General features: G+C 45.5%; 1 protein-coding gene across 3 annotated transcripts; it reads left to right on the top strand.

Annotated features, from left to right (window-relative positions):
• Positions 1-54,958: 54,958 nt before the first annotated feature.
• AMN1 (antagonist of mitotic exit network 1 homolog) lies at positions 54,959-141,062 on the top strand. Of its 3 annotated transcripts, XM_030543499.1 has the most exons (8): positions 54,959-55,238; positions 57,903-58,004; positions 78,222-78,354; positions 92,653-92,797; positions 107,331-107,548; positions 129,239-129,295; positions 137,267-137,378; positions 140,769-141,062. In XM_030543499.1, the coding sequence occupies exons 1-8, from the start codon at positions 55,177-55,179 to the stop codon at positions 140,840-140,842; spliced, it is 903 nt and encodes a 300-aa protein (XP_030399359.1). In that variant the 5' UTR covers positions 54,959-55,176; the 3' UTR covers positions 140,843-141,062. The 3 variants fall into 3 exon arrangements, with proteins under 3 accessions (XP_030399359.1, XP_030399366.1, XP_030399374.1); XM_030543506.1 differs by lacking the exon at positions 57,903-58,004; XM_030543514.1 differs by lacking the exons at positions 54,959-55,238; positions 57,903-58,004 and adding an exon at positions 67,152-67,187.
• The last annotated feature ends 3,117 nt before the right edge of the window (positions 141,063-144,179 follow it).

Raw genomic sequence — 144,179 nt, 5'->3', positions numbered from 1 at the left:
TCTGCCATTGCTGTAGTTAAGTGTTCTGCTCATCAGAAACCCCAAGACGACGTTACTCAAGGAAATGCCCTGGCGGATGCTGCTGCCAGGCAGGCGGCCCTTTCCGGGTCTCCGGCTCCTACTAAAATAATCACTCTTTGTATGTCTCAACCTTCTTCTCCCGTTGATTCCCTACAAGATCTATCACTTACGCAGAAATCGGCACCGAAGAAAAAGAAAAACCACTGGAGACAGACCGGTTGCTTCAAGCAGCCGGATAACGCCTTGTGGTGTGCGCCAGACGGTCGCCTGGTAGCGCCCCGGCCTTACTCCCTCACCTTGCCCATCTAGCCCATGGGCTGGCTCACGTAGAAAAGAAAGGAATAATTGCATCTGTAGCTAAATATTGGTATGCTCCAAATTTTACGAGCATAGCCCAGCAGTATTGTCGCTCCTGTTCTATTTGTCTAGCATACAACAGTGGACAACCAGTTCGTACCACCCAGGCAGCGCATCCGCCGCCATGGGGACCTTTTGTAAATATCCAACTAGACTTTATAAGCTTGCCCAAATGTTGTTCGTATAAATATGTGTTAGTATGTACTCGGGTTGGGTGAAAGCGTATCCTTGTGCAAAGGCAGATTCAATAACCATTGCTAAAAAACTACTAAAGGATTTCATTCCCCACTTTGAACTTCCCACCTCCATAAATAGTAATAAAGGTACCCATTTTACTGGCCAGGTTACAAAACATATTTGTAAAGCCCTCCAAACTGAACAACATCTGCACTGTGCACACCATCCCCAAAGTACTGGGGCAGTGAAACGTAAAAATGGGGATCTAAAAAATAAACTGGCAAAATTGTGTGCAAAAACGGGCCTTAAATGGCCAGATGCATTACCCCTGGTATTAATGCAAATAAAAAACACCCCTGTGCGCAAACATGAATTGTCTCCCCACGAAATTCTCATGGCTAGGCCAATAAGAATGCCTGTGACCCCGCCTATAAACCCTAAGGCAATAAACTTGCAATTATGTAATAAAACAGTATTAAAATATTGCAAGGCACTAATTCGCCATGTTAGATCTGTTCACTCACAGGTTCAAAGCACCCTACCGGACCCAGCAAAGACCGCGTGCCATCCCCTGGAGCCTGGGTCTGCTACAAAGCTTTCCAGCAAAAGTCATCTCTGGAACCCAGGTAAAAAGGCCCGTACCAGGTTCTGCTGACCACACATACTGCAGTAAAGTGCTGGGGACTGCCTAATTGAATACACGCGTCCCACTGCAAAAAGTGACTCCACCACTAAATCCGACAACTGCTACTTTTGTTCTGTGAACTCAACCGTCATCTGCAACATGTACACCCGGAACCCAGCCCAAGTATCACCTCAGGGGCCGGCAGGTTGTATAAGGTTACAATAAGTAACCCTAAAGCTAAGATTAAAAAAATCACCATGATACCGAAATGGTTGCTGCCCTCCCTATGGCTAATCTCTGCCCTGATGTTCCTCATGTTCCTTTTAAATCTTTATGACTCTTTTGTACTCTCAGGAACTGTTTGCAAAAGTGATTCAGCACCCTCCTTACCAACACCAATACCAAAGACTGAATCCAGACCAAGTCCTTCCCTGCATGACATACAAACTATCACGGTCACAAAAAAGAAAAAAACCAGGAAGTCCCAAAATATCAAAAAAAAGAAGCAGCCAAAAAAACTAACTGTTAAAGACGTCAAAAACTGGCCGTGGTATAAAAGGCGTAGCATTGTATGGTGGCAAGGGGGAAATTGTAACAATATTGATTATCGCTGTGGTGTTAATTGGAGCATGATTCTTCCCATCCCAGCCCAGTGTCCACCACCCTATGTTCCCCCTGCTTGTACAACTATTCCCGAACTGCTTGATAATCCACACCCTTCCCCCATACCCCCTACTCCAACACGCCCTGTTCCTGCACTAACCCCACAGTCCCCGACGATGCACCCTCACCAAACTCCGGACCCCATCTCCTCATTACCAACTACCTCCACCATGGTACAGTGGCCCAGACCATCCCTCTCCAGTAACCTATTCTAGTATTGTGCCACTAAATAGTTTTTTTAAATGCAAGGTCACGTGTACAAACGTACAATTAAATAAAATACATTTGAAAGGGTCTTCCTCTCTTATACAGACATAACTACGGCTATCAATTATACCGGCCCTCCTTATAAGACCCTGAAGTTCATAGTCCAGTGGGCGACCACTGTTGATCTTACATTAGTCCCTGGCCTGTGCTATGCCCATGACACTCAAGGACCAAAGTGCTTTCTAGTTATCCAAGTTACAAAAACTGATATACTCACACACAAAAAATGCCCTGCCCCAATCACCTTTGCTTGCGTAAAAACTGTTCCCATTACCAAAAATATAACGTGCACTCTAATTCAATATACCCCCTCCCACTCAGTTAACATCTCCATGGTCAAACAGGGCATCATAGTACATGACCAACAGTTGTGGTATAAGTCTACAGAAAAACCTAAGCTCTCAGAATTTAAATGGACCGTGTTAAATGCCACTCTAGGCACCATTCGGTTTTCTCTCCCTCTGACCCATTTTCAAATTACAGCCACATATCCAAATTATTCCAAAGAAGCTGCCATTTGCCTAATGCAGCAGCAGTCGTGGATCCAAAAGGGTAAAAAAAGTAGAAAAAAAAAATCTAGCTAATACCCTGATACTTGGAGCTAATACTGCGGCCTCAGCCTGGACTATTTACAAAACACAGGTACATAAGGGCCAGCTAGAAAAATTAAAACAGGCTGCAGGTTTCATGTCTGGGGCTCAAATTACACAGCAAAAGGCCGCAATAGGCAAGTTACATATCATCTCTGCCCTAAGTGCGGTTACCCAGGATCTGCTAAAGCAAATGATCCAACACGCCGCTATGGCAGGAAAGGCATTGCAGTGGGACCAGGCATGTTCAGAGATACACGATTACCTAAATACCATCTTCACCTCTATTCAACAGGACCTAGAACTGCAAAACTGGCCCACTGCCCTTACTAACACATCAGGCATCCCACCCAATTTGTGGGCATGAAGGCACACGTGAAAATTCTCCGGATGAAAATGTTGGTGTTCACAATGTTCCTTCCAGGCTTATGGACCTGTGAATAAAGTATGGGCTCCTGCGTACCATATCCTCCCGGGCCCGTGGGGTGGCTGCTTGTGGGACTGGGTAATCCACCGGGATGTATGGAAGATTAAGCCTCCCAGCAGCCCTAACCGCTTTTTGGTCAGCGCCCCAGCCATCACTCCTGACCTTTAAATAGGCCTCGGTAACCTTTGAACCTATTGGCCTTTACAACCTCCCCAGCTTCAATGCATTCGAAAATTAAATCCCGGAAAGGTAGTCACTGTTCACCACCAAGTATGTTAAAAAGGTGTCGGACACCTACAAGATTTAGCCTCCCACACCCTCTTTATAGCAAACAACAGCTGTGTCTACGTTAATTCTTCTGTTTTACACGATGTGGCTTTTAACTTGCATACGGTTTCAGGTACCCATGCTATCTATTGGCCCACAAACAAAACTTACCGGTTTCTTTTACAGTTCAGAGTCCCTTTTAATTGGACATCGGTAGTACCTGATCATTTTCACACCCTATTGTCCCTCTTACCCGATGTAGGGGACCCCGGAAGATATTGTCACGGTGTAGGCCAGGGCTTGCGCTTTCTCAAGGAGAGGTTATTAGCAGACAGAAGTTGCTAGCAGCTGCTGCTTCTAACCGGATGAAACTGCTCTGTGTGGGAAACCTTAATGTTTTGGGGAACTGCAGATTATCTGCAGAAAGTCCCTGGCCTGAGGCCAGGGGAGGCGGCCATTACTGATGGAAAGTCCCTTATTGCATATGTAAAGGCTAGTTTGCATGCTATTAGCATGATGCTATAATTGCTGAGGGCTAGAGCTTGCGCATTGAACTTTGCACCTGACCGAGCTGTTCGGATGTCGGATTCCCCAAGCCAGTGGCAGCAACGCGTGGAGTTCCCGTTGCGGGTGTGTCACTTAAACTTCATTAAAGCCAATTCATTCACCTATGTGTGTGTGGGCCTCATCCTTGCAGAGCATCCAGGCACGTAACATTTGGCGCAGCGAGCAGGGTGCTCTGAGGGATGATGCCGTTTTGGCCAAAGGTAGGGGATGTAGGGAGGCCGTCGCTGTCCCTACAGCACATACCCGGGTGGCCCCAGACGGAGCGCTGGGGGCCGGTTGCGCGGATCATGGCAGGGTGGACTGCCCCTGCCAAGTGGCCAGAGTTTCGGCAGGCGGCCGGTGTCACGCCCACACAGCTGGCAGAGACGCTGCAGCAACTGCGGGTGGACCGGCGCCCCAGGGCAGAGCAGCGAGGTATAGGGGAGCGAGGGTGGCTCCTCCTAACCGCCCTCCGAGCCCAGGATGAGGAGGTGCTCCGCTTGCAGCGGGCCTTGGAGGAAAAAACGCAGGAGTGCGTAGCTCAGGCAGAGGCTCACGCCGTGGCACAGGCTGTCGTCATCTCCCAGGCGGAGCGTGCCCAGGAGTTGACGAGATGGTGTGAGGTGTTAGTGGCCGGGGTGGCCAACCGGCGGCGGATTAAGCAGGGGCGGCGGCCGGTGACCACGGCCCAGGTCCATGCTGTGATGACCGCTCCCTTCTGGGACCCTGAAGCCTGGGACGGGACGGTGAAGGGCTCACCCTCCTCCTCGGAAGAGGAGGAGGGTGAGTGGGAACCCCCCGTGGCTCACGCCCATCCTGTCCAGGAGCTGAAAGCTATAGGTAATAAGATGCAGCCGGAGGTCGTGCGAACCTACAAGACGAGTGAGTTGCAGGAGATCGTGAAGTCATTTCGCCAGGAGCCCGGGGAAGGTGTCCTGAGCTGGCTGGTGGGAGTCTGGGACAATGCTGGAAACACAGTGCTGCTCTTGTATTATGAATTGCGGCAACTGGGGGTCATGGCACAAGATGCACAGGTACGGGCAGAGATGTCCACCCTCGGTCCCCCTGCAGAGGGGCAACCGGAGTCCCCATCCCTATATAGGTGACTGGCTGAGGCCGGAGGGGCGGTCTATCCCTCAGTGGGTGAGTTGGAGGCGCTGGTGAGCCCCTGGAAGACGATCTCGGAGTGGATTCAGGCACTGCGGCAGCTAGGGATGGCTTGGGCTGTATCGACAGGGAGCACCAAGAGGCCCGACGACATGCTAGTGTCAAAGTCAACAAAGGCCGCCTTTATTCGTACAGCCCCAGAGGAGCGGAAGCCCTCGCTCCTTGCGGTAGTCATGGCTGCGGATGGGCGGGTTGGAGACTTAGCAGCCACCCTCATGCAATTGGGGACCGCCTTGGCCGGGGCTCGGCCCAGGGCCGTCCGAGCCGCTAAGGGCCAGCAGAGCAAAGGGCAGGCTGGGAAGGGGGTGGAGAAGGGAGAGAGATGAGTGCCACGAAGAGTCCTGTGGTCAGATCTTTTGCAGGCGGGAGTCCCCTGAGAAGACATCGACGGGCAGCCGACTTGTATAAACGCTGGATGCAGTTGCCCGCCGCCAAGCGAAACATGGGTCCTGAAGGAGAGAAGCGTGTGGAGCAGAGCAAGCCCACAGAGCTCTCAGCCCCACCTGCGGACTGGCAGCTGCTGCGCTCCTACTGAGGGCGTGGCGGGTCCTCCGCTCCGTGCGTGGCAGCAGCCATCTACGGGAGGGAGGCGGGGGACCAATGCCCCATGTACCCTTAGGGATCCACTGGCCGAGGGGAGGAGTGCAACACGTGTTGGCCCTCCTGGATACCGGTGCCGAAGTTACGATTTTGCATTCCGCACAGACCCAGGGCAAGGCCATGATGGTGAGGGGTCTGGGAGGTGCCGAGACCCCGGCATATGAGGTCGTGGTCACCTTGACCCTGAGGGAGGCCCCCCCGTTCCAAGCCACGGTCCTAGCAGCGGCCATCGGGGAATATATCCTGGGCATCGACGTCCTACGGGGTCGCTCGGTGGATACACAGTATGGCCTGTTTGCATTTGGTCACCCCCGGTATGTAAGTGCGGCGCGGGTGTGGGAGGTGCGGACGCTGATGATCTTGCGGGGCGCCCCACGTTGGGAGCCGGTAGTACTGCCCCTCCCAACAGCCATCGTCTCCAAAAAGCAGTATCGCCTGCCGGGGGGAGAAGAGGAAATAACCCAAATGATTGATGCATTGTTGGAAGCCCAGATAATCCAGCCCACCTTAAGCCCGTATAACAGCCCCATCTGGCCGGTGCGAAAGCCCGACGGGACGTGGCGCATGACAGTAGACTATCGGGAATTGAACAAGGTGACCCCCCCCCCGCTGACCGCTGTAGTGTCCGACATGGTTACTTTGGTAGAGCATGTTGCGGCCGCGGCCAGCCCTGGCATGCTGTATTGGATTTGGGCTAATGCCTTTTTTTCCATAGCCATCGCCCCGAGCTGCCAGGAGCAGTTTGCCTTCTCCTGGCAAGCGCGGCAGTACACCTTCTGTGTGCTGCCGCAGGGTTGGAAGCACTCCCCAACCATATGCCACCAGCTAGTCAGTGCTGATTTGGCCCAAGTTCAGTGGCCACCCCAGACCCGCCACAATCACTATATCGATGATGTCATGATCTTTTGGCCCCTCCTGCGAGGCAGTGGCTGACACCCAGCATGCTGCGGTGGAGGGCCTGGAGGCAAGGGGCTGGGCAGTGAACCCAAAAAAGATACAAGGCCCGGCCCAGACTGTGGTTTTCCTGGGCATCCTGTGGGCGGGCCCAGAGCGCCAGATTCCCCAGAAGGTACGACAAACAATACAGAGCTATCCCATGCCGCAGACCAAAAAGGAGCTGCAGGCGTTCCTTGGCTTACTGGGGTTTTGGCGCGCCTTCATTCCCCACTTGGCCTTTTTGATGCGGCCTCTACATGCACTAGTGCGCAAGGCCGCGCCCTGGCAATGGACAGGCAGCCATCAGACCGCCTTTGAGCTATGCAAAGACGCCCTGCTTACGCATGCCCGGCTTCACGCCCCACAGCTGGGGGTCCCCTTTGAGTTGGAGGTTACTACGGTCGCAGACGTAGCCTCCTGGGGACTCTGGCAGGCAGTCGGGAGCCAACAGAAAGAACCCATTGGCTTCTGGTCCCGGGCGCTGAAGGGGGCGGAGTCCGGCTACACGCCTTTGGAGAAACAAATCCTGGCGGTGGTATGGGCGTTGCAGGACACTGAGCGCATTACGGGCCCCACGCCCGTGGTGGTCCGCACGCCCATTCCCCTAGGGCGTTGGGTGAGGGAGGACCCTGCCCAGACTCAGACCGGGGTCGCTCAGAAGGCTACCCACTTTAAGTGGAAGCACTATTTGCAGCAGCGTATGTTGCTCGGCCGGCCCTCCATTTCCACCCCTCATGCTGTGTTATTGGGGGCGGTTACCTTTGAGCATGTGCCCTCTCTTACGGATGAGCTGCCACCGGTGGACGAGCCTGTGCCCACCTCCCCGGTGGGAGAGGCACCCCCCGTGGATCAATTGCCTGTAGAAGACCGAGAATATGCCTGGTTCATGGATGGATCAGCGGCATACACTGCTCATGGTACTCGGCAATGGAGGGCGGTAGCATTCGCCCCCTATGCAGATGTGGTGGCAATGGCCTGGGGCACTGCTGGCTCCAGCCAGTGGGCGGAGCTCCGGGCAGCTAGGCTTGCAATTGCAGAGTCCCCGCCCCGGGCATACCTTTACACAGACAGTTGGGTTGTGTATAAAGGCCTTCGAGCCTGGGTGACCGCTTGGGAGGCCAAGGGGTGGGAATTGGCGGGCCAACCCCTGTGGGGGGCTGGCCTGTGGCAGCAGCTTCTCGACTACCCCCGACAGGCCCCCCTGGCTGTGCGGCATGTCGACGCCCACACCAAAGCCCAAACCGATGAGGCTCGGTGGAATGCAGCCACGGACGACTTGGCCCGAGGGGAAGTCGTCCAACTGGCCGAGCGGTACCATGAGGAGGGGGGCCACCGGGGAGCTCGAGCTACACAGTATGCGGCTCTACGGCAAGGCACGGCTCTACCCCTATCGGCCTGCCGTACGGCTCGGGCAGGCTGCCCGATTTGTTCCCGGCTGGCGCCTATTGCCTTGCCAGAGCCGGCTGGTCGTATCCATCGTGCTATGGGCCCCTGTCAGGATTGGCAGGTGGACTACATTGGCCCCTTGCCGCCCGAGCGGCGCTGACAGTACGTTTTTACAGCAGTAGATATATATACTGGGGTACTGTTTGTGCATCCAAGTGCCACCGCAGCAGCAACGACCACGCTGACAGCCTTGCAGCAGCTGTGCTCTCGGTATGGGACCCCCTCGGACCGTGCAGAGCGACCAGGGGACCCATTTTACAGCCCAAGCAGTCAGGACCTGGGATGCTGATGTGGCAATAGACTGGCACTTTCACCTCCCCTATATACCAACAGTAAGTGGCCTTATAGAGCATCTTAATGGATTGCTGAAAGACCAGATCCGCCGTCTCACACCCACCCACACCCTGCGAGGCTGGGCGGGAGTGCTGGAACAGGCCATTTGGCTCTTAAATAACCGGCACATGGGGGGAGGCCAGACACCCTTACAATGCCTCACCACACCGCCCCACGTTCCGGTCCAGCTGTGGGTAGACCTGAAACACACCCCTGGGGTTCTCGATGCAGCGCAAGGGGTGGTGACCCTTTACGCCGCCTGTTCCACCACCTTGCACGTGCAACAAACGATAGCCCCTTGGGCCGCCCAGGCACAGCTAGGATGTGAGCCCCCCTGTCTGTTTTGTGTTTTGCCAGTACGCGAGGGCCTAAGGTTCTACCCCCCGTACTGGTTGAGCACAGAGCGCTCTATTGCGTTGCTTTCCTGTACTAACGAAGGCGCAGAGACGCTGCAATGGGAGCGAGGGGAGGCCCTCTGTAATCTTATCCCCTTACCCCCCACAGACCTTGTGAGCTGCGATTCCAGTGATTCAGAATGGCACGTCCTGGAAAGTGTATGGTGGATCCTGCCACAACAAGAGCCGCGAGCAGCTGTAGTCCTGGCAACGGGAAAGGGCTGGGCTGTCGTGCTACCGGAACAGGACGATGGCCCTCGCATGGCATCACTCTCACGACTTTCACAGTGCTCCTTGTGAGAAGCGTGGCGTTTCCAGCAGCAAGCCTCCCCGCCAACGCATGGGTGATATTGGAGCAGACAGCCATTAATGCAACATCTTTTTGTCTCCCCAAGGTGCATGCTGTGGGGGCAGTGATGGAAACTTGCTTTATGGTGTTAGTGCTACCCCGAACGCACTACGAACCAAGCAGTATACGAGTTTTCCAGGGCCCATGAAATAAAGAGTTGTATATGTTATGCACGGCAAAGGCCGTACGTGATGCTAGTATGTATCCTTTTCACCTGGCTAATGTTACTCCAGCAGACACCTGTGTGTATTTTCGGAATGCTACACGTGCTAAAGTAGATCTTACAAATGCGGAGTTAAGGTGTCAGAATAAGATTGAAATTTCCTTTGCTGCGGGGCATTACAAATTGCCTGCCGGGTGGTTTTTGTTGTGTGGGCGGGTTGCATATACGTATATTCCTGCCAATAGTGACGGGGGACCATGCACCATTGGCCAAGTAACCCCCCTGATGGTTCAACATCCCCAGGCAAATTATGCTCGCCGCCGACGGAGCACTATTCCTTTAGATTCTAGTTATAAAGCCGAAGTAACCCTCTACTCGGAGGGGAGGGCGGCAGCTTTATTGTTTTCTTTAGTGGGTATTCCAGGCATGGTAGCGCGTAATTATCATGCTGTTGCCCACCTTGCCTGCACTGTAGCTGTCTCTTAATTTGACTTCCACGGTTGTGGCTTTGCTTGCATAGGAATTAGGTGAAGTACGTCAGGGTATGTTGCAAAATCGCTTAGCTATTGATTATTTGTTATTGCGACATGGGCATTCATGCAAGGATTTTGCTGGTATGTGTTGCTTTAATATTACAGATGCTGGAGCTGATATAGCGATGGAGTTGCGGGAATAGCATCATTTAGCAGAAGGCATTGGCCAGCAAGACGGGGATTCTTGGCTGTGGGCCTGGCTCACATCCCTTCGTGGTTGGGCAGCACATCTTGTTCAGGGCTTGTGCATTGGTCTTATCGGAATCCTAAATCTATATGCAGGATGTGGTTTGTGCTGCTTGTGCTGTATGTGCAGCTGCCTGAGTGACAGTCGGTGCTGTGGTTTAACGCATGCCGACTCTACCTGGTCCCTGGCACCTCTGAGTGCCTCTGAGAGTTGGGATTACCGGCCCGCAGCCCCCCCTGTCCCTGCGGACACCACTCACCCCCTGGAGCGCCTACGGGCACTTGAGAAAGCGAGGGGAGGAATGTAGGGGACCCCGGAAGATATTGTCACGGTGTAGGCCAGGGCTTGCGCTTTCTCAAGGAGAGGTTATTAGCAGACAGAAGTTGCTAGCAGCTGCTGCTTCTAACCGGATGAAACTGCTCTGTGTGGGAAACCTTAATGTTTTGGGGAACTGCAGATTATCTGCAGAAAGTCCCTGGCCCGAGGCCAGGGGAGGTGGCCATTGCTGATGGAAAGTCCCTTATTGCATATGTAAAGACTAGTTTGCATGCTATTAGCATGATGCTATAATTGCTGAGGGCTAGAGCTTGCGCATTGAACTTCGCACCTGACCGAGCTGTTCGGACGTCGGACTCCCCAAGCCAGTGGCAGCAACGCGTGGAGTTCCCGTTGCGGGTATGTCACTTAACCTTCATTAAAGCCAATTCATTCACCTGTGTGTGTGGGCCTCGTCCTTGCAGAGCATCCAGGCACGTAACACCCGAAGTACAATCTATATCGCAATTACAAACACAAATCCATTACCTTAAAACCATATATCAAAATAACTTACAGGCACTGCAGACCGCCCATTTAGTCACCTCACTATGCGTAGAAAATGATGTTCTCTGTCAAGTCACCAAGGTTTTACACCCTTCCCAGCACCCTTGGTTTGTATGGGCCCTTTTAGAAGTCGGTACACTCATCACCCTATGCCTTTGTTGCTGGTGTTGCTGTAATAAACGTTGTTGTTGTAAAACACGTTCCAGGTGCCTAAGCTCTAGCCCCACATTATATACTCCACCACCAATACCTCTAAACTCATTAGCGGAAACCTCCCCTACCACTGACCATCACCTACTCTATGCCACATTAGATGTATCCATCAACGAAGCCACCTTCTAAAAGCATCCCAAATCTGGAAAACCAACCCCCGGAAAACCAATAAAAGTCCAAAACTTAATGAACATCCAAAGTAACAAGTTTGTTTAATGCCTTGTAAGTTAAAGACATCAAAAAGAAGGGAATGACAGGGAAATTTACTTCCCCCCTCTTATCACAGATCTAATCCGCTTATACCAAATCATAAAGTTATAGGCTAAAAGTACTAACACACAAAAAATAAGTTGCTAACATAACCACTGCGGAACTGCATTCCCAGAAGGCAGTTTCGTTATACACAAACCATGATCATGCTGCTAGCCTAAGAGAAAAATTCCCCTAAGAACCAGCTCACCACTGCCCTACAGTAACATATTAAAAGGCCTGAGTTAGCATAAATAATCCAAGTATCAGCATAGCAACAGCTGGCCAGAATCGGGAACTGAACACCGGACACTGAGTCCCAAGGGGCCTTACGAGGCAGGTCAGCTAGACCACAAGTAGGGTAACTGATGTCAGGGTCTTCTGACAGTCATGTAAACATCCTTAAGAAAGTAAAAGATAAGAGCTTGCAATTTTACATATGTTATACCTACCATATAAGGATAATGTTAATTGCTTTTCTGCAATGTATGTCATATGATTGCCAAATAAGGTTATGATTTATGTGTAAGCAAATATGCAAATTTGTGGTTTTACGCTTTATAAGCTGTGGCAAAAATCAGTTCGAGAGAGCGGCTTAACCCTTGCTAGGGGACACGCTGTCTCTCCGTGTGTGCACACATGTATTAATGATTTCTCAATAAAAGGAGCCTCAGGCTGTCTGATCAATTAACAAGGTGGCGGTCTTTTCCCCGACCTTGACTACAATCCTCAGTGCCCAGTCCTGGATCTGACCCCAGCCTCTGACTTGATGCTTGCCTCTGGCATTTGGTATCTGACCTGGGCCTGACCCTCAGCTTTAATTCCTGGTTTTGACTCTGGCTTGGCCCTTGGCTCTGGTAACTGGCAGTTGACTCTGGTGCCCAACCTTGGCTTTGTTCCAACCTGGATGCCTGCTCCATCCATGACACGTGACTCCTGCTCTGACCCTAGGTCAGACTGCCTATGTCCTGGTCCATAACAGTCATTGTGACAAATCATCTGTTAGAGTAATTCCTGGTAAGCTAAGACCATCTTTCAATAGATGGTCTTATTAAGTATTAACTGCCTGTAGTGAGGCAGCTTGGCTCCCAGCCGTCCCAGAGGAGGAAAAGCCCAGCCGGAGGCAAGACTGGACGGAGCTAAAGAGCTCTGAGCCCGCCATGCAAAGGGTCAGGCGCCGACCGAGAACTATAAAGGCAGGCCCTCAGCGCTCAGTTAAGCCCCAGCAACCAGAGCGAGCCAACGTCCCTCAGGGAGCTCGGGACTGGGAGACTCCTGCGACCCAGAGTAGCTGCCCAGAGCTCCCCCATCCCCGCCACCCAGAGGAGCTACCCTGGGCTGACTTTCCGGAGGTGTTGCCGGAGCTACCACCCAGCTCTGGCTGTGACGAATCCATGCACCTGGACCCTACGGAGGAAAACCCCAGGATCCAGGTAGGCCCTGAGGGGGAGTCTGGAAATAGCCCAGAGGCAGCTGACCCTAGTCTGGCTGCAGCACACCCAGAGCCAATGTCAGTGTGTTGCAGCCAGGATCCCCACTGACACAGCAACAGGCTGCCTGCCACTATTAGGGCCCCGGGCTGGGATGCAGGCCCCCCGCCACCCCACTCACGGGTGGCAGTCTCCCCCTCACCCGACGCTCAGGCCCGGGAGCCTGGGCTTACCTTACTGAACTGCTTGCTCAGTCCCTGCCTGAAGGCCTGAGCCCTGAACTGTCATTTGCTGTGGCATGTAGTGAGGCAGCCTGGCTCCCCGCCACCCCAGAGAGGGGCAAACCCCAACAGCGGATGTCTACACTGCCCCATAACAGTTACAAGTGGGTCCTTTCTGGCTACCTGGACACATTTCCCTAAGGGTCAAGGGGCACACAATCCATTATTTAATAACACACTGAAGTCCAGCTAAACTTCAGCTTATTGATAGGGTCAGCTAAAGTTCAGAGTAAAAACAGAGTGGACCACGGAGTATAGGCCTCCTCTGATTACAGACATTCATTAGTCCAAAACAAAGCAGTCTTTAACATATGCCACCCGCCCATATGGGGCAATTGATGGGGCCAGCGGTGAAAGGGTGACAGTCCCAGTAGCAAGAGAGGGAGGCACTTGCCAAGGGACAAGAGGTAGCTCCTCCCATGGGAGTCTCTGGTACACATTGATCTGCTGTGGGGGAAGGGTGCTGATTGGCCAGTATTCTCCAGCTCCAAGGATTTAGCCTAGTGCAGGGGCCATGTGGATCTGTTCCAGCAGGTGATTCTCCTCTTCAGGATACAAAGGAAGATGGCTGAGGATTTGGGGGCCCTCTCCAGAGGGAGAGGACCTGTCCCACCCAGGGGGCTTTTATTCCTGACCCCCGACTCTGTTTGCTATCAGGGCAGGTGTGCTGTGATAAATGAAGGGGAGGCCTCCCTTTGATGGACACCCAGCCAGCCAGCCATCACATCCCTCTAGATAGCTGTTCTCTACTTGCTTTACCTGTAGAGGGTTAAAAAGTCCCCCAAGTAAAGAAAAAAAGTGGGCACCAGACTGAAAGAGCCAATGGGAAGGCTAGAACTTTTTAGAATTGGGAAAGAAACTTTCCCTTGGTCTGTTCTTTCTGGGCTGAAGAGATGACAACAGGAATGAATACAGTACGAGAGGGAACCCAATGACACCATTCTTTCCAGCTTTCTCCAGACCTTGGGTTATCTCCAGCTGGATCTATTTGCCACAACAACAAACAAAATGTCTGACATTCTACTCCAGAGCAGGCCTGAGGAAACACTCATGGGGAGAAGACTGTATAAAGTTTGAACCACATATGAAAATTAGCTCATATCTAGAGCTACTTTTAACAACCCAAATGTGTAATGTGGCAAAGTACTTCTCCTCAGCAGGCTCAGTCCTTTTTAGCCTTGGAGACACAGGCATGGGCAAAGCAAATCCTTCCAGGTAGCACAGGGTCTGGCTAATTTTTCCCTCAGTCCCTTGTGTTTGTTTTCTCCCCTTCTGGGGATAAGACACAGCCATCCTTGTGGGAAGGGTTCAGAGCCTTGCTGCACCTAACTTGCTGGCAGCTTCCCTCACTATCCCCCCTGCTTCCACACCAGGGAGGGTTTAAAAAGGTCTCCAGCAGTTGGAGCCAGCTGAACCTAATTAGTTCCTAGTAACCCCTTTTCCAGCTGAACCTTATTTCCTCTGGTTCTCTCTCCTTAGTGGATTGGGGGAGGCCTTTTAACCCCCTGGGACTAATTACTACCCCTCCTTTTGTAGCCATTTGTCCTGGGTTTGCCTCAGTAAGTAAATTAGGAATTTTTAGGAAGATGCAGTTAGGTTTATTTTAAGGTTTGTGGACTCCTCTGTGCTAACCCCAGATGCTTTTGTTTCCTTCTAACCTTTAAGCTAACCTTCAAGAAAGCTATTTTGGGTGCTTAATTTTTGGAATTGCTCTTTTAAAATCTAGAAAAAGCCTAAGTTCCAAATATCTTTTCTCCCATTTTTAATAAAATTTACCTTTTTTTAAGAACAGGATTGGATTTTTGATGTTTTAAGAGGTTTGTGCATGTGTAGACATGCAGACTCACCCCTGTGGCACCTCCTGCTGGTCTGTTCCAGGAATTAGCTCTCCAGCCTCCAGAGCACCCTCTGCAGGCTGGTGATCTGCTGCCTCTTGGCTCCCCCCCCCCCCGTGCCCCTCCCAGGACCCATTGCCCCTTTATCTGGAGTGTTGCCCCCTCTCAGTAACTCCTCTCTCTTTAGGTCTCCCCTCCCCAGGAAACTCCCACCCACTATCCTCACCTCACCTCAGTATAAGGCTACTGCTAGTCATTGTCTAGCACCCATGCACTGGGGCAGACTGCAGTATCAGCCTACTCATCACTGGCAAGGGTGGGTTTGGACCTGCTGCCTTTGCCTACCCATGGGCTGCCCTCTTGTGCTAGGCCACAGCCTGGGCCTTTCCAGGCTGAAGCTCCCCAGCTCCTCTGCCTTTCCCCAGCCCTGCTCCACTCAGGTACCCTGCCTCTAGTTCCCTGCCACCAGGCCCATCTCCCTCTATAGTTAGAGAGAGGTTCCTGGCTCACAGCCTCTTTATACAGGCCAGCTGAGTCTGTTTGGGGCGTGGCCACAGCTGCAGCTGTTTCCCCATTCAGCCTGGATTGTTCTCCCAGCCCTCTCCCAGGGCTGGTTCCAACCCTGTCAGGGCCGGAGCGGGTCACCACCCCATAACAGCATATTGTTTAGTTAGCTGGTAGCAACAGCAAATTTCCTTTGTTTTCTTTCTCAGCTCTTCCTTGGGCGGGTGTGTGTGTGAAAAGGCTTGAGGGTATCCCACAGGGAGGAATTCCCAAGTGTTCCTTCCTGGGAACAAGGGGTTTTTTTGCATTTGGGTGGTGGCAGTGTTTACCAAGCCACGGTCAGAGAAAAGCTATAACCTTGGGAGTTTAATACAAGCCTGGAGTGGCAAGTATTAATTTTTTAAATCCTTGTGGGCCCCCTACCTTCTGTACTCAAAGTGCCAGAGTGGGGGTTCAGCCTTGACAAGTGCCCTTAGGGATGGATACCATGTGGGTTCCCTGGTGGTCCTCTCTGTTTGAGGGGCAGGGGGCCAGTGGCTGCATGGGGAAGCTGCCACAGCCGCCGGGTCCCAGAAGGGTGCAGCCCATATTGGACCTGCAGCCAATCCCCTCCTGCTCATGAGGGGTGGAGGGAGACCAGGGGCCACATGGTGCAGCTGGAAATGGCCCGGCCAGAGCAGAGTTTCCTGCTGCAGCACTCTCCCTGCTGGAGGCACCATTACAGTGGCAGGAAAGGCCTGGCTCCATATGCCCAGGCAGCCCTGCTACAGTCAGATCTAGGGAACCTTCTTCTATCCCCCTATCCACCAGGTGGGGGGGTCTGAGGGTCACACCTTGCATCTATGAGGGTGAGAGCAGTCCTGCCTGAGCTGGGGCTTTTGTCTTGGCCCATGCCCCTCCCACTACTCACCGGGAAGGGAGAGGAGGGGTCATGTGATGCAGCTACTGTGGCTGGGGGGGCCCTTGGGTATCTGGACATCCCTGATGGAGCCAGGTCTGCTGCTTCAGCCCCTGCCCTTGCACATGGGAGGAAGCGCAGTGAGTGTACTTCACCTGCCACGAGGGTGCACTGCTCCTTGTGTCCTACTACACCTCCCTGCAGGGGTGGCTCCAGGCACCAGTGCTCCAAGCACATGCCTGGGGCGGCAAGCCGCTGGGGGCACTCTGCCAGTCGCTGCTAGGGCGGCAGGCAGGGTGCCTTCGGTGGCGTGCCTGCGGAGGGTCCGTTGGTCCTGCGGCTTCAGCGGACCTCCCGCAGGCGTGCCTGCGGGAGGTCTGCTGAAGCCGCAGGACCAGCGGATCCTCCGTGCTTGAGGCAGCAAAATGTCTAGAGCCGCCCCTGCCTCCCCTACATCCAGCTTCTGGTGGGGTGATGGGAAGGGCTCTGGGGCTTGGACCAAGAGTATGACTACCTGCCTTTAGGTGTTTGCTCCAAGAGCCGCTCTGAAGGAGCCAGGCAGGATGTACAGTCCTTATCTCTCCTGCACCTCCAGGGCGAGACAACAGGACTTGGGACACCGGTAGTAGAGGTCCTCTTCCACAGTCACAGGAGTGACCCAGCCCTGCATAGGCGCTGACTCCGTGAGTGCTCCAGGGCTAGAGCATGCACAAAAAATAATAGTGGGTGCTCAGCACCCACTGGTGAGGAGTGGGACCTGCTGAGATGCTGCTTTTCACTGTGGCAGCTGCCTGAAAGAGCCTGGCTGGGGAGGTGGCTTCTGCTCCCTATCTATAGAGAGAAACCTATCTGATAGAACTGGAATGGGTCTTGAAAGGTCATTGAGTCCAGTCCCCTGCCTTCACTAGCAGGACCAAGTACTGTCCCTGACAGGTGGTGGTTTGTTTTTGGTTGGTTCGTTTTTTGTTTTTGCTTTCCCCAGATCTCTCAATGGCCCCTTCAAGGATTGAGCTCACAACCCTGGGTTTAGCACTGAGCTCTCTTCCCCCCCTGGGCTCAGGTACTGGGGACTGGGGGAGGAGAGAGAGTCAGAACTCCCCCTCCTCCCTGGCATAATTCCGAGTTGCTCAGCCAAGGAGGGATTGAGAGTGCTGGCCTCAGAGCTGGGTGAGGGCTCCTTGAAGCAACTTTGCTGGGGAATTGTGTGTTTTGGAGCACAGTTCTGTAGGGAAGGATGTGCTTGATGAGAACCAGTGGCCTGTGACAGGTGCAGGTGGAGAGTCACAGGCAAAGAGAGCAGCTGGGCAGGAGCTTTGACCTCAGCAGGGACAGTTCATTTTGAAGGTGGTCATGAGTCGGAAGAATGTGTCCTTCCTGGCTGGGCACAGAACCCCTCACACAGGAAGTACATGGTGTCAGGGAAATCTACCCCCCCCCTTCTTATAACAGATCTAATTCGCTTATATAAATCATATAAATCAAGCATAGGCCTAAAGTACTAACACAGAAGAAATAAGTTGCCAACATAATCACTGCGGAACTACCCTCCCAGAAGACAGTTTCGTTATACACAAACCATGATCATGCTGCTAGCATAAGGGAAAAATTCCCCTAAGAACCAGCTTACCACTGCCATACAGTAACACATTAAAAAGCCTGCGTTAGCATAATTCAAGTATCAGCATAGCAACAGCTGGCCAGAAATGGGAACTAAACACTGGACATTGAGTCCCAAGGGGCCTTACGAGGCAGGTCAGTTAAACCGCAAGTAGGGTAACTGTTAGACCGCAAGTAGGGTAACTGATGTCAGGGTCTCCTGACAATCACAAAAACATCCTTAAGGAAGTAAAAGATAAGAGCTTGCAATTTTACATATGTTATACCTACCATATAAGGATAATGTCAGTTGCTTTTCGGAAATGTATGTCATATGATTACCAAATAAGGTTATGATTTATGTGTAAGCACATATGCTAATTTGTGGTTTTACTCTTTATAAGCTGTGGCAAAAATCAGTTCGAGAGAGCGGCTTAACCCTTGCTAGGGGACACGCTGTCTCTCCGTGTGTGCACACATGTATTGATGAATTCTCAATAAAAGGAGCCTCAGGCTGTCTGATCAATTAACAAGGTGGTGGTCTTTTCCCCGACATTCTGGTGCCATGACTCGGATGCCACTAGGGGGCTTTCCTGGACCAGAAGACCCTCGGGCAGCCCGTCCCAACCCCGGGCCCACCAGGTAAGAGACCTTTTGAAATCTCTATGGGGTTTGGCGATGGACTGGGCCGTGGGCTCTGGTTTGGGGTAAGTCACAAGCTGGCTTCGAACTGTTGATCATCAGACAGACCTGACATCCTTTCTCAGGTTCCCGTCCTGATTCGTAAGTCCCGATGATACTCTAGAGTCTCCCGTCCCGTCCCGAAAGCCGGCTCCATGAGGAAAGACCCGTGGAAGCCAGTAACGGCCAATAAATAACGTCACTAACTTTACTAACTCCACTAGTGCATGGGCTGTTCTCGACAGTTATTGGAACTTGGAGCAACTCCTGGGTTTGCTCTTGTTCTTGGGAGGGGTAATTTTGTTTGTCCTTTTAATGTTGTGTTGGAAACCGAAGTTCTAAGTGCTGTGTGTTGGAAAAGGCCAGACGGCCAGAGTGATTGATAGCTGTGGGAAGACTCCCCGAGCCTCTCGCGAAGCGCAAGCTTGTGATCGGGAGTGCCTCGAAAGCAAGCCCCACAGTTGAGTGAAATGGACTGAGAAGCTTCCCCGGCTGATAGGCCTTGGTGAGTGGCTCTACAGCCGGGGTGCAAGGCGTGAGAGTGTGAACCCTGTCTCCGTCTCTCTCTCTCTCTCTTGTTGTGTGTTGTGGAGGGTGGAAGATGGGGGCAGGTCAATCCAAAGGGATTCCTAGCCCGCCAAAAGGTACTCCTGCTGCTTATATGTATGTACACCGTGGCCCGTCAACATGCAAATATTTGCAGAAATGGAATTGGTATACCAGAGACGACCCAAAATTGCAATTCCCCTTGGAGGGAAGTTTTGATCTTGACAGGATCGTGCACCTCCGTGGTGCCCTCCTAGTCAACAAAGTGGGTCAGGAACAATTTGATGCGTATTTTGAGTGGCATGATGAAATGGGAAAGCGCTGTCATGGAAATGACCACCACCGTGTTGAGTTGATCAGACAGCCTGAGGCTCTTTTTATTGATTAATTAGAGATACATGAGTACTCATGGAGAGACGACAAATCCCCTAGCAAGGGGTAAGTCGCTCTACCTTACAGCAGTGATACCTGTGCTTATAAAGCTTAAAACCGCAAATTATCATATGATCTTATACATCCGTCATTACCTTATTTGGCTAATACATGACATCTTTTGAAAACAATTGCTATTAATGTTTCTATATATCATAAAAGAGCTAAAAATTGCAAGCCTGTTCTTTTCTACTTCCTCATGGAAAGTTCTCGCAATTGCCAGGACCTTGACACCTCGGTTATCCTTTACTTGCGGTTATGCAGCTGTTACACGTTACTAAGCTTTTTGAGGAACTTGTGTCCAAAAATACATATTGTTTGTTCCTTTGGCCAAGTTATCATGAGTTATATTTTATGCTTACACGAGCTACTTAATGAACTATAATGACCTAACAGCTGTTAGTATATTCCGGCAGTGATGGACTGGTTATTTAAGGGATTTTATGTCAGTTTTAACCCCTTTTAGCAGCATTTTATTGTTTAGCAGCATTATTCATAGTTTGTGTATAAAATCAAAGAGTCAGCCTCAGGTGTGTTAGTAATATAATTATTTTCTTATTTTCTATATGTTAGTATGATTGAGGCCTATGGCCTTGATTTAATTATTAGCAGCTTAATCAAGACCTGGCTTCGGGGCCTGGGGTTTATTTTCTTTATCATTCCCTCCTTTGTTTGCTGCCTATTATTTTATACGGCAGCAAACACTTCATCAACGTCTGAAAGGGGGATATTCATCAGTTCCTGTGCTATGCGTTCAATAGTTTCCTGGTCCAGTGCTTCCTGGCTGAGATTATCTTCCTGGGGAGCGTTAGGGGAAGCAGCAGGAGCATTAGGAGCGGAATAGTCGGCCCTTTGGGAGGAAAGCCTTAAAGTGACACAGAGGTTGTCCTCAGTGTCAGTGGGGTCGAATACCGGTGCTGGCCTTACAGGGTTAAGGGATATTAACTGTGGTGGAGTATGGGAAAGGGAAGTTGAACAAGGGCATGTGCAATGTGACCAGCAACAACAGCAGCACCAGCAACAGAGACACACAAAAGCAAACGTGCCAATGCCAAAGAGGAGCCATACATACCAGGGGTGTTGGGGTGACTGAAAACTTTTTGTGAATTGGCAAAGAATGTCACCTTTAACACAGAGGGAAGATACCAAGTGAACAGTTTGGAGGGCATTCATAGCTTCCTGATAAACAGTTTCTAAATAATGAATTTGAGTTTGCAGTTGTGAAATAGATTGGATTTCTGGCAGGTGAGATAACAATGAGTGAAATTGGTCAGGAATAACAGACGTCCAGTCGAAAGGGACTTGAAACTGCAAATAAACCTGATAATCCTTTTCTGCGGGCCAGTAAATATCACGAGTACCTGAATTGGTGAGGAGATTAAAGGCCACATCATGTATGATTGATGAATTAACATGAACACAACTCCTATTGACGAACAAAAGGGTATGGGAGGCTAGGTCTCGCAGGTTGCCAAGACCCTCCCAACGTACCCGGTGATGGACAGTTACCACCTCTCCGGGGTGTAGTTTTCTAAAGCATTGTAGTTGCGGGGGTTGTAAGTGCCAATAGGTCCAGAGATTACCCAGACCTATCCAAAGGTCAGGGGTTATAGCCAGGGCACCGATTAGGAAGCGGTTAGGACCGCCAGGGGGCTTAATTTCCCAAACATCTCGATGGATTACCCAGTCCCACAAGCAACTACCCCAAGGGCCTGGGAGAATACGATAAGTGGGAGCCCAAAAATCCTTTCACAGATCCATAAGCCCGGAAGGAACACTGTGAGTGCCAACACTTCCATCCAGAAAACTTCCAGGTATGTCTCCATGGCCACAAATCGGGGGGTACACCAGATGTATTAGTAAGGGCAGTGGGCCAGCGCTGCTGTTCGAGGTCCTTACGTATGGAGAAAAGGATGGTATTGAGATAATCCTGTACTTCTGAACACGCCTGATCCCACTGCAATGCCTTTCCTGATACAGTAACCTCTTAAGCAGGTCCTGGGTAACAATGCTTAGTGCTGAGATAGTATGGAGTTCGCCAATTCCTGCCTTCTCCTCCGTAATTTGAGCCCCAGAGATAAACCCTGCGGCCTGGTCTAATTGCCCCAGATGACCCTCATGTTCCTGTGTTTTGTAAATAGTACAAGCTGAGGCTGCAGTATTAGCACCTTGCAGAAAAACATCGGCCATGCCTCTCCTTTTTCTGCTATTTTTAAGTCGAGCTTGTTGTTCCATTAGGCGTATGGCTGCGCCCTTAGAGCAGTTAGAGTAAGTGGCGGTGATTTGAAGGTGAGTGAGGGGAAGGGAGAAATGGATGGCTCCTAAAGTGGCATTTAGGATTGTCCATTTAAATCCTGATAAGTGAGGGTTTTCTGTAGGCTCATACCATAATTGTTGGTCCTGAACCTGAATGCCCTCCTTGGCCAGTGAAATGTCAATCGAATGGGAAGGGGTGTATTGAAGTAGAGTACAAGTGATATTTGCAGTGAGGGGGAGATCCTGGACACAAAGAAATCCTACAGTGGTTAGGCATATCTTCTCAACTGTAACATTAGTTCAGGTGGCATGAGTGAATATAAAACATTCTGGACCCTTTTCACTATATGGCCAACAAGTGCCTGGGACTAATACGAGATCTATATTATGGTCAGTGTCCCATGTGTCTATATAAATTTCAGCTTGGTCAGGTTCTCCTGTATAAGTAACATAAGAGGTTATATTACGGTAACTGAGGTACACCGTACCAAACGCATCCCATTTAACATACCGTTCGTATACATGGCTATGCAATGAGAAAATTAACTTGGATGCGCAATAAGAGAACAAATCACCAGAAAAGGAGGGTCTGGGCCATTGTATAACAGTTGAGGTTTTGGGTAAATATGGGTCAGATTGGGGCTCGGAACGGGCATGATTTTCTGAGATATTGAGGGATGGAATTACTACGGGAGGCTGAACTACAGGGGAGGCTGTGGGGGGAGCAAAGGAAGAATGGGATTCATCTAGTAGTTCTGGAATGGTCTGGCATGGCCAGGGGACCTGACCTGTGTGGCAAACACCTATACTGGGAATAAATCCCAATATCCAGTTCACCCCACATCGCCATGACTCCGGACCACAATTCCCTCCCTGCCACCACACTATGTACCGTCTCTTATACCACGGCCAATTTTTTACGTCTTCAATAGTAAGAGTCTTTTGTGGCTTAACTTCGGAGGCTTCTCGAGACCTTCTCGCCTTTGCCTTTTTTCCCGCAGCAAAAGTCTTTGCACCACACAAGGGAGACCGTGGAGTCGCCTTTTCCCTTTTTTCATCAGCAACAGTCTTTACACCACACAAGGGAAAGTGTGGAGTCGTCGCAACTTTTGGTTCTGGTGTTGACGGGAAGGACAGCGGAGTAACCTTTCGAACAGTTCCTGAGAGCAAGAAAGAGTCGTAAATGTTTAGAAGGAACATAAGAAACATTATGGCGGAGATGAACCAAATAGAGGGCATCGGCCATCTTCGCACTCGAGCAGTCTCTTTGATTTTGGTTTGTGGATCAGTCATGACGGATTATACAACCTGCCGACTTCGAAGGTGGTACTTGGGTTCTCGCTCAGGTTCACCTATTGACGCCGCCGACTGGGGCTGTGGAACGAACGGGGCGCTGGCGGGATCCAATGGAGGTGCTACCTTCTTGCAATGAGACGCGTGTACCCAATTTGGGAGTCCTTGGCACTTCACTGCAGTATGGGTAGTTAGCAAGACCTGGAACGGACCCTTCCACCTGGGCTCCAAGGCGGACTTTCGCTGGAACACCTTACAGCAAACCCAGTCACCAGGCTCCAAGGGATGGCATGCAGTCTCGGCTGGATCTGGTAGCGCCATCAGGAATCTCAAGTCAGAGGTCTTAAAGATACCCAAGATAAGTTAAAAACACAGCTTAAAGAGGCACAGGAGAAATTGGCTAATGTTCACAGTACATTGAGCCATCCTTTAGTTCCCCTCTGTCCTTCTAAAGTTTGCCCAACCACCCCGAACCTGAAACCAGGAAAGCCAGTCTCTGCCCCCTCCTCAGATGAATGTTCGTAGAGAGTCGACAGTGGCCCGTTCCTCCTCCATACAACCCAGATGAACAGGGCCCTTCAACAACATCGGGATCTGGATCTGGGTTCTCTGGAACTAGTTCCAAACATTATCCAAATTCTGGTTCTAGTAAATCAACACCCTTAACCTCCACCACAGCAGCCTCCTCCCCGGCAGATAGATCTATTCCCAAATTAGAGCTCACTACCGAACTGAAGACAGGATTTGATACATAGTGTCTAGGGCTGAGGAACTGTTGGCAGAGTGGCAGGCAACAGTGGGAGACAAAGAAGTTGATTGGGCTAGTGAATCCTCCTCACCCCAATCACCACTGCGTGACTTATCACGTAGCATCGCTGAGCTAAAAACTCTCATAACATCACCCAAGTATCAAGCCATCCTTGATGAGGCCAATAACACCGATACCGACCCTGTATCTTCCCGTATACGTAGGCATCTTAAAAGTTTATTAGAAGTAGCTGAGAAGTTTGAACCAGACAGAAGCGTAAGCACCTTTCCCCTCCGGCAATTGCCAGGGCCAACGGGGTTAGTAACTGTATACGCCCCTTGGTCACCAGGCGATTTATATAACCTAATAGAAAAATTTCCAAAGATCAGGGAGGATCCTGTTAAATTCCAGGAACAACTAGGCATGATAGTGCGATGCTATAACCCTTCATGGGCGGATATGGACCAACTTCTAACAGCGATAGTGCCCAGGGAAACTCTTATACGCCTCTATCAGGAGGCCCGCTGGCCTGAAGATCCCTGTCAGCATCCAGAGGAAGAATTAGCAGCAAGAAGGGATGCCCTGTCAGAGCGGTTCTTACCGTCTGCCCCAGGAAAACAGATTGGGGAAAAATAAATGCTTGCAAGCAAAATAAGGGAGAAAATCCGGCTGATTTTATGGAGCATATTAAGAAAGTGTTTGAAAGGTATTCGGGAATTGAGGACGCAGAGACTACTGCTAGACAAGCAGTAGTAGCTGCATTCGTGCAGGGACTCTTGCCCAAGGTTGGAGAACAGTTAAAGATCAGTGTAGTAGATTGGGAAGGAAAAAATTTGGAAGAAATCTTGGCTACAGCCCAGCATTTTTACCGACAGTTAGACAGAAAAAAGGACAAGACAGAATCTAAACTTATTGCTCTGCAGATACAGACTATGCAAGACTCTAGTGCAAAAGGACCTAGGCGAAAGCAACCGCCACCAGTGGCTGGGGTTCAGCCCCCAACTGGCACTAACCCTTCAACCGGTCCTAACCCAACAGCTTGTTTTCTATGCGGTCAGGAGGGGCATTGGAGAGCTAATTGCCCGCAATTGAGCAATGTTTATTGCAGATATTGCAAAAAAGAGGGACATCTCATTAAGGATTGCCCTACGCGCCCCCTGAGACCCAACCCGAGAATGGGGGGAGCCGCAGGACAACCTTATGTCGTTCCATTTTTTCCCACGCCACCCCCTCCACCCCTTAACTGTTAGGAATGCCAGGAGACTGATAACGTCGTCGTTGCCCCGCTCATTTCAGTGGACCAAACTGGTCCGACAGTTTCTTGTTTAATTAATGGTGTTCCCACTCCCTGCCTGATAGATACGGGAGCTTCTAGGTCTACTTTTAGACTACAGGAATTTCCCGCTGTGCCCCTTTATTCCGATGTCGTTACCGCTATAGGAGTAGGAAACACTCCTATCCCCCACTCTGTTTCTTCTCCTCTGTCGATCTCCACTGGCCCCCTCTCCACTGACCATGCTTTCCTTCTCAGTCCTTGCTCTCCCGTTAATCTCTTAGGGAAGGATTTGTTATGCAAACTAAATTGTACTATCTTTTGTTCCCCTGACGGGGTATTCCTGGAGGTGCCCGATCCGGCACACAACGAAGTGCTAGCCCTCTTACAAACAGATCATGCCCCGGACGGGGAGACAGACCCCAGCCCTTCCTCGTTGCAACAGGAACTGCTGGCTAAGGTTTCCCCCACACTGTGGGCTGAACATGCCAACCAAGTAGGGCGCATTAGCTCTGCTCAACCTGTTAAAATTCGGCTGAATCCAGAAAAACCCCTTCCCAAAATTCGTCAAAATATCCCCTCTCCCGACAAGCGGAAGAGGGAATTCTTCCGGTGATCTCTGCCTTACTCGACCAAGGAGTTATTATACCGACAGTGAGTGAATGTAATTCGCCGATATTACCTGTGTGAAAACCTGGAAAGAATACCTGGCGATTCGTACAGGATCTGCGCGCCATTAATGCTGCTGTCCTCCCGACTTTCCCGGTGGTCCCCAATCCCGCTACCATCCTCTCTTGCATACCCCCGACTGCACAGTATTTCTCTGTCATAGACTTATGTTCAGCTTTCTTCTCCATCTCAATTCATGTAGATAGCCAGTTTCTCTTCGCCTTCACTTATCAGGGCACCCAGTATACCTGGACCAGATTGCCCCAGGGATATACTGAATCACCCACTATTTTCTCTCAAATCCTAAAGAAGGATCTGGATGATATCCGGTTCCCTCAGGGGTCCGTTTTAATCCAATATGTCGATGATTTATTACTAGCATCTGATTCTTTAGAAGCCTCTAAGACCGATACGCTCGCTCTGCTTCAGGCCTTGGCTCAGAAAGGCCACAAAGTTTCTAAATCAAAACTGCAGCTCTGTCTCCCGACAGTTCACTATCTCGGTCATGATATTTCCGCTGGAAAGCGTGGCTTGTTCTCCTCACGAATCCAAGCTATTCAACAGATTCCAAAGCCAATCACTAAGAAGCAACTTAGAGGGTTCCTCGGGATGGCAGGCTATTGCAGGCAATGGATTCCTGGATATGCTTCCCTTGTACGGCCTTTGCAAGATCTAACCCTCAATAAGGTCACTGACCCCATTCCGTGGCCCGAGAAAGCAGAAAAGGCATTCCAATAAGTCAAAAGCGCCCTGGCTAAGGCTCCTGCCTTAGGCCTCCCAGATTATAAAAAACCTTTTACCCTGTTCTGCCACGAAAAGGAGGGTTCCGCCCAAGGTGTCCTTACACAATCACATGGGGAGAAAAATAGACCCATTGTGTATTTCAGCTCTTCCTTAGATCCAGTGGCTGCAGCATTACCCCCATGCCTTCGGTCGGTAACTGCTGCCGCCATGTTAGTTGAAGCTTCTGCTTCCCTTATCTTAGGCAGTCCTTTAACTGTGGCAGTTCCCCATGCTGTTACAGCCCTTCTTACTAAAAGTAAAACTCAGCACCTTTCTAACTCTCGGCTCACAAAGTACGAAATGCTTCTTTTAAATGCTGCAAATGTTACTTTGATTAGGTGTCCAGTACTTAATCCTGCTTCCCTTCTCCCTACGGCAACCGATGGGGAACCCCATGATTGCTTATCTGTAACCGCTGAATTGTCTGCTCCTAGATCTGATCTGCAAGATATTCCCCTACAAAACCCAGAGCTGATTTATTTTGTAGATGGGTCCTGTTTAAGGAATGCAGAAGGCCAGCTGGTAGCAGGCTATGCTGTGTGCGATCAACAAAGCGTTATAGAAGCTTTTTCCCTTCCCTCAGTGAGGTCAGCCCAAGTTGCTGAACTGTTCGCCCTTACTAGAGCTTGTTGCTTGGCAACCGGTGTGTCTGTCACCATTTATACTGATTCTAGATATGCCTTTGGAGTAGTGCATGATTACAGCCAGCTGTGGAAATATAGGGGTTTTCTCACCTCTACCGGAGCTCCCACCAGTCATGGCTCCTATGTCAATGCTCTCTTGTCTGCTCTGCAGTTGCCTTCTGCCATTGCTGTGGTCATGTGTCCTGCTCACCAGAAACCCCAAGACGACGTCACTCGAGGAAATGCCCTGGTGGACGCTGCCGCCAGGCAGGCGGCTTTTTCCGGGTCTCCGGCTCCTACTGAAATAGTTACTCTTTGTCTGTCCCAATCTTCTCTTCCGATCGATTCCCTGCAAGATCTATCGCTTGCACAGGAATCGGCGTTGGAGGAGGAAAAGAACTACTTGAGACAGTCCGGTTGCTCCAAGCATCCGGAAGACGCCTTGTGGCATGCACCAGACGGCCGCCTGGTAGCACCCCTGGCCTTACTCCCTCACCTTGCCCGTCTAGCCCATGGGCTGGCACACATAGGAAAGGAAGGAATGATTGCATCTGTAGCCAAATATTGGCACGCTCCGAATTTTACAAGCATAGCCCAGCAATATTGTCGTTCTTGTCCTATTTGTCTAGCATACAACAGTGGACAACCAGTTCGTACCACCCAGGCGGCGCATCCGCCACCATGGGGACCTTTTGTAAATATCCAAGTAGACTTTATAAGCTTGCCTAAATGTTGTTCATATGAATACTTGTTAGTATGTGTCTGTATGTACTCAGGGTGGGTAGAAGCATATCCTTGTGCTAAGGCAGATTCAATAACCGTTGCTAAAAAACTACTGAAAGATTTCTTCCCCCTGCTTTGGACTTCCTGCCTCCATAAATAGTGACAGAGGTACCCATTTTACTGGCCAGGTTACAAAACATATCTGTAAAGCCCTTCAGATTGAACAACATCTACACTGTGCACACCACCCCCAGAGTGCTGGGGCAGTGGAACGTAAGAATGGGGATCTGAAAAATAAACTGGCAAAATTATGTGCAGAAACGGGCCTCAAATGGCCAGATGCATTACCCCTGGTATTAATGCAAATGAGAAACACTTCTATGAGCAAACATGGATTGTCTCCCCACGAGATTCTCATGGCTAGGCCAATGAGAATGCCTGTGACCCCGCCTATAAACCCTAAGGCAATGGACTTGCAATTATGTGATGAAACAGTATTAGAATATTGCAAAGCACTAATTCGCCATGTTAGATCTGTTCACTCACAGGTTCAAAGTGCCCTACCGGACCCAGCAGAGGCCGCGTGCCATCCCCTGAAGACTGGGTTTGCTACAAAGCCTTCCAGCGTAAGTCGTCTCTGGAGCCCAGGTGGAAAGGCCCGTACCAGGTTCTGCTGACTACGCATACTGCAGTGAAGTGCCGGGGACTGCCTAATTGGATACACGCGTCCCACTGCAAAAAAGTGACTCCGCCTCTAGATCCGACCACTGCTCCCTTTGTTCCACGAACTCAACCGTCATCTGCAGCGTCTACGCCCAGACCCCAGCCTAAGTATCACCTCAGGGGCCGGCAGGTTGTATAGAGTCACAATGAGTGACCCGAGAGCCAAGATCAAAGAAACCACCATGATACGGAAATGGTTGCTGCCCTCCCTATGGCTAATCAGTGCCTTAATGTTCTTTTTGTTCCTTTTAAATCTTTATGACTTTTTTATACTCACAGGAACTCTTTGCAAAACTGATTCAGCACCTTCCTCACCAGCACCAATACCAGAGACTGAGCCCAGACCAAGTCCTTCCCTGCGTGTTGTACAAACTGCCATAGTCACAAAAAGGGAAAGAACCAGGAAGTCCCGAGAAATTGAAACAAAAAAGCCAAAGAAACTCACTGTTGAAGATGTCAAAAACTGGCCGTGGTATAAAAGGCGTAGTATTGTGTGGTGGCAAGGAGGGAGGTGTGGGGAAAGTGGGGTGTATCACTGTGGAATTGATTGGAGTTATATTCTTCCCCTTCCGGCCATTTGACCAGCACCTTATGTTCCCTCTGCATGTTCTACCATTCCCGAATTTCTTGATGTTTATATTACACACACCCCCATACCCTCTACGCCAACACCCTCTGTTCCTGCACCAACCCCACAATCCCACACAATTCACCCTCACCAAACTCCTGACCCCATCTCCTTATTACCAACTACCTCCACCATGATACAGTGGCCCAGACCATCCCCCTCAAGCGACCTATTCTCGTATTGTGCGACTAAATTGTTTTTCTGGATGCAAGGTCACATATACAAACGTACAATCGAATGGAATGCGTTCGGAAGGGTCTTCCTTACTTATACAGACATAACTACGGCTGTCAATTACACTGGCCTCCCTTATACAACCATGGAAATCGTAGCCCAGTGGGCAACCACTGTTGATCTTACATTAGTTCCTGGCCTGTGCCACGCCCCTGACGCCCAAGGACCAGAGTGCTTTCTAGTTACCCGAGTTACAAAAACCGATATTCTCACAGAAAAAGTATGCCCTGCCCCACTCTTCTTTGCTTGTATAGAAACTGTTCCCATAACCATTGAAAATATAACGTGCACTCTAATTCAATATACCCCCTCCCACTCAGTTAACATCTCAATGGCCAAACAGGGAATCATAGTATATGACCAACAGTTGTGGTATGAGTCTCCAGAAAAACCTAAACTCTCTGGATTTAAATGGACTGTGTTAAATGCCACTCTAGGCACCATTCGGTTTTCTCTCCCTCTGACCCATTTTCAAATTACAGCCACATATCCAAATTGTTCCAAAGGAGCTGCCATTCACCTAATGCAGCAGCAGTCGTGGATCCAAGAGGGTGGGAAAAGTAGAAAAAGAAGAGATCTAACTGATACCCTAATACTAGGAACTAATACTGCGGCCTCGGCCTGGACTATCTATAAAACCCAGCTACATGAGGGTCGACTAGGAAAATTGGGACAGGCGGCAGGTTTCATGTCTGGGGCCCAATTAACTCAGCAAAAGGCAGCAATAGGCGAATTACATATTATCTCTACCTTGAGTGCTGTTACCCAGGATCTGCTAAAGCAAATGATCCAACACGCCGCTATGGCGGGAAAGGCATTGCAGTGGGACCAGGCATGTTCAGAAATACAGGATTACCTAAACACCATTCTCACCTCCATTCAAAAGGACCTAGAACTGCAAAACTGGCCCACTGCCCTTACTAACACATCAGGTGTCCCACCCCATTTGTGGCCATGGAGGCACACGTGGAAATTCTCCGGATGGAAGTGTTGGTGCTCACAATGTTCCTTCCGGGCGTATGGACCTGTGAATGGAGTGTGGGCTCCTGCGTACCTTATCCTCCCAGGCCCGTGGGGTGGCTGCTTGTGGGATTGGGTAATCCACCGAGATGTACGGGAGATTAAGCCTCCCGGCGGCCCCAACCAGTTTTTGGTCAGTGCCCCAGCCATTACTCCTGACCTTTGGATAGGCCTTGGTAAACTTTGGACCTATTGGCCTTTACAACCTCCCCAGCTTCAATGCATTCGAAAATTAAATCCTGGAGAAGTAGTCACTGTTCACCACCGAGTATGTTGGGAAGGTGTTGGACACCTACAAGATTTGGCCTCCCACACCCTCTTTATAGCCAACAACAGCTGTGTCTATGTTAATTCTTCTGTGTTACACGATGTGGCGGTTAACTTGCATACCAACACAGGCACCCATGCTATCTATTGGCCTACAGACAAAACTTACCGGGTTCCCTTTCAGTTCAGGGTCCCTTTTGATTGGACATTGGTAGTACCTGATCGTTTTCATACCCTCTTGTCCCTCTTGCCCGAAGTACAATCTATATAGTAATTGCAAACACAAATCCATTACCTTGAAACCATATATCAAAATAATTTGCAGGCATTGCAGACCGCCCATTTAGTCACGTCACTATGCGTAGAAAGTGATGCTCTCTGTCAAGTTACCAAGGTATTACGCCCTTCACAACACCCTTGGTATGTATGGGCCCTTTTAGGAGTCGGTATACTCATTACCCTATGTCTTTGTTGCTGGTGTTGCTGTTGTTGTTGTTGTAATAGACATTGTTGTTGTAAAACACGTTCCAAATGCCTAAGTTCTAACCCTCCATCATATACCCCACCACCAATACCTCTAAACTCTATGGTGGACCTTGCCGCAACAAGAGCCGCGAGCAGCTGTAGTCCTGGCAAAGGGAGAGGGCTAAGCCGTCGTGCTACCGGAAGGGGACAATGGCCCTCGCATGGCAACGCTCTCACGACTTTCACAGCGCTCATTGTAAGAAGCATGGCGGTTCCAGCGGAAAGCCCCGCCACCAACGCTTTGGTGATATTGGTGCAGACAGCCATTAATACGAAATCCTTTTGTCTCCCCAAGGTGAATGCTGTGGGGACAGTGATGGAAACTTGCTTTATTGGTGTTAGTGCTACCCCGAATGCACTACGAACCAAGCAATATACGAGTTTCCCAGGGCCCATGACATATAAAGAGTTGTATATGTTATGCATGGCAAAGGCCGTACGTGATGCTAGTATGTATCTTTTTTGCCTGGCTAACGTTACTCCAGCAGACACCTGTGTGTATTTTCGGAATGCTACACGTGCTAAAGTAGATCTTACAAATGCGGAGTTAAGTTGTCAGAATAAGATTGAAATTTCCTTTGCTACAGTGCATTGCAAATTGCCTGCCGGGTGGTTTTTGTTGTGTGGGCGGGTTGCATATACGTATATTCCTGCCAATAGTGACGGAGGACCATGCACCATTGGCCGAGTAACCCCCCTGATGGTTCGACATCCCCAGGCAAATTATACTCGCCGCCGACGGAGCACTATTCCTATAGATTCTAGTTGTAAAGCCGAAGTAACCCTCTACTCGGAGGGGAGAGCGGCAGCTTTATTGTTTTCTTTAGTGGGTATTCCAGGCATGGTAGCACATAATTATCATGCTGTTGCCCACCTTGCCTGCACTGTAGCTAAGTTTCTTAATTTGACTTCCACGGTTGTGGCTTTGCTTGCACAAGAATTAGGTGAAGTACGTCAGGGTATGTTGCAAAATCGCTTAGCTATTGATTATTTGTTATTGCGACATGGGCATTCATGCAAAGATTTTGCTGGTATGTGTTGCTTTAATATTACAGATGCTGGAGCTGATATAGCGATGGAGTTGCGAGAATTGCGTCATTTAGCAGAAGGCATTGGCCAGCAAGACGGGGATTCTTGGCTGTGGTCCTGGCTCACATCCCTTTGTGGTTGGACCGCACATCTTGTTCAGGGCTTGTGCATTGGTCTTATCGGAATCCTAAGTCTGTATGCAGGATGTGGTTTATGCAGCTTGTGCTGTATGTGCAGCCATTTGAGTGGCAGTTGGTGCTGTGGTTTAACGCATGCCGACTCCACCTGGTCCCGTAGCCCCCCGTTAACGGAAACCTCCCCTACCGCTGACCATCACCTGCTCTATGCCACGTTGAACGTATCCTTCAACGAAGGCACTTATGAAAGTATCCCAAATCTGGAAAACCCACCCCCAGAATACCAATCAGAAGTCCAAGACTATGGACGTCCGTAGTAAGGAGGTTGTTTGATGCCTTGTAAGTTAAAGGCATCAAAAAGGACGGAAGTGGCCCGTACGGGGATCGAACCCGCGACCTTGGCGTTATCAGACCTTGGTGCTGATAACCCCAGAATGTCGGGGAAAAGACCACCACCTTGTTAATTGATCAGACAGCCTGAGGCTCCTTTTATTGAGAATTCATCAATACATGCGTGCACACACGGAGAGAAAGCGTGTCCCCTAGCAAGGGTTAAGCCGCTCTCCCGAACTGATTTTTGCCACAGCTTATAAAGAGTAAAACCACAAATTAGCATATGTGCTTACACATAAATCATAACCTTATTTGGTAATCATATGACATACATTTCCGAAAAGCAACTGACATTATCCTTATATGGTAGGTATAACATATGTAAAATTGCAAGCTCTTATCTTTTACTTCCTTAAGGATGTTTTCGTGATTGTCAGGAGACCCTGACATCAGTTACCCTACTTGCTGTCTAACAGTTACCCTACTTGCGGTTTAACTGACCTGCCTCGTAAGGCCCCTTGGGACTCAGTGTCCGGTGTTTAGTTCCCATTTCTGGCCAGCTGTTGCTATGCTGATACTTGAATTATGCTAACGCAGGCTTTTTAATGTGTTACTGTAGGGCAGTGGTAAGCTGGTTCTTAGGGGAATTTTTCCCTTATGCTAGCAGCATGATCATGGTTTGTGTATAACGAAACTGTCTTCTGGGAGGGTAGTTCCGCAGTGATTATGTTGGCAACTTATTTCTTCTGTGTTAGTACTTTAGGCCTATGCTTGATTTATATGATTTATATAAGCGAATTAGATCTGTTATAAAAAGGGAGGGGTAGATTTCCCTGACAATGGGAATGGATTTGGATTCTGAGTTGGCGGATAGCAAGGGTCTGAGACTTACTGAAGTGAATGAAGAAGATGAGGAGCAGGTGAGTGCCCCCAGGTCTGCGCCTCACTCCCAACACCTGACAGGAGTCCCCCAGGCATCCTCAGGATGCAGCTGTGGAGTTCACCAGCAGCCCTCATGCACTGAAAAGGGGGATTGCCAACCTTGGCACACTAGGACAAGGGTGGCTGCCTAGGTCCTTTCTCCTTCGGATGCCCCCACCCCAAGAGATATGGGCTGACCTGACAAAATCATTGGTATTGGTGCATAGGTTGGGCTGTCTGCCCGATAAGAGTGAGCCCCTCTCAGATGAGGGGGTAGCACAGGCACAGGTTTGGGGTGGGACTGATATCCCGCAAAGGAACACAGAGCAATTAGGGAGGGACTTCCCACCCCTCTCATTGCCAGGTGGCATCACTCCTAATATAACATGGGCAGGAGACACAACAGCTGATGTCCCTAGAACTTATGTGGAATCCAATTGCTCACTCAGAAATCATCTGTCTAAAGGGGCTAAAAAAAAAATTGCATTTGGAAAGGGGAATTTGTGGATTGATTTACCTTGCTGTTCAGGGAAGAGCAGACAGAGGAAGGGGGCAAAAAGTACAAAAACAAGGAGGACAAATACCACAGACGTACGGTGCATTAAATGGTTCAGAACTGGTCTGCAGCCTTTCACATTTATGTGAATATATCTCTCATATATATTTATGTGAAAAGCATATTTCCTTGTTTATGTATGCAGACAGATGGGTGGGTAGCGTGGGTAAGGTATGAGAGAGAATTTAGGCAGAGGGCAGCAGAGAAGCCTGATTTACTTTGGGGTAAAATAGTCCAGGAACTTTGGCTGGAATGTGTGACTCTTTATTGCCCCACTCAGCTGGCATTCACAGACAGCAGGTTGCCAGTGCCAAAACCTCAGCTTCAAAATGCAGATATAAAAGCCAACGTGTGCTCTGCATTTAACTACGGGAAATTTTTTTGTTCCCAATGCAAGTACAAACACCTCTGTAGAGGGTGCAGGGGCAGCATAGTACACTCTCCTGATATGGGGGGAAAGGCACGTCCAAGAGGGAAGTAGGAGAGGGGATCTGCAAGGTCCCACTGCTTCAAGAGATGCTACAGGGAAGCTCCTTCTCCAATTAAGATGCAGGTGTTATGGAACTTGTTATTTGACTATCATAAGAAAACAGATGCTGCTTATTTATGGAGTGGATTTACAGCCAATTTTCAAATCCTTTATGAAGGCAGGAGGTGCCAGTAGTGGGCAGAGAACTTGAAGTCCAAGCTCAAAGGCTTTGAGCATATAGTAAAAGCAAAGTTCACCTTGGAGGTGGCAGCAAGGAGAATGGCAGACCCCTTCCAATGTATTCCAATGCCAGATTTGTGTATATCTCCCCTGGGTGTGGTGCCAAAGAAGGAGAACAGGGAATAGAGTCTTATTAGCAGATGACCATATTGACCCCCAGCTGTGTTCAGTGAGATATTCATCATTTGATGCTGCGGGAGCCATCGTTAGTGAACGTGGCACTGGGGTACTGTTGACAAACTGGGACATCACGTCTGCATTCCAGTTGCTTCCACTGCATCTTAGGGACTTTAAACTGCTCGGGTTTCAGTTTGAGGGACGTTACTATTTTGACAAAGCCATGCCCATGAGGTGCTTAATGGTATGTGCAGCTTTTGAATGAGTCAGCTCCATGCTGGAGTGGGCAATCATACATGAGACTGGCCTACCTCACGTGGTACACTCAAACAACAACTTATTTGCAGGAAGGTTCCTGGTCAGGCATTCTGTGTCTGTCTGGTGCCTGCCTCCTCTGGAGGCAAAAATCCTACCACTTTATCAGAATGACAAGGGGAATGAATAAAATATTTTAGAAGTGTGGGAAAGATTCCTGGAAGAGTTTAATGGTGTTTCCATATGGCATTCAGACTGGTGACTGAAAACTGAGAGCAGGTACAGTCTGATGCCTCAGGAGGCATACGTTTTGGGGGTTACTTTAAAGGAGAGTAGTGTGCACGGAGGTAGCCAACTATCTTGATTTCAGGACAGCAGATTCCAGGAACTTGCCCCACAGGCCATCAAGCATCTCCGGGCTCAAGAGCAACCGTGGGACTAGAAGAGGACTGTGTTGCTCTGCAGGCCTACAAGGCTAGCCTTTTCAGAGTTCACGGAATTAGGAGGTGCAACATGTGGTGTCTTTCACCCACTGTGGTTTGGCTCCGTCCACTATTTCTGACCAGCTAGTGGGTCTTTCCTACTGGAGTAGGTTGGTGGGTTTCCCAGACCCATGTGGCTGTTTTATAGTACCGAAACTCTTAGAAGGGTGGGCCAGAAGAGGTGGATGCCAGAGGGATTACAGGTTACCCATTACACTGGAAACCTGTGACAAGATTAGTAGAGGCTCTACCCTAGGTCTTCCACTGTGGGAAGGAAGTCACATTATTTAAGGCAGCATCAGTGGTTATCTTCTTTGTGCTTTTCAAGTGAGTGACCTGGTGCCTATGGCAGCTGCAGACAGGTCCCAGTATGTGTTAAATGTAACAGACGTAAAACTATCTGCAGGAGTGGTGTGCCTGCACTTAAGGTACTTGAAAACATACCAGAAGGGAAAGGGGGCTTATGTGGTGTTGAACGAATGTGCAGATGGGCACTTGTGCCCTGTAAATGCTGTAAGGAATAAAAATTCAGGGCCTGCAGTTAGGACCATTTTTCATACATGGTGATGGCAGCTGCCTGACAAGTTACCAATTCAATGCAGTATTGAGAAAAACCACTTCTGCAATCTTGACGCCCCCAAATTTGGTACTCTTTCAGGATCAGGGAGGAGACGTCAGCAGCTGCAGAAGTTTTAGCTCACAGCAGGTGCAGGGAATAGGACACTGGAAACCCAGATGTTACAGGACTTATGTCTGCACCAAGGAATAGATGGCAGGGAACAGCAAAACGTATCTAACCTAATGTGTTTGTTTGTTTTCAGGAGCGTAAGAAATATCTGTGGATTTGCTTTGGGCCCACAAGAGGGTAGCCAGGATGGCAGATGGATCTCAGCTAGGCATCAGGGCCAAAGCAGTTGGCATGCAGTAGTTCGGCAGAAGAGGAGTATCTGCTCAGACCACTTCTGCACTCACTGACAAGCAAAGTGCACCTGCCTCATGTCCTTGTTATTCCCCTTGGGGAGATGATCTCAGGGGCTGTACACAAGGTAATTTAAGGGACAGGATCCAGACGGATGTTAGCTTAATTAGGTAATCCTTGATGGAGATGAGGCTACTACGGTCAGAAATGCTCGCAAGCCGAGTCTGGTGGGGAGCAGTAGACTCAACCCACGTTGACAAGGCTAGAAAGAAAGTAAATAGAGACATCACTAGGATATTCCTGGAAACAGGGGGTTCAATGTTACAGCATAAGCACATCTGTTACAGTCAGCCAGAAGTTTTCAGGGTTGGTGGCATACATTTGTCACATAGAGCTGCTGACATATGGCTACAGGCTGCGAGGGAATGGATTGGTGTGATGGGATGTACAAATCCCACACTGAACAACAAGGGTTTAAGGGCTCATTCTGAGCTCAGCCAGCCCTACCCCACCACACCTGCAGCAAATGCTCCGTCCTCTGGAGGAATTAAAAGGCAGTGAATTAGCTCAGTTGGGGGGCAGAGCTGGTGATGAGCAGCCCTGCAGCCCACAGCTCCAGTAGAGCGGAGCAAAACCTCAAGTCTCAGACACAGCTGCCCAAAGGGGCTCTACTTGAGGGAAGGGAGGACCCACTGCAGAGAGGGAAGTATCATGTGGCCCTGAACAGTGGCAACTCCCTCTTGTTTCTTTTCGATTTCCCCACCAGGTGAAGTCCTTGGACTGAGATGACCCCGGGCCAGGGCAGAAGGAGAAGGGGAGATGAGAGGAAGAGGCCCAGGGAGAACACCCTTAAGTAACCTTGGTTGCCAGATTACTGGTAGCTCAAAGGGCCCTGGATCAGAGCCCAGTGGAGTGGGATGGCCCGGACTCCCTTCCCCACAACCCCTTTCGGCAGTCTGGGGTTGTGGCCATAACCACTAGGCCACACTTTGCAACCAGACCCTGAGTGGGGACCATTACAATTGGACAAGAATAATGATACAAGGTAGCGCAGTTGAGTGGGGGGGAAGTGACCAAGCTAGTTGCTGGTGCCCCCTGTGGCCAGTTTCCAGTCTGATTAAGAGAATAAAATGAATGGTTCCCCGAGGTAAAAGACCTGGAATTTTGGCGATGGACCTTGAGCTAATGTGATAGGGTGAGACTTTGTCACCCTCACAGGCCGAGATCCCCACTCTGCTGCATCCTCTGTCCCCCTTTAGGGATGGGATGGTGCTAGGACTCAGAGACAGCTGAGTATGGATGGCTAGGCACTGGGTTATATGATAAGGAGCCCTGTAACCCTGGTGCCAGTAACTGTGTTGGGATACATATATATATATGAATTTGAGGTTTTAAGAGATCAAGAGCTGTTTGTGAAAAATAGTTTTGTTATGAGAAAGATGGACTAATACCAGATAAGGAAATAACATTGTGGGCATTGCCATGGCAATGTACATGTTGCAATGTATCTGCTGCAGTTGTAAATAAGAACTGGGGAAAGAGGAACATCTTGGGCCTGGGAGTGTTTCTAAACATCTTGGGTTTTGGCAATTTGCCCAGAACTGTCTCTTTGAAATTGCCCAGACAACTGAGGATGTGGTGGAGTGGATTATAAAATATGTTCAATACACTTGCAATTTGGAGTCGTTCGTGGATCCAGAGCCCTGTTTAGATTAAGATGTGGTAATGCTGGATCCCCGCATCTTGTAATTGCGCTGAACATTGACTAGCCATCGCAACTTCAGTTCTGATCTTCAGACTCTGGTGTAGTATGTTTGGGTTATGAATGGAGTGAGTGATTTATTTTGTAAGCAATAAAGAGTATTTGTGGATTATTACATGTAGCCAGATGTGCCCAACCTCCTTTCCTCTTTTCACTGCAGTCTGCACAGTTTCCTGTTATGTTGTTAAAAAGCCACAAGCTGAGGAAGCACTCTATGATGTTAGATACTTGCTTAAAGCTGCATTGCTCTATATGATCAATTGTATTCATGCTTATGAATACGTAATCAATTAATTTAAGGAACGACTGAGAGAGTGTGAGTGACAGCCAATGGCAAAACACAGAGGCAAATATCACCTTTTATGGATCTATGGTTTTATCTTGGTGAAGGTATAAATCTTGAGATGGGCGGCCAAATAAGGGGTATTAACAAGGAAATGTAACAGCACGCTAAACTCGGGACCGGACCGTAAGCAGTAGAACCCTCCCATGGATCCAAAGGGACTTCAGGGACTATCGTCACCTCGCAGCCGATCTCTTGGCACAGGGCCGTCCTTAGGCATAGGCAGAATAGGAAGCCTCCTAGGGCCTCACTCTGCCTGGGGGCACCACTCTGCAGGCAGCCCAGACAGTGTAGAAGCAGGGCTGCTGGGTCCTAGAGAGACCCGAATGCAGCACAGTCTGAGGAATGGGATTGGCTGCTGCGGTCTCTGGGAAGAGGGGGGTAGGGGTTGGGGAAGGAGCTCACCTGTGAGTGCGACTCTTTCCCCCCGGCTGAGGTGAGCTGAGGCGAGGCAGGCTCTGTGGCTCTGGAACCAGTATCCTTTGTTGTCCCCCATAACATCCATTCTTCTCCCCCACCATCCCACGGAGCACCCCCTCCTTTCTCCCTCCTCCCCAGGAGCACCCCTCTCTCTCTCCTCCCTCCCCTCCGTCAGGGCTGGGTTGGGTGAGGTGCTGGGGGATAGGTGGGGGGAGGGCTGGCTGGCTGCCTGCTGAGGAATGAAAGTGAAAGTAACTCACTTCCTGGGCAGGCAGCCAGGACTGGAATGTCACACAGGGCTTGGCTGAGGTTAGCCAGATGTGTGAAAAATCAGGATAGGGGATTGGGGTACAGTGATCAGACATCCCTATTTTATAGAGACAGTCCCAGTTTTGGAATCTTTTTCTTATATAGGCTCCTTTTACCCCCACCCCCATCCCTGTCCTGATTTTTCACATTTTCTGTCTGGTCATTCTAGGTGGGGGTAATTGGTGCCTATATAAGACAAAGCCCCAAATATCGGGACTGGCCCTATAAAATCAGGACATCTGGATCTGGCCACCCTAGCTGGGGAGCGCCTCTACCCCGGGCTGGCAGCTGCCAGCGATCCATCTCATCCGGGAGGAGCTGCACAGGGCAGGATGAGCTGCTGTGGCTCCATGGGTGCCCCATCCCTGAGATCAGATGCTGTGCTAACTTCACCATGGTCTGTAAGGCTGGTGGTGGTGCCCATTGGCGTGTGATTGGACCTGAGGGTTTGCTGCTGCTGTTGCCACTCTGCACCCCAAGAGGTGGATTTTGGGGTCCTGCAGTATTTGACCTATCTCCTCCTCTACTGCAGCTGTTGGACCAGCAGGCTGGGGGGGTGAGCCGAGCATGAAAGCAGTACTGTGTTGCCATTTAGATTGTCATTTAACAACTTTGTTTGCCAAAAATTCTTGCTAACAATCCTGAATCCAATTTCAATATTTTTTTTTTAAAAAAAATCAATATCTTAGCCAAAAACAGAAAATTAAGTTGTTGACAATTATTAGTGACAGGTTTGGTTTGAGGCAGGGAGTGGGCCAGTTTTCATCAGAGAAACAAAATACGTTGACTGACTTTCCTATAGCCTGTTACTCCTGATAAGAGCCCTCCAACAACTGTAATATGCTCATCTCCTTACTAGTGTATAAAGCAGGTGTCGGCAACCTACGGCACACGTGTCAAAGGTGGCAGGTGAGCTGATTTTTGATGGTATGCAGCAGCAGGCTGAGCGGCTCAGCCCATCACTGCTCTGGGGTTCTGGCTGCTGCCCTATTGCCAGCTGGGATATCAGCCATCGGCCCCACTCAGCACCTGCTGCTGGCCTGGGGACCCCCAAGGAACCCCAGGCTGGCAGTGGACTGAGCAGGCCAGCTGAACCTGCTCAGCCTGGGGTTCCATTCACTCAGCCGGTAGCGGGCTGAGTGGGCTGGTGGCGGGCTGAGCAGGGCCGGTGGGGGGTTGAGTGGCTCAGTCTGCTGCCAGTCTGGGGTGCCAGCAGCACTCAGCCTACTGCTACTCCGGGGTTCCGGCTGCCGGCCCCTTGCCAGTCAGGAGCTCAGCCACCAGACCCACTCTGCCTCCTGCCAGCCTGGGTGAGCAGAATCCCAGGCTGGTAGCGGGCTGGGTGGGGGGTTGGCGGCCGGGATCCTCGCTGGCAGGAGTTGGTGGTCAGAACCCCAGACCAGCAGCGGGCTGAGCAGGGCCTGGGATCCTTGTCTAGGGTTTCAGCCACCAGCCCGCTGCCGGTTTGGGGTTTCATTTACTCAGCTGGCAGTGGCCTGAGCAGGACCGGTGGCCAAGACCTCAGATAATAACAATAGTTTATTTATATAATATAGACTCATAGACTCATAGACTCTAGGACTGGAAGGGACCTCGAGAGGTCATCGAGTCCAGTCCCCTGCCCTCATGGCAGGACCAAATACTGTCTAGACCATCCCTGATAGACATTTATCTAACCTACTCTTAAATATCTCCAGCGATGGAGATTCCACAACTTCCCTAGGCAATCTATTCCAGTGTTTAACTACCCTGACAGTTAGGAACTTTTTCCTAATGTCCAACCTAAATCTCCCTTGCTGCAGTTTAAGCCCATTGTTTCTTGTTCTATCATTAGAGGCCAAGGTGAACAAGTTTTCTCCCTCCTCCTGATGACACCCTTTTAGATACCTGAAAACTGCTATCAGGTCCCCTCTCAGTCTTCTCTTTTCCAAACTAAACAAACCCAATTCCTTCAGCCTTCCTTCATAGGTCATGTTCTCAAGACCTTTAATCATTCTTGTTGCTCTTCTCTGGACCCTCTCCAATTTCTCCACATCTTTCTTGAAATGCGGTGCCCAGAACTGGACACAATACTCCAGTTGAGGCCTAACCAGCGCAGAGTAAAGCGGAAGAATGACTTCTCGTGTCTTGTTTACAACACACCTGTTTATGCATCCCAGAATCACGTTTGCTTTTTTTGCAACAGTATCACACTGTTGACTCATATTAAGCTTGTGGTCCACTATGACCCCTAGATCTCTTTCTGCCATACTTCTTCCTAGACAGTCTCTTCCCATTCTGTATGTGTGAAACTGATTGTTCCTTCCTGAACTGATTGTTCCTTCCTTATAGACATAGAGAGAAACCTTCTACAAACATTAAATGTATTACTGGCATGAGAAACCTTAAATTATAGTGAAATTGGCACACCACTTCTGAAAGGTTGCCGACCCCTGGTATAGATTGACCATATGTTGTACTAAGATTCTCCTGCTTTTTTTTTCCCCCTGTGAGTCAGTATAACTTTTGCCAGCCCAGAAGTTGGGCAGCCAATGTTTTACGTTTTCACAATGTTTTCTCCAACTTTCATAAAGTAAATACATAGTTAATATGAGTTTAAAAGGCCAGGGACACTTCTTTGTGAAAAATCTGTACAGCAGATCATGCCCATAGACAATCCAGAAAAGAAATTTGAGGTTGAATTTTTTAATGTTGTGATGGATAAGGCAGTATATGCTGTTGATGAAAGGTTTAATACCTTGCAAGTACACCATGAACAGTTTGGATTTTTGCATGATATAACTAAATTCAACAAAATAGGAAAACAAGAGCAACTAATAACAAAGTGCAAGAACCTAGAGAGCCTCCTGAAGCACGGTGATAGTTTTGATTTAAATGGACTTGAACTGTACGAAGAATTGAGTACACTGTCATCAATGTTGCCACATGCAAAATCGGTGATGGACATTGTACAGTTTATTCATACCCACAAACTTGTTGACATATATCCTAATGTGTACATTGCCACTCGTATTCTACTGACAATTCCTGTAACAGTAGCATCAGGAGAACTGAGTTTCTCAAAACTAAAGCTCATTAAAAACTATCTCCGATCTACAATGAGTCAGGAACCCTTAACTGGTCTTGCTATTCTTGCAATCGAACAAGACACGACTTTGTCTTTGTCATATGATGACATTATTACTGATTTTGCAGCCAAAAAAGCCAGAAAGATTGGTTTTAATTAAAAACAAATCTTTGTTTCAATACCTCTTCTTATAAATTTCCAATAAAATTTTGATAAATTACAAAATATATATTATTTGCATCATTCTGTCATATCAGAATTTTTTCTATAGTGCTGCTTCTTTAGTGCTAGTCCATCAGCATTACAGTGTGCTTAATTAAGTTAAACTGGTTTTAATAACGTGAATGTGGCAAGTTTCCAATACTGTAAGCTTATGTTTGTGTTGCTAAAAGCAGATCAGGCACAGGGCACCAGTTTAATAATCTCGCCTAGGGTACCATAAATCCTGAGGCTGGCCCTGTCTGGGCAGCTGTCACCTGGCCAGCCTCAGCCACCTGTGAAACTGAAACGAACATCCACGCCTGCAACCTGCCAGCGCGCGCGCGTGTGTGTGTGTGTGAGAGAGAGAGAGAGAGAGGCTATGTCTTCACTACCTGCCGTATCGACAGGTAGCAATCGATTGCTCGGGGATCGATATATCGCGTCTCATCTAGACACGATATATCGATCCACGAATGCACTTATATCGATTTTGGAACTCCACCAACCTGAACGGAGTTGCGGAGTCGACATGGGGAGCCGCGGACATCGATCCCGCGCAGTGAGGACGGTGAGTAATTTGATCTTAGATACTTCGACTTCAGCTACGTTATTCATGTAGCTGAAGTTGCGTATCTGAGATCGATTTTCCCCCATACTGTAGACCAGCCCAGAGAGACACAGTATAAGTGTGTAAGTAAGGGAAGCAATAAATCCACTCTCAGTGCTGCTCCAGTTTGACTTTCGTCTGTAGTTATTTCTTGGCTGGTTCCAAGAACAGGTAACAATACCAACACTTTGTCCAGTATCTGCCTGCTCCCCTGTCTCGTAGGGAGACTCTTGCTGCATTACTAACACTAGATTATACATTTAGGAGCCCTGTAAGCCTTGCACTGGAGCCAATTAAATGCCTGGTATAGGAGAGTCTGGGTGATGGGCAGGTAGTGCCCTTCCTTGTGTTAGAAGTTTAATAAAAGTTGCAGCCTGCCACTTAATTCTGTGCATGTGTTTGTCCTCAGTTTGCCTGTGTCCATTATCAGTAAAGCTCAGCCAGCACTTCTGGCTAACACAGAAAAGATTCTTGGATGTGAGGCCAACAAATCATGGAAGTTTTTATACAGAAAAGAATTAATATTAATATTAATTAAGATTAATATTTACTACACCATCTTCATCCAGATGTAGTCAGAATGATATTTCACAACCCTGATTTAGGCCTTCTAGAACAGGGGTGGGCAAACTTTTTGGTCTGAGGGCCGCATCTGGGTGGGGAAATTGCATGCAGGGCCATGAATGTATGGCTAGGGCAGAGGGTTGGAGTGCGGGAGGGAGTGCAGGATTGGGAGGGGGTGTGGTGTGCAGGAAGGGGCTCAGGGCAAGGAGTTGAGGCACAGGAGGGAGTGTAGGAGGGGTGTGGGGTGTACAAGGGGGCTCAGGGCAGGGGGTTGGGGTGCAGGAGGGGGTTCAGAGTGTGGGAGGGGGCTCAGTGCAGGGGATTGGGGTGCAGGCTCTAGCCTAATGCCGCTTACCTTGAGCAGCTCCAGAGTGGCAGCAGTACACAGCAGGGCTAAGACAGGCTTCCTGCCTGTCCTGGCCCTACACCACGCCACGTCCCTGCAGGGCAGAGGGCTCTGCATGCTGCCCTCCTCTGTGGGTACCTCCACTCGAAACTCCCATTGGCTGCGGTTCCCCATTCCTGAACAGTGGGAGCTGTGAAGGATGTGCCTGGAGGTGAGGGCAGCACACAGACCCTTCTGCCTCCTACCGCTGCAGGATTGTGGTGTCAGCTGCTTCTACCAGCGGCACGGGTCCCACAGCACCACGGGGTTGGCAATCTCGTGGGCCAGATCCAAAGCCCTGACAGGCCAAATCCAGTCTATGGGCCCTAGTTTGCCCACCCCTGTTCTAGCAAATCTTCAGTAGCAGCTTCCTTCAGGAGTAGCCTATGTTTATCTTCAACACCCAAAAAACAGCCAAGGGTCAATCAGTGATTATGCCACAAAAATAACTGAAAAGCCAAACTTTGAAATTGGTAAGGAAGTTGTAGCATTCTTTCATAGTAACAATCATAACTGTAACACAATATCAGCAATTTAAATAAATTATTGAAGGATTTTTTTTTGTCCTAGCTATGCTCCTGCAGACATAGCCCCAGAGTTTTTGAACATTTGAGTATTTGGCTGGTCCCCTCGGAGTAGAGAGAGAGAAGAATGGTTTGAAAGGGCATCTAGACCCTGCCTCACCTCTGGTTGCTGTGCCTTCAGTGTAGCACAAAATGAATAAATTAAAGAAATGGTTGAGGCATTTCACCTGGGATATACCTGTACAGGCTAACAAACCCAGAGGTCTGCTACTAGAAGTTGTGAGTGAAGAAACAGAATTAAAATTAAAAGAATCAACACTGGCCAAAATGCAAACCAGTTAGCTGAGGATCAGTAAAGGCTTCCATAATGCCGACAAAATTTGGTAACAGTTGGGCTCCTGGTGTGCTGAGACTACAGCCTATCAGGCTGACTAATATTATCTCAGTGTTTCCTTGTACTCCCGCATCTGTCTATATCTACCTGTTGTCTCTTGTTTTATATTTAAATTGTAAACTCCTTGGGGCAGGGCCTATCTTTTTCTTCTGTGTTTGTACAGCACCTTGCACAATGGAATCCTGGTCCATGACTGAGGCTCCTAGGGACTATGATAATATAAGTAATAAATGTAATCCCATCTAAGGCTCTTAACTCTACATCGAAATAGAAAAACAGTCTTATGTCAAAATTGCTCAAGATGCCAGCTCAAAATGCAGAAAAAAGTATGACCAGGAGGTCTTTGCCATTTATGTAGTCAATTAGAATAAAATGAAAAAGTTGAGGGAACTTCAGAAGCAGTCATCCTGAATTTAGGACCTATGAGTGTTCAGCAGACAATCTGAACCTTCCTAAGCTAGAACAAAACAGTCACAAAGCATATAATAGAAGTTTAAAAAAAAATCAGCAATAACTATCAACCTCATGGATGGTTAATTGTAAATGGAGGCTTGATGGGCCAGGAACTCTGAAAGAGATGGTCCGTACACTGGCATCTAACTACCATAAACATGTTGAAATTTGGAGTTAACATGTATTTTACACAGGGACTTTTCAGAGTGGCACAGAACTTGTAAAAGTAATTGAAAAAAGGGGTCAAAGAGACTTGACAAGTCAGGTTGATGTGATTACTATTTCAGCTCAAATGGAAACAATGAAGAATTGTAACTACACAAGAATAAAACTGATAAGAGAAGCTATGGAACCTTTACCTTAATTAGCTAACACAAGTGATATCAGATCTGGGGAGAATGAAACATGACTGATGGAATGGAATCCTGCATTTCTTTCTTCTTTCTTGCATTTAAAATTGGAAATCTAAATTTTTGTCCCAAATCTATGTTTGCAAATACGTTGTGTATAAGTTTGTTCCATCAAGATGGTGGAAACTTGTGGCAACAAAGTCAGAACAGAATAGTTGAATTTAGAATTCTGTCAATATTTAGAAGAATTTTCGAGCCAGCTCAAAATCAATGGACTAAGATGTTTATCATGTTCCTATCAGGTGTTGCCTGATTTTTAGAGGTTAACATTAGATAGGCTCACCAGTTGATCTGACTAAAAGATAATAAGGTTCTTATCCCAGAATCAGGCTACACAGAATAAAATATAGCGAGTTCAATATCTTGTAAGGACCCTTGGGGTGCATGGCAAGAACTCTTAAAATGAGGACAAAACATAGCTTTAGTTTTTAGAGACTTTTATTAAAGTAAGTGAAAAAGCCACAGAACCAAAAGGGAATAGTACAGTTTGGGGGGTACTGGTGATATCATCCCTTACAAAAGCTACTTAGATTAGCATACTCATACACTTCCTTGCAGACCTGGTGGTACAAAATAAATGACCAGCCTCATCCCTGGCATGCCAAATGAGTAGAGCCCTGCACGGATACAAAATTTGTATCCACATCCAATCCATGAGCAGCAAAAAGAGTCTGCAGATATCTGCGGATTTGCAGAGCTCTACAAATGAGTCAGATGGTCCAAATTCCTCAATCCTTGAGATTGATGGTAATAATAGAGCTGAAGGGTCAAATGCTGAACAGCTAAGTTAACAATAGACAGCTAAGAGACTCAAAAGCTAAAGAAGAAGAAAAAGCTCCCTACACATGGTGGTTTTCCCTCTTATAGGGCCTGAGCACTATCCTGAGTATTGATACTAATGCTCAACCTTCCATACCCAAATCTAGCTTCCTCGCCCACATAATACTGGGCACTTATTCTATAGGCAATCACATCTATGCATAATAATGCCAATTAGCTTGCTCTCAAACCTGCCACTTCTTGCCCTTAGTGGTTTAAGCTTGTTACTCTCATTATCCTGCAATGTTCCTTGTGGTCACTACTAAGTTCCTGTTCTTAGGTAAACATGTTTAGTTCCCCAAAATCTAAATGGATGACCGTTAGGCCATTTATCTATGCCAAAGGTCACAAGCCTACTTAACCATACTTATGCTAACTTGCTTAAGCTAATCATACAGGATACAGGCCTGTAGGTTCCTTGTGTTACAGCCTAACATCATAAAGTAATCACAAACAAAATACAAACAAAATAAACCAGACAAGCAAACCAATAAATAAAGGCAGAATATAATAAAGCAAACCAGCAGACTAGCCCTATAGGCTATATGGATTAGTGAAAACTTGTAAACCAATAGGTACTCAAAAAACAAATAAATGGGGAGAAATATATTGGTGTCTGGGTGTAAATACAAAAGAATGATACATCTAACTAGCTTAGTTGACTGATAGACCCAATGACACTGGCTTGAAGCATACCAGTGAGAGAAAGTAAGGAACTCATGGTGCTGCAACTTTTCTGTTCATAGAAGATTTTGGTTTCCTGTCAATCTTGCTCTTTTTATTAGTACAACATTCACCACCACGGCCAGCACAACCCATTAGGTGACCTAGGCGGTTGCCTAGGGCACTAACATTTGGGGGGCGACGACCGCATCTTCGGCCACCCCGGTCGTCAGCAGTATTTTGGAGGCAGGACCTTCTGCCACCTCTGTCAGGGAGGGGTGGGACCTTCTGTCACCTAGGGCGGCAAAAAAGCTGGCAGCACTCCTGTTCAGCACTACACGAGATGGTATAATCTTGTACAGTGGTGAATGTTGTACTAGTAAAAAGCAATTAGTAAGTACAGCTCAGATAGGCAAACTCTTGGTAGCTATGAAGTCATAGATATCATTCTGCTCAAGATGGTATAATCTTATGTGGAATAACAACAGGAGTACTTGTGGCACCTTAGAGACTAACAAATTTATTTGATGAAGTGGGCTGTAGTCCACGAAAGCTTATGCAAGTACTCCTGTTCTTTTTACGGATAGAGACTAACACAGCTGCTACTCTGCAACTTGTGTGGAATGATATCTATGACTTCATAGCTACCAAGAGTTTGCCTACCTGAGCTGTTCTTACTAATTGCTTTTTTTGAGTTTGGCAGTATGTGACGTCGAGGGGTTCTCAAACTGGGGGTCGTGAGCCCTCAGGGGGTCATGAGATTATTATGTGGGGGTCATGAGCTGTCCGCCTCCACTTCCAAACCCCACTTCGCCTCCAGCATTTATAATAATTTTAAATATTAAAAAAGTGTTTTTCATTTATAAAGGGGGTTGCACTCGGAGGCTTTCTGTATGAAAGGGGTCATCAGTACAAAAGTTTGAGAACCACTGATATGGTGGTACCTTCTTACTGAATCATTTGTTTATACAAAGGAGAAACAGTGAACAGAATTCATAACTGTTTGCTAATGCATGCATGGCTGGATTGTTAGGGTTGTATACTCCTCCAGTTACCAGTGATATCCTGGGGCCCTCTCCTTCAGAAAACCCGAGAAGGAACAATGCCTGGTGGCTTATTTAAACAGAGTATATCTCTCTTTTAAAATAAAGTCCTAGCTGACTGAATCACAGGATTATTCACAATAGGTTTGCAAAGGCTGAATTCTCTTGTGTTTGGCTCTAAAGCAAAGATGGTTTATCTTCAAAAGAAAATACATCTCTGTCAATCTAGTCTCATGTAGCTCAGTGACATCCTGACTCTTTAAGTACCAGACTGGACTCTGGGGTCTTTGAAGTAAGGCTACTTACTTTAAACACAAGTCCAAGCCATTTGGTTTACGAGTTTTTAGGTGTAGATTCTCCTTCTACCACAAAGACTCTTCCATATTAAACCATTAGCCATTATGGATCTTGTTGTCTTGGAGCCTGATCCCAATCTCCCATTGAAGTTGTGCTGAAGAAAAGACTGCAGGATCAAAACCTCCGTATTTAAAAGTGAACTACAAAGGTTTATTGAGCGTTTAAAAACTTATTTCAGTAATAAATAACTGACCTTAAAGTAGACAGACCTGAGTCTGCATGAGCAGTGGCACACTGAAATTTGGCACTGTTGGTAGCTATGCCAACGATAACACAAATCCTGAATGCAAGCCCAGTGTATACTCCAACTATTAATCATGTGGTCATCTAACATTTGGTGCTATCACTGGAGAATGACGCTTACACACAGGGTTCAAAAAAAAAGAAGACTTTTACTCTCAGTCTGGCAGACATAAAGGAAAATACAGGAGTCAGCTAGAATGTAGGGTAGGTCAGTGAAAAGAGTTACATTTAAAAGCACTAAATAGCAGTAGGACATTATACTACTAAGAGTTCTAATATAATTATTAATTATCGCAATAACCCTTCATGTTCCAGAGGAGATCCAACTTCCATGGACCCTCTCACTCCTCCAAGAAATAAAAAAACACCCCTTGGTCATGAGAGTTCTTCCCAAATCTGCATTCTTTAGATATTTAGGGCTTATCTATGATACACAGATGTTTTTCCATTGTAGTCGCTGCTGGGACATTGGTAAGCCAAGTGACATTTCTGGCCAAGGCCTAGATATCAGCTGAGATAAACTCACAGCTGGAAGCCAGGCCAATTCACTGGTGTATAGAAGATCTAATTTATTGAATAAGAATGTATTTGGTGTTTAAACTTCATGAAAACTAATTGGATGCTGCATGTATTGTTCTCATTCAACTATACTTATACTGTAAGAGCAAATATTTGCATTGTGTAAATCCCTGTACTAAATAACACATCAAGCAAGAAAAAACTCTATGTAATTCAGCTGATAGTCTCTTGCAAGAAGATGTTAAATCCCGGTCAATTAAGCTATTGTGCAAGATGAAGGATCAAAGACTTTGTTAAGTGCATTCCTCCCCTCTCCCCCACCTCCCCCTCTCTCCAGGAGGAAGAGACCCCTGTGGGAACTGTTGCTGTCAGCTTGGTTTCTGTGAGAAGAAACTATAAATAAAGACACACAGAAAAATTCTTCATCTCTGAACTGTTTGGATTCTAACTGGGCAGAATAACTGAGTGAGAAGACAGAGATCACTAGAGTTACTCTGGGTAACCCTAAAAGACTTTTTGGAAACTGGCAAATTACTACATCTGCTACCTTTTGAAATTATGGACTGTGACTCATCTGTACATATATTTTTAACCATTTTAACCAATATTAATCAATAACTCTCATTCCTTTTTCTTAGCTAATAAACCTTTAGTTAGTTTACTATAGAATTGGCTATCAGCAATGTCTTTGGTGTGAGATCTGAGATACAAATTGACTTGGGCGCATGACTGGTCTCTTGGGCCTGGAAGCAACCGGAATATTTTGTGATTATTTATGTGACCATTTATCACATTGTCCAGCTTGCCCAGGTGGCAAGATAGACTGGAGTGTCTAAGGGGACTGTCTTTCACACTATATTAAGACTGTTACAGTGATCCAGGAGTTCACATTTCTTATTGTCTTGGTGAAATCTAATTATAGAACATACCTCCAGTTTGGGATGTCTGCCCTGCTTTTGACAGTTTGCCCTAAGGTAAGCACTCAAGGTGTTGAGCAACTCCGGACAGCATGACAACTACCCTCATGACTTGTTGGGCATCCTTAAATTTCTTTGCTGTGGAGTGATAATTCTACTAAGCCATGTCTACACTGCTGTAGCACGGTAGCACAGACGCTTCTACAACAATAGAAGGGGTTTTTCAGTCACTGTAGTAATCCAGTGCCCCAAGCAGTCGTAGCGAGGTCAATGGAAGCATTCTTCTGTCAACCAAGTTGCGTCTACATCTGTGGTTAGGTCAGCATAGACACTGCATTCAGGGGGGTGGATTTCCCAACCCTCACTCCACCACCCTTGAAGTTTTTTCCTTCCCAGTGTTGACAACAAGATGGCAAGACAATTTGTGAATGGCTCCTTTCAAGCAAAACCACCTCATAAAACTCTCTCCTTCCTCTCAAACTCCCTTCACAATCTATTGAGTATTTAATCCCCTATGCATAAATTCTCTCTTCTCCTAAATCAATTCTTCCCATCCACCCTGAAATTGAACTCTCCACCCAAAATATATCAACTTCCCTATTCCTCAGTCCAAAATCAGTTACTCCTTCTGGTACCTCCTAGGGCTCAGCTCCCCTTTATGACAGCTTTGGCCTGCCTCCTTCTGTTAGCTGGGCATATCCATGCAGGCTCTCTCAGCTTCTGCTCTTAACTCCCACCTCTAAGGCAGGGTGAAGGAAGTGAGGAGATGGCAGTTCACAGAAAGATCACTCCATCTGCTCTGTGTGCTTCCATCTGCCAGGCAAAGGCACAGAAAATGAATCTGGCAAATAGCCAGAAAGTTGAGCTGGTGAAGGCTCTAAATTTTTGGCCACAAGCTGGAAACTAGACAAACCTGCATTAAATTGTGGGAATGCTAAAGGTTTTTTGTTTTTTGGTTTTGTTTTTTTGGCACCAGTGTAGCTCCACCAGCAGTAGCAATAATGGAAGCTGTGGGTTTAGGCAACACACAGTTAAAACACTTGTATCTTTCTACACTACAGCTTCTACCTTTGTTGCTACCCATGAAGCTGGACTAGGGCTGAAAAGAACATTTGCAAAAGTTCCTAATGTAGATAAGGTCTCAGTAAGTTCAGCTGGAATGTATGCTCATCTGAGGGTAGAATTTGGACTGATAGGGAGGGAGTTCCAAGTGTTGGGGCCCAGGGCCAATGTGGAAGAAGGTACAGAGAGAAGAATGGAAGGAGAACAGGAGTACTTGTGGCATCTTAGAGACTAACACATTTATTTGAGCATAAGCTTTCATGGGCTACAGCCCACTTCATCGGATGCATAGACTGGAACAAACAGCAAGAAGATATTTATACATACAGAGAACATGAAAAGGTGGAAGTAGCCATACCAACTGTAATAGGCCAATCAACTGAGATGAATGTGTTAGTCTCTAAGGTGCCACAAGTACTCCTGTTCTTTTTGTGGATACAGACTAACATGACTGCTACTCTGAAACAGAGAAGAATGGGAGACTTTAGCTTTTGGGGGATTTCTCAGGCCCTGAAGACTACTTTTAAAATATTAGTACTTTCAGTGGTGCAACACAACTATAGACAGATAAAAAAAATCAAGTGGATTTAAATAGAAGAGGAATACAGTTGGGTCCTATCCAGGTGAGACACTTAGGCTTAGGCCCCACCATGATCCAAATTTACCCAAAATAGGGGATTATATTGTTTTTCTGATTTATATTTCCCTTGCCTAAAGCCTGCTTTTCCCCCTATAACTGGTTTCTCTGTGACATTTGAAAAAAACCAAATATGTATTTTCTCAAATGCCACAGGAAAAAAAGCACATTTTTTTCTAACAAGAAAATCTGAGCCTCATTCTCTCCACTACAGGCAGATCTTTCACAAATGAGGCTTGCAACAGAATGAACTTAATTAAAACTGATTCCAGTTCCCCAGTTACTGTGGGCTGGTCTAGACATAGTTTTGGCACTGATTCAACTAAATTAATATAGCAACCAGTGTAATTAAATTAATGAAATCCCCTGATGTGGATGTAGTTATCTTGTTTTCTGATTTATTTGTTTATATTAGTTTATACTGCATTAATACATTTAGTTAAATTGGTGCAAAAACAGTCTATAGACCACAGTCTTAACCCTCAGTGGAGTCAGACTTCAAGGCCAGGGAGAACATTGTTGCCAAATCTCATGAGTTTCACAATATTCACTCTTTTTCTTGAAGCATCAACTCTTCCAGCTGAGAATCTTAGCTTTCTTTCTTTCCTTTTTTTTTTTTTTTTAAAAAGCAAGTTTCTAATCCTCACGATTGTGGAGAAAAGTCTGAAAAGGTGACTTGCATGAACCTTAGAAACTAAGGCAACAAAAGGAACCCAAAACTATTTATTAATTATTATGGAATCCCTGTTGCATGGAGGTTTTAGGGACAGGTTAGACAGACACCTGGCAGGTATGGTCCAGGTTTATGAGCCTACATTTACACAGGGGACTAGATTTGATGATCGCTCAAAGGTCTCTTTCAGAGCCATATTTCTATGACTACAGACCAGTTAGTTTAACTTCTGTGCCAGGGAAGATAATGGAGCAGGTAATCAAAGAAATCATCTGCAAACACTTGGAAGGTGGTAAGGTGATAGGGAATAGCCAGCATGGATTTGTAAAGAACAAATCGTGTCAAACTAATCTGATAGCGTTCTTTGATAGGATAACAAACCTTGTGGATAAGGGAGAAGTGGTGGATGTGATATACCTAGACTTTAGTAAGGCATTTGATACAGTCTCGCATGATATTCTTATAGATAAACTAGGAAAGTACAATTTAGATGGGGCTACTATAAGGTGGGTGCATAACTGGCTGGATAACCGTACTCAGAGAGTAGTTGTTAATGGCTCCCAATCCTGCTGGAAAGGTATAACAAGTGGGGTTCCGCAGGGGTCTGTTTTGGGACCAGTTCTGTTCAATATCTTCATCAACGATTTAGATGTTGGCATAGAAAGTACACTTATTAAGTTTGCGGACGATACCAAACTGGGAGGGATTGCAATTGCTTTGGAGGACAGGGTCAAAATTCAAAATGATCTGGACAAATTGGAGAAATGGTCTGAGGTAAACAGGATGAAGTTCAATAAAGATAAATGCAAAGTGCTCCACCTAGGAAGGAACAATCAGTTTCACACATACAGAATGGGAAGAGACTGTCTAGGAAGGAGTATGGCAGAAAGAGATCTAGGGGTCATAGTAGACCACAAGCTTAATATGAGTCAACAGTGTGATACTGTTGCAAAAAAAGCAAACATGAATCTGGGATGCATTAACAGGTGTGTTGTAAACAAGACACGAGAAATCATTCTTCCGCTTTACTCTGTGCTGGTCAGACCTCAACTGGAGTATTGTGTCCAGTTCTGGGCACCGCATTTCAAGAAGGATGTGGAGAAATTGGAGAGGGTCCAGAGAAGAGCAACAAGAATGATTAAAGGTCTTGAGAACATGACCTATGAAGGAAGGCTGAAGGAACTGGGTTTGTTTAGTTTGGAAAAGAGAAGACTGAGAGGGGACATGATAGCAGTTTTCAGGTATCTAAAAGGGTGTCATCAGGAGGAGGGAGAAAACTTGTTCACCTTAGCCTCCAATGATAGAACAGGAAGCAATGGGCTTAAACTGCAGCAAGGGAGATTTAGGTTGGACATTAGGAAAAAGTTCCTGTCAGGGTAGTTAAACACTGGAATAGATTGCCCAGGGAAGTTGTGGAATCTCCATCTCTGGAGATATTTAAGAGTAGGTTAGATAAATGTCTATTAGGGATGGTCTAGACAGTATTTGGTCCTGCCATGAGGGCAGGGGACTGGACTCGATGACCTCTCGAGGTCCCTTCCAGTCCTAGAGTCTATGAGTCACTCTATGAGACTCTATTTCTACAAATCTCATTATTACTAAACCAGTTTCATGATTTTGGGGGGCTTGACTTATTGTTTTTGACCCCTGGGGGTTGACAATACTGGACTGAGCACCAGCTGCGGGTCTGAATCTGGTTTTCCACGAGGCTCTGGGAAAACCTCTGCTCTCAGGAGTCCTCCTGCCATTCAGGGAAGGAGCAGCTCCCTGACAAAGACTACATTTCCCATCATCCCTCATCAACCGTAAGGGGATCGCTATAAACTCGTCGCCTGCTTGAAAAACGTAGCGCCGCGATTTCACGGCGAGGCAGTGACCACACGGAAAGCCCCGCGCGTTGGGGGCCTCAGTAGCCCGACAGCCGTTGGACGCGTGAGGAGCGGGAGTGAAAAGCGGCCCGGTTCGGCACTCTACATCCTACGGAAATGGCGGATGAACCCTAAAGAGCAGCTGGGTTGCAGGGCCGGGAGCGAGCGGCCTGGGCCATGAATGCTCCAGGCGGGGGCTGGGACGGGGCCTGCGGGGGCGTCCGGCTCCTCCTGGACCTGTGAGTGGCTCGGACCGCGCCCCCTCCCCCCGCCTGTTGTACCTCCTACCCTCTCACTACCCCTGGATCCGTGTGTCATATCCCCCTTATTGTCCCCCCCCTCCCGCGTTATACTCTCTCCCCTTATTGCCCCCCACGTGTTATAACCACCCCCAGCTCTTACTACCCCTCCCCCCTGCCTGTTGTACCTCCCACCCCCTCACTGCCCTGGGACCCGTTTGTTGTACCCCCCTGCACGTTATACCCTCCTCCCCTTATTGCCCCCTGTGTGTTATATCTTCCTCCCCTTAATCCCCTGTGCACTTCATATCCCCTGCCCCTTATTGCCCCCATGCTATAACCCCCCAGCCTCTTCATGTCCCCTGCACTTTAGACTCCCCAGACCCCTAATGCTCTCCTGCTTGTTATAACTACCTCCAGCTCTTACTGCCGCAGAACTCCTGCATGTTATACCTTTCCTAGCCCCTTATTGCACTCTCCCATGTTATATTCCTCAGCCTTTATTGTCTCCCAGTGACTTAGCATTGTCCACACCCAGGCTTAAGTCAATTTAACTGTGTTGCTTGGGGGGTGGATTTTCATACCCCAGAGTGATAGTTATATCAACCTAGTTTCCCCATGTAAACCAACCTTTAGTTACATACCATACTACAAGCATAACTGGATGAGGTGATAGCAATAAATCAGTTTATGTATTTTTTCTTAATACATCTGTTTGCGAGAGCCAATTGCACAGCTTGTCATACAATTCCCTTTCTTACATGGTAAAACTACCACTGGTAGGTCTGCATTATATCTAACAGTGGCTTCATAGAATGTCAGGGTTGGAAGAGACTTTGGCGGTCATCTAGTCCAGCCCCCTGCTCAAACCAGGACCAATCCCCAGACAGACTTTTGCCCCAGATCCCTAAATGATCCCCTCAAGGATTGAGCTCACAACCCTGGGTTTAGCAAGCGAATGCACAAACCACTGAGCTATCCTCCCCACCCCACAATAATTTTCCACTTCGCCTTTGGCCTAGCCATCAAGCCTTGTGGGACTCTGATTCAGTTTGGTCAACTTGCTGAGTGAACAACATAGCATAACATCTTGCGCTTGCTCAATATGTTAGCATCATTACCAGTTCAGCATACTGAGCACTGGTCTACTCTAGAATTTGCCAGTACAGTAATGTTTCTTAGGAGTGTGATATATATATATTTGTCCTGGTAAAAGCCTAATGTAGATACAGTTATACCATCAAAAAAGTGTTTTTGCTGGTATATTATATTTTGTTTGGGGAATTGATATAAGCAATACTAGCAAAAGCACAGTCTTGCGGGTATAAGCTATGTCCATGCTATGAGGACTTGCTGGTACAGCTCTTCCAACAAGGCCTGTCTAGTATAGGCAAAGGCTTAGGCCTGGTCTACGCTACACAGTTTTGTTGGCAAAAGGCAGATTTTGTTGTCAAAACAGCAGAGGTGTACACACTACAATGCTCCTCCTGCCGACAAAACACTCCTGCTTTGCCGACAAAAGAAAACCACCTCAACAAGAGGCATAGAGCTTTTTGCAACAAAGTCAGATCGACAAAGCATCAATGTAGATGCTGCATTCATTACGCTGCAGTAACTGACCTCCAGGAGATACCTCACAATACCCACTGTGATCCCTCTGCTCACTGCTTTGAACTCTGCTGCCCTGCATCCAGCTACATGGGCATGCTCTCCTCCCATTTCAAAGCCCTAGGAAGTTCTGAATCGTGGAAAGCTCACACAGGACCAGGGCGGCAGTCAGGGCAGGCTGCTGTTACAGGGGTTGCAGGGGGAAGACTGCTGTGCAGTGCACAGCTGGGTAGGGAGGCAGGGGCTAATGTCAGGGTTTCACCCTCCCACTGCCCATGTACTGATCTCTGCTGAGCTGGGATGGGGGACAGGAGAACACTAGCTATCTGTGCACCAGCTTCTGCCTCAGGATTGGTTATTTCTGGTTGCAGTCTGAACTTAGAGACAGCATGCCGACACAGTAACTCTCCCCCAACGTACACAGTCTTTCTCTTTCACATACACGCTCCCCCTCTACAGTCTCTCAGATTCCCCCAGCACACACACTCTCACACAGACTCTCTCTCTCTCTACCTCTCTCTCACACATACATACACACACTCACTTCAGTGGACTTCTTGTGTTACTGTTCAGTTATATTACCCAGTGCTACTTTAAAAAGTGATTTAAAATGTGTTACTTTTTGGGTGCACACAGCAATCAGTGCAAGGTTCATAGCATGGTGCAAACAAATAATAACAGGCTCAGCACACTACAACCACACACATTACTGTGGCTAAGTGTTAATATGCTCCGTTAAAGCATCCCCCAGCCACATAGTGTCCCCCTAGCTGGGTTCCTCTTATAGCTTTGTTTTCATAATTGTAGGAAACCGCGGAAGACTGTGTTACGGCCTAGCTAGGGCATTTCCGCTTTCTCGGCAGCCAGTCACTGTAGGACACGGCAGGCCAGTTATAACCCGCTCCTAACTGGTTAGAGCCAGTTTGTAGGGCCCTCAGCCAAAGGGTGAACACTGCCTGTGGAAAGTCCCTGGCTTTTGGCCAAGGGGCAGACACAACCTGTGGAAAGTCCCTATTTGCTTATGTATGAGTTGTTTTTTGTGTTCTGTATATATAGCTGCATGGTCCCAGTCCCGCCTTTGGACTCCATACCAGGCCGAGCTTTGGTGCGCTGGGTTCCCCGCCTCCGTGACAGCAATGCCAGGAGTCCCTGTTGCGGGTGTGTCACTTTACCTTCATTAAAGCCAATAACTCACAGTGTGTGTGGGCCTCGTTCTTGCAGAGCACCCTGGGTAGGCCCAAAGCCTCCCAAGAACCTTACAGTAATGCACAGCAGAATACTGAACAGCAGTGCAGGATCCATGCTTTCTGACAGAGATGGTTGGGTTGCAGGTTACCAGGGCAGTTGAAAAGTGGCTGGCAATCTAGTAGGATGCCCATGGAATGATGGGATTGAGAAACCTTCATCATGTGATGCTGTACCTGCCCCCATGAGGCACTGCAAACCCTTCCCAAAGACCCCTGCAGCCAGTTGCACAGTAGGATAGTTACCCACAGTGCACTGCTCTCTGTGTCAATGCAAGAGCTGCTCTTGTGGGTGAGCTCCACTGACACAAGGAGCATAGTGTAGACATTCTACAGCGGTGGCTGTTTATCAAAGTAACTTGCATCGACAAAATTCTGTAGTGTAGACAAGGCCTAAGTGTGGATGCTCAGGCTACGTCTGCACTTAAAATGCTAGTGGCCTGGCTTCAGAATAGACACTACAGTGACAGGAAGGGTTCTCTCATTGCTGTAGTAAATCCATCTCCCTGAGAGGCAGTAGCTACCTTCAGTTGATGTACCACTGTGTACATTAGGACTTAGATCAACTTAACTTCATCGCTCAAGGGTATCGATTTTTTTTTCTCCAGGCTGTTCCTGGAGCTCCACTGTTCCCTGCACAGGCATAGATTGTTGATTGAGGAGACCTTGATGTTTATAATAAAGAAAGACCACTGCTTGGTTTGGTGGCGAAGGCTTGGTTAGGTTTATTGTCAACAAAGCATCATCTCAGCATCCCATATAGCAGGGTTATGAGTACGCTAACACATGCATGCTAGTGATAAGGTATCAGCTCAATCAACATAGCATTATCCCTTAGGAGGAGTAGCTTTGTATTAGCCTATTATTCTCCAGTTACGCATTGATACAAACAAGTTACATATTACATTCCTTGTACGCGATAATTTGAACAAAATCTCATCCATTATTCCAGTAGTTCTCAAGCTTATTTGATCGTGGCCCCCTTCTTTGTGCCTTTAGTAGTTTACGTCTCTCCGTTCCAAAGCGCATCCGGCCAACAGCCGTTGCTCTCTGGCCATCCAGCTCTGAATGAGTGCAGTAATCTTTCCTGCTTTCCCCCACCCCCGCAAGCTTCCCGTGTTCCCCCGGAATACATTCCATGCCACCCATTTTGAAAACCTCTGCATTATCCTGTCATTCCATTCTTATCTTACAAGGGGTCTGTGTGTTTCTGTACCATCCTCTTAGGAATGTATTTGTGCTTACTTGATCAATTACCATTCTCTTAGGAATGTAGTCATGTGGTTAGCTGGTACCTAGTGCTGTTATTCTAAAAAGGCCTACTTCGGTTATATTTTTAATCATGCCTAGGGCCCCAGCAAGGTGTATAGGGGTTGAAGTAATTTTCTAGTGTAGATCAGCTTTGCCCACAGGTATGTGTCTATCTGCGTATGCTTGCACAATCTTTGAGTCAACTCTCCTGGCACACTATAGACTCCCTTTACCAGACTCATTACATTAGTTAATGGGTTTTGTTTAAAGTGTTTTGAAGATGAAAAATGCTATAGAAACGTTGGGTATTACTACTGGCCACATCTAGTGAAAAAAAATCTTTGCCATTGGCAACTCTGGCAACTGTCATCGTGCTCCCTCCCAGTCTAGGGAAAGAGGGCTCCTTGTCCTATAGTGTGAATGATTCAGAAATGTGGAAGATTAAACATTTAAAGATTATAATGAAAGGTGTTTCATGATTGAGGGCTTGGCTACACTCACACTTTACAGCGCTGCAACTGGGCTGTGAAAAAACAACCCCCTGAGCACTGCAAGATACAGCGCTGTAAAGCGTCAGTGTAATCAGGGCAGCAGCGCTGGGAGCGCGGCTCCCAGCGCTGCACGCTACACCCGTAAGGGATGTGGTTTACATGCAGCGCTGGGAGAGCTCTCTCCCAGCGCTGCCGCTCTGACTACACTCACACTTCAAAGCGCTGCTGCGGCAGCACTCCCACAGCGCTGCCATGGCAGCACTCCCACAGCGCTGCCGTGGCAGCGCTTTGAAATTCTAAATGTAGCCATACCCTCAGAGTTTGACAGAAAAAAGTTCTTGCACCTCTGCTTCCTTTTCATGTTGTTGTTTATATCTTTTTACACTGTAATCTAAAGGACTCAATATAAAAGATCAAAATGTTTTCATATATGAAAACAATTTAAAAAAACATGTCCACGTTGCTCACTTTTTGTTTTTGGTAAGATTTCAGATGTAGAGTGGGCCCTGCTCTCACCACAGCCCACACCTTGTTGTCTCCAAGAACCATACACATTGTAATTGCATTCCTCCCTTCTTCAAATAATCCAGTCTCCTTCGAAGAAGCTTTTCCCCATCCTATTATTGTAGCTGATGTTTTACAAAACATGCAAGAAGAGCATTGCAGTGCATCATGTCTTTGTGTATAACAAGTCTACAGGCCAAATTCTTTTTCTCAGCTATACAAATATTTCAGGGGAATTAGGCTAGATTTATATTGTCGTACGTGGGAGCAGAATTCGGCCTTATTTGTTTACATCTTACACTAAATATCTGCAAAGACTTTGTTCATCAGTTCTCATGTTAAGTAGCATCAGTGCCCAGCAAGTCCTACTGACCTTTGTCTAAAATTTCATATGTTGCACACCCTTTATGGTGCAGTACAAATTAAATATGGATAGAAATTGTAATATAATTGATGCTGCTTCAGATGTGTTTATTTGAATATGCAGTGTCTAGACGGACTACTTAATGCGTGTGTATTTGATTGTGTATTCTCAAATTTCTGCCACTTGATTATGCAACTGTCACATCAGAACAGAGCCAGTGAGATTTGCTTGTATGCACAGGGTTTATAATGAAGCCCAGGTTTTTTGTTGTTGTTGTTCAGTTTGTTAAGAAAATTAAGTGCAGGAAACTACATTAATTTAGCTTTGCAAAATCAATTTGCCCTTGTGCAAGAAAATATTTTTAATGAGGAGGTAAAATATCTTTTATTATTTATTATTTTATTTATTATAACTTTTGCTTAGTTTAGGGAGCATGAGGAGATTTTAATGTTGGGGCTGGGAATTTTCATGAAAGCTGAGTTAATACGGTCTCATTAAGCCTTCGATCCTGTAAACACTTAAGACTCAATTCAGCAGTTACTCCTGAGGGTAATCTGCGCCAAATAATTACAAATTCTGCGCACAATATTTTACAATTCTGCAAAATTTTATTTGTCAAATAAATGTGGAGGCTCCAGCATGGCATTGAGGAGCACAGGCCACTAGCTGCACAGAGATGGGAAATCACTGCGTAGCTCCCCCCCTGGGACACAGACTCAGCGGTGAGGCTGCACACAACCCTTACACACAAGGACCAGTCCTGCCCCGGAAAGACCCCAGGGCCCTGTCCCATCCCGTCCTCCCCAACCCAGTCGGGGCTAGCAGCTGAGCCCAGTGCAGGGTAGGAGCCACCAGCTGGGTCTTTCCCAGCACCGCCCCCTACCCCACAGTGATTTACCTCTCTGGATACCTGAAACGTAATGTTGAGGAGGGTCGTATGACCGCTCTTATGGCTTCCCTTTGCTTCCCTGTCAGAAAGTCATTTTTCTGCAGGGAAGCAAAGAAATCTTCAGGGGACATAAATTCTGCATATGTGCAGTGGCGCAGAATTCCACCAGAAGTATACAGTGAGCTCTATCTGTACATCTACACTACAAATAAAAACCTGCAACTGGTCCATGTCAGCTGACTCAGGCTCATTGGGCTTGGGCTAAGGGACTGTTTAATTTCAATGTAAACATTCAGGCTTCGGCTGGAGCCTGGTTCGAGCTGGAGCTGAGGATCTAGGACCCTGCAAGGTAGGAGGGTTCTAGAGCTTAGACAGCAGCCTGAGCTGCAACGACTACACCACAGCTAAACAGCCCCTAAGCCCATGACCCACTAGCCCAAGTCAGCTGGCACAGGCCAGCCATGGGTTCTTAATTGCAGTGTAGACATACCCTCCATCGACAGACTCCTAGAGCCAGGGATCTTCACAGGTGCTGGGGTCTGTCCGTGTGGAGCTTGTTGTCGGTTTAAAACCTTAAAAAGGTGATTGTTTACTCAGCGACGGCTCCAGGCACCAGCGCTCCAAGCGTGTGCTTGGGGCTGCAAGCTGTGGGGGGAAGCCTGCTGGTCTTGGCGAGGGCGGCAGTCAGGCAGCCTTCAGTGGCTTGCCTGCGGGAGGTCCGCTGGTCCCACGGATTCGGCGGCAGTTCAGCAGCTGGTACGCCGAAGTCGCAAGACCGGTGAACCTCCCACAGGCAAGCTGCCAAATCCATGGGACTGGGGAACCTAGAGCTGCCACTATGTTTACTCATGCATTAATGAGTCTGAGGTAAGGTGTCTGAGTTAATTCAAGTGAATTTCATAGTCTGAGAGCCATGAAGACTGAAGTCTTCTATTAATCCATAGAACAGGAATAGGTAATAGCAGAGCATTTTCCTCTCCATGGTCCTGTCTATGTTCCTCACTCCTGATCAGGGTAATATTGTCTCTCACTGTTGATGTCCCGTTGAATCCTTAGCTTCTTTGCTGTGACTGCCAATAAGCCTGTCAGTTAAGTTCCACATATGGTAGTGGTATTTGTGTTGTGGAAAAATTTACCCCGCATTGTGTTTGGATCAGAACAGCCTGATCCTTTATTACAAGCATGCAGGAAGAGACAACCAGCCTGGCTGCTCTACCCCCAAAAGGAACATAGAAGCTTATATAGCTCAAAGGCAACATTAAATCAAGTCCACTTCCTTATTAATATTTTTCCCTTATTAGGAGTACAGACAAAACAAGCTTTCCTGTTTATTAACAGGTTGTTCTTTTGCAATTAATGGCTTTCCTAACATTTGCTGTTGCAACTACATGTTTCTTAAGATTGGCTGGTGCAATTACTTTACTTGGCAATTTTCCTCACTCTCTCCTTCTGTCCTTTGACATATACAGTTTTCTTGACCAGAGTTTAGGCCTGTCATAAACAGATAGCTAAGGGTTAATGTCTCTTTCACCTGAAGCACCTGACCAGAGGACCAATCAGGAAACAGGATTTTTTCAACTCTGGGTGGAGGGAAGTTTGTGTGTGAGTCCTTTGTTCTTGGTTCTTCTGCCTGTATGCTCTCTCGGATGAGAAGTGACTTCTAATCTTCTGTTTCCCAGTTGTAAGTACCAAAGATCAGATAGGGATTTATATGTTCTTTTGTATTTACATGTCTATAGTTGCTGGAGTGCTTTGAATTGTATTCTTATTGAATAAGGCTGTTTATTGAATATTCTTTTAAGCAATTGACCCTGTATTTGTCATCTTAATACAGAGAGATCATTTGTATATATTTTTCTTTCTTTTTTATATAAAGCTTTCTTTTAAGACCTGTTGGAGTTTTTCTTTAGTGAGGAACTCCAGGGAATTGAGTCTGCAGCTCACCAGGGAATTGGTGGGAGGAAGAAGTCAGGGGGAGATGTGTGTGTGTTAGATTTACTAGCCTGACTTTGCATTCCCTCTGGGTGAAGAGGGAAGTGCTTTTGTTTCCAGGACTGGAATTAGAGAGGGTGGACTCCCTCTGTTTAGATTCACGGAGCTTGTGTCTGTGTATCTCTCCAGGAACACCTGGAGGGGGGGAAGGGAAAAGGTTTATTTCCCTTTGTTGTGAGACTCAAGGGATTTGGGTCTTGGGGGTCCCCAGGGAAGGTTTTTGTGGGGACCAGAGTGCCCCAAAACACTCTAATTTTTTGGGTGGTGGCAGCAGTACCAGGTCCAAGCTGGTAACTAAGCTTGGAGGTTTTCATGCTAACCCCCATATTTTGGATGCTAAGGTCCAAATCTGGGACTAAGTTATGACAAGGCCTACTCTTATTTTTCTTTTACATTTGTAATGTGGACAATTGTTCAATGATAACCAGACTATAATCATCAAAAAACTATTAGAAGGTGACTTTTGATCACTGCTACTAGCAACGTGGGCTTGATAGCAATTGATGACCTAAGGGTGACCGGGACCGGTGCAACCATTTAGGCGACCTAGGCAGTTGCCTAGGGTGCTGGGATTTGGGGGGTGCCATTTTCTTCGGCAGCGACCGCGGCGGCCGGATCTTCAGCCGCCCTGGTCACTGCTGGCATTTAGGCGGAGGGAGCTGGGGCAGGGGAGTATGGAGAGGGCTGCTTGCAGCAAGTAAGCGGGGGGGGGCGGCATGCAGGGGAACTCCTCACCCCAGATCACCCCTGCCCCACCTCCTCTTCACTTCTGCTGCCTCCCACGCTTGCGGCGCCAATCAACTTAGGCGCTGCAAACCTGGGAGGTGAGAGAAGTGAAGCAGCCATGGTGTGCTTGGGTTGCTCGTGCATGGAGCAGGGGTGAGCTGGGGCGGGGGGGTGCCTCAGGGCGGAGGGTGAAGGGTGGGGAGCTGCCGTGGGGGGGCGCCTCAGGGCTGAGGGAGGGAGCTGCCGTGGGGGGAGGGCTCAGGGTGGGGGCACGGGGGAGCGCAAGGTGGAAGTTTCACCTAGGATGCGAAACATGCTTGTACCGGCCCTGAGGGTGACCACTTTTGGCATTATCAGACTGCTTGGAAAGAGGCAACAGAGTCTGCAGAGGAATGAATATAGGGATAAAAATCAAGTACCTCTGAGTTCTTTCTAACACTGGTTCTGATTCCAAATGATAACAGGATTTCCTCACTGTTGATGTTAGTAAATATGTTGCCTTGTCCTTTCATGTCCTTGGGCATTTGTCCTGCGTAACAACAATGGGTATAGAATTGCACTGAACATGTATACTTATCTTGCCAGGGCACTGATTACTTGTTTGAGACTGAAGATTGACTTGACAACAAAGTTTTTGGATAACGTTCACTGAATTTTGAAAATTATATATTTAAACGTATCATTCTGTTTCCAAGGAAACTTAATGTTTATTGTGCCTAGATATCACATTTTGTATTACGGGAGCTGGCCATTTCCAGGGAGTCAGGGACTAGCCTACCTGTGACAGGCTTTGCTAAGGAGAATGAGCCAACCCAGATCCATCTGACAGTAGTTAATTACCTAGGTGGCTGTGCTGCAGTTAATTAGCTATAGAACACCAGGGCCTCATAGAGACTTATGAGGGCTCAGGCAGGGAGCTCCACAATACTTAGAGAGGAAGCTCCTGAGGAAAGAGACTTGTCAGGAGAGCTGGTTAGAGAGTTCAGCAGAAAAGGGAATCTAGGAGAGGTGTTGCTGGAGCAGGGAGCAGATTCCAAAATACGCCGGTCCAGAGAATAGCTGCAATAGTTTGACCCCTGCAGAGACGCTGAGACAAGTGAAGAACCCCTTCCCTGGTGATGGCAGTAGGCCTGACTCCACAAGGGGTGTCCCAATAAAGAGGTGAAGAGCCTGGGCAGAAGAGACAGGTGGACTTAGATGGGGAATACAGACTAATATTAACTTGCTCCTTTCAGCTAAGACGCTGGGTCTGAAGACTTGCTTGCATGTGTGTTGGGCCTTGGATTAAAAAAATTACATCCCTGAAGGGGCACTGTTCGCTACAAAGGAGCCTTATTTAATTGTGTTTTAGAAGCCTGGCAGGAATGGTGCAAGAAGGGATGAGGGAGCAGAATGGTTGAAAAAATGTAATGAGTGATTTTATAGTTTATCAGGTCATTGCAGGAAAATTAGGGGAAAGGTTAATGTTTTCCTTCAGAAAGTTGGACTGGGGCGCGTGCAGACACACACACACACAATCTCTCTCTCTCTCTCTTCCCTCCCTCCCCCCATCAGCTTTGGTTGTTGCCATGTTTATTACTGACCCGTCCAAGTTTGTTTGGAAACAAAACAGAAACGAGGGGCAAATACCTATATGTCACACTTAGGCAATGTGTATCCAAAAAGCCCCAACTCTTATCTTACTGACCATAACCACTCTTAGAGGAAGCATTAGACAGCAACTCAGTGGAAGTAACAGTAAGAAATTAGCAAAGAGGAGAAGATACTTGAATTTTTGCAACCTCTCCATACAGAATAATAGTATTTTCACTGTTTATGAAAGTTTATGAAAACATGGCAATTACTGTATGTATTATTGTATCTGAGCTCCCCTCACTCCAAAAAGGCAGAGCAAATTGGCTATCAAAGAGATAGGGGGGAGAGAGAAATGAGAGGTAATAATGAAGTCATGGTAACAATATTCTCTATGAAACGCCAAACTATGCTTTTGTCTTTATGGTCTTCCTCTTAGCTGAAGTGGAACACAACTATCCCTGTAAAACACTTCAGTTACAAAAAAAACAAAGAAACTAGTATTTAGAAGGATAGAGCCCAAGAGAAGATCAGGAATTTGTAGAATGTACAGGATAGAATAAGGTGTTGATGTGCTGCCAAATTTTTAACAAGGGTGAAGGAATATAGATAGTGCAAGATGGAGCCTGATATAAAAATAAGGAGGAAGGTAGTTGTTAGATAAAATTGGTTATAATTAGCTTTGCTCTTCTTAGGCAAATTAAAGTTGTTTTTATAAGATTAAAGAGAGCGAGGTTTGTAGGCTTGTAACCAGAGAGAGAAGTGGAAGGAACACTGATTCATACATAGGTAGAGAATATGAAAGGAGGATTTGAACAATGAGCTTTCATTTAAAAGGCCCATTTGACTGCCAAGACCGTGAGACACCTCCTAAATGATGTGCTAGGTCCTCCTCCGAACTTTGCCGTTAGTAACTAACAGTAAAAATCTTATAGGCTTATCTTATAATCTTGTATAGTAAAAATCTTAAATGAATCAAACTGTACCATAGAAGCTATATAGATAGAAATTCCATGGTTGAATAATGAGTATAGCAGAAGGAATATACTACCAACTATCTGACCAGGATGGTGATTGTGAAATGCTCACAGAGATTAGAGAGGTTACAAAAATAGAAAAATCAATAACAGTGGGGGATTTTAACCATACCCATATTGACTGGCTGCATGTCACCTCAGGACAGGATGCAGAGACAAATTTCTAGACACCATAAATGACTGCTTCTTGGAACAGCTAGTCCTGGACTCCACCAGGGGAGAGGCAATTCCTGATTTACCCCTACATGGAACACAGGATCTGGTCCAAGAGGTGAATATATCTGAACCGGCTTGATAATAGCAATCATAATGTAATTAAATTTAACATCCTTGTTGGGGAGGAAATACCCAAGAAGTCCACCACAGTTGCGTTTAACTTCAAAAAGGGGAACTACACAAAAAGACTATGAGTCATGCAAGGATCCAAGATGGTAGTTTATTTGCTCAAATACTGGAGAATAAAAAATTAATTTGTAGGGCTGTGGTGTGATTAAAAAAAATTAATTGTGGGAATAAAAATAATTAATCGCTCTGTTAAACAACAATAGATTACCATTTCTTTTTAAATATTTCTGGATGTTTACTACATTTTCAAATATATTAATTTCAATTACAACACAGAATACAAAGTGTACAGTGCTCACTTTATATTTATTTTTTATTACAAATATTTGCATTGTAAAAAACAAAAAAAAATTTTTCAATTCAACTCATACAAGCACTGTAGTGCAATCTCTTTATCATGAAAGTTGAATGTACAGATGTAGAATGATGTACAAAAGAACCTGCATTCAAAAATAAAACAATGTAAAACTTTAGAGCCTACAAGTCCACTCAGTCCTACTTCTTGGTCAGCCAATCACTCAGACAAACAAGGTTAGTTACAATTCGCAGGAGATAATGCTGCCTGCTTCTTGATTACAATGTCACCTGAAAGTGAGAACAAGTGTTCAAATGGTACTGTTGTAGCTGGCGTCACAAGATACTTACATGCCAGATGCATTAAAGATCCATATGTCCCTTCATGCTTCAGCCACCATTCCAGAGGACATGCGTCCATGCTGATGATGGGTTCTGCTCAATAACAATCCAAAGCAGTGCGGACTGATGCATGTTCATTTTCATCATTTGAGATAGATGCCATCAGTAGAAGGTTGATTTTCTTTTTTGATGGTTCAGGTTCTGTAGTTTCTGCATGGAAATGTAGCTCTTTTAAGACTTCTGAAAGCATGCTGCATATCTGTCAGATTTTGAAAGGCACGTCAGATTCTTAAACCTTGGGTTGAGTGCTGTAGCTATTTTTAGAAATCTCACATTGGTACTTTTTTTGCGTTTGTCAAATCTGCTGTGAAAGTGTTCTTAAAACGAACGTGTTGGGTCATCATCCAAGACTGCTATAGCATCAAATATATGCAGAGTGCGAGTAAAACAGCGCAGGAGACATACAGTTCTCCCCGCCAAGGTGTACCGTCACAAATTTAATTGACACATTATTTTTTTAACGAGCATCATCAGCATGGAAGCATGTCCTCTGGAATGGTGGCTGAAGCATGAGGGGACATACAAATGCTTAGCCTATCTGGCATGTAAATACCTTGCAACGCTGGCTACAAAAGTATTGCGAATTCCTGTTCTCACTTTCAGGTGACATTGTAAATAACAGTATGTCTACACTACAAAATTAGGTCAAATTTATATAAGTCGATTTTTTAGGAAGCGATTTTATACAGTTGATTGTGTGTGTCCTCACTAAGTGCATTAAGTCACATTAAGTCGGCAGAGTGTGTCCACAGTACCGAGGCTAGCGTCGACTTTCAGGGCATTGCACTGTGGGTAGCTATCCCACAGTTCCCGCACTCTCCACCACCCATTGGAATTCTGGGTTGAGCTCCTGCTGCTTGATGGAACAAAAACATTGTCATGGGTGGTTTGGGGTACATGTCGTTAGTCACCCCTCCCTCTGTGAGAGCAACAGCAGACGATCATTTCGCACCTTTTTTGTGTGCAGACACCATGCCACGGCAAGCATGCAACCTACTCAGCTGAGCCACCGTTGTTGTGTCCTGGGTGCTGCTGGCAGCAGATGGTACAATAGGGTTGCAAACCATCATCACACTTCCGCTGCCACTCTGCTCTCCTGCTCTGGCAGCAGACGATGCAGTAGGGCTGCAAACCATCGTCACGCTTCCACTGCCACTCTGCTCACCTGCAGGTGCTGTACCGCTGCAAGCATGGAGCCCGCTCAGATCATTGCGGCAGTTATGAGCACTGTGAACACCTCGTGCATTATTCTGCAGTATATGCAGCACTAGAACCTGCAAAAGCGGGCAAGGAGGTGATGGCAGCACGTTGACGACAATGATGAGGACATGGACACAGATTTCTCTCGAAGCACGGCCCCTGGAAATTTGGACATTATGGTGGTAATGGGGCAGTTTTGTGCCTTGGAACGCCGATTCTGGGCCCAGGAAACAAGCACAGACTGGTGGGACCGCATAGTGTTGCAGGTCTGGGATGATTCCCAGTGGCTGCGAAACTTTTCAATGCGTAAGGGCACTTTCATGGAACTTTGTGACTTGCTTTCCCCTGCCCTGAAGCGCAAGAATACCAAGATGAGAGCAGCCCTCATAGTTGAGAAGTGAGTGGTGATAGCCCTCTTGAAGCTTGCAACATCAGACAGCTACTGGTCAATCGGGAATCAATTTGGAGTATGCAAATCTACTGTGGGGACTGCTGTGATCCCAGTAGCCACCGCGATCACTGAGATGCTGCCATCAAGGGTAATGACTCTGGGAAATGTGCAGGTCACAGTGGATGGCTTTGCTGCAACTGTCTTTTCCCTAACTGTCGTGGAGCGATAGACGGAACCCATATCCGTATCTTGGGACCGGAGCACCAAGCCAGTGAGTACATAAACTGAAAGGGGTAGTTTTCCATGGTGCTGCAAGCACTGGTGGATCACAAGGGACGTTTCACCAACATCAATGTGGGATGGCCGGGAAAGGTACATGACGCTCGCATCTTCAGGAACTCTGGTCTGCGTGAATGACTGCAGCAAGGGACTTACTTTCCAGACCAGAAAATAACCACTGGGGATGTTGAAATGCCTATAATTATCCTTGGGGACCCAGCCTACCCCTTGTTGTGGAAAAATTCACCCACGCATCATTTTTGATCAGAGACTCAGCCTGAGGCCTGTTTATTGATTACACACCAACACACTCATGCACTCACATACAAACACACTCCGTCTTGCTGTTGTTACCAATGAGTTGCTCCCCTTAACTTCACTGGCCAAGTGAGTTAGATCGGGGAGGGGTGGAGCTGGGCTTCTGCCGATCTGGCTCGATGCTCTGATGGTGAAAAGACGAAACCCAGGGTTTTCTGCGAGACACCTCACTTCAATAGCAGCTTCCCCCTTATGCAAATCTCCCAGATTCAAAATCTGGGACTGGGTCTCTTGGTACTTTTTGCTGCTTTTCTCTGCGCTGGGGGTTGTCCCCATGCTGCAAAGAGGGTGTTCCCAAAGGAAGGTGCTTGCTTCTAACCCCCAAGGCCATCAGTATGTCTGCTCTTCTCTAGTCAGCCCACTTGACAAGTTTGATTGCCCTTGGTCTGGCTCCTGTCCCCTCTCCAAGGGTTGCAGCTGTCTGGATCTGCCTGCCTTCCATGCCTTCCTCATTCACACCTCATTCATTCAACAGGGCAATTGATTACAAAGTGAGGGAAAGATCTTATTCTACTTCTAGCAAGAAGACATTTTTCTTTTACCTTTATTATACTACCTTAGGGGCCTGCTATAACATATTACCAGGGTTCAATACAAAGTCATATAAAAGTTATACAAAAATGCATAATGCAGAGATTTATCTACAACTGCATTGATTGACTGCTGTGTGCAGTAATATAGTGACCCCTGGGTCTTTGAATGAGGCTTTATACTTTGCGGGAGGGCAAGGAAGTGAGCGGCGAGTCAGGGGCGAGCAGGTGGGCAAGCAGTGGGTGAGCAAAGACGCGAGCAGTGAGTCAGCAGAAGGGGTGGGCATGGGAGTTTCTGGCAGGGGAGGGAGAAGGTGAAAGGAGGCGAGTTGTAAGTGGGGGACTGACTAGGAGGGATGCAGCAAGCCAGCAGGGGGCTAGGCAGTGAAGAGGGGTGTAATGGTGGGGCCGAGCGGGGAGAGGGTGGGTCCTATTTTACTGCTGTGATCTGGTTACCCTATGCGTGCTGTTTCTTTCCCCCTCTACAGGCTTCCACACACCGTCAGTGCCTTGCTAGTGTGCCATGTGCCGTGAGATATCTCTTCTCTTTGTGTGTGACTCTGAGTATTTCCCTAGTGTGTGAATTTATTCAACAAAATCTTGGGCTTCATAATGTATACCATGAGTGAAAAGAAAAAGTAAACTAGAATCAGAACACAGAGTTTTCAATACTGAATGGACGAATAAATACGTACTGTTTTCAAAGACAAAATACTGTGCCTTGTGTGTCGTGAAACGTTAGCCGTTCCAAAAGAATACAACCTTCGGTGGCACTTTGAAACCAAACATCCCAATCTCACCAAATTGAACCCAAATAAAAAAATAAAGCAGCCAGTTTAGCGAAAAACCTTAGTGAAGCACAGCAAATTTTCAAGAAAGTGAGCACTGAGAATGATATGGTTACTAAAGTAAGCTTTCAAATTTCTAAGGAAATTGCTGCTGCTGGGAAATGCTTCACAGAAGGTGAGCTTTTAAAAAAGTGTATGTTGATTGCTGTATCTGAGTTATGTCCAGAAAAGAGGGGAATATTTGAGAATGTCAGTCTATAATGCATGACCGTACGGAGAAGAATAGCTGACATTTCTACCAATCTAAGTGATCAGTTAAAGCAGAGAGTCAGTGAATTCTGCTTTTGCTCCCTAGCTATGGATGAAAGCACCTATTTAAAAGACACCGCCCAACTTCTTATTTTTATTAGAAGGAATTGATAAAAACTTTGAAATTACTGAAGAACTTGCTGGCATGTGCTCCATGACAGGTCGCACAACCGGAAAAGAAATCTCCAGTGAAGTGATAAAGTGCATGAATGATAAGTCGAGATTAGATTTCACAAACTTGGTGGCCATTTGTACTGATGGTGCTCCAGCTATGTGCGGAAAAAATGTTGGAGCAGTTACTCTTCTTGGAGAATTTATCAGGAGATAAATAACCAAACATCACCGCATTATACATCAGCAGGTTTTGTGTAGCAAAGTCTTAAAATTTGAGCATGTAATGTAAGTGGTAGTTTCCATTGTAAACTACATCTGTACTAGAGGACTAAAACATAGCACGTTTCCAGTCTTTCTTGAAGGGGTAGACGCCGAGTGCAGTGACTTAATCTACCATACGGAAGTGAGGTGATTGAGTCGAGGAAGAGTGCTCCAGCGTTTCATTGCTTTGAAAGAGGAGGTAGCAAAATTCCTAGAACATGGGCCCATAAAATTCCCAGAGCCTGAAAATGAGTCCAGGAATCAAGATCTCTTTTTTTCTTTTGTGATATTACAGTACACCTGAATGATCTCAACATTCAACTTCAGGGGAAAAATCAACTTATATTTCAAACGTGTGCAGCAGTGAAAGCTTTCAAAATGAAATTGTAAGTTTTCAGAAGTCAGCTGTCAAAAGGTGAAATGTGTCACTTTCCCACTTGTGCCCAGTGTATCCCTCAGCACAAACACCCCAAGTTAGGAGAAATATACCCAAAGCACATTAATCTTTTGATTGACAGAAGACTTACTTTGTCTAAAGAAGAAGACATCCAGTTGAAGTTGATTGAAGATCATTTTTCTCTGGATCCAGAGGAAGTGCCACTAGATTTGCAGTTGGAAGTTATTGAACTTCAATGTTCGGCAGCTTACCAAAATAAGCACAGAGAAAGCAGCCTGCGGGACTTCTACAAAAGTCTGGATGATCAAAAATACAAGAATCTTATCAAAGTTGCACTGAAAATGTTCAGCATTTTTGGAAGCACTTACATATGTGAACAGACATTTTCCATCATGAACATGAATAAAAACAAGCAATGTTCTTCTCTGACTGACGACCATTTGGAAGACATTATGAAAATATCCACTTCAAATATGACCTCCGAATACGACAAGCTTGTTGCCGAAAAGAGATGTACTATCCGGGAGAACGATTTCTCCGCTTGCCTGTTGTGCGCTATCTTCAACCTCCTCCTCCTCATGCGATTCTGGGACTCCATGGTCACCTCTGGTGATGAGCTCTGCATCGTCACTTGTGCTGATCAGCTTGCCATGCTGGCCAAACAGGAAATAAAATTCAAAAGTTCACGGGGCTTTTCCTGTCTACCTGGCCAGTGCATCTGAGTTGAGAGTGCTGTCCAGAGCGGTTACAATGGAGCACTCTGGGATAGCTCCCGGAAGCCAATACCGTCAAACTGTGTCCACACTACCCCCAAATTTGACCTGATGATGTTGATTTCAGTGCTAATCCCCTCGTCGGGGAGGAGTACTGAAATCAATTTTAAGTCCCCTTTAAATTGACAAAAATGGCTTCGTCGTGTGGACAGGTGCAGGGTTAAATTGCTCTAACACTGCTAAATTCGACCTAAACTTGTAGTTTAGACCAGGGCTTAGAAGCAGTCAGCAGTATCTCCTGTCAATGTAAACAAACTTGTTTGTCTTTGCAATTGGCAGAATAAGTAAGACTGAATGAACTTGTAGGTGCTAAAGGTTTACACTGTTTTGTTTTTGAATGCAGTTATGCAACAAAAAAATCTACATTTTAAAGTTGCACTTTCACAATAAAGAGATTGCACTTCATTACTTGTTTGAGGTGAATTGAAAAATACTATTTGTTTATCATTTTTATCATACATATTTGTAATAAAAATAAATATAAAGTGAGCACTGAGCACTTTGTATTCTGTGTTGTAGTTGAAATCAATATTGAAAATGTAGAAAAACATCGAAAAATATTTAATAAATTTTAATTGGTATTCTATTGTTGTGTGATTAATTTTTCGAGTTAATCGCGTGAGTTAACTGTGATTAATTGACAGCCCTATTGATTTGTAATACTTTGTCAGTGGATGTCAAATATTTTGATTTCATTAGTTACTGCTGTATTATGTTGTAATGGGTGGTGTTGCGTGTCTGAGTTAATGACTCAAGACTGTTGAAATAACAGGCTCAATTGGAATTTTTTAATCTAAAATTATCAATCAGAGATTAATACACCACTATACAGAAAAAATAGTCACTGCTGTCAGACTAAGAGCTGGATGTGTGTCTCTTGCTTCTGGAAGGGACTCTGTTTTCATTCCCCCAACTAAGTTTCCATACCAGTATCGTTATATAGGGGTTCCAACAGAGGAAACCTCATTGCCAAGAATATCCTCCCAGAAACATATGTTGTGATGTTCTTTCTATACATACTCAGTTTACCTGATTTGTGTGAAGGCATGATTATTTACAGCTGAGAGGACTAACAATTCTTCGAGATAATCTCTCTCAGTGGGTCCTAGTTACCCCACTGTCATTCTTCCTTGTTGATTCCCCAACAGAAAACATCTGCCGTAACAATCATCCCTTATTAGTTTCCCAAGGCTATATATGCACATAGTGTCTGGGCCTTAGAATTCAGACATACTCTTTGTTGAAGATAAAGATTCTAAAGAATAGTTAATATATAAGTGAATCAAATATACAGAAAGAAAGAACTATTAAAGCGTTAATATTTACTAACAGGTACTAACACTGGAGAACCAGGAACCCCTAATAATAGATCACCGCTCTTCTCCTTCCTTCCGCATCCTCCCCCATATTCTTCTGCTTCCACCTGTGGCCTGAGACGAGTTTGTTCTTCAGATTCTTATCTATGAAATGGGAGTATTGACTTTGACTTCATGGTGTGCTGTCATTACTGAGTTGATCTGGTTGAAAATCTTTGTTGAAACAGTTTTGTCGCTGATTGGCCAGCAGCTAAACATTTTCTGGGAGCATATTGATTTTGCCAGAATTGTAGACAGTAAATTAAGGGTTTTGATAGGGTTGAAACATTTAATTTTATCATTTCAACTTTTGGTAATTATAATAATCAAAATGGTAAAGTTGAAACAATGCTTTGATAAGATCAAAACAAATATTTCAAAATATTTCATGAACAACTCTGAGATTTTGACTTTTTGGCTCAATTTGGCAATAAATGAAATTTCAAAATCTCAGAATTTCATGCAGGAAGGAAATTCCATTTTATTTGTTTATTTATTTATTTTTGGCTAGTTAGATTCATCCTTGGTTTACAGTGACACACTGGACCTGAGAGGAGGAGTTGTGGTGATGCAAGTTGCTTACAAGTTCTACTCCTCTAGTGGGGTCTGCAGTCACCTGTTACATTCCAAGCAATGGGTGCTGCTAGCTCTGGAGGAGGGTATGGCCAAGATGTCCCAGAGACGTGCTAAATCTACACATGCCTAGACAGCCTCTGCTGAAGGGATTCCTAAAGGGCCTTGACTGCAATTTAAAATAACCTCTGGGGAAGTTGATGTGCAAATGCTGCCTGAACCGAACCAGGTGTGAAGCACTCCCTGAGATGTAGGCCATGTGCTTGAAAGTCTCCCCCTCCATCTGCAAACTGTTTCATGTACAGCTGAACTGGAACAGCATCACTGAAATATTTCCTCTGGACATCATTCTAAAGGTATCTGGATAAGTGTCATCTTTTTGTTGTTTTAAGAGAATTTTCCAGAAGATCCATCTCATTTGGCAACTCTTATCTTGCTGCATGTTTGAACTAAACTTGTCTTATTTAAAAGAGGGAGAAGTGATCCTGCCAAAATATAGGAGCATTCTGGAATTTAAAGCCTTCCTGGTTTAAGACACTATTGAATTTTGTGCACTTGTAGCAGAATTAAATACTCAAGTGTACATTTACTAATAAAGACGTTACACATTTTTGGATTTGATTGTTCTCTGGTCCTTCTGTTCCAAGTAAGTATTTACTGGTGTGAATGTATGGGATTAATTTGCACAAGCACCATTATTCCTCATCCAGCACTCTTTCATAGATGTTTCAAAAAGCAAAATATGTCTACTCTGTTTAAGACATGGTTCTGGAGCAAAGTAAATTCATAAGTATTTGAGAAACCAGTAAATCTCTCAAAACAGAAAGCTATTGTGAGACATGGATGGTGGGAAAGATAGGGAGCAGTGAATTTACAACATAGAGAAAAGTGTCTCAAACAGGATGTGTTGATATTGTTTCTAGTACAAATATGCACTACAATGTGCTGCCTTCAGATTAAGAACAACCAGCTGCAAGGACAAACTGTTTCTTCAGGCATGAACAATAATTCTGAGAAGTATGCATCATGAATAATGCCCCCTTCGCACTTCTATCTAATGGGAAAGGACTATATCAAGAGCAACATCTGTTATATTTTCAGGCCACTAAGTGGGCATTGCAGAGTAGAAGTTTTTTTAAAAAAAAGCTGTAATATGATTCCTTTTAATGTCTTAAATTAGTGCTGTCAAGAGATTAAAAAAATTAATTACAATTGTGCGAATAAAAAAAATAATCCCGATTAATCGTGATTAATCACACTGTTGAACAATAATAGAATACAATTTATTTAAATATTTTGGATGTTTTCTACATTTTCAAATATATTGATTTCAATTATAACACAGAATACAAAGTGTACAATGCGCACTTTATATTTATTTTTGATGAAAAAAATTTGCACTGTGAAAAACAAAAGAAATAGTATTTTTCAATTCAACTAATAGAAGTACTGTAGTGCAATCTCTTTATCATGAAATTTAAACTTACAAGTATAGAATTATGTGCAAAAAATATCTGCATTTAAAAATAAAACAATGCAAAACTTTAGAGCTTACAATTTTAGAGCCACTCAATCCTATTTCTTGTTCAGCCAATCGCTCAGACAAAAGAAAATTTGTTTACATTTGCAGGAGATAATGCTGCCCACTTCTTGTGCACAATGTCACTTGAAAGTGAGAACAAGTATTCTCATGGCACTGTTGTAGCCAGCGTTGCAAGATATTTACGTGCCGGATGTGCTAAAGAGTCATATGTCTCTTCATGCTTCAGTCACCATCCAGAGGACATGCATCCATGTTGATGACCAGTTCTGCTTGCTAACAATCCAAAGCAGTGCAGACTGACACATGTTCATTTTCATCATCTGAGTCAGATGCCATCAGCAGAAGACTGATTTTCTCTTTTGGTGGTTCAGGTTCTGTTGTTTCCGCATCAAAGTGTTGCTCTTTTAAGACTTCTGAAAGCATGCCGCATACCTCATGCCTGTCAGATTTTGAAAGGCACATCAGATTCTTAAGCCTTGGGTCGAGTGCTGTAGCTTTCTTTTGAAATCACACATTGGTACCTTCTTTGCATTTTGTCAAATCTACAATGATAGAGTTCTTACAATGAACTTGTGCTGAATCATGATCCGAGACTGCTATAACATGAAATGTGTGGCAGAATGCAAGTAAAACAGCAGGAGACATACAATTTTCCCCCAAGAGTTCAGTCACAAATGTAATTAACATATTATTTTTTTAATGAGCATCATCAGCATGGAAGCATGTCCTCTGGAATGGTGGTTGAAGCATGAAGGGGCATATGAATGTTTACCATACCTGGCATGTAAATACCTTGCAATACTGGCTACAACAGTGCCATGCAAACTCCTGTTCTCACTTTCAGGTGACATTGTAAGTAAAATGTGGGCAGCCTTATCGCCCGTAAATGTAAACAAACGTGTTTGTCTTAGCGATTGGCTGAACGAGAAGTAGTACTGAGTAGACTTGTAGGCTATAAAATTTTGCATGGTTTTGTTTTTGAGTGCAGTTATGTAACAAAAACATTCTATATTTGTAAGTTGCACTTTCATGACAAAGAGATTGCACTACAGTACTTATGTGAGGTGAATTGAAAAATACTTTCTTTTATCATGTTTACAGTGCAAATATTTATACTAAAAATAATTGTATAAAGTGAGCACTGTACACTTTGTATTCTGTGTTGTAATTGAAATCAATATATTTGAAAATGTAGAAAAGCATCCAAAAATGTTTAATAAATTTAAATTGGTATTCTATTGTTTAACAATGTGATTAAAACTGCGATTAATCAGGATTAATATTTTTAATCGTGATTCTTTTTTTAGTTAATTGCTTGAGTTACCTGCAAGTAATCGACAGTCCTATTTTAAATTAATAATTGTATTTAATTCAGTGTAGTACTAGTACATTGTGCCTCTGTATGACTGAATTTTAACGTACATTTATTTCAGGTGTCTTCAGTGCTTGACAAAGAACATTTCCAGATATGTTGCAGATATTAAGCCTTTGCCTCCCAACATAAAAGATAAGCTGATAAAATTAATGAGTATGCAAGGGCGGATAAATGATTCAAACATCAGTGAGGTAAGAACCCATTCAAAATTCACTTCTGCCTGTCACTCCACATTCATGCCCGTTTATTACACAGGAAAATACAAAATAATGAGCTCAACTAAAATTATGTATGCAGTTCAATAAGTGAGCCGAAAACCTCGTACTATGTAAACTTCCCTTCCTTCCTTCTTCCTAATACCATCTCTTGCTATTTCATGTCATGCCATACCTAGCCTTGATTGACGGGATTGTGTCTTTTATCTATCTGTAAAGCTCCATAAATGCCTACAACCTTGGATAAAAATGAAGATGATGAATATGGACACAAGTCAATGAAAAAGTTTTCTAGTTGACTTATATGTCATCCTGTTTTGGATCAGTTTAATCTGGGGGAATCCTGTTGTTCAGTGTACACACTTGAATATAAGATCCTGTGCAATTTATGAAGCAGTTCAGAAGCAGTAGCACTTTGCCCTTCATGTTGCTATCAGTTTCTAATTAAGTTGTCTAACCTACATAAATAAGTGTGTAACATGCACATTAATCGCAGTTGCAAACTCAATGGCCTAATAGCCAAGCAGCATTTTTTTTAAAACATTTTTGCAGAATATCCCTAGCAGGAATAGTGGATTGTGTCTGTTTCCTGAGGCCGCTGCACAGAATGCTTCCTTTACAATACAGCAGGATCAGCAGATTGACTCTAAGTGCTGGACCACACTGCTGTTTCTTCTGGTAGCAATGGGAAAGCACTATGACAGGAGCAATTGCCAAAATGGGCTTCTACCAGCTGATATTTAAATAATGTAAGGTTCTCAAGAAAATCTGAGATTCTTCTAATCTTAGGTGGGCTTTAGGTCTATGATTTAGGATAAAATTCCATTAAATCCTGATTTTCTTTGAAATATGATGGTGAGGTGAGGGCTATGAGCTCTGTGATTCAAAATTCTCTCATCCCGATTGCTCATTAATGTTTGTCAGGGTTCCAGGATGAATTTTTTTACTGACTTGGCCTCAGTTGTAAAGTGAGATGTTTTATCATTTATATCCTTTTATATCAACTCAGTCTCGAAAGAAGGTGTAAAAATTGTGGAAAACTGAAGGTTGACCTTGGTGAAATAGGAGGAATGAACAACTCCCGAGTTTGTTCCTTTGATCTGTGACTCATGACAGGCAAATACTATCAGTATCTGAAAGTCAGAATAATGAGACTTTGAGGCGAGGGGCAGCATACCAGAATTGTTGTGAAAAACTGAACAAAAACTTCACACCTAACATGCTACATTTCTTGAACTATAATAAAAAAAAGTGAGACAAAATTAGAAGTGAGTCAATCTTATACATGCAGTTTCTTTTAATGAGCCTGTTGAATTGCTTTGAGCCATGCAAGGGTCATTTTTGCAGTGAACAAACATTTCTAGGCATGATAAGGGCTTTGCATAATTTTTTCATATGTGATCTGTGCATACATATGAGAAAAAGCAGTTTACAAAAACTCAAGCTCCCTCTTTTTTTTACCCCCGTATTCTCTAACAGAGTGTCTCCTCCTTTACCACTTTCTGTTCTCAGCCTTAAGCTGCTTTCAATAGCTTATCACTACCTTCTCTTGGGCCTGGTCTACACTACACGTTTATACCGAATTTAGCAGCGTTAAACTGATTTAATCCTGCACCCTTCCACACAATGAAGCCCTTTATATCGATATAAAGGGTTCTTAAAACCAATTTCTGTACTCCTCCCCGATGAGGGGACTAGCGCTGAAATCGGTATTGCTGTGTCGGATTAGGGTTAGCGTGACCGCAATTCGATGGTATTGGCCTCCGAGCAGTATCTCACAGTGCACCATTGTGACTGGTCTGGAAAGCCATCTGAACTCGGATGCACTGGCCAGATAGACAGGAAAAGCCCCGCGAACTTTTGAATTTCATTTCCTGTTTGGCCAGCGTGGAGAGCTCACCAGCACAGGTGACCATGCAGAGCTCATCAGCACAGGTAACAATGCAGTCTCCTGAGAATCAAAAAAGAGCTCCAGCATGGACTGCATGGAGGGACTGGATCTGATCGCTATATGGGGAGAGGATTCCGTGCTAACAGAACTCCATTCCAAAAGATGAAATGAAAAAACATTTGAAAAAATTTCCAAGGCCATGATGCAGAGAGGCCATACCAGGGACTCAGGACAGTGCCGTGTGAAAGTTAAGGAGCTCAGACAAGCCTACCAGAAAACCAAAGAAGCAAACGGAAGGTCCAGGGCAGGGCCGAAAACATGCCACTTCTACGCGGAGCTGCATGCAATTCTCAGGGGGTCCGCCACCACTACCCCACCCCTGTCCATGGATTCCGAGGTGGGGATGGTAATCTCAGCCATGCCTGAGAATTCTGCTGACGGGGAAGATGAGGAGGAGGAAGATGAGGACGAGCTTACAGAGAGCACACAGCACTCTGTTCTCCCCACAGCCAGGAACTTTTTTTCACCCTGACAGAATTGCCCACCCAAGCCACTATCCCACACAATGAAGCCATGGAAGGGACCTGTGGTGAGTGTACCTTTTGTAAATATAAACCATGGTTTAAAAGCAAGCGTTTTTTAATGATTAATTTGCCCTGAGGACTTGGGATGCATTCGCGGCCAGTACAGTTATAGGAAAAGTCTGTTAACATGTCTGGGGATGGAGCGGAAATCCTCCAGGGACCTCTCCATGAAGTTCTCCTGGAGGTACTCCAAAAGCCTTTGCAGAAGTTTCTGGGCGGGGCAGCCTTATTCCGTCCTCCATGGTAGGACACTTGACCACGCCATGCATGTAGCAAGTAATCTGGTATCATTGCATGACAAAGCCTAGCTGCGTATGGTCCCGGTGTTTGCTGGCGTTCAAGCAACATCCTTTCTTTATCTTGCTATGTTATCCTCAGGAGAGTGATATTGTTCATAGTAACCTGGTTGTAATTCAAGAATTTAATTAAGGGGAAGAAGATGATTGGGCTGTTTGCCTGTGGCTTAAAAGAAATCCTTCCCTGCATTTAGCTAAGCAGGGGGAGGAGGGAATGGGTGACTGGCGCTGAGCTTTTTTGCGTTTGGCTCGCTGGGATCTTCCCTGCTATTAGCCACGCAGTAGGGGGGAGGGTGGCTAGCAGTGATTTTCCATGATACCAGCCGCGTGGTGGGGGGAGGGGTAAAGCGATCATCCCAGAGAATTGGATGGGGGGAGGTTCTGGTGCTGCACATTAAGAGGAAAGAAGCAGCACTGAACGGGTTTGCTTACTATTTGGGAAAGGAGGGTGCTGGATATATGAAGGCTGCAGAAGCCGAAAAACAATGGCTTACCATGGCCGCATGCAAGCCGAATTCTGATGCCTGGACCTGCGTCTGTGAGATCTCTAATACCAGAGCTGCAGGCACTCAAAATTAAGATGCAGAATGCGACCTTGTAGTGAGATCACATGTGCTATGTAATGTGAATAGTGTTGTTCACCGTGAAAGAGTATAAGCATTGTTCTGTAAAATGTATCTTCTTAAATACTTCTCTCCCTTTTTTCCCTCCCTCCTGCAGCTCCAAATTTTTCAAGTCTCCCTCCTCTGTCCCGACGGCTCTCTCAGATAAGGCGGCAGAAAAAAAAGACACGAGACAAAATGTTCTCAGAAATCATGGAAGTGACCCGCAATGAAAGAGCTCATCTGAATGAGTGGAAGGACGTGATATCAAAGTACCGGAAAGATGCCAGTGAATGTGAGGAGACGAGAGACACTCGAGATGAGAGGTGGCGGCAGGAAGATCAGAGGAGGCAGGATGCAACTCTGGGGCTCCTGCGTGATCAAACGGACATGCTCCGGCGTCTGGTGGAGCTTTAGGAACAGCAGCAAGATCACAGAGTGCCGCTGCAGCCACTGTATAAACGCCCTCCCCCCTCACCATGTTCCTTAGCCTCCTCAGCCACCAGATGACTAAGAACGTGTGGGTGGAGGCTCCGTGCAACCGCCCACTCCACCCCCGTGGACAGCCCAACCAAAAAGCTGTCCTTATTTTGACATTTTTTTAGTGGCCTTTTCCTTCCCTCCTATCCTCCTCCCAAACCTCACCCAAGCTACCTTGTCAGTTCTCTCCCTCTTTTTATAATGAATTAAAAAAGAATACATGATTTTTAAACAAGAGTGACTTTATTTCCCTAGAAAGCAAGCGGTAATTGAAGGAGGAAGGTGGGTGGCTTACAGGGAGTGAGTCAATCAAGTAGGGAGCGGTTTATCAAAGAGAAACAAACACAACAGTCACACCGTACCCTGGACCGTGATGAAACTGGTTTTCAATGCTTCTCTGATGTGCACCGCTTCCTGGTGTGCTCTTCTAATCGCCCTGGTGTCTGGCTGCGCGTCATTAGCGGCCAGGTGATTTGCCTCAGCCTCCCACGCCCCCATAAAGGTCTCCCCCTTACTCTCACAGAGAGTGTGGAGCACACAGCAAGCAGCAATAACAATGGGGACATTGGTTTGGCTGAGGTCTGAGCGAGTCAGTAAAGTGTGCCAGCGTGCCTTTAAACGGCCAAATGCACATTCTACCACCATTCTGCACTTGCTCAGCCTGTAGTTGAACAACTCCTGACTGCTGTCCAGGCTGCCTGTATATGGCTTCATGAGCCATGGCATCAAGGGGTAGGCTGAGTCCCCCAGGATAACTACAGGCATTTCAACATCCCCAACTGTTATTTTCTGGTCTGGGAAGTAATTCCCTTGCTGCAGCCATTTAAACAGAGTAGTGTTCCTAAAGACGCGAGCGTCATGAACTCTTCCCGGCCATCCCACGTGGATGTTGGGTGAAACGCCCCTTGTGATCCAACAATGCTTTCAGCACCATGGAAAAGTACCCCTTGTGGTTTCTGTACTGGATGCCCTGGTGCTCCGGTACCAAGATAGGGATATGGGTTCCATCTATCACGCCACCAGTTAGGGAATCCTATTGCAGCAAAGCCATCCACTATGACCTGCACATTTCCCAGAGTCACAACCTTTCGTAGTAGCAGCTTAATGATTGCTTTGGCTACTTGCATCACAGCAGCCCCCACAGTAGATTGGCCCACTCCAAATTGATTCCCGACTGACCGGTAGCTGTCTGGCATTGCAAGCTTTCAGAGGGCTATCGCTACTCGCTTCTCAGCTGTGAGGGCTGCTCTCATCTTTGTATTCTGGTGTTTCAGGGCAGGGGAAAGCAAGTCACAAAGTTCCACGAAAGTGCCCTTACGCATGTGAAAGTTTCGCAGCCACTGGGAATCATCCCACACCTGCAACGCTATGCGATCCCACCAATCTGTGCTTGTTTCCCAGGCCCAAAATCGGCGTTCAATGGCTGGAACCTGCCCTATTACCAGCAGGATCTCCAAAGCGCAGGGGCTCGCCATTTGAGAGAATTCTCTGTCCATCTCCTCATCACTCTCATCGCTGTAGCCTCCTCCTCCTCGACTGGTTTTGCAGGTCCTGGTTCAGCACTGACTTCACGAGAATGCGCGAGGTGTTTACAACGTCCATGATTGCTTTCTTGAGCTGAGCAGGGTCCATGCTTGCCGTGCTATGGCATCTGCACAGTTCACCCAGGGAAAAAGGCGCGAAACGGTTGTCTGCTACTTTTACGGAGGGAGGGGTGAGGCTGTACCTAGAACCACCTGCGACAATGTTTTTTGCCAGATCAGGCACTGGGATCTGAACCCAGAATTCCAATGAGCTGGGGAGACTGCAGGAACTATGGGATAGCTATGAGATAGCTACCTACAGTGCAACACTCCGGAAATCAACACTAGTCTTGGTACATGGACGCACACTGCTGAATTAATGTGCTTAGTGTGGCCGCATGCACTCGACTTTATACAATCTGTTTTAAAAAACTAGTTTCTGTAAAATAGGCATAATCTCGTAGTGTAGACATCTCTTCGCCTCTTAAAAGGAATAAGTACTTGTAGCAACATATCGGACTAAAAAAGAAGTACGGGTGCTTACATTAGCAAAATTTGATGGATATACTAAAAATATGTAAGATTAAATTACATATCTGATTGTATAATTAGAAATTTATTGGAAACTGTGCTGAAAATGTCTGTCTGTAAAATAAAAATATGGAAATATTGAAAATGAAGCTCTACCCAGCTCCTCTATAACAATGCTAAGCCCTCATCCAAATTTAGAAGCAGACAAAGAGCGCAAGCTACCTGTCACCGGATTGGTTCTCTCAGACTGTGGTAACTAATTATCTAAAAAATCCAATCAAGCTGACTGATCCTCAGGTCTCTCTGATTACCAAGTTCAAACTTTATTAAATGTGGCAACAAATTGGTAACAATTTTCATTTACTTTTTCAGCTCTTCATACATAAACAGTATAAACAATCTTTAACATAACTCACATTAAAGTCTTGTATCATTAAGATTTCTCAATCATACTGTCAGGGAAAAGTGAGCCCCCCCTCCCCCAAGGCCTTAGGCCTTTTAGCAAAGCTATGAAATTTTAGAGCTTCAGCTAGGCTTGCTTTTCTGTACAAAGGGCATGCGGTGGCAGAAAGATGTGGTTGGGGCCCCAAAAAGAGGAACTGAAACTGGGAAAAGGGGGAACAAGGTGGTAGAACAGAGAGCCCCAGGACAATGCCAAATTGCGACAGCTGTCCTTGCGTAGCCAGACCACAATAAAAGGTGTTAGAACAGTCAAACAACAAACTTGACTAGAATTGATAATAACAGGAAAAACCATAAATGGAAAGGTAATTGGTCAGCCTGCTTGTGATTAGCATTGTATCCCAAATAAAGCAATTAAAATGTGTAACAAGCATGCTACATTTTGCGGTTTTAACCTTTATAAGCTTGGTAAGATTTGTAGAAAGCAGAGCAGCTTGCCTCTTGCATGGGGCCATGCTGACTCTCCCTGCATATATGCTTGTGTGAAATAAAGGAGCCTCAGGCTGTCTGATCTAAAATCAACCGTATTGTCAATTTTCCACAACAATTCCTAAAGTATCTCTCCTCTTTCCTTCCCCTGCCACCCCCCTCCTCTTTGGTTGCATTATTTATTTTGCTACTTGAAACAAAAATTATAGCTTTGCACTACAACTGCAGTTTTTCTGAGAAACCTGCACTGCAGGTGCAGACATGTAGAGACATATTTTTGGAAAAGTGATAAATGCAGTCAGCGACATTTAAATTTACATAAGAAATAATGAAAACCAAAAAGTCATCGTGGGTTATTTTTGTGAAAATTTCTGCATGTAAAGCATGTTTAAATTTAACCAAATAAAATCAATATATTCAAAATCATGACTTCTCCTTGATCATTAGCTTTCCTTCAAAAATAACCATGATGGGATCTGGGGCCAGAATGTACTAAACAAACAAAAAGGGTGACGTGGAGTTTTCAGCAAAGCTGCTAGTGCTGGAACAAAACAGTAAATCCTATAAATCGTCACGACTTTTAAGAGAAAAACTGTAAAACTCAAGAAGATCTGAAAGAAGACAAATATTCATATAGTAAAGTGCTACCCACACTAATAAAGAACATTTCCCTAGTCACTAACTTTTAATTTTCTGGGTTTTTTTATTTTAGTTTTTGCTTTCCACTCAGCTTTACTTAGTAATATTTACTGAATATCAGTGTGCTCAGCACTATACAATGCATGAGGCAGGAACCAAGTCTCCCTTCGGGCAATTTATGGTCTAAGCTAGATAGAAATAGTTCAGCTACATAATAAATTAGATGAAGATTCGTTCTTCAGGCAATGCAGATTTTTAATTTTATAAGGCAACACTAAAAGGCTTCACAGAAGTTTACTGGAAAGGTGGGACTGAAAGAAGAGATTGGAATACATGGAATAGGAGACTGTTCCAAGCACAGGCGGCAACATGGACGGATTAAATCAAGAGCAGAAGGATGACACAATGAGGGTAGTTTTAGCCAATCCTGAGGAAGAGCAGAGAGAAAAGAGAAAATTCACAGAAGTGAAACTGAAGGGCTTTAAATGCCAGGACACGAAGTCTAAACTTGATGTAGAAGATGAGAAACCAGCAAAGGATTTGAACAGAAGGAAGGATATAATGACATGCTTGGAGCAGAGGTGTGAGAAGATGCTGAGCAGCAACATTTTGGATGGACTATAGGGGAGCAAAGGCACAGGCAGAAAGGGGGATATAGGAGTGAAGAAAAAAGATGATCAAGTTCTGGGCAAAAAAATGTAGAAGCAGAAACAAAGAACGGAGAACAGCTCCTAGAAATGTTGTAAATTAAGAAAAGGATTTTGTGACATCCTGGATGTGGGGGAAAGGAGAAAACGAGAGGAGTCAAATATAAGCCATAGTTGTGAGTCTGGGTAATGGGGAAAATACTGGAATTAACAGAGTGAGAAAGATCTGAGAAGAAAAATAGAGGATGGAGAGAGAGGGGTTGTGGGAATTTGAACTGGCATTTGGATATCCGAGAAGAGAGAGACCATCAGAGATGCAACACGCAACAGATAGGGAATGGCAGATTCAGAAGCTGTCAGCATCGAAGTTTAATGTGCACTTTACATGACAAGGAGGATAGGACCAAAGACAGAACCCTGGGGACATTAACAGAGCAGGAGAGGGACACAGGAACTACTGAAGGAAGAGAACCAAAGTACTGAAAGTATAAGGAGAAAAGACATTCCAAGGGTATGTCTACACTACGGGATTATTCCGATTTTACAGAAACCATTTTTTAAAAACAGATTGTATAAAGTCAAGTGCACGCGGCCACACTAAGCACATTAATTCAGCGGTGTGTGTCCATGTACCGAGACTAGTGTCGATTTCCAGAGCGTTGCACTGTGGGTAGCTATCCCATAGTTCCCACAGTCTCCCCCTCCCATTGGAATTCTGGGTTGAGATCCCAGTGCTTGATGGGGCAAAAAACATTGTCGCAGGTGGTTCTGGGTACAGCCTCAACCCTCCCTCCATGCAAGTAGCAGACAACCATTTTGTGCCTTTTTCCCTGGTGAACTGTGCAGATGCCATAGCACGGCAAGCATGGACCCTGCTCAGCTCAAGACAGCAATCATGGACATTGTAAACACCTCGCACATTCTCGTGCAGTCAATGCTGAACCAGAACCTGCAAAACCAGTCGAGGAGGAGGCGGCTACGGCGACGAGAGTGATGAGGACATGGACACAGAATTCTCTCAAACGGCGAGCCCCTGCGCTTTGGAGATCCTGCTGGTAATGGGGCAGGCTCTAGCCATCGAATGCCGATTTTGGGCCCGAGAAACAAGCACAGATTGGTGGGATCACGTAGCGTTGCAGGTGTGGGACGATTCCCAGTGGCTGCAAAACTTTCGCATGCGTACTTTCATGGAACTTTGTGACTTGCTTTCCCCTGCCCTGAAACGCCAGAATACAAAGATGAGAGCAGCCCTCACAGTTTAGAAGCGAGTGGCGATAGCCCTCTGGAAGCTTGCAATGCCAGACAGCTACCGGTCAGTCGGGAATCAATTTGGAGTGGGCAAATCTACTGTGGGGGCTGCTGTGATGCAAGTAGCCAAAGCAATCATTAAGCTGCTGCTCCGAAAGGTAGTGACTCCGGGAAATGTGCAGGTCATAGTGGGTGGCTTTGCTGAAATGGGATTCCCTAACTGTGGTGGGGTGATAGATGGAACCCATATCCCTATTTTGGCACCGGAGCACCAGGACACCCAGTAGAGAAACTGCAAGGAATACTTTTCCATGGTGCTGCAAGCACTGGTGGATCACAAGGGACGTTTCACCCAGCATCCACGTGGAATGGCCGGGAAGTGTTCATGATGCTCGCGTCTTCAGGAACACTGCTCTGTTTAAATGGCTGCAGCAAGGGAATTACTTCCCAGAAAAGAAAATAACAGTTGGGGATGTTGAAATGCCTGTAGTTATCCTGGGGGACCCAGCCTACCCCTTGATGCCATGGCTCATGAAGCCATACACAGGCAGCCTGGACAGTTGTTAGAAGTTGTTCAACTACAGACTGAGCAAGTGCAGAATGGTAGTAGAATGTTTATTTGCCATTTAAAGGCGCGCTGGCACACATTACTGACTTGCTCTGACCTCAGCCAAACCAGTGTCCCCATTGTTATTGCTGCTTGCTGTGTGCTCCACACTCTCTGTGAGAGTAAGGGGGAGACCTTTATGGGGGGGTGGGAAGCTGAGGCAAATCACCTGGCCGCTGATTAAGCGCAGCCAGACACCAGGGCGATTAGAAGAGCACACCAGGAAGCGGTGCGCATCAGAGAAGCTTTGAAAACGAGTTTCATCACGGGCCAGGTTATGGTGTGACTGCTGTGTTTGTCTCCCCTTGATGACCCCCCCCGATGACTCATTCCCTGTAAGCAACCCACCCTTCCCCTTCGATTACAGCTTGCTTAAGGAAATAAAGTCACTCTCGTTTAAAAATCGTGTATTCTTTATTAATTCATTATAAGAAGAGGGAGAGAACTGACAAGGTAGCTCGGGTGCAGTTTGGGAGGAGGATAGGAGGGAAGGAAAAGGCCACTAAAATAATGTCAAAATAAGGACAGCCTTTTGGTTGGGCTGTCCACGAGGGTGGAGTGGGTGGTTGCACGGAGCCTCCCCCCACACGTTCTTACACATCTGGGTGAAGAGGATATGGAACATGGTGAGGGGAGAGGGTGGTTACACAGGTGCTGCCTCAGCACGCTGTGACCCTGCTGTTGTTCCTGAAGCTCCACCAGACGCTGGAGCATGTCAGTTTGATCACGCAGCAGCCCCAGCATTGCATCATGCCTCCTCTGATCTTCCTGCTGCCACCGCTCATCTCGAGCATCTCTCCTGTCCTCATGTTCACTGGCATCTTTCCTGTACTTTGATTCCACGTCCTTCCACTCATTCAGATGAGCTCTTTCATTGCGGGTCACTTCCATGATTTCCGAGAACATTTCTTCTCGTGCTTTTTGTTTCCACCACCTTATCTGAGATAGCCTTTGTGATGGAGTAGGGAGGCTTGAAAAATTTGGAGCTGCAGGAAGGAGGGAAAAAAGGGAGAGAAGTATTTAAAAAGATAAATTTTACAGAACAATGCTTATACTCTTTCATGGTGAACAACACTATTCACCTTACGTAGCACATGTGATTTCACTACAAGGGTTGCATTTTCCATCTTAATATTGAGTGCCTGCAGCTCTGGTGTTAGAGATCTCACAGACGCAGGTTCGGGCATCAGAACTCAGCTTGCATGCGGCCATGGTAAGCCATTGTCTTTCGGCTTCTGCAGCCTTCATATACACAGTGCCCTCCTTTCCCAAATACCAAGCAAAGCCCATTCAGTGCTGCTTCTTTCCTGTTAACATGCAGCAGCAGAAACCCCCCCACCCCATCCAATTCTCTGGGATGATCGCTTTACCCCTCCCCCCACCACATGGCTGATATCATGAAAGATCACTGCTAAACACCCCCGTTCCCCCCTCCCCACCTCGTGGCTGGTAGCAGGGAAGATCCCTGCTAGCCAAACGTGAAAAAGCTCAGCCCCAATCACCCCCCCACACTTCCTTCTGCTTGGCTACCTGCAAGGAAGGATTTCTTTTAAGCAATAGGCAAACAGCCCAGTAGGAATGGTCATTTCTGTCCCCTTAATTATATTCCTGAATTTCAACCAGGTTACCATGAACGATATCACTCTCCTGAGGATAACACAGTGAGATAAAGAACGGATGTTGCTTGAATGCCAGCAAACACCAGGACCATACGCAGCTAGGCTTTGTCATGCAGTGATACCAGATTACTTGCTACATGCATAGCGTGGTCAAGTGTTCTACCATGGGGGACAGAATACGGCTGCCCTGCCCAGAAACCTTCCGCAAAGGCTTTTGGAGTACCTCCAGGAGAGCTTCATGGAGATGTCCTTGGAGGATTTCCGCTCCATCCCCAGACATGTTAACAGACTTTTCCGATAACTGTACTGGCCCTGAATGCATCCCAAGTCCTCAGGGCAAATTAATCATTAAAAAACGCTTGCTTTTAAACCATGGTTTATATTTACAAAGGTACACTCACCAGAGGTCCCTTCCATGGTTTCATTGTGTGGGATAGTGGCTTGGGAGGGCAATTCCATCAGAGTGAGAAAAAGCTCCTGGCTGTTGGGGAGAACGGAATGCTGTGTGCTCTCTGCAAGCTCGTCCTCCTCTTCCTCCTCCTCATCTTCCCCGTCCGCAGAATTCTCAGGCATGGCTGAGATTACCATCCCCACCTCGGAATCCATGGACAGGGGTGGGGTAGTGGTGGCGGACCCCCCTGAGAATTGCATGCAGCTCAGCATAGAAGCGTCATGTTTTCAGCCCTGCCCTTCTGTTTGCTTCTTTGGTTTTCTGGTAGGCTTGTCTGAGCTCCTTAACTTTCACACGGCACTGTACTGTGTCCCTGGTGTGGCCTCTCTGCATCATGGCCTTGGAAATTTTTTCAAATGTTTTTTCATTTCATCTTTTGGAACGGAGTTCTGTTAACACGGAATCCTCTCCCCATATAGCGATCAGACCCAGTCCCTCTGTGCGGTCCAAGTTGGAGCTCTTTTTAGATTCTCAGGAGACTGCATTGTTACCTGTGCTGATGAGCTCTGCATGGTCACCTGTGCTGGTGAGCTCTCCACGCTGGCCAAACAGGAAACGAAATTCAAAAGTTCGCGGGGCTTTTCCTGTCTACCTGGCCAGTGCATCCGAGTTCAGATGGCTTTCCAGAGCTGTCACAATGGTGCACTGTGGAATACTGCCCAGAGGCCAATACTGTCGAATTGCGGCCACACTAACCCTAATTCGACATGGCAATACCGATTTCAGCGCTACTCCCCTCGTCGGGGAGGAGTACAGAAATCGGTTCTAAGAACCCTTTATATCGATATAAAGGGCTTCGTTGTGTGGACGGGTGCAGGGTTAAATCGGTTTAACTCTGCTAAATTCGGTATAAACGTGTAGTGTAGACCTGGCTTAACATTGTCTTGTTTTAGCTTGACTCCCAAGGCATCGTGTGGAGATGAGGCTCAGAGGCAAAGTATAGGCCTTATAAAGTCTGGTTCAGAAGTCAACAAAACTACAGTACTGGTGTGATTATAGGTGTTGAAATCTAATACTCAGTTTAGCATGGATCTAAAGTGTATCCTGTCCTTGTCTGGGGATCAGAATTTGCTTATATCAGAGTTATCATACATGGCTATGCCTTATCAGTACAGATTGAAGAAAGAATAAATTGATGGAAAAGGTAGGTAATACCTTCTTTTTGTCTTTTCCCAGTTTGAGTATTGGTCTGGAGGACATCTCAGCTTAGGTGCTGATTGTGTATGTGTGTGGTGAGGACATTCTAATTGGAAGACCAGTGATATATCTAGTTCGATAGTACAGGTTGAACCTCTCTTGGCTGGCATCTATGGTCCGGCAACATCCGTGGTCCGGCATGATTTTATTTTATGTTTTTTATGCTTTATCCACTTATTTCCTTGTGCCAATACAGTACAATTGTGTAACAACACTAGCACTTTGTTATGAAGAGAACCAGTAAGCCTTGGCTAGGCAGCGTGCAAGCGTTGTTCCTTTTATTTGCCTTGGCGAGATAAAAATGAAACGAGACCAGCTCACTACAATATTGACATCCCGTGGGTCAGCAAATTCTCTGGTTCGGCACCAGTCAGATCCCAAGTGTGCTGGACTAGAGAGGTTCAACCTGTAGTGATGTTCGGGGGGTGTGAAATTTAAAAAGGTGGTATATGTAGTGCCCCTTCCCCCCATGAAGTATCAGACATTCCATTGCCTTGGATCTTATTTTTATAGGACCTCTGCTTGGGGCCCCACAAGAAAGCCAACCTACAGCCTTGTGAGATTAAGGAGGCTTAGTTAATAAGGAATGAATGCCTTTTGGTCCCAAAAATGTGAGCAGTTGTGTGTGTTTCTGAATGCATGTGAGTCTGCGTGCAAGAGAGTAAGACAGTAAGATCAAGTGGGGTAAAGTATTTTGAGATTTTATTGGCATCTGTTAGACAAAGGGACTTATGTGTTTGGGAGCCAAGGAGTGGAAATGTTGTAGCTGGTTGTTTCCAGAAGTGCCTGTAATGGGCCTTTGTGTGTGATTAGATTAATTTCTTATTGGAAAGATAAGAATTGATCATACATAGAAACTGGACTGCTTTCTAACCCCAAGAGGTAGTTCATCACCTCAGAGTACATTCTGTAGAGAGGATTTCATTCTCCGGGCTGCTAACCTGGCACCTTTCAAAAGAACATTTTTGAAAATCATATGTAATTTCTAATGCAATAATCACAGATCCAATGTGCATATTTGTGGTACACTATGTATAATTTGATGGGAATACTGTGCTTGCATTACAGGTGCTGCACCCAGCAGTGGAGATGCTAGATCTTAGAGATTGTGATATTTCAGATACTGCCCTGCTGCAACTTTGTAATTGCAAGCAACTGAAAAAAATTAACTTAAATTCTTGTAAAGAAAACAGACTAGCCATCACTTCAGAAGGTATGTTTCTTGTATGGATACAATTTGAATCTGCCTTCTGTTTTCTTTCTTTTGGTGGGAGAGTTGGAGTAAATTGTGAAAGCAATAGAGTAAATATATTAAATACACATGTTGGTGAAGTCATTTTAATCAATTACACACAGACACTGCATTCCCCAGGAATTTGTTTAAGTTCATGTTGCTTGGGTAATATAAATTCTTAGTAGAATTAGTCAAAAAAAAATTAGCAGACTATTTCTGTCAGAAAATGCAGTTTTGTCGAAATCCAAATGTTTTGCAGGAAAGTGTCAATTTTAACAAACTTTTCCATAGAAAAGCATTGAACTGTTTTGACTCATTTTATATGGATAACATCAAAATGTTTAATTTTGACTTTTTTGTTTTATTTAAACTTTTATTTTATCATATTTATATTGGTTTGACATTATCAAAACAATTCATTTTTTCCTAAAAAAAAAAACCAAACAAACTTTGTTTTTTGCTGTAAATTTCAACCATTTATTATAATTTGAAATGAAAACATATTTTGAAATATCAGAATTTCCTGCAGAATTGAATTTCTGTTTTCTGATGGGCTCTAATATTTAAAAAAATGTATAAAGTGGTAAGGTGAAATTCTGGTTCCACTGAAGTCAATGGCAAACCCCTGTTGTCTTCAGTGGAGTCAGGATTTCACCTGTATATTGTGTTAATCAAAACAGAATTTGAAGATAGATAAGAAATTATAGAAGAAGAACAAAGATAGTTATGTGATATGCTGACTGATGTTTTAAAGGCATTAATTTAACTTACCTGGTTAAAATTTATCAAGAAATTGAACATCAAATTGCAATATACCAAAGTCATCACAAATCATAGAATGTATACAGTCATGGCTAACTTTTTCCTTTGATACAGCAGATAATTTCTTTTGCCTATAGTCTCCCTCTGGTTCATATGACAGAAAATCCAGAAATCACAGCTGTCTGTTTTTCGGTTTATTTAGAAAATATGGTTGCCCCAAGTTGCTGCCAGATATGGTTACTAGCAGTTTCTCTGCTGCTTGTTTTCCTGGATTTCAGCTACAGAAGAATCTGGCATCCCCCACATAGTTTTGTTTTGATAAGGGACTTTTATCAGAGGATGTGTTCCTGACCAGGTTGTTCTTCCCCTTTAAGATCCTTTGCTGTCTGAAAGCCCAGTATAAACTGTATAACATTTTAACATTTTGTTTAAGTTTAAAATGTAGTATTACTTAAAATTTACAAACTAATAATCGTAGAATTGTAGCCCTGCAGTTGCTTTTGCATAATGGGTCCCTCTGCCTGTGTGGGCCTCAGCATCTATTGTGGCTAAGCCCTACCAAATAGCATCACAATTTTGCACTTTGGTTGACGTATTGCAGAGTGACCCTGTAACAATTGATGAGTAAGTGATGTTTTCTTGAGTTTGTATATATTCAGTAATTAAAGAGACCTCATATAACTCAACTAGATTGAGTTTATTAACAATTGTTAGTCATCACAGAACAGAAAGGTATATCTTACCAAAATCTGGAAGACCAAGCCTTGTAGCCAGTGACAGTCTGATTTTTTGATACTGTCTGGTTCTGTTTTGCCTACAGCTTTGCATACTTGATAATGTGCTCTTCAGCCTAGCAGAGAAAGGTATGACCTGATTCAATGACTGGAAGCGAAAGCTAGAAATAAGGTGTACATTTTTAACAGTGAGGATACTTAACCATTGCAACAATTTCCCAAGGGTCATGGTGGATTCTCCATCACTGGCAGTTTTTCAATCCAATACTGGATGCTTTCTAAAAGATCTGTTCTGGGGATTATTTTGAGGAAGGACTATGGCTAGTGTTACGCAGGAGGTCAGACTACATGCTCACAATGGTCCCTTCTGGCTTTGGAATCTATGAATGTTATTTCTACTTTAGCTGTTTATATTCTTACTATTCCCACTTTTCAGCATATACTTTTCATTATATTTAGTAAATATACTGTTTACTTATGTCCTTTTGGTGGTCACATTACATTTTGCTAACTCAAATATTGGTTAGTTGTGATTTGTACAATTTTTATAAAATTTATTACTAAAAATATTCTGTCCTGCGCATAACAATTCTTATAAAAATATTGCAAAGACATATGCAACACATTGTGGGAGGGCCTGTGGAGATGAATTCCCCCCCACTCCCCGATTTCTGTCAGAGTGGGAGTCGGGGCTGAGTGCAGCTGAGTGGGATGTGTCTGGGAAAGGCACCGACACCATGCGCTCCCGTTGAGCCCCTGTAGATGGCACCTGGATAACGGAAGCAAGATCAGGCTAGCAGCAGGCTCAACGGTGGAGCTGCCTGAGGTGCAGGTGAGGCTGCAGTGGGGGCTCAGGGCAATGGTGTGTGGGGGCAGTGGGGCCAGATGGGTCTGGGAAGCCCAGAGGAGGCAGTGGAGGCCTGGGGCAGTGGGAGGTGGAGTAGAGAGCCCAGGGGAGGAGGCAGCAGGGCCAGCGATGATGGCCGGAGGGGCATCTGGGGGTGGCAGCAGGGGTCAAGGGCAGTGGTGAGGCAGGAATACAAGTGCAGTTCCCCTGAAACTTTACAATGATATTTTATTTCATTCTTTCTGAAGTACTTAAATGTTCTTAAGTCCAAGCACTCAAGCCATTGCTTGAATGTAGGCGCTGACTCCGTGAGTGCTCCGGGGCTGGAGCACCCATGGGAAAAATTAGTGGGTGCTCTGCACCCATCGGCAGCCAAGCCACATACTGCCCTTCCTACAACTCCACCGTCTCCTTCCTTGGACCGCTTCCCCACAGCCCCAGCACCTCCTCTGCCCTGAAGAAGTGGGTTTTTTACCCATGAAAGCTTATGCCCAAATAAATCTGTTAGTCTTTTTAAGGTGCCACCAGACTCCTCGTTGTTTTTGTGAATACAGACTAACATAGCTACCCCTCTAACACTTGGTCCTCTGCCCTTATATCTGGACCTCAGTTTGGCAGCTGTCAGCCTGGAGCTTTCTCATACTCTGCTGAACCTGCCCAACACTGCTCTGTCCATGGTGCTCCAGCCATCTACAGCCAATCTGCTTCCCTGAACTCCAGGGAGTGACTGTCTCTGCTTTGCTCTGCAGCCCCTTCTTATATGAGCCAGCCTGGCCCTGACTGGCTCTTCCAATAAACCTTCCCCTAATTGGTTGTGATGTGGAAAAATCGATCCACGTATTGTGTTTTCAGTCAGATCAGCCTGAGGCCTTTTTATTGATTACAAGCACGCAGGGGGGAACCGTTATGGAAAATGGCCTCCCCGAAGCTGGTTACAGACAGCCTTATAAAACTTAATCCTAATTCGTAAGTTACATACATCATTTTCTTAATAACTGGTTACAAAACATTGCAAGGCTAAAGCTGATTGGAGCAAGAGTAAATTTCTTCTATATTAGGCTTTTCCTGTTATTGATTATTTATTCTATGCGGTTACATGTCGACAGTAAAGGATATGACAAAAGTGTTTTTCAGTTGGGGACTCTTAGATACTTTCCACTGTCTCATTCAGGGCGGGGCAATTTTTGAGTCAGGAGTTCAGGCAGGGGCTGAGCAGTAACAGTATATAATAGTAAGCCCAGGCCCTAGCTCAGGGCGGGGCAATGATGAGTCAGGTGCGCCGTCCCTCAGGCAGAGGCTGAGCAGTAACAGCATATAATAGCAATAGGCCCAGGCCCTCGGTTCCAAAGGACTGGGGAGAAGGGGAGACTGCCACCCGCGTCCACTCCACTGAGTCCCAGACCGGGTCCTTAGCAGCGGCAGAAGACCCGCTGTTGCATCAGTGGGGATCCTGGCCACAACACACTGACATGGGTTCTGGCAGTGCTGCAGCCAGACTAGGGTTGACTGTACCCGGGCCACTTCCAGACTCCTCCTCTTGTGGAACCTGGGTCAGGGTGGTGTCCTCAGGGGGGTCCAGCATCACAGTTCCTCGCAGTAGCTGGAAAGGGGTATACTTGACAACTCCTTCTGGTAGCTGGCGCGGGGCAGGCTCGGCCACTCCTCTGGGTAGCTGGTGTGGGGAAGGCTCAGCCACTGTTTGGGTTTACTGCAGGCCGCTGGGGTTTACTAATCGTGAGTTAGGCCGGAGGCGTCTGGCCTCGCCGGTGGCTGCTCTCTTAGTGAGCCCTGAGGTCGGGTCTTTATACTTCCGAGGCAATGTCTGACCCTCTGGGAGGTGGGCTCAGAGTTTCCTGGCTCTGCCCACTCTGGTGTCCGGAGGGACTTGTCTTTCTCCGGGGTGGTGGGGAACCATACTGCCTCATTGCACTGACCCCTCAGTCCTCATTCTCAAAGGATATCTGCAAAAAATGAGCCTGGGAGCTTAAATTCATAACTTTGCTAGTCACTAAAAATCATGGACTGAATAAAGACACTGGATTTATGGCTTATTTCAGCAATCTGTAACCTACTAACACCCCTGCTCCGCTGCCTTCCCCATCCTTGTCCCTTCCATCCCCCCTATGACTCGAGGGATATAAATGGGCCACTTCACCTTGAATAATCCCTTGAAATACGTGTTAACTATTGATGCTAAACAATTTGTTCCACCTTGTATTTTAGCTCTGACTTTTGAGTATGTTTCCCAGACCTGAAAAAGAGATCTGTAAGCACAAAAGCTTGTCTGTCTCACCAACAGAATTTGGTTCAATAAAAGATATTATCTATCTAACCCATTATTTCCCCTCCTCTTCAGTCAGCTTGTCAAATGTAGAATCTACATCTCTCCCAGCCATATGCTTATGTGGGGGATGCTAGCCCACTCCTCCTTTGACTAGTTTCTGCATAAATTCCATTCAAAGTCAAAGGCCCTGTTGGTAGAAAATCCATTGTTCCAGTTAGGAAGAGTCATTTGGTATTGATGGGTGATAATGGCTTGCTCATTCTTAGCCCTCTCCTCCCATCCCTTAGCATGATCACACAGCATTCACTATAGACTGACCCTCTCAACACCACCTACATATTTTAACCCAATATGGAGGTGACAATGCAAAGTGGAGATTACAGTCACTTGATGACATTCTCAAAATAACAAGTCTCAGACAACTCCCCTCCCCCAGCTGTGTCACTAAACTAATTGGTTTATGTTACATTCAGTGAGATCATCAAGGAGATCTTTTGCTCAGCCAGAGACTTTCTGTGATCATGCTAGCTAAATGAAGTGAATAGGGAGAGGAATTGGGGAAGATAGATGCTTTCTTTCTTGATTTTTACACTTAAGTTGCCATAGAATCATAGAACCATAGAGTTAGAAGGGGCCGCAAGAGTCATCTAGTCCAGCTCCCTGACAAGATGGAGGATTAGTGGTGTTTAAACCATCCAAGACAGATGGCTATCCAGCCTCTTTTTGAAAACCTCCAGTGAAGGAGATTCCACAACATTCTTGGCAGTTTGTTTCATTGTCTTACTTTTCTTACACTTACGAAGTTTTTCCTGACATTTAATATAAATATGAGGTAATCTGAATCCATTGCCTCTTGTCCTGCCCTCTGTGACAAGAGAGAACATTTTTTCTCTATCTTCCTTATGGCAGCCTTTCAAGTATTTGAAGACCACTATCATGTCCCCTCTTAATCTCCTGTTTTCCAAACATACCCAGTTCCTTCAGCCTTTGTACATATGGCTTGCATTCCATCCCTTTGATCATCCTTGTCATTCGCCTCCGGATCCTTTCCAGTTTCTCTACATCCTTTCTATACAGTGGTGACCAAAATTGGACACACTACTCCAGCACTGAGCAGAGCAGTACTGATACCTCCTGTGACTTGCATTATATACCTCTGTTAATGCAACCCAAAATAGCATTTGCTTTTTCTGCAAAAGCATTGCATTGTTGATTCATGTTGAGGTTGTGATCCACCACAACTTCCAGATCCTTTTCAGCAGTGCCGCTGCCAAGCCAGTTATCCCCCATTCTGTGTCTGTGCATTTGGTTTTTCTTCCCTAACTGTAGCACCTTACATTTTTGTCTTTGTAGAATTTCATTTTGTTGTCAGTAGCCCAGTTTTCCAATTTAGCAAGATCCCTTTGAATTTTAGTTTTATCCGTCAAAGTGTTTGTAGCTTCGAGTCATATGCAGATCTGATCGGGATGCTCTCTATTTCAACATCCAGGTCGTTTATAAAGATGGTAAATAACACCGGATCCAGAACAGATCCCTGTGGAACTCCACTTGAGACCTTCCATTCTAATGTCATTCCATTAATAGCTACTCTTTGTTTGCAATTGTTTAACCAATTTTGTATCCACTTAATGGTAGTGTAGTTCTACCAAGCCTGCATTTCTCCAGCTTACTTCTGAGCATGTCATATGGGACTATGTCAAAAGCCTTGCTAAAGTTCAGGTATATTATGTCCATCTTATTCCCCCTAACCACCAAGCCAGTTACCTTGCCAAAGAAGGAAATCAAGCTGGTTTGGCATGATTTGTTCTTAGTAAATCCATGCTGGCTGTTAGTGATCACCCCTTCATCCTCCAAATATTTGCAAATTGAATATTTTCTACAGTCCTCTAGCAGTTTCCCAGGTACTGAGGTCAGGTGGACTGGTCTTTAGTTCCCTGGCACCTTCTGTTTCCCCTTTTTAACAGAGGGCATTAAGGTTAGCCCTTCTCTATTCTTCTGAAACCTCATCAGTCATCCATGAGTTTTCAGATATTATTGCCAGTGATTCTGAGATATCTTCAGCTAATTCCTCCAGCCCTTGGGGTGAATAGTATCCGCCCCTGCTGATTGAATTCATTCAGATTAGTCCAGAAGATCTCTGATGTGTTCTTTACTTATCCTGATTTGCATCCCTTCTCCTTCATTAGTCGTCTGGTCACGTTATTTTTTGTGTGAAGACTGAAGCAAAGTAGGCATTGAGCAGCTTCGCCATCTTATCATCTTCCCTTACCAGCTCACCTTCTCCATTGAGCAGCAGATACACGCCATCTCTGATATTTCTTTATCGCCTGGCATATTTGTAGAACCCCTTCTAGTTGTGTCTAACATTTCTTCTTCAAGTGCTTGCTCATATCCATTACATATTAGGTGTGTGTGCTCACCACATGCACCAGTGCTGGAAGTTTTTCCTTTAGCGGTGTCTGTAGGGGACTGGCTCTGGCACCCTCCGGATTATATGAAAATGAGGAATATGGGGGTTACAGTATGCTGCCCCAAGGTATAGAATGTCACAACGCATTCCTTCTGATTCCACTCATCAGCAAGGTCCTGGAAAAGATCAAGAGAGACAAAGCGCAGGTTGTCGAGATCTCCCCGGCTTGGCCTCGCCAGCATAAGTTCAGCACGCTTATGAGCCTGACAGCTGGCTCTCCCTGGTTCCTGCCCAACCAACCTGACCTGCTATCATGGGACCACGGTCATCTCCTACACCCTAACCTCAAGTCCCTCTACGTCTCTGTGTGGATGCTATATGACTGAACCCAGAGGAGCAGACCTGTTCGGAAGGAGTCCAACAGGTCCTCCTGGGAAGCAGGAAGCCTTCAACTTGACTGACTTACCTGGCCAAGTGGATGAGGTTTTCCCACTGGGCATCCAGGTGTGGCATCTCTCCCTTGCGTTCTTCCATCCAGGCTGTCTTAGACTACCTTTACCATTTGAGGAACCCGGGCCTGGCGCATTCTTCCATTAGAGTGCATCTTGCAGCCATCTCTGCTTTTCACCCACCAATCCAAGGACAGATGGTGTTTTCCCATGACATGATGGTCAGATTCCTGAGAGGGCTCGAGAGACTCTTCCTGCAGGTATGAGCTCCTGTCCTGCAGTGGGATCTTAACTTGGTCCTCTCTAGCCTCATCGGCCCACCTTTTGAGCTGCTGGGTTCCTGTTCCTTTTCCCACCCATGGAAGGTCACATTCCTGGTGGCGGTGACGTCAGGCAAGATGGGTCTCTGAAATTAAAGCCTTGACCTCAGAACCGCCATACACGGTCTTCTGCAAAGACAAAGTTCAGCTGCGGCCCCACCCGGCCTTCCTGCTGAAGGTGGTATCCACCTTCCATATGAACCAGAACATCTTCCTCCCAGTGTTCTGTCCCAGACCACACAAGACCAGTGAAGAGAGGCATCTTCACACGCTGGATGTCAGAAGGGCCTTGGCTTTTTACTTAGAATGTACCAAGCCTTTCTGTAAATCAATTCAGCTCTTCATCGCTACAGCAAACAGGATGAAGGACCTTACGGTGTCCTCGCAGAGGATTTCCAATTGGATCACCTCGTGCATAAGGACCTGTTATGACCAAGCAGGGGTTCCACCACCGCCGATTGTTAGAGCCCACTCGATGAGAGCTCAGGAGTCTTTGGTGGCCTTCCTGGTGCACATCCCTATCCAGGGCATCTGTAGGGCAACTACTTGGACTTTTGTTCACACATTCATGGCTCATTATGCCATCACTTAGCAGGCCAGGGACGACGCTGGGTTCAGCAGAGCTATGTTGCAATCTACACATCCATGAACTCCTAGCCACCTCCAGGGATACTTCTTTGGAGTCACCTAATATGGAATGGACATGAGCAAGCACTCGAAGAGGAAAAGACAGTTACCTTTTTCATATCTGGTGTTCTTTGAGATGTGTTGCTCATGTCCATTTCATGACCTGCCCTCCTTCCCCACTGTCGGAGTTTTCGGCAAGAAGGAACTGAGGGTGGAGGAGCTGTCTGCGCCCCTTGTACCGCACTATGTGGACGCCATTCCAGAGGGCACCAGAGCTGGTCCCCTATGGATACTGCTAAGGGGAAAACTTCTGGCACCGATGCATGTGGTGAACACACATACCTAATATGGAATGGACATGAGCAACACATCTCAAGGAATACCAGTTATGGAAAAGGTAATTGTCTTTTCTTGCCAGGTGTAACTCATTCCTTGCCTTTGCTTTCCCGATATTGTTCCTATACATTTGTGCTATTTCTTTTTATACTTCCTTAGTAACATGTCCCTCCTTCCATTTCCTGTATGTATCCCTTTTGGTGTTTAGATAGCTAAAAAGCTCCTTGTGCAGCCATATTGGTCTCCTGTGGCTCTTCTTTGTTTTCCTCTGCATTGGAATAGCTTGAGGAAAGATGAAGCATACTGAATGTGTGATTCTTATCATTCTAGGGTCCTCTTAATCTTGTCAGCTGAAGCTACATTTAGTTGAAGTGGTCCTAAAAGTGCATCATCATCAGTCCCCAGAGTATGTGTGTTAGTGAAGCATTCAGGAAGTCTTTTCTCTTAAGTTCAGCAGCCCAGGTGTAAAGTTAGGTAGGGCAAGTTGCCCTTCTTCCCTGGACTCACAAAGGACATGCTAAACAAATCAACTAACTTATCTATTGAGAGTGTTAAAAAAATGTATGGGTAGAAAGTGGGAATATGGTGATTATGTTCACAAAGTATCAAAGGGTAATCATTTTGAATGAATTAGTATAACCCAACCAACTGAAGGAATATCCTTCTTAAAACTAGATCCTGTGATACTTGAGAAAAGAAACATTCAGAATTAGCTTTTATGTAGCCGGGAAGGGTCAAGAGTTAGTAGGGTTAGATGGCTGATGACTAGGACATGTTTGTTTTGAATCAAGAGTGAGATTTCTCTGTGAGCTTTAATATACTTAGCGTAGATACTGTGGGGTTAGTAAGATAAAGGAAAATGTGTAACTCCTTCACGCTCTCATTGGTAAACTGTTACTACTGTGATTAAAGGATGACAGTCCAGAGGCTCCAATTAAATACTGAAGAGAACAAAGAACAATGGAAAATCTAAGTTGGGGTCCCTTTTGTGATTAATAGGAACAGAATAGGAGCCATTTATTAGAAGACAAGTAGGATATTCATATAATGCTAAGTTCCACTTAAAAATATTAAGGACTTGTGTCCTTGACTTTGAAAAAGATATCCCCATTTGACACCATCAAAGGCTTCCCCCCGCCCCCATGTGCAGAACTTTGACCAGTTGTTGCAGATCTCTGCCAGCCGGTGAGAAACCCCATTTGATCAGCATTCATCTGTTTGAGCATCAGTCCATCAGGCAAATGATCATTAGAGCAGGGAGAGTAGTTGAGGACTCCATGAAGTCGATGGAGCTCGCTGGGCCAGTCTAATTAATCTGGTCGATGCTCAGATACAGTAGCGATGAGCGCCAGTGCAAAGAGAGAGTAAGATAGGCAGGATCAGTACATCTGTACTGAGTGTAATAAAAGGAATTAGCCCAAGATTCTAGCGGGTGGCTTTCTTTTGGACAGAGGGTGGTAATTTCCTGATATCTACTTTCTGTGAGACATCTTGAGAAGAGTCTCCTCAAAAGTTAAACTGATTTAAGAGGGTAATTATTTTGATAAGAACTTATAAAATTCCACTAATAGGCTGTCAGATCTTGGGGCCTTTCTATATGATGAGTTTGTGATTGCATGCACTCTTTGGGGACAATGGTAACTTTAAGACTTTCCATCTCTACAGGATGCAGATTAGGAAGGGTAATGCCAGAAAGATAAGTGATAATAGTGCTATCTCTGTTGTTGATGTTTGAGTGCAATATCAAGTTATATAGACTGTGAAGCAGTGCAGCATACATATCAAATATGGATCTTGCATTATCTCACCACTTCCTATTTTTAACTTGTAAGATAGGTAGTTTGGATTTTTTGCTTGCAGAATATCTAAATAGTACTCTGTTTTGATGACATAAAAAAAATTGTTTCCTGAGTATGTGTAAAGTATTGCTGTCTCCCCTGATTTTAATTATTTTGTTCAGTTGGTCTGGGTCAAAAAGATGTTTGAGTGAAGAGGTGTGTGTATGTGTGTGTGTGTGTGTTTCAGTTCTAAATTTCTTAGGGTTGGAGTAAGTCTACATAGAACAGCTTGCTTATGTCCTGAAGAAATTGTAATTATTTTTCCTATACAGCTGCATTTGCAGTATTGATAAGGATTGTTGAATCTACATTAGTCATGTTGTTGTTGCCAATGTAATCATGTGTTAGCTCTCTTAAACTCCTCTGGTACTAAGGAATGCTGTCATTGTAGCCTATTAATCTCCTGCTTTTTAATTTTTATTTTTGGTTCTTGATTGAACTGGAATAGATTAAGGTCCAAACAAACCAAGGAAGGCATGGTCTGAAATACTGATTGTCCCGGTATCATATTTGATAACTGTATTAGACAAGAAGCAATTGACAAAAAAAAGTCCTATCAATAGTAAGAATGGTGTCAGAGTAAAAGGAGAAGTGAGAGACCTCCAAAAAGAAACAAACAAACCACTTGTGAGATGTTTGAGACTGCTAGCTCATATGAACATCGGGTTATGACACCTTCTATCCTTGTTTGGAAAATGTAGTGTTTGTCATCCTTTATAATAAGTTTACACAAAGAGCTGAAATTGTGTAAACTTCTTAAAAAGGACAAGCTCTTTGGATGTGTGACATTCTGTACCTTGGGGGGGGCACCCTCTAGCCCCCAAATTCCTTATTTATATATGATTGTGATCTTACCTTACAAGGTATGCTTTGTATGTATCAGGGGAAGGGTTATGATCTGCTGAAAGTCATTTCTCTATCCATATGTGTATATCATTAATGCATAGGAAGTTATGAGAATTGTGTTGTATGATTGTCACTAAAACATGCTGTAAGTTGGGGAGTCAGCCAGATATTAGCTCCCCAGAGGCAGCAGCATGGAAAGTAACCAACACTCAGGCAGGGCGTTAATCAACCCATCAGTAACCATCATCCAGCAAGGGAGCTACAATGCAATGACTCACCTACTCGGGTTTCGCAAAGGCTGGTGTATATCCACCTTCCATTGATGAAGTGGTGAACCAATTAATAAATCTGCACAGACCATCTAGACCAGTGCAAAACGGTATATTCCTGAGGCACAGCGCTAGGAGCTGGGGGGATTTGGCTCTGGTGCTTTTCTCTGTGTGATCCGTGGGTGGCTCTGGGAGCATTCATGCAACCCAGCTGAGTATGGGGTCTCCACATGCTGTTGTGCTGAGTGATGACAGCACCTGGAGGGGTTTGCTGCTGGTCACTAGCAAGGCATTGTGAGAGACAGCCCAGGACTGAGGGAGTTAAGGGGGGGATCCCACAGTCCCAGGCTGCACCCCAGGTATCCAATCACAGGATGTCTAAAGCAATGGTTCTCATTGAGCGTACGCAGAGATCTTCCAGGGGGTACATCAACTCATCTAGATATTTGCCTAAAGAAATCAGTTCAAACTAAAATTTTATACAGACAATGACTTGTTTATACTGCTCTATATAATATAAATTGATATGTAAATACAAAATTTATGTTCCAATTGATTTATTTTATAATTATGTGGTAAAAAGGAGAAAGTAAGCAATTTTTTCAGTAATAATATTCTGTTACACTTGAATTTTTATGTATGATTTTGTAAGCAAGTAGTTTTTAAGTGAGGTGTAACTTGAGGGTATGCAAGACAAATCAGATTCCTAAAAGGGGTACAGTAGTCTAGAAAGCGTCAGAGCCACTGATCTAAAGCAACATTGCAGTGGTTATGATATCAGCAAGTCACACACAATTAATAGAAACCAGACTTCTGGGTTCGCTCTTAGCCATAAACTTAAACTGGGTTTTTAAAATGCATTAGCAGGGGAGATCTCCCCTCCCATATTTTTATATGAAGAAAAATAAACTTTTTCTACCTATTATTTTGGATTGGAATGCTCATGTGGTTAAAGTATGGTTGCCTGAAGCAGACCATATTACTCTTTCTAGGTAACTCAGAGTCCTTGTTCATTTAATAGGCTTATTGATTCCCCCAGTTTTTAGGGAAACCAACTGGATTTGAGCTATCTGAAAAGAAGACCTTGTGCTTTGGGGAAAACCACATATCTTAGCTGGATATCTTAGCTCTACACAAAGTTGTTATCTCCACCTATGTTTCCCATTATTCTCTGAGACAACAGTCAGATTTCTCACCCATACCCCAAAATGACAAAAACTGTAATACACACAAACAAAAGAGACAAGATACCTGTAAACCTTAGGAAAATCGCATTATTGGCACTTCCTCAAGAAAAAGAAAAAAACCTCTTTCATCTACAACCGAGGATATGTCCACTGATTTGATTTTATAGAGAGTAATTAATTTCAACAGAAGCCAAAGAGTGGATTTGAAGGTACAAGTTGATTATGTGTTTGAATTTAATAAGACATAACATAATGAATGTATTAGTCTAATAACTCAGTTGAAGTTTTATTTAAGTACGACAATCAAGCAGTACTTAATAGTGCACTATACATAATATAGAAATGAAACATACATTCCAATATGAGGCTGGGAAAATGATGGGCAGCTCACTTCACTAATAACTAACTTCCCCACACTCATCTCATGAAAAAAGAAAGTCCTTTCTCATACTTTGATTTTATTTTAAATCAATAAAACAGTAACATTTATAACTAATTTATCACTACAGGGACCATCTGTAATCAGAATTACTTCTTAATTCTTAGACATTAATTAATACATTAATCGTTTGCTGTTACATTGATTATAGAACACACTCGCTATACCAAAGGTTCCTGATTCATTTGATCAATTACTAATCTTGTCAATTACATTGCATTTTGAACATCCCCTATCAATTGCACCATTTTTCCATTACAGCACTCATCTTAATAACAGGTCTCCCTTTATATACAATGAATATTTACAGAAAAGAGACAAAGAAAATAACTTATTGACTGTAAAGCTCTTTTCTTGCATCTGCTTTACATAGTTGATAAACTAAAGACTTCAACCATCTATTGTTTTATGAATTACGAAAAATCTGTAACTGAGTCATTATGACAGAAATAATTTGTTAGAGTCATTCTTGATAAGCTAAAAGCATCTCTCGATAGATCATTATCTTATTAATCATAGAAAACAACTGCCACATATTGGTTACCAGTAGTCTCTTTCTGGGCATGTGGACTAGATCATTTAAAGTTCAGTTTAGGTTCAGCTTGAATACAAAGAATTATAAATACAAGGCATGCTGGGACTTTGGTTCACCTACAAAGAATAAAAGGGGTTATGATAATTTTGGATCATTTACTAAGAAGTTAAATCAGTATAACCAGTTTTAAACCAATATAAGAGATTTCAAACTCAAAAGTTGCAATGGTTTAACCAAACTGATCTGCTAAACCAGTGCAATTTCTGTGTGCACACATGCCCTTAGCTAAACCAATTTAATCCCAGGATTATCTGATTGAATTGTGTGTGTGTTGGGGGCTTGCAGAGATTTAACCACTTTAAAAATCAGTTCAGTTAAATCAGTGCAACTTTGCGAATGTAGACTAAGCCAAAAGCCCGCACAGACACTAAAGGAAATAGGTAACCAACTGTGTGCAAAGTAAATAAATTGGAAAATATTCTCGACTTGTGTTATTTGTAAAAATGGTTTGGGCAGACGAGACTTTTGAATTGACAGACTCATTTTTATAAAGAAGTGTTACACAATACAGTATTTTTGTAGATGAAAGCTTATTTACATAAGAATGACTTGCTTTATTTCTTCAATAGGAGTCAGAGCTCTGGCCTTGTCTTGCCCTTATTTACGTGAAGCCTCATTTAAAAGATGCTGCAATGTATCAGACAGCGGAGTTCTTGCTCTGGCACTCAATTGCCATCTTCTACAAATAGTTAACTTAGGCAGCTGCTCAGGCATCACCGATGCATCCCTGCATGCGCTTGGACAGAACTGCAGATTTCTACATAGTGTGGATTTTTCATCTACTCAGGTAACTAAACGGCACCAATAAAAATATAAATGACAGCGACATAAATAAAATGAAGAGGTGAGTTTTATTAATGGCATTTTTACTTAGATGTGTTTTAGCAGGTTTTTAAGATTCAAAATGCCAAAGGCACATCTAGATCCAGACACTATTTCCCAATGACATAATATTAAATATGTTCTGTCTTTTGATAATATAAACATATTTTCTCCAAATATGAGTTACAACTAATGATATCGAGCCTGGAGCACAGATGCATTTTTTTCATTAAAGTCTATCAGGTATCAGGTGTTTTTATAGTGCTGTTGGTGTTACTCTGTGCCATAGGAATATAACAGGGGTGGCCAACCTGTGGCTCCGGAGCTGCATGCAACTCTTCAGAAGTTAATATGCGGCTTCTTACCTAGGCACTGATTCCGGGGCTGGAGCTATAGATGCTAACTTCCAATGTGTGGAGGGGTGCTCACTGCCCAACCCCTTGCTCTGCCCCAAGCCCTGCCCCCACTCCACCACTTCCCCCAAGGCCCCTGCCCCTTCTCCTGAGCCTGCCATGCCCTCACTCCTCCCCCCTCACTCCCATAGCCTCCTGCGCATGTGAAACAGGTGATTGCAGGGGAGGGGGGAAGTAGGCGCTGATTGGTTGGGGGATGCCGGCAGGTGGGAGGGGCTGGGGCTGGGGCTGGGGAGCGGATGGGGGGCTGCTGACTATTACTGTGGCTCTTTTGCAGTGTACATTGGTAAAGTCTAGCTTTTTCTCAGGCTCAGATTGGCCACCCCTGGAATATAATCTTATACCAGTTAATTAAATTCCTGTGGCTAGAAGGACCAATTGGCCTGTGTGTGGGATAACATGCTGAATTGTATGAGTCATACAACCTGTAAAAGCATAAGACAAACTATAAACTGATAACTAATTTTTCACTTCTCAAGGTTCAGTCACTCTTGAAAGAAAGAGTAGTGTGCAAAACCAAAGGTCTGAGTGGCATTGTGCACTGAGTCATCTCGGTTTATGCATTATTAATAATATGATCAAGACAACGCTTAATCTGTGCCAGGGCTTGCCAGGGCTCGGCACCTCTGGGCTTGCAGTTCATAGCCCCAGCACCTTTGGACTTGCCGCGTCAGTTATGAAAGTGAAAAAATTGCTTGAGGCTCGGCACCTCTTTCATTACACATTAAGCACTGGATTAAGCTGGGATTTTCGTCCTGTTTTGTGGCTCTTTTTCTTCAAAATAATAAGTGTCCTGGTATTTTATGTTCCATGTAAAGCTAGTTTTTTCTTTTTTTTCTTTTTTCCTTTTTGATAAGCTTCTTAGTGTTCTGAATCGTACAAGGTGTCGAGGAAGGCACTGTCTCAGATCCACAGAGTTAACTCTCTAATTTAGATAGACCTCACAGCTGAAACGATTCCTTTGGTGATTTTTTTTTTCGTATAAAGGCTTGTGAAAGAAGTATGTGTTAAGAGACAGGATTTGAAGGAGAAGAGGGTAGTTGTCTGCTGCACGAGGAGGAGGAAATTTCCAATCGGGGAGGGGGGGGAGCATGGAAGAATGCATGGAAACCAGAGTGGGAGGAGTGGTTGGGATGGACTTGCGGAAGAGAAGTGGGGATAAGGAAGAAATAAGAGCAGAGCTGTATGCAGGAGCAGCGGAGAGCAAAGGTTTGCAAACTAGAATGGGGCTCAGCTCTCATGTACGGCAAGGGAAGTGTCTGTTCCCTGATTTCTTGTCCTTTGCCCTCTGCTGGAGCGAAGGGGAGAGAGCATCTCCTCGTCTGGCGACCAGACCAGTCCACCGTGGGCCTTAATTTGGTGGGCATGGTGCACCTGCCAATCAGGGGGGAGAGAAAAGGAGGGGGAATCCACTGCTTCCTCTCCTCCCTCCCTCTGAGAGAATTGCCACATGAAAATAATTTGGTGAAGGCAGGGGAATACACTGTGGTGTCTGGGGGGTGGGGTGGGAAGCCTACACTGGGGGCTGCCTCAGAAACTGGGGGAAGAAGAGTGGTGATAGTTGACCCCTAATCTAAACTTAACTATAAATCATATGCTAGCATGCTTAAGATAGTGGTAATAATAAAAGCCATTAAAGCTGTAATGCAATTAGGGATACACAAAACATATTTTATTTGAATAGGTTTTGCAAAACAAGACCAAAGTAGTAGGTTTGGGGGGATTTTTAGTGTGTGTAACAGCATTGACATATTGAGACAATTGGGAAATGTATTGATGCGAATAGCTTATGTAAGCAATAGGAACACTAATTATGGCCCCTTTGGAATACAGGCAGGGAGCTGAGAGCTAACACAGATATGGACCTGGCTGTAGGGGGGATGAAAGGAAAAGGTGTATAAAAAGGATGTTTGCCCACCCTTCACTGTGCACTTTGGGTTGACAGGATGCTGTAAACTGGATCGTCACATCCCACTTTTGATTTACTCCACTGGCTACTTCCTTCTGTCTTTGTTTTCAGTGGTCTCCTGGGGCTTGCAAGTATGACAACACTAGGGACTGTTGTGTTATATGTATCACTTTTTGTGCAACTGGGTTAATACTCTTGCTTATTTGGATTTTAAATCAAGTCTTCATGTCTCTATTTATGTGACTGACCAGTCTCACTCTTAAAAGTTTCACATAGCTGCCCGAGTAAAGGACCTGTTAGTGATTTGTGCAGTTTGCACCCAAATTAATCAAAAGGCTGTAGGACCCTGCTCTGGGGGCTGCCTCAAAGAGGAAGTGGAAGAGCTGCCTCAAATCAGTGAAGGGGGACAGCTACCCCTGGGGGAAGGAGGGGAATGTAAACACTTTCACATCTGAAATTCTTTCATAGGCTTGAGTGCAGGATAGAGGGGTAACCTGTACTAGTAGATGGGGCCAGGTGGGTTGCCTCTTTGCAGGAGAGGGAAGAAGCCTGCACTGGGAACAGGAGGACATTTGCCAGACCCATTAGGAAGGGAGGTGGCAGCATGGGAGTCAGAAAACCCATGCCAGGTAAATCATGGGAGGCCTGGGCATGCTTCTGATAGAGCAGTCCAGAGCAAGTTTGGTCAGCCTGAGAGAGAAAGAGAACATGGAGTGAGGGGAGGAGGCTGGGAGGAGAGAGAGATGCTGTCCAGAGAGCATTGGATGGAGGGCTCCTGTGCTTTGGGGGAGGGAATCATTTGCTAGATCTGAATAAGAGGTGAGGCAAGGAGCCTGCAGTGGTTTTGCAGTGCAAGTTGCCATGTGATTTCCATTCCAAGGGGATGGTGGGGGAAACCTTGTTACATCTAGATCATATTATACAAGTCAGATTATTGGTGTTCTAGTTGACTGCTCACATCTAGGTTTGGAACGTGTGAATTTCAGTTTGTGTTGTCTTTAGTAAACTATGAGGAAGCACAATTGGTTTTTGTTTTTCCTTAGCTTAAGGAAAAACAAACTGACAAATTTTGAGAACGCCTAGTGTAGATCAAAGCCATGGACCAGAAACTTGAAAGTAAGAGGAAGTCACTGAAGGATTTAAAATAGGGGAGTGACATAGTCTGGGCAATGAAAGGGAAAGAGCTGCTTTTTGCTGCAGCATTTAGTGTGCAGACTGAAGGTGAAAACTAGTAATCTGAGTATGAGAAGTTGCAAGAGATGAGCAAACAATGGACAGGGTTTTAGTGGAAGGAATGGACAAGAAAGGTTGGAGAGGTTGTGGAGGAAGAATCAACAGGGTTTGTCAAAAGCCTGGATTTGGAGGGAGAAGAAAAGAGTGGAGTCAGACACGACAGCAAGGTTTCAAGCCTTAGTGATTTACCAAGCCAGCACAAAACAGATTCTATAGTACCTCACTGGTTACTTAGAAGTCCAAACCATGCAGTTCCCTTAAAGTACCCAGCCTCAGGCCTCTGTCCAGACACACCTGTCAGATATATGATGATGGTTCCTGAAATCTTATCTCATCACATAAAAGAAAAGGTTCTTCCAATCCCAAAGGATCAGCCACACACTCAGGTTCAATTATAACTTAGATCTTACCCACAATACACGCTACAGCCAATTCTTATTAACTAAGCTAAAATTTATTTAAAAAGAAAAGAGAGTGAGTTGGTTAAAGGATCAATATACAGACAGACTTGAATTCAATTCTTGAGGCTCAGATGCACAGCAGAGATGAGCTTTTAGTTGCCCAAAAGTCCTTTTAGAAATAGTCCATAGGTTATAGTTCAATTTCCATACTCAGGGTGGCTCCAGTTAATGACTGGGGATCTCAATCCTTGTGGTTTAAGGTTTCCCCCTCTTGAAACCCAAAGCAGATCTGAGATGAAGAAGGATCGTGTCCCAGGCTTCTTATACATTTCCAACAGCCTTTTGGCCTGAGAAAACAATAGGCTTAACTCCTTCTCCCAAACATCCTGGCAATTAGCACAGAGTAATTTAGCCATTAAACAGTTCAGATACAGGTTACCACAACCTTCAAAGAGACACATAGACAATAATACTATTTTACTCAAGTATCATCTTAAATGCTAATATTCCTTTTTTGATCTTTGAATTAAAACTATAGCAATAGACAAGACTTGTTTGCTGGCATCCCAAGACCTGAGCAAACATCTACCCTTCTACCTCTAACAATGCAGACTTGTATTTCAAAGCTCTATTCATTTACATATCTTCCTAACCAGTTCTTAAGGTTCACCCATGGGTCAGGCCACTCGGTGAGCTGAGTTAATTAACTCTTTCTGGCCCTGTCACCTTTCAGTGAGATATTATATTATACTCATAACATCACACTGGGGGATAGTGGAACTATGGACAGTGATAGGGCATGGAGGGAGAGGGGAGGATGTTGGGGGCAGAGAAAGATAAGGAGTTCAGTCAAAACTGATGTAAGGATTTCTTTATGTTGAGGTTGAGCAAGTTATGGAGTTGAAATCTAGGGGCAGATCTACACTACAAGGCTAAGTTGACCTCAGTAATGCTGCTCCAGCTATATGAATAACTGGAGTCGGCGTAGCTTAGGTCAACTTATTGCAGTGTCTACACCGTGCTGGATCGATGGAAGAAACTCTCCCATCGACTTATCTTATGCTTCTCATTCCAGTAGAGTACTGGAGTCAACAGGAGAGCGATTGGCACTCAATTAAGCGGGTCTTCGCCAGACCTGCTAAATCGACCCCCGCTGGATTGATCTTCCTATGTCGGTCCCCCGGTGAGTGGAGATAAGCCCTGAGATTTGAGACTAAACACAATAGGTTTTTTTTTTAAATACCATTCTTATCTCCTTCACTTTCACCAGAAGTATAAAATCAGAAATCCTTCTGAACGTCTCTTCTAGTATCTTTATTAATAATGTTAGTAGATATTAACCATTTTAGTCCCTTTTTCCTTTTTGTGTTTTTAATTCTTGACATATTAACTATTTTCCCAAAATCTTGATGGTGTTAAGAAAAAGTGTTTTTGAACAATAAGGCCAGAGTATTGGTTTATAACCTGAGAGTGACCTATGTTTAGGGATTTCACATAATTATTAGATTGTACTTCGTTAAGACTGATGCTTCCAAGTATGTGGTAAAATAGATGTCCAGGGAAGAAGTACTCTCAAACTAGTAAAAGTGTCAGCAGAAATAGAGAAAGAGAGAAGGTGAGTGAGGTAATATCTTTCATTAAACCAACTTTCTTCAGGTCTGGGAAATGTTTCTCCTCATCTCTCTAATATCCTGGGACTGACATGGCTACAACTCCTCTTCCTCTTTAACATTTATTGACTCAATATAAGGAAACAATTAGCTTTCATTTGTCACATGTCAAAACTGTTAAAGAAGATAGTTCTTGGGAATGGTTTTGATAACTTTTAAAATAATATAGATACTTTCAGATCTGAAATTCTTTCACAAGCTTTCAAAGTGCTGAATCATTTCTGGGTTTGTCTTCACATGTAGCTCTTTATTAGAAGACACTATTATACCAGTGGAAGTCGGTGTAGTTAATCCACCATAGCTATGTTGACGAAAGAAGCTCTTCTGTTGACATAACCTCCCATGTACACAGCGCATCCCTGAGCTACATAGTTATACTGATATATGTCTGTAGTGTAAACCTGGCCTCAATCTTGGGAAAGCTGTGATAGAAAAAAAATTTGTCAGTGGAGCTCACTCACAAATGCTGCTGCCATGAAAGCTAGGGATTTGTGCTTTCCCTGGCTTCAAGTTTCTGCCAAGCAAAGATAGTTCAAAAAGGCTAACAAGCCTGCAGGTGCATGGGACCCTGAGTCAGAGGCAAGTTGAATTATGACACTGTTTGTGTTCCAGTGCTGTGTGATATTAAGTAGGAGCTGAGTCCTACTGTTTGAGAGCTGTCTGGAGATAATAATTTGTCCCCTCAGGTATAAGGAGAATTACCAGCAATTTTCCCACCATTGGTCTAGCATAAGTGCAGCTCCATTCATTTCTCAGTGATGGAAGCACTAACGTAGACTAGAACTACTAGTGCAGGAAGTGAAACCAGATATTCTAGGGGTAACCGAAACAGGGTGGGATAGTAAACGTGACTGGAGTATATAGATATTGAAGGGTATGTGCTGTTCAGGAAAGACAGGAGTGAAGGTAAAGGTGATGCAGTAACTTTGTATATTAATAATGAGGTAGACTGTAAAGAAAGAAGAAGTGATGGAATTGATAAAAAGGAACTCTATTTGGATCAAAATTATTTTGGGGAAGACGAGTAACAGAGGCTGCACTGGAATAGTGCTTGTGGTCTGCTAAAGGCCTCCAGGATCTAATTTGGATATGAAGAGAGACCTATTTAATATTTTAATGAAATAAATACAGCTGGGAATTGTGTGATTATGGGAGATTAATTTCTCAGATATAGATTGGAGGGCAAGTGCTACTTCTGATGGTAGGGGCCAGATAGTCCTGCATGTGATAGCTGACAGATTTCTTCATCACATAGTCACTGAACCTATTTTAGATTTAGCATTGATAAGTAGTGAGGACATAAAAGATGAGACACTAGATGGGAAAGGTTCCAAGTTACTACAGAGAATTCTTCCCAGGTATCTGGCTGGTGGGTCTTGCCCATGTGCTCAGGGTCTAACTGATGGCCATATTTGGGGTCAGGAAGGAATTTTCCCCCAGACTGCAGAGACCCTGGGGGGGTTTCACTTTCCTCTGCAGCATGTAGCACAGGTCGCTTGCTGGTTTGAACTAGAGTAAATGGTGGATTCTCTGTACCTTAAGTAGATTATGGGCCTATTACAGGAGAGGGTGAGTGAGGTTCTGTGGCCTGCAGTGTGAAGGAGGTCACATTAGATAATCATGATGGACCCTTCCAGCTTTAAAGTCTATGAGTCTATTTGTTATTGACAAATCCATTCTGGCCATTACTTATAACTCTATTATCCTGTAGGTGCTTACAAATTAATAATTTGTTTGAGTATCTTTCCAGGAATCAAAGTTAGGTCAACTCCCCAGGTCCTCTTTGTTCCCCTTTTTAAAGGCAGGTACGGTCTTTGCCCTTCTCCAGTCATCTCACTTGTCTTCCTGGAGTTCTCAAAGATAATTACTAATGATTCCGAGATTGCTTCAGCTGGGTCCTTAGAACCCTAGGATGAACTTCATCAGGCCCTGTTGACTTGATTATATCTAACATATCTGAATATCCTTAAACCTCTTCTTTCCCTACTTTGGCAAGAGGCACTCCTTCCCTCTTGTTGTTAATATTAATTGTGTTCAGTGCCTAGTCACTGATAATGTTTTTAGTGAGGACTGGAGCAGGACAGATATTAGCACCTCAGTGAAGTTCTGAAATAGCCTTCCATGGGGAACAGTAGGGGCAAAAACCTAACTGGCTTCAAGGCTGAGCTTGATAGGTTTATGGAGGGGATGATATGATGAGACTGCCTACAATGGCACTTAGCGAATCTGTAACTGCTGGTGATGGGACACTAGATGGGGAGGGCTCTGAGTTACTACAGGGAATTTTCTCCCAGGTGTCTGGCTTGTGCATCTTACAGGCCAGAGACTAAAGGCCACAGTTTTGCCCTGTGTTATATGGGAAGTTTTTCTTTTCATCTGGGGGGTGGCTCACACATGGACTATCTGTGTTGCCCTTGTGCCCAATTGCTTGGTTTAAGTTAGCTTTATATTTGTGTTGGTGTGTCTTCATTTATTATTTTAATCACAGAATCAGGACTGGAAGAAACCTTGAGAGGTCATCTAGTCCAGTCGCCTACATGCATGGCAGGACTAAGTATTATCTAGACCATCCCTGAGAGGTGTTTATCTAACCTGCTCTTAAAAACTGCCGGTGATGGAGATTCCAGAATCTCTCTAGGCAATTTCTTCCAGTGCTTAACCACCCTGACAATTAGGAAGTTTTTCCTAACATCCAACCTAAACCTCCCTGCTACAATTTAAGCCCATTGCCTCTTGTCCTATCCTCAGAGGTTAAGGACAATTTTTCTCCCTCCTCCTTGTAACAACCTTTTTATGTACTCAAAGACTGTTATCATGTCCCCCTAAGTCTTCTCTTTTCAAGACTAAACAGACCCAGTTTTTCCAGTCTTCCTTTATAAGTCATGTTTTCTAGACCTTCAATCATTTTTGTTATTCTCCTCTGAACTTTCTCCAATTTGTCCACATCTTTCCTGAAATGTGGCACCCAGAACTGCATACAATATTCCAGTTGAGACCTAATCAGCGCAGAGTAGAGTGGAAGAATTACTTGCTTACATCGCTCCTTCTAATACATTCCAGAATGATGTTTGCTTTTTTTTTTGTGACAGTGTTACACTGTTGACTCATATTTAGCTTGTGGTCCACTATGACCTCCAGATCCCTTTCTGCAGTACTCCTTCTTAGACAGCCATTTCCCATTTTGTATGTGTGCAACTGATTGTTTCTTCCTAAGTGGAGTACTTTGCATTTGGCCTTATTGAATTTCATCCTGTTTACTTCAAACCATTTCTCCAGTTTATCCAGATCATTTTGAATTATAATCCTATCCTCCAGAGCACTTGCAACCCGTCCCAGCTTGGTATCATCCGCAAACGTTATAAGTGTACTCTCTATGCCATTATCTAAATAATTGATGAAGATATTTATTAGAACCAGACCCAGAACTGACCTCTGTGTTACCCAACTCGTTGTGCCCTTCCAGCATGACTGTGAACCACTGGTAACTGGTTCAGGCTTGTAGCAGTGATAGAATAAACTGCAGGTTTAAATCAAGTCTCTGGAGTACAGTACATCCACAGCTGGGATGGGTCATTCAGGCCATGGCTACACTTACAGTTCTGCAGCGCTGGTAGTTACAGCTGTGTTCGTACAGCTGTGTAGGGCCAGCGCTGCAGTGTGGCCACACTGACAGCTACCAGCGCTGCAGTGTGGCCACATTTGCAGCATTTGCAGCGCTGTTGGGAGTGGTACATTGTGGGCAGCTATCCCAGCATTCAAGTGGCTGCAACGTGCTTTTCAAAAGAGGGGTTGGGGTGGAATGTGACAGGGAGCGTGGAGGAGACAGAGAGAATGGATTTTTGGATTTTTGGACTTTTGACACTGTTCTCAGCTGCCTGCCTTGCAAGTTCTAAGGACTGGAAGACACACAGTGCCTACCTTCAATCATTTTAAAAGTTCTGACCCCCTTCCCCCACCCCTCTCTCATTCACTAAATGCAAATTATGTACTCCTAAATAGCCGTCAGACCAGATAAGCATCTGCTCAACATGGACTTCCCCCTCCCCCTCTGCCGTGTGAGCATGCTGTCTCTCTCTTCAAGCAAACAACTGTGAACATTCCAAAGTAATTCCCCTGCCTGCCTCTGCTCGCTCAGCAAACAGGAGCTATGTTTGTTTTTCAAATAAGCAGTTTGGCTGAACTCCGAGCTCTCCCTTTCTTCCGGTTTGTTGTGGACAGGAATTCTGGGATACCTCCTTATACCCCGGAGGTCAATAAAAGCACTGGTGGGGTCCACACTTGCTGACCAGCGCTGGATCACCAGTGCTGGAATCGCTACACCCGAGGCTCGACCGGGTGTACAGCCAGCGCTGCAACCAGGGAGTTGCAGCGCTGGCCATGCTTTGCAAGTGTGGCCACATCCTAAGTTGCAGCGCTGTAACCCCCTCACCAGCACTGCAACTCTCTAGTGTAGCCATGGCCTTAGTCCTTTGTGTAGAGCTTCCTTGTAGCAAAGTCCCTCCAGAGGTAAGAAGCGGATTGAAGACAAGATGGAGATGAGGCATCAGCTATTGATAGTCTTTTCCAGGTGTAAGAACACCTCTTTGTCCTTATTTTGGAAAATTACAGCATAATGGAGTTTGGAGTCACATGGGCAAGTTCCTGCATACTTTCCTGAGTTATAAAGCATATCTGCCTTCTCTCAATGGGTCAGTTGTATAGCTGATGGTCCTTAATGGGCCATCAAGCAGGCTAGGCAGAGCTAACACCAACTTGTCTGGGATGTTTCTCAGAAGCATAGCTTAAGTTTGAAATACAGACAGTATAGAACCAATATTCATAACTTCAACTACAAAATTTATACACACACATATAGACAGTATAATCATAACCAGCAAACCATAATTTTGTCTTAGACACCTCATTTGACCCCATTTATACAAGATTTGGTGCCACTACAGGACTTTGGGTGCAACCATGTTCTATACGGTCCCAGTTCAAATCAATAACGTAGCAGTCCTTATTTCCCATTTTATAGATGGGCACTCTATTTGCCCTTTTCCAGTCTTGTGGAATCTCTCCAGTCTTCCACTACTTTTCAAAGATAATTGCTAATGGTTCCGGTATCTCTTCAGTCAGCTCCTTGAGTATTCTAGAATGTATTTCATCAGGCCCTGGTGACTTGAAGACATCTAACTTGTCTAAGTAATTTTTAACTTGTTCTTTCCCTAATGTTTTGTATTCATTTCATTGTATGGCATTTTCATGTCTGTTGATTTATATGACATATAAATGTTTCAGATAAATTATATCACACTTTGAGAGAGTAACAGACAAATTCTGTGGTCTTTGCTATTTCCTTCCTCAGGCAAAACTTCCGCTAAAAATAAATTCTCATACTACAAAAGCAGCTAAATGTCAGCTGAGCTAGATTTACTGCTTAAATGGCAAAATAATTCGTGTTATTTGTAGACAAGAAAAAAGAACAAATTACTTGAACATACACAAAATGTAACATTATTGAATATTTCCATGAGAAAAATTCACGGTGTTTGTTATAAATTGGGTTAAGCCTAATTTATACCTGGTGGGTCTTACCCCTGCACTTCCTTTAAGATAGTTGCAATAGTTCAGCTTCTTGATGAAATAATAGCAGTCCCTGACCAAAACAAAGGCACATCCAAGGCCACTGAACAATGTAGGCATTGTTAGGCCTAGGAACCTTGCTAGATGATAATCTCTGAGTGTGAAGAGAGCGGGTGAGAGACAGACAGAGAGGCACACAGAAACAAAGGAGGAAACTCCAGATGCAGCATGGAAAAAACCCACCGTGTGGCCTGAGAGAAGCATGGAAGTGTGCCTTTGGGTTGGATGCTGGATAAATGAGGTTGGGGGCTGTGAGCAAGGAAATAACCTTCTGTTGTTTGGTTCCTCTTGTGTTCAGGGAAACAGGACTTTGTACAGTTTTGTAAATAAACAAAATTGCATTAAAGTAGTACCTGTCTCCATCACCAAGGTATCTTCCCAGCAGAAACAATCTACAAGTTCTCTAAAAGCAGCAAAGAATCCTGTGACACCTTATAGACTAACAGACGTTTTGGAACATGAGCTTTCATGGGTGAATACCCACTTCCTCAGATGCATGTAATGGAAATTTCCAGGGGCAGGTATATATATGCTAGCAAGCAAGCTAGAGATAACGAGGTCAGTTCAATCAGGGAGGATGAGGCCCTGTTCTAGCAGTTGAGGTGTGAAAACCAAGTGAAAACCCTGGGTACCCAGAAGCCTCCTACTGCAAGACAAACCCAAGAAAGAAACCAACAGGACTCCACTGGCCATCACATACAGCCCCCAGCTAAAACCCCTCCAACGCATCATCCAGGATCTACAACCCATCCTGGATAATGATCCCACACTTTCACAGGCCTTGGGTGGCAGGCCAGTCCTTGCCCACAGACAACCTGCCAACCTGAAACATATTCTCACCAGTAACTGCACACCGCACCATAATAACTCTAGCTCAGGAACCAATCCATGCAACAAACCTCGATGCCAACTCTGCCCACATATCTACACCAGCGATACCATCACAGGACCTAACCAGATCAGCCACACCATCACCGGTTCATTCACCTGCACATCCACCAATGTAATATATGCCAGCAATGCCCCTCTGCTATGTACATTGGCCAAACTGGACAGTCTCTACGGAAAAGGATAAATGGACACAAATCAGACATTAGGAATGGCAATATACAAAAACCTGTAGGAGAGCACTTCAACCTCCCTGGCCACACTATAGCAGACCTTAAGGTGGCCATCCTGCAGCAAAAAAACTTCAGGACCAGACTTCAAAGAGAAACTGCTGAGCTTCAGTTCATCTGCAAATTTGACACCATCAGCTCAGGATTGAATAAAGACTGTGAATGGCTTGCCAATTACAGAACCAGTTTCTCCTCTCTTGGTTTTCACACCTCAACTGCTAGAACAGGGCCTCATCCTCCCTGATTGAACTGACCTCGTTATCTCTAGCTTGCTTGCTAGCATATATATACCTGCCCCTGGAAATTTCCATTACATGCATCTGAGGAAGTGGGTATTCACCCACGAAAGCTCATGCTCCAAAACGTCTGTTAGTCTATAAGGTGCCACAGGATTCTTTGCTGCTTTTACAGATCCAGACTAACACGGCTACCCCCTGATACTCTACAAGTTCTCGTATTTGTGGTTAGTCAGTTGAGTGAAAGGGGGGTAACATTAGGTTAATTGGGAATGAACAAAGCAAAATTTACCATTTTTATAAATAGGTCTTTATCTCACTTCTGGTTTATGATGAAATAAACACACTACTTAAATCGCATTTATGTGGTTCTTGTGGTTCATGTGTGGCAGATTTTTGTTACCAATTTGCTTGAGGCATCTGGTGATCAGGCTGAGGCCACAGGATCGTTTGGGGAGGAGATGACGAAACACATCAAGTGTTTAAGTTTTAAAGCTTTATTAATAAAATAACAAAATAACAACGGTGAGTGACGCGAGCTTTCGCGTCACTCAGAGGAAAGAAGAAAGTGTTAGTGCCCCAAGCTCTAACCCACTTTCATACTTACACAGACTTTACTGGAGGCTGGCCAAGCCTGGGTGTAAGGTATGAAGAAGAGAGGGGAGGGTGGACGGGAGTTTTGTTCTGGGCCCAGGTTGTTCAAGGTCTGCTGCTGATCTCCGAATTGCTTCAGCTTTTAGGAGGGTTTTAAGTTTTGGGGGTTTTGGGGGGAGGGGGTGTTTAGGAACCTTTGCTTTTGATGCTTTTTGTGCCAGTTAAAACCGGCTTTTTGTGGTCTCCTCGACTTTCTCAAAACACACCGGCTAGAGTTTGCTGGCTTTTGGGTTTGTTTGTTTGTTTGTTTTTTTGTGCTGGCGTTTGTTTGCCTTGTTTGTTATGGGCGGACTTTGCAGGTTTGTTTAGCTGAATTTTTATTTTATTTTTTTTATGGCTAGTTGGTGGATTTGGGGCCTTTGGGCCTTTCTTGGCAGGCAGCCGAGAGTTAGATGTGTGCTGTGGCCTTGAGCTGGCTGGAGTTAGCATTTTATTTTTGGACCTAGCAGGAGCATGGTGTTAACCCTTTCCCCCCGCCCCCCTGGCCTTCTGCGACCTACAAAGAAATTTTTCATTTTACACTTACTTAAACTTTTGACCCTTCCCAAAATATTTTGTGATGTTTGTAATAGCGTTAGCCATATACAATGCTGATTTGCTTTTTCCAGGGGATTGCTTGAGGGAGGGGGAGCATTGGAGTGTGACAGCCCCCCCCGACCCCGAATCAACATTTTGTTGTCACTTAGGTGGCAAGGGTTACTGTTGGTTTTTTACATAAATAGCAATATAGCATGCACAAAATTATTATTATTATTATTATTATTATTATTATTATTTATTTGCTTCGGCAGTTCGGGCATGAGTCTGGTGTTTTGTTGTTGTTGTATTTTTGGCAAAAATGGTAGAGCCGGTGTGGCAGGGGGTGCGTGCGTTTTTACTGATGGGGTGCACGATCAAAAAAGTTTGGAGACCACTGCACTAGCCAATAATGACTTTTGGCTTTATTAGTAACATAGCATAACACATTTCCTGTTGATATAGATGCCCCCTTCGGATGGCTGTTGCAAAGGCAGCTTTTTATAGGTTAAATGTGTGTTGCAACATCGTGAAGGAGGAGGCATTTGTCTGGAATACGAAAAGTTGCTCTCGGGTGTGCGCCAATGAGTGTTATTTATGAAAAATTAAACACAACATAGTTAGAAACATTAACAGTCTGTTGCATAATGGCAAGCCAATGCACTGAAAAATGTTGTGTTTGTGATTTTAACAGCAAGTTGAGAAGCACGCTGCGGTTGGTAGTTCTCCAAACACATGCTGAGGTATTGGTAAACAGATGTGTTGCAGTGGGGGCATATTCCAGTGCCTCCCCTTTCCAACTGATGTGCTGACCCACCTCATAATAGCGGCTTGGCACTGCCTTTTTTAATACACCATTTGAGGGGGTTTTATAGGCCAGAGTTGCCAGATGTTGCCCTCTGCAATCTATAGGTGCTGATAGTCTGGGAACTAACACTGGTAGAGAGACAAAGTGGATCTTTTATTGGACCAACTTCTGTTGGTGAAAGAGACAAACTTTCAAACCTAGAAGAGTTTTGTGTAGCTTGAAAACTTCTCTCTCTCACCAACAGAAGTTGGTCCAATAAAAGATATCACCTCATCCACCTTGTCCCCCCATTTTAAAAGATCCAATTTCAAAACCACAGTGAGCCAAGTTCACCTTTAGTGTAAATGTCAGTGAAGTCGTGCCTACTTACACTAGCCATGAATTTGGCTCTATATTTTTAAAAAGTGTGTATTTCATTTCAATTTTATGTTTAGTTCAAGGCTGGCAGAAATAAACTTTTAAGCCAAGAGAAGACTGCCAAAAGTTGCCTACACTACCCCTTTTCAGAAAATCTCCCTATGGCCCAACTCAGTCATTTTGGAAACAGGCATGTCATTTTTCAACACCTTGTATTAAAAATCCCCTTGCTGTATCTATACTAGTGCTCCCGTTGTTGCTACCTCTGATAGAACTGCACTAGTGGCAATGCAATAGTTGACAATTTCTCAACAGAGAGCTAGTGTAGATACAGCACAAGTATGGCAGTCTCAACTGGATCATACAGCAAGAACATGCTACAACAGGATGCCTTTATTGTCTAGATTTTAAACCACTAAGTAGAGTAAAAATATATATTTGCATAATTCTCCTGTGTCAGTTCAGAGGAAAACTAAATGATTTAGTCTAAAGCACAGGGCATGTAAAAAGTGTGTAAGATTAATGGCTGAAAATGCAACTGATCCCTGCGTCTCTGGGATCAGTTACATTACTGCACTGGATGCGTCATTGTGATGGAAAAGGCCTAAGAATTAAAAGGCCTGAAATTCCGGCTTCTGCTTCTAGCTAAAGGATGGGCCTAGGGATTTGAATGATAAATGGGACCTGAGAATCAAGGACAGGACATGCATTTAATCTTATATTTAACCATGTCAGCTATTTGCTAATTGGCCCGCTTGGCACGTAAGTGTATGCAGCTGTTTTCTCATGTATCCCCAAAGACATTTAATGCCAGGCGTCAAGGCATGTACCTTACTCTCCCTTCAAAATGACAAATGTATCCGCAACAGATGTCTCCTGTATCCCCCTCCCCAAAATAATATATGTATTCTGTGTAACCTGTTATCTATAGGTCAGCATAATGACGTAAACAGGATGAGAACTAAAGTTGGTTGTTGCTGATTATAAAAGGGGCCTATGTCGCCCATGTAAGGTGTGTTTTTCTCCTCTGGCACTAGCCGAGGAGAAGCACCCGCTCAGCTGAACGAGAATAAAGGTGTGGTACCCGTCTTCTTGTCCTCCGTGCCTCCTTGGTGTAATTAGGTAAGCTCCAGGGGGAAACGGGCCCTATTTGGCCAACAAATGGCGACTCCGCCGGGACTTCTCTCCCTGTAGAGGGCGCTGACCGGCGACCGAGGGCGATTCCGAGGAGTGGCCACCTCGAGCCACTGGTTTGCTCGGGCCTCGGGTCGTTACAATCGGTCGGGGCGGCTGCGTCCTCTCTAAGAGAACTCCTAACGACACGGAGGCAAGACAGTGCCAGAAGAAGGGGAAGGTCCAACAGCCGGACGCGGCCACTCCGGGTGGTAAGTGCGTTTTACCTCTTGGGATTGAGGGATATAACGCCCCCGCGGTGTGGTTGGACCTCATAGGTAATCCCGGTGTGGAAAGATACTGTGGATGTTTGATGGTTATGCTAAGTAAGCCAAGCAATGGTTAATGAATAATACCACTAATTTCACTAGCCCGTGGGCCGTATTGGATAATTACTGGGACATAGAACAGCGCCAGGGCTTGCTTTTGTTTTTGGGGGGAGTATTGCTTTTTCTCATATTGATGCTATGCTGGAAGCCAAAATTGTAATAACCAGGTCTAGGACTTAAACCAATCCTAGCCGCACTGAGACTCCTGCGAGGGGAAACCCCGTGACCAGGATATCTTAATCGCAAAGGGGGGGTTGGTCGAACCCGCGACCAGGTTTAATTAAACACGAGCATAATGGGGTCCGGACAAAGCACTTATGCTGGGACGCCCTTGGAATGTATGTTAAAGAATTGGAAGGCGTTTAGACGCCAAGCTGATTATGGAGTGGCATTATGTAAGGATAACTTGATAAAATTCTGTATTGTGGAATGGCCAACATTCGGGGTGGAGTGGCCCGCTGGGGGAACACTCAAATTAAAAACTGTACAAGCTGTGCATAGCATTGTAACTGGGGGTGGACATTGGGACCAGTACCCCTATATAGATATCTGGCAGGATCTTGCAGCTGATCCCCCCCCCGGTTGCGAGAGTGTAGAGCCCAAGCCATTAGGGCCTTAATGGCTCGGACCCCTGATCGGCATCGTGGTCGTCCCCCCGTAAAAAAGCCCTGTCCACCAGCTGTGATTCCTACTGCCCCTTATCCTATGCCCCCTCCTCCAGTGTATCCTGGCCTTCCGGCCTCCCCGGCACAATCCCCTCCCTCTGTATTGAATACCCCAGAAAACAACTCAGGAGACAGTAACGGGGAGGACCGTAGCGGTCAGGAAATCTCTACCCCATCTACGAGCTCCAGGGACTCCCCGATATCCTCCCACCTGAGGAGTCACACTAGGACGGTCGGGGAGGCATGGAAAGTAGTAGGCACCCCGGGAGACACAAAATTTGCTTTTACTAAGAGCCCCGCGGTAGACAAGGCCGTAGCCGAGATAGTCCCGGTGCGTGAACTGCCCCTAAGGGAAACTGTGGGCCATGATGGTGAACTCACTATGATATATGTTTCTTTCACCACAAGTGACCTGTATAATTGGAAGCACCAGAACCCCTCATTCTCGGACGATCCCGCCCCATTAACAGCAGTTTTTGAAACCCTGGTCTCGGCCCATAACCGTACTTGGGGCGACATGAAAATTGCTCTCAATACCCTACTAACTGCAGAGGAAAGGCGCTTGGTCCTTTCAAAGGCCCAGGAGGGACTAGTAGCAGGGGGAATGGACGCGGCTGAGTTACCCGACCAGCTCCCTGAGGCTGCGCCCGCTTGGTCACATACAACTCCGGCGGGTCGAGAGCTCCATCGCCAATATGCTTTAGCTATAGTACAGGGGATGAAACGCTGTATTAGGAAGACCCCAAATTGGGCCAAGCTGTATAATATTCGACAGGAAAAGAATGAGAACCCAGCCGCCTTTTATGAGCGCTTGTGTAACACCTGTAAAAGATACACAGACCTCGACCCAGAGGATGCTAATGGAAAGCGAGTGCTCATTCCCCTCTTCATTGGGCAGTCCTATGAGGACATTAGAAAAAAGCTGCAGAAATTAGACGGGGCATCGGGTAAAAATATAGAGGAGCTCTTAGAGATTGCGCTAAAAGTTTATGATCGCAGAGACGATGAGGAACGGAAAAAGGGGGCCCTCCTACTGGCAATGGCCCTGAAGGGGGGAAGTGAGAAAGGGGGGGACAAAACTAAGGGACGAACAGGACTACAGGGGAAGGGAAAAAGCTCCCATTTGGGACGAAGTCAGTGTGCTATCTGTAAGGAGGAGGGGCACTGGAAGAATGAATGCCCCCAGCGACATAGCAGGAGGGAGGGAAGCAAAAACAGAGCCCCACCTGCACCCGTTTTTTATAACGAGGCGCAAGAAGAGTCATTTTTATAGGGAGGCCGAGGGACCCAGCGGCCCCTTCTGGCAGCACAGCCCACTGGCCTGGATCCCACGGTAACAATTGAGGTAGGGGGCCGCCCAGTTGAAACCCTTATTGATACAGGGGCTACCCTTAGCTTGCTTCCCCTTGCAGAGGCTCCCCGGGGGAGGGCTCAAGGGTGTACTATAGTCCAAGGGATAGAAGGACAAAATATAAAGTTGGAAAAATCTCTTCCCCTCCTAGTAAAAGTAGGAGACTGTCATATATCCCACCAATTCGTTTGTAGCCCCTCCTGTCCCATTGCGCTGCTAGGACGAGATCTGCTTACTAAATTGCAGGCGGAAATATCGTTCAATAATAATGGGACTATGGAAGTTAGGCTCCCCAAACAACAAATTTCTAACTATCAAATGGCCCTTTTGAATGTTGAAAATCCTCCCCCGGCACAGCCGGAGAGTGAGAGGAACCAGCTGCCGGGGGTTAACCTTGAGGTCTGGGCTGAGGAGGGAGGTTTTGCTCGGGCTCGAAACGCTTTACCAGTACACATTTCCCTTAGGGAGGGAAGTCGCCCAGTCCGAATTCGACAATACCCCCTTAAGCTAACCACTCGGATCGGACTGAAACCTCTGATTCAAAAGTTTTTGCAGTGCGGTTGGTTAAGGGAGGGCACCTCCCCATACAATACTCCGATAATGGGAGTGCCTAAGCCTAATGGGCAATATCGATTAGTCCAGGACCTAAGGCAGGTTAACAAGTTAGTAGAGGCCCCCTATCCAGTTGGCCCAGTCCCCAAGAACCACAGGTAGTTTTCTGTGATAGATTTAAAAGACGCTTTCTTCTCTATACCCCTTGATCAAGAGTCTCAGAAACTGTTTGTCTTTGAATGGGAAGACACAGATACCCATTACAAGGCTCAGTATCTCTGGACTGCTGTCCCCCAGAGACTTACTTGTGCACCCGAGATTTTCGGCAGCCAGCTAAAAAGAGACCTTGCCCCGTTCCTAGCTGGACATCCCTCGTGTAACATAGTTCAGTACTGTGATGATCTACTCTTAAGCACTGAAACAGAGATAGCTTGTAAAGAACAGACGATAGAACTCCTCAACTTTCTTGGAGCTCAGGGGTACAAGGTTTCCAGGGAAAAGGCCCAATTGGTTAAACAGCAGGTTATTTTTCTCGGATATCATCTTTGTCAGGGACGTCGTAGCTTAGGTAAAGATAGGATACAGGCTATACTCGAAAGCCCTCAACCCCGAAATCCCAGAGAGCTAAGGGCTTTCTTGGGGCTAACCGGTTTTTGCCGGCTTTGGATCCCCGACTACGGAGGGAAGGCTAAACCATTATACAAGTCTCTTACTAAGGAGGGTCTGCTTAACTGGTTATGGACCAAGGAAAAAGAAAAAGCATTTCAAGAGCTTAAAGAAGCCTTGGTTCAGCCTCCCGCTCTGGCTCTCCCGGATCCCTGGAAGCCGTTCACCCTATACGTTCATGAAAGGAGAGGGGTGGCATCTGGAGTCCTGTGCCAAAGGTCGGGACCAGCCTGGCGACCTGTGGGTTATTACTCCAAGGTATTGGACCCGGTCGCCAAAGGCTGGCCGGCTTGTTTACGAGCCGCGGCTGCAACCAATCTCCTTGTACAGGAGGCCGAGAAACTAACCTTGGGTGGGGATACTGAGGTTGTGGTGCCCCATGGAATACCCCAGATACTGGGAACAGGAGCCGGGCCCCGCCGATTCCCCTGAGACCTGGGATGGCCCCTTTGCCAATGGAATCTGGGCCTTAAAAGGCCACTATTGGATCTGTGGATCCTATGCTTATCATAGATTGCCTCCAAACTGGTCGGGAATGTGTTACGTAGGATATATTAGGCCTCTATTCTTTTTATTACCTCAAGCCCAAGGAAATAAATTGGGAGTTAAAGTTTATGATGATTTAGTTAGAGAAAAACGGTTTTTGGATTCCACTTTAACCGCCGGAAGCTCCCAAAATTGGGGAGCTCAAGAATGGCCCCCTGAAAGAATCATCAAACATTATGGACCGGCCACCTGGAATCCCAGTGAGCTTGTAACCGGGGCCAGGGAACCAATTTATAATCTAAATCGAATTATTAGGCTACAGGCTATCTTGGAAATATTAACCAACCAAACAGCTGCAGCACTAGACCTCTTGGCCGATCAATCAACTCAAATGAGACACGCAATTCTCCAGCACCACATAGCTCTTGACTATTTGCTAGCAGAGGAAGGGGGGCTCTGTGCAAAACTTAATGAGTCTAACTGCTGCTTACAAATAGACGATAATGGCCAGGCAGTAAAACAGTTAACTAAGGAAATGAGGAAAATAGCCCATGTCCCAGTACAGACCTGGGGTGGTTGGGACACAGACTGGTTTACCTCCTGTCTACCACAATGGGGATGGTTACGAAAAGGTTTCCTCCTTTTTACACTCTTTATCACCATCCTATTAACAGTTGCTTGCTTCACCCTGTGCTTAATTGCAGTGATCCGAAAACTGGCTGGTCAAGTTACATATCAACAAATGATGATATTATACAAGCCGGAAGGATCTGAGGTGCAAGGCCCATAAGCTCTTAAAATGTTTTTAAGGGGGGGAAACTTGATGGAAAAGGCCTAAGAATTAAAAGGCCTGAAATTCCGGCTTCTGCTTCTAGCTAAAGGATGGGCCTAGGGATTTGAATGATAAATGGGACCTGAGAATCAAGGACAGGACATGCATTTAATCTTATATTTAACCATGTCAGCTATTTGCTAATTGGCCCGCTTGGCACGTAAGTATATGCAGCTGTTTTCTCATGTATCCCCAAAGACATTTAATGCCAGGGGTCAAGGCATGTACCTTACTCTCCCTTCAAAATGACAAATGTATCCGCAACAGATGTCTCCTGTATCCCCCTCCCCAAAATAATATATGTATTCTGTGTAACCTGTTATCTATAGGTCAGCATAATGACGTAAACAGGATGAGAACTAAAGTTGGTTGTTGCTGATTATAAAAGGGGCCTATGTCGCCCATGTAAGGTGTGTTTTTCTCCTCTGGCACTAGCCGAGGAGAAGCACCCGCTCAGCTGAACGAGAATAAAGGTGTGGTACCCATCTTCTTGTCCTCCGTGCCTCCTTGGTGTAATTAGGTAAGCTCCAGGGAGAAACGGGCCCTATTTGGCCAACAATTGCACCCTTTCTGGTGTTCTTCCAAAATTACTGCTTTTTAAAAAGATATGTATGTGCCATTCTTTAATCTAATATGCCAATAACCAATTTTTTTTTTCTAGGTGACTGATAATGGTGTCATAGCACTAGTTAGTGGAATGTGTTCAAAGAATTTAAAGGTAACTCATCTAACCTGTTCTAAGTACAGAGCAATGTTAAAAGTAAACACATTTGTACATTTTTTAAATTCCAGAGGAAAAATCTTATTTATATTATCAAGTTATGCATTTACATTTGCATGGGCAATTACCATGACTGTGGGTGGGGCCATCCTTAGGATTTATGGAGCCCACACAGTATTATTAAACTGGTGCCCCTACGCCTGACTTCCTCTTAGTAATGCAAACATAAGCTTACAGTATTGGAAAACTTGCCACATGCACCTTATTAAACACAGTTTAATTGTGCTGCCTTCACCCCTAACCACAGCACTTCCCTCCCACCTGCGCCCCCAAACCCAGCCCTGCACTGCCAGCGTCCTCCTTCACACCGTCGCCCTGCCCAGTACCCCACACCCCCTTATGCCCAGCAACTCCCATGCCCAGTGGCCCCTCACCCAGAGAGCTCCACCACAGGTCCCTATGCTCAGTGATCTCCCCCACACAGACCCCCCCCCCACTGTCGAGCACCCCTCTCACAGCTCCCTCATCCCAACTGGCCAGCACCCCATGTTCCTGAGGGAATTCGGCACCAAAAAAATAAATTCTGTGCACAATATTTTAAAATTCTGCAAACTTTGTCAATAAATAAATGTGGAGGCTCCAGCGTGGCAGTGGCAAGCATAGGCCACTGGCTGGATGGAGGTGGGAGATCACCCTGCAGCCTTCCCCCGCCTCCTAGGATCAGGGCCGGTGCAACCACTAGGTGCCAAGTGTTTGGGGGCACCAAAAAGCATGCTCAGGGGAGAAGGCAGAACAGAGGTGAGCTGGGGCAGGGAGCTGCCTCAGGGGGGCTGCCCAAGCAGAGGCGGGGTGGGGAGCTGCTGTGGGGGGCGCCGCAGGGCTGGGAGCTGTGGAAGGGGAGGCAGGGAGCTGCCGCGGGGGGGCTCCCTGGCTCTTCCCCATGGCCCCCGCTCTCACTCCCTTGAAGACTGCAGCCAGGCCCGACCCTGCACTCACTGCATGGTAAGTAGAGCAACTTGGGCCCAGCCTGGTCCGCTCCCCTGCTCCCAGCTGCACCACCGGCGAGTGCTGGGGGGCGGTTTCCCCCTCCCTCCAAGCCTGGGAGCCAGGGGAGCAGAGCAGGCTGAGGCCCCAGACCTCTGCAGGAGGGAGCTGGGGGACTGGCCCCAGGCCTCCGTGGGGAACGGGAAGGGGGCTGGCTACTTCCTGTGGGAAGTGGAGTGACCCGGCCCCAGCCTGCTCCATTCCCCTGGCTCCCAGGCTTGGGGGGAGGGGGGAACCCTCCCCCGCACTCTCTGGCGTCGCAGCTGGGAGACAGGGTAGTGGACCAGACCAGGGCCAAGTCACTCCACATCCCACAGGTAGTAGCCAGTCCCCCATGGAGGCCTGGGACCAGCCCCCTCCTCCCATGGAGGCCTGGAGCAGAGCCCCACACAGCCTCCCCGTGGAGGTCTGGGGCCCCACACAGCGCCCCCCCTCCCCATGGAGGGGTTGCATAAGGCACCAAAATAGCTAGGGACAGCCCTGGCTCCCCGGGCCAGAGGGGGAGTGTAAGGTGGAAGTTTCGCCGAGGGCACAAAATGGCACTGGCCCTGCCTAGGATAGGGACTTGGCGGTGAGGTATCTCTGTGTGCATGTCAAAAGGCCACAGGGAAGCATTTTACGTGATGGCTGGGATGTCAGCCATGACCCAGAATCCATTTGATTGACAAAAAAGAAATAGCTGATACCAGTGGCTGAGTCCAGCCCTCATCCAGGCCCCTGCCTGCCGCTGCTCTGGACCCTCAATTCCCCAATGGCTTTTCATTCTCCCTAAAATAGAGCATTTCCCTCTAAACCTGAAAAGTAAAGTGGTGCTTGGGATGTGCAGTTTAATAAGAAAAGGAATTATATTCAGGACCCAGTCTTTTTTTCTGCCCTGATTTACACATCTGGTTGCCACACACAGCTCAGTAGGATTGTACTGGGTATAACTCAGCACGCAGTTTCAACAATGCTTCAACAGTGAGGCTGGAGCCATAAGCAGCCGTGTCTCATTTGAACAGTAGCTCTTGTTTTGGATTATTTAAGGCCATTTTTAAAGGTCTTTCCCCTGGGTGAGGAAGAAGGTGCTGCATTCGTGAAGGGACCTTTAAAATCCCAGTCAATTCTGCACTGTTTAGAACTCTCCCTCGTTCAAAATGCTATCAGCTTAAGAGACAGCCCTGGAGATACTGAGATCCACAAGAAAAAAAATCATGTCCCTTTTATCTAAATAAAAGTTTTCAGCTATTCTAGTCTTGTCAAGTGTGAGTCCAGCCTCCTACCCAGCTAAGAGGTCGCTCCCTCCCTTGCATTCTGCAACCCTGATTGCTGCTTTTCTGCTCCAGGTACATCCCCCTCCTCCCATTGTTTTAGTATCAGTTTCCTCCTGTTGACACTGGAATATTGTGAATGGGCAGAGAAAGCAAATGCCACCTTTTATTTTCGTTTAACTCTCCATCCTCCTCAGCCTGGTTGTGTGGGTGTCTCTCTCCCTCCTCCCAGCCGGCTTTTGTTGCTGATCCTTGCTGGTGAAGGGAGGAGAGGTGACAGTCCAAAAGGGATGCTGCCTCTGGGCTTAAACTTCAGAGAAGAGGGAAGTGGAATGTAAAGGAGACTAGGAGAGAGATTGCAGGGAGTTGCCGATGGGGCAGGGCATGTGGGCAGAAGAGGGGAGAGGTGCAGGTACAGTGTGGAGCTGCTTGGAATAGCTGCTCTCCCCCAGGGCCACCAGCCTGCTCCTCAGGAGGCCCCAGTGTGTTCGCTGCTCGCTCACTGAGCCAGACAGACACCTCCCCGCTCTTTTCCCTTCCCAGCCTGGCTCCCTCCAGCCCAGTTCCTCCTCTGCCCCCCAACTCCCCAAAGTCCCGTGCCCAGCTCTACCCCTGCCCCCATCGAGCTCAGCTCCCCCCACCCTTCCTAGCCTCCACATATTCCCCCCTACACACTCTGTTTCCAGCCTGCCCCCTGTCTGGCCCAGCTCCCCCAGCCATCCCCAGCCCAGTTCCTCCTCTGCCACCTCCCTGCTCCCCAAAGTGCTCCGGCCACCTCCCTGTTGGGGCTATTGCCACTGCCGAGGGCACACCACATGCCGTGCTCTTGCTTCCCTCTACCCATTCCCATATCCCCTCCTCTTCCCCATCCCCTCCCACTTCCTCTCCCCACTATCCTGTGTCCCATCCTCCTCCCCCATCCCTGCCATTCCCCACCATCTCTTCCTCCACTTCCTCGGAGGGGTTCTCCCATCGCTGTAGTTAATCCACCTCCCTGAGAGGCAATAGCTAGGTCAATGGAAGAATTCTTCCATTGACCTAGCACTGTCATTGGCATAGCTACAACTCTCAGGATTGTGGCTTTTTCACACCCTTGAGAGACAGTTATGCCAATGTAAGTTTTCAGAGTAGAGCAGCCCAAAGTGGAATAAAAAAAGCAAGTCATGTAGAAAAAATTGTTCTTAAAGACTGAGGCCCTTTCTACAGCGGTCTTTTTTACATCAGTGTAGCTGCAGTAAGGTAGCTGCACCAGTGCAAATAGCAATCTGCAGCAACACAAGGGTCAGCAGAGCAGGAAGAGTTGAATTCATAGGAATGCATTCAAAACTTAAAAATCAGTTTCTTCTTTTTAATTAACAACTCTAAGAGGCTGTGTCACAGGGTGGCTGGCCCTTTAGGGGGAGTTGGGCCCAGCCTCACCTGTGACTGTTCAAGGGAAAGACCTGTCAGCCCCTGCAGCCTGGTTTGGTTAGGAGGATAGCTTTGTTTAGATGTTACCATGTGAGTCTTATATTTGAAGAATAAAACTGTGCCCTGAAAGAAGGGCCCAAACAGACTTTGGATGTAGAGTTAGTCCTTTCTGATGTTGCATATTTGAATTTTAATAATGATAATAGGAGATGCCAAATAATTAGCTTAATCGGAATATATTTAATCAGAGATTATAGAATAGAGAGTAATACAGCAGGACTCAGAGATGAATGTATATGTCATGTTGTCTGGAGTGGCTCGCAACCGTGAGTGCCTACCTCAGGGCAGACTGTCAAAAGCAGGGCAGACACCCTAATCTGGTGGTATATTTTATAATTAAATTTCACCAACGCAATGAAATTCCAAAGTACTACAGTAGTCTTACGTCCTGTGTTGCCACCCAGGCAAGTTGGACTATGTGATAAATGGTTACTTCCCCCAAAAATCACAAATATTCCAGGTTACCCGCAGTCCCACGAGTTCCAAGTTGCATTCTAGATCTCACATCAAAGACAACACTGGTAGCCAATTCTAAAGGTTTAGTAGCTAAGAAAAAGAAAATAGAATTATTGAAAGGTTATAGCAGGTAAAATATATGTACAGGTGAGTCACCGTCTATAATTTCAAATGGTAGCTGAGATGTAATAATCTTCCAGTTTCCCACAAGTCTTTTAGGGCTACCGAGAATAATTCTGGGGATCTCTGTCTTCTTGTTCAGTTATTCTACCCTGTTTGAATCCAAACAGTCCAGAGATGAAGGATTTTCCTTTATATCCAGATTTATATTCGTTCTCCTAGAACAATCTGACTTGACAGCTATCCCGTGCCATGATTTTTTCTTAGATAGCAGTGAGAGAGGAATGCTTTTAGAGTCTTTGAACTCTGAATGCCCTCACAGTAACCAATTGCTTTGAAGTGTGGAGATGCATTACCTTTCTGATGAGAGTACTTAATTTGCATTATACAAGGCTTTTTCCATGTTTGGAGGGTTCTTTAGATATTGAGGGTCATATACAATGCAAAAAGTTAAGATACAGGTACATGAAAACAGTACATGCAGAAATCTCATTAATTTTATGAAGTTTAAACACCAAATATATACACTGACATTTAACAGCCTCCTTTGATTATCTACTAATACACAAGTGAACTGGCCTAACTTCCTGGTGTGAGTTTGTCTGTTTTCAGCTGAGCCAACAGTTCTGACGAAAGCTGACATCAGCGTCATATTATACTTTACCAAACCGATCTGACAACTGAAGAATTGAGTGCAGCACAATTCACTCCAAATTCAACTGCCTCAAAACTCTTCCTATGTAGGGTTTTGAAAAAAGAAATTAATTTCTCATGATTGATTTAACTGAGTTCTATCTTAGGTGTCTCTATTTACTTAATTGTAAAAGACATCTGTAACTAATACATTATTACCAAAACTATCCATGAAAACAAATGACTCTTATTGACTTAGAAATCAGTCAATGGTTCATTATCCCATCAGTTAGAGAACATGTGGCTGATAGGAGAACCTTGTCAGTCACCAGCATCTGTCACTAACAGCACACATCTCTGGTAATAGGTACGACTGTGAGTCTGTCATGGAGGTCACAGAAGTCACAGATTCTGTGACTTTCTGGGACCTCTGTGACTTCTGCAATAGCAGTGTGGCTGACCCCAGGGCTTCCCTAGTAGCGGGTGGCCCCAAGCAGCTTGCCCCGGGAGATGCCAGAGTAGGCGCAGCACCCCGGGCTGCCCCCTCAGCCCCCAGAACAGCCGCGGCGTTTCCCTCCCTCCCAAGCAGCAGCAGCAGCAGCACCCTGGAGTCCCCATCCCAAAAACAGTAGCAGCACCCAAGAGCCCCCCAGAGCACCTAAGATCTAGTCAGGGGTGTTTATAGTACAAGTCATGTACAGGTCACAGGCTGTAAATTTTTGTTTCTTGCCCGTGACCTGTCCATGACTTTTACTAAAAATACCCTTGACTAAAACATAGCCTTAGTAATAGGCACCCTTTCTTAATCACCAGTGTTTCATTAATCACAGAACACGTGTGATAATCATTTTTTGTCAATTACCAGTATTCCCTCTTTGGACATCTGGATGCAATTCTTCACAGGTCAGTAGATTCAGAGAATAAGATTATACTAATTCCTTTTTGACTGCATACATTTCCTCATTTAATTACTGTGAGGTTTTGGGGATCGCCCAGACCAGTAAGAGGTTATGTCACTGCCTGCCTGTAACTTTGGGTGTCCTAATGCTGTGCTGCTATGTCACAAAGCCCTAACACCAGTATCCAGCCCACAAACATACAAGTCTCATGCTGCCTTCCACCAGCCTAGTTACCCCTTGAAGGGTGATCCAAACAGCTTGTCCAGTCCCAAGCCTCTCTAAATCCATCCACCCCAAGCTCTCAACTACCAGGCACTTGGACTTTTCCCCTCTGGTTAGTCACTCCCCAAAGGCATGAAACCAGCCCCACAGACACCAACTTGCGTTGGCACATACATTCCATACACTTTGCACACGAGAGACCTGTTTGAGATAAAAATAAACAGTTTATTTAATAGAAAAAATCCCAGATTAAAAAATGAAACAGCAAGGGAAGCAAATATAAAAGAGCAGAAAATAAACATAAAAATGCAACTTTAAGCTTTAGACTTTTAAATTACATTAATATTTCCTTTTCTAATACAAGTTACCTGTTGGCTTTGAACAGCTTTCTAGTGTGCCTCCTAACTGTAGAGAGGATCCAGCGTTTCACAGACCACTTGCAGCCTAGATGCTGTCACTCAATTTCTGGATGCTCTTCTGCTCAAACCTCTTCCACTTTTAATGGTTTGCAGGGTTTTTTTCTTCAGCCACTATAGATACTCAAAGTGGGGAAAACTCCTTCCTTCTTAGGCCTGGTCTACACTTGGAATTTACATCTGATATCATGGAAAATCCAGCAGTAGGTCAACAGAAGGTGGATTACCTATGCCCACGGGAAGTGGATTAACTATGCTAATGGAAGAAGCCCTCCTGTCAGTGTAGGTAGTGTCTACATTGAAATGCTACAGCAGTGCAGCTACACTGCACTGCTGTAGCATATTAAGGCCTTGGCTACACTGGTGCTTTACAGCGCTGCAACTTTCTCGCTCAGGGTTGTGAAAAAACACCCCCCTGAGCGCAGCAAGTTACAGCGCTATAAAGAGCCAGTGTAAACAGTGCCCCAGCTGTAAGCTAATGTAAGCTGTAAACTAATCCCTTCGGGGAGGTGGAGTATGCCATGACCACACTCACACTTCAAGCTCCCATGGCAGTGCTGTACACTTGCAAGTGTAGCCATACCCTATGTGTAAACATACCCTTAGTTTTCCAAGACTGGGGTTTTCTTTTCAGTTTCAGGTTGTTTCAGTGTTTTCCCATTAACTTGAATAGCTCCTCATTTGTCTTTTCCTGGGTTGTACAATGTTTGGTGCTTGGAGCTAGTCTCATCTGGCAAAGGAGGAAGCCCCTCCCTGCCTGACTTCCCTCACAGTGAGGAGGCACTGAATGTTGCAGCACAAATTATGAGCTCAGTTTTTATATGTACACAACTACATAACCACAGTCTGTATACATACCTTGTAATGATCATCAAGTTCAAAACATTACAAGCTTTCATAAAAGACCTTGCTCAATAAATTTCTATAGCACAATAATATAGTATGTGATCAGTTGGTTCAGGTGCTAATTTTTGGAGTTTAAACCTTCTGTTCCCCTTTTGGGGTGTCTGGATCCTGACTGTCACAGTTATCCACTAAGGTTCAACCTAAGTACCAAGATTTCTTAGAAATCATAGCGTATAAGGGTTGGAAGGAGCCTCAGGAGATCATCTAGTCTAACCCCCTGCTCAAAGCAGGACAACTCCCCAGACAGGTTTGTTTTTTTTTTTAACCCCATTTCCCTAAATGCCCCCCTCAGGGATTGAACTCACAATGCTGGGTTTAAGCAGGCCAGTGCTCCAACCACTGAGCTATCCCTCCCCCCATCTTTATGAATATATGTTTGCTCAGAAATCTTTGGGCATAAAAAAGGACTTCATTTTCATAGTTAGTTTACAGAGCTGGATATTTAACCTAAAAATCACCATCTGTGCAGATCTATGACATTAGAATGGACAACATAAAAATTGTGCTTTAGAAGTTATGGATGTGGTTACCAGGTTTTTGTTTTAATAATAGGAGATCCACATGGAACGCTGTGTGACTCTAACAGATGTAGCTGTGGAAGCTGTCCTTACCTGCTGTCCGGAGATCTATATTCTGCTGTTTCATGGATGCCCACTGATAACAGGTTAGTCAAATCAAGCAGATTGCCAGCAAAGTATTCACTCCAAAGTCAGCCCAAAATATGGCATAGGGAGTGTGCCTTTTTTCTGTCTTGAAAGCACTTACCAAGTTGTGGATGCTCCTAAAAACAAATAACAAATGATTATTAATGACAGTGATGTAAATATACAAGGGCTTTTCCAAAACAGCAAGGCAAGGGTCCTGCCTCCAAGAGTTGGCAGTTGAACAGAGACAAAACCAAGACACAACAGGTCAGGCACATATTGGTGTAGACGCAGCATTGGTGGAGAGGTTGCAAAAGTAGAAAGTTTTAAAGTGCTGTTCTGCTCTGAAAATTTAATGTGTAAAATTGATACCTTATTTAAGAGGATTTTGTGTTTAATGGGTTTCTCTTTGATTTGTCTGAGCTTTGTTTCTAATCCTTGTATTCAGCTGAAACTATATTGGTTTCAATAGTGGTGACTTTTTTTGATCCCCAAGCAGGCCAGGGAATAGGACCTCAGGTTTTCTGATTCCAATATAGCCCGCTATCCACCTGATTATGCCACCTCCCATGTGTTCTTAGTTTTCATAAGTGACCTATCTGCTGTGTCCATGTACCACCCACTTCACACAGTGGTTGACTCTGTAACTGGTAAATAAATACATTGCTCGGAACCGGATTCTAATTTCACACAGATCTAAATCAGGAGGAACTCCACTGAAGTCAGTGGAGTTACACTAGTGTGAGAGGAGATTCAGGCTGCTCAAGAGGACTGTTACAGCTGCCACTGGAAGCCATAACTTTATCTTTCCTGAGTCTTTTGTGATTATTAAAATGCCAGTTTTTAACTGTGCATTAATATAGTGGCTTTGCAGTTGGTAAAACTAATATCAAGAGTAAACACTTAGCAAGCTATGAATAAACTCAGTTGGTATCGATGATACAAGCAGGGGTGCACTGAGGGGTGGGCAGCCCCTCCCCTTGTCGCCTGACCGGAGCTGGAAATTTGTCCCAGCCCCACTTCTGTCATGACCAAGGAGGGGTGGCTAGACCAAATCTGAGTATCACAGTGGCTCCATGTTCCTGTTTTTCATCCTCCACATCCCATCCACCACCATCTTTGCCATCCTTCCAGCACCCATGGGCACTGGGAACCCCCAGTCCCCTGAAGGGTAGGCAGATTGGATCAGGACTTTGGGCACTTGGGGAAGTGGAGATGCACGAAGAAGGGATCTGGGGATCTCAGACCTTTGGCCCCTGCTGGAGATGATGTTCTTCAGCCTGACCATCTCTCTGAATAAGAGCTCAGTGCTGGGTGTGGGGCAGGGAGACCTCAGCCTCATATGGGAGCAGCAGGAGGACAGTTTGTGGAGCTGGGTGCAGGGTTGGGGAGGGAGAGCTCTGGGCATCTTCCTTAGGAAAAGTATGGTTGCGCTCCTGGATGCAAGAGTAATCGGTCATTCCAGCAATGTAAAGTGAATTGAGTTGATGAAAAGATAGAAAAAGCAGTTTTCTTTGGGGATCTGACTCAAAGTATCTTAGTCCCCATTCAAGAAGGTGATTAAACAGATGCTTTAATATTAAACACTGGCTTAAGTGCTCTCTTTTATCGAGGACTTAGTTAGGATTTACCCTGGAGGTGGTTCAGCTGGATTTAATTTGTAATTGTTTTGTTGGTCCTTTCATTTTCTTTTTGAGTTTCTACCTTAAACATTAGAAGGTGGTACTCTTTTCTTAGTACCTGGAACAATAAAGCCCTGACCTGCCAGCACAATATAAATGTTAAATAGTGTCAAAGTTAGACTCAGGACTCACAGTTTGTCAGACCACTCTGTTTTATTAGCACAGCGCTCTGCTAATAACATCCAGATAATGTGAGCACCATGCAAGACGCAAACTATCTTATTTATACAGATAAAAGAGCAGCAATTAGACAAAGGGACAAAGAAAGCAAAACAGTAAAATTCACCTGGGGTACAGCATGCATATCCTACTTCCTTACTAACTCATCGATCTAAGGCTAATACTTCACCAGTTGCCCTTAAATGGTGCAATTGTTCTATGTGAATGTCTGTATTCCTGACACCTGGATTGCAGCATTCCAACAATTTTGCTTAAAGGTACAGACAGCATTTCTTTAATCCTTTCTATTTCCACAATATAATTCATTCTACTTTCACAATAGGGATACAATGATTGCCTTAGCCTAGGAATTACTTAAAACTTTAAACATACAAAACAGCAGATTGCCTGCAAAAATCTCTTGATCTTTTTTTTATTGGTGCACCAGAAAAGCCTCTTAAGAAGGTGCTATGGTTATCATCTTTGCTTGTCATTCTGACTTTGTCATTCCCATCCCCACCCTCTTCAGTCTTCCACTGGTTCCCCTTTTTCCTCTGCATCAAGCTCAAGCTTCCATAACCATCTTCACACCTTCAGACGTGCTGCCTTTTGTATGTGGAATGCTATTCTTGAATTGATCTGTAGGCCACTACCCTCTTCTCTTTCAAACCACCTCAAGGCCCACAGCTTTTCAGATGCCTACCCAAAAAAAAAAAAAAGACCAACTAGTACTGAATCGGTTGAGGGATTGTTGAGTATATTTATTAAATACTAAAAGAAAAGAAAACCTACGTTGCCAACATCTGTCCTTTTAATCTAGTGTCTGGTTGCTTGATGGTGCTTTATTATTATAAGTACACCTCTACCTCGATATAACGCTGTCCTCAGGAGCCAAAAAATCTTACCGCCTTATAGGTGAAACCACATTATATCGAACTTGCTTTGATCCGTCAGAGTGCGCAGCCCCACAGGGCCGGCTCCAGGCACCAGCCCAGCAAGCAACTGCTTGGGGCGGCCAATGGTGAGGGGCGGCATGTCCGGCTCTTCGGTGGTAATACAGCAGCGAGTCCCTCACACTCTCTCGGAGCAAAGGACCTGTGGCCGAATTGCCATCAAAGACTGAAGCGGTGGCAGTAGAGCTGATCGCGATCACGGCTTTTTTTATTTTCCTTCTTGGGGCGGCAAAAACCCTGGAGCCGGCCCTGCAGGCCTCCCCCCCCCCCCCGGAGCACTGCTTTACCGCATTATATCCTAATTTGTGTTATATCGGTTCGCATTATATTGAGGTAGAGGTGTATAAAGAAAAAACAGCACAATTTTGAACTATTACAGCTGTAAAAGTATCTGAAATGTGATTTTGTTTTCCAAATGTCCATTCCCAGAATATGAAGCAAACAACAACAAAAAATCCATATGTTGTGCTAATGGCAAGTTAAACAAATATGAAGAAATAAATTATTCCTGTATCTTATTGTATTACAAAATTATTTTGTTTGCACAGTATCTGTATACATTATAAACAATTAATAATGTTTGTTTTTCTTGTGGGTTTTTTTTTTTTTTTTTCAGATCGTTCCCGAGAAGCCTTGGAGCAATTAGTTGGACCAAACAAAATTAAGCAAGTGACATGGACTGTTTATTGATTTTTATATAAAGTTCCCAGATGGTAAAGCTTTTTCAGGAAACAACCATCTCTGGGGAACAGCTTTCTCTCTGGTAACCACTGTCTTTTGTAATACCAGATTCCTTCATTCTTTGTTTCCACTAGAGCTCTCTGTCAGCATCCAAGTCCTTTCATGTCTTAGGTGTGCCTAATACCCTGTTAAACGATATTTCTTGTAATTAAAGCAATGCCTCTCTTTACATCACAAGTCTGATAATCTTTGTGTGAAAAAGTTCATACCAATTTAGCAAGAATAATTAATTTTAAAGCTTTATGAAAAAAAATTAGGGCAGCATATTGCCACCTTAATTATAGCACAAAGCATATGTAAAACAGATAAAGCAGGAGAGGATCAGAGAGTGATCAGTTACCCAGTCCTAGTGCATTGTAGGCTGTTTCTTTCATCACCAAGGCCAGACAAGTTTGGTCTTTTGGGCAGGGTTCTGTGTTGCTCCAATCATTCTTAACAATTCACATCTTTTATAAGCTTACATAACCCCTACATTGCGCATGCCCATATCTAATTACACTTTTCCTTTGTCCATATTTAGTATATTTCATGCTATGTACATGCTTCATTTTATACAAAACACTGTTCTAACTGGTTCCTTCAAATCAATCACACGCAGTTCATGCTTAATAAACACATTATCTTGCCCATTCACCTTATCCGGACGTTTCCTGTTAATCTCAAGGTATCTGTTCTTACGCCCTTGATGATTTGGGTGCACAGTAGGTTTTTTTCCCTCAAGCATCCTATTATTTGATATTTTGTAAGCATCCATTTTTCTTTACTTTTAGTTAAGACACACTGACAATTTAAAACAAATGTTCTAGTAAACCAGATACTATGCTAACATAAATTATCCACTCTTAATAAAGGCCACGCAACTTAACATTATTATTACATATTATTCTTAAGCCTTGCCAAGGGGTTGGTTCACTTAACAATAGACCTTATCTTAGCAATAGACCCTTTGTCTTAGTGGTCAGCAGGTTTGGGCTTGACCTTAACTCTTACTTAATATATGTAGTTAAGATGACCCTCCAATGTTTTGATTCTCCAACAGTATTTCATTAAGAAAATAGTTTACAATTATTATTTGTATTACAGTAATGCCTGGGGTCCCAAAAGCACAGCACGTATGCTGTTAAATGTGAAGTTGGCTTGAATCAAGAATAACTCCACTGAGGATCAATGGAGTTACTCTGGTGAAAAACTGGTGAGAGATCAGGATCAGGCTCCAGTAGTATGTATGTTTGAACGAAATGTGTTGAACTGTCAAGGTAGTATCCTTAGGAAAGGGTGGTGTCCACTAAAGAGACTTGCTCATCTTGGTGTGCAGGCATTTGTATACAGTACAAGTTGACAATATATCACTAAGTCGAACACTAGAAGTTGTTGATAGAAGACCATAACAGATCTGCATGCAGAATTTAAAAGTGAATATAAGTTGCATCTTCCTTTAACATGACTCCATGGCCCACTGTGACAACAAAGAATGGTGAGTAATTTCAAATCAAATATATTGTGATATTTGCAGCATTTCTGTCCCACTGGAAAGGAATGTTTTCCCCCCTTTGCAGATTGCTCCTCCTCTGTTTGAAGCTTTGAGGAGCTCCCATCTTTGGTGGCTTTTCACTGCCATCCTGGGGTTCTGTATAACAGCTTTCTTCCCTGGCTCATAGCTAGAAGAATAGCAGCCTCGCAATAGTTAGTACTCCATACTGCAGCTGCTCATTCTTCTAAGGTGCACTGCTTTCTGCAAGCAGAGACGGATCGATCCTTGTGCCTTACTGGTTCTCATGACCGTTGAGCCTCTAAATCAATGGTGGGCAATGTGCGGCCCGTGGGCCGCATGCAGCACATCATGGTAATCCACTGGTGGGCCGCGACACAGTTTGTTTACATTGACTGTCTGCAGGCACAGCTGCCCACAGCTCCCAGTGGCCGCAGTTCACCGCTCTAAATGCTGCAACCTAATCTGTTGGAGGGGTCTTACCGGATGTATTGCAAGGCAACTCTAGCGCACATCCCTCCCCATCGGGGAGTGTGGTGCCCAGACCTATACCAGGAATCCCATGTGGCAGGACAATAAACTATCAGTAGGCCTCAAAATGGGAAGAAACCAATTTTCAAGGTTGGATACTTAAACTTATGTGCCCATAAGGCCCTAAATGTAGATGTCGAAGGACTTAGCTAGAGTGGAGATCTGCCCCAATTATAGCCATCAGTGTCCAGCCAAGGGTATAGCTGCACTAGTGCAAATAGCAGTTTCACCTGCTTACACTAGCGGTTTGCACCTGTGCAGCTATGCCAATGGCTGTATGTAGCACAGCACAGACTCACCCCTGCCGCGCCTCCTGCTGGTTGTCCTCGGAATTAGCTCTTCGACCCAGGTGCACCCTCTGCAGGCCGGTGATCTGCTTGCCATTGGCCCCCGTGTCCCTCCCAGGACCCTGGTGCCCTTATCTCAGGGTTCTGCCTCCTGCAGTACCCCACAGTCTTACTGGGTTTCCCCATCCCAGGGGAACCCCCACTCCCTATCCCCACATCACCTCAGTCATGGCTACTGCCAGTCTCTGTTTAGCCCCCGCACCTTGGGCTGGACTGCAGTCTATCAGCCGATCATCACAGGCAACAAGGAGTTTGGCCTGGCTGCCTTTACCCACCCTCTGGCTGCCCCTCTGCAAGCCCAATACCTAGGAGGCCTAGAACTAGGCCCAGCAGCCTGGGGAGTTGCTGGCCTAGGGCTTCCCAGCTCCTAAGGCCCTTTCCCCAGCCCTGCCTCTCTCTAGGTCCCCTGCGTGAGTTCCACAGCAGCCAGGCCTGTCTCCCTCTCAAGTCAGAGCAAGACTGCTTCTTATAAGGCCCAGTTGCTTAGTTTGGGGCATGGCCCTTGCTGCAGCCACTTCCCCCAATCAGCCAGGATTTTACTCCCTTGCCCAGCCCCAGCCCTCTGCAGGGCTTTTCCAACCCCTTCCGGGCTGGAGCGGGTGCTCACCCCGCTACACTGTAATTAGAGCAAATCCCCACTGTAGACAAGGCCTTAGTGTTACTTTTGGTGAATAAATAGGGATTTAGGTGACAAAGTTGGAAAATTGTTCCCCCCGTTACATATAACTGAGTTATTGAACTGAACACAGTTCAGTGTAACTAACACATTACACAGGAACAGAGATCAGTGATTGCACTATAAAATACATGTGTGTACAAATGTTGGTGCTTTGCAGGGGGGAATGAAAACTTACCCTACTGTGTGCAGTTATATGAAGATTTGCATTCTTCAGATTCTATTTTGTCTCTAGTTGTTGTT

This window comes from Gopherus evgoodei, chromosome 1 (assembly GCF_007399415.2).
Source record: "Gopherus evgoodei ecotype Sinaloan lineage chromosome 1, rGopEvg1_v1.p, whole genome shotgun sequence".
Lineage (NCBI taxonomy): Eukaryota > Metazoa > Chordata > Testudines > Testudinidae > Gopherus > Gopherus evgoodei.
Note: the sequence above shows the minus strand (reverse complement) of the source record. Positions and strands in the feature narration are given on the sequence as shown.

Excerpts from the sequence above, each read along its gene's own strand:
- AMN1 (XM_030543499.1), top strand. The coding sequence starts at position 55,177 with ATGAATGCTCCAGGCGGGGGCTGGGACGGGGCCTGCGGGGGCGTCCGG. Across the intron at positions 107,549-129,238 it reads TGGATTTTTCATCTACTCAG|GTGACTGATAATGGTGTCAT; the intron begins GTAACTAAACGG and ends TTTTTTTTCTAG. Across the intron at positions 137,379-140,768 it reads TGGATGCCCACTGATAACAG|ATCGTTCCCGAGAAGCCTTG; the intron begins GTTAGTCAAATC and ends TTTTTTTTTCAG.